At 47.4% G+C, this 124,828-nt stretch overlaps 7 protein-coding genes and 1 long non-coding RNA gene across 29 annotated transcripts; 4 read left to right on the forward strand and 4 right to left on the reverse strand.

Annotated features, from left to right (window-relative positions):
• Window positions 1-1,963: 1,963 nt before the first annotated feature.
• Window positions 1,964-21,016, forward strand: KIF18B (kinesin family member 18B). Of its 5 annotated transcripts, none has more exons than XM_033416893.2 (16): window positions 1,964-2,090; window positions 10,034-10,360; window positions 10,940-11,097; window positions 11,432-11,536; window positions 11,744-11,854; window positions 11,936-12,133; window positions 12,435-12,611; window positions 13,232-13,306; window positions 13,457-13,557; window positions 13,951-14,137; window positions 14,500-14,627; window positions 17,871-18,076; window positions 18,328-18,853; window positions 19,781-19,870; window positions 20,337-20,387; window positions 20,747-21,016. In XM_033416893.2, the coding sequence occupies exons 2-16, from the start codon at window positions 10,042-10,044 to the stop codon at window positions 20,952-20,954; spliced, it is 2,640 nt and encodes an 879-aa protein (XP_033272784.1). In that variant the 5' UTR covers window positions 1,964-2,090; window positions 10,034-10,041; the 3' UTR covers window positions 20,955-21,016. The 5 variants fall into 5 exon arrangements, with proteins under 5 accessions (XP_033272784.1, XP_033272787.1, XP_033272783.1 ...); XM_033416896.2 differs by having other exon boundaries at window positions 1,970-2,234; window positions 20,337-20,413; XM_033416892.2 differs by having other exon boundaries at window positions 1,970-2,234.
• A 935-nt stretch (window positions 21,017-21,951) lies between these two features.
• LOC117198856 (uncharacterized) lies at window positions 21,952-33,460 on the reverse strand. The gene is made up of 3 exons (XR_007473350.1): window positions 33,109-33,460; window positions 27,984-28,096; window positions 21,952-26,052 (listed from the first exon to the last, which is right to left on the reverse strand). It is a non-coding gene; the product is annotated as an uncharacterized LOC117198856 (long non-coding RNA).
• GFAP (glial fibrillary acidic protein) lies at window positions 28,514-38,694 on the forward strand. 2 transcript variants are annotated; one of them, XM_033416899.2, is made up of 10 exons: window positions 28,514-29,115; window positions 30,822-30,882; window positions 31,078-31,173; window positions 32,125-32,286; window positions 33,460-33,585; window positions 33,789-34,009; window positions 34,576-34,619; window positions 34,982-35,107; window positions 36,374-36,459; window positions 37,090-38,694. In XM_033416899.2, the coding sequence occupies exons 1-10, from the start codon at window positions 28,514-28,516 to the stop codon at window positions 37,129-37,131; spliced, it is 1,566 nt and encodes a 521-aa protein (XP_033272790.2). In that variant the 3' UTR covers window positions 37,132-38,694. The 2 variants fall into 2 exon arrangements, with proteins under 2 accessions (XP_033272790.2, XP_004286011.2); XM_004285963.3 differs by lacking the exon at window positions 34,982-35,107.
• Window positions 38,695-39,170: 476 nt separating this feature from the next.
• On the reverse strand, window positions 39,171-40,763 carry FAM187A (family with sequence similarity 187 member A). Its single transcript, XM_004286033.4, has one exon. It carries the CDS (start codon window positions 40,716-40,718, stop codon window positions 39,474-39,476), a length of 1,245 nt encoding a protein of 414 aa, XP_004286081.1. The 5' UTR covers window positions 40,719-40,763; the 3' UTR covers window positions 39,171-39,473.
• Window positions 40,764-40,792: 29 nt separating this feature from the next.
• Window positions 40,793-45,050, reverse strand: CCDC103 (coiled-coil domain containing 103). Of its 4 annotated transcripts, none has more exons than XM_049701653.1 (4): window positions 44,974-45,050; window positions 43,455-43,537; window positions 42,853-42,985; window positions 40,793-42,178 (listed from the first exon to the last, which is right to left on the reverse strand). In XM_049701653.1, the coding sequence occupies exons 2-4, from the start codon at window positions 43,526-43,528 to the stop codon at window positions 41,747-41,749; spliced, it is 639 nt and encodes a 212-aa protein (XP_049557610.1). In that variant the 5' UTR covers window positions 43,529-43,537; window positions 44,974-45,050; the 3' UTR covers window positions 40,793-41,746. The 4 variants fall into 4 exon arrangements, with proteins under 4 accessions (XP_049557610.1, XP_033272869.1, XP_033272868.1 ...); XM_033416978.2 differs by lacking the exon at window positions 44,974-45,050 and adding an exon at window positions 44,187-44,966; XM_033416977.2 differs by having other exon boundaries at window positions 40,795-42,178; window positions 43,386-43,537.
• A 227-nt stretch (window positions 45,051-45,277) lies between these two features.
• Window positions 45,278-78,223, forward strand: EFTUD2 (elongation factor Tu GTP binding domain containing 2). Its single transcript, XM_004285965.4, has 28 exons — window positions 45,278-45,418; window positions 48,439-48,547; window positions 51,240-51,405; window positions 52,063-52,141; window positions 54,458-54,533; window positions 55,015-55,080; window positions 55,842-55,877; window positions 57,014-57,104; window positions 58,033-58,115; window positions 60,105-60,271; window positions 62,702-62,826; window positions 66,278-66,341; window positions 66,726-66,816; window positions 68,280-68,415; window positions 69,443-69,570; window positions 70,472-70,665; window positions 71,632-71,743; window positions 72,154-72,294; window positions 72,941-73,042; window positions 74,209-74,291; window positions 74,831-74,917; window positions 75,132-75,258; window positions 75,464-75,551; window positions 76,173-76,291; window positions 76,430-76,524; window positions 76,984-77,137; window positions 77,309-77,416; window positions 77,748-78,223. Exons 2-28 carry the CDS (start codon window positions 48,443-48,445, stop codon window positions 77,841-77,843), a joined length of 2,919 nt encoding a protein of 972 aa, XP_004286013.1. The 5' UTR covers window positions 45,278-45,418; window positions 48,439-48,442; the 3' UTR covers window positions 77,844-78,223.
• HIGD1B (HIG1 hypoxia inducible domain family member 1B) lies at window positions 78,149-83,063 on the reverse strand. 3 transcript variants are annotated; one of them, XM_033416981.2, is made up of 5 exons: window positions 81,193-83,063; window positions 80,210-80,360; window positions 79,452-79,586; window positions 78,701-78,811; window positions 78,149-78,388 (listed from the first exon to the last, which is right to left on the reverse strand). In XM_033416981.2, the coding sequence occupies exons 2-5, from the start codon at window positions 80,307-80,309 to the stop codon at window positions 78,285-78,287; spliced, it is 450 nt and encodes a 149-aa protein (XP_033272872.1). In that variant the 5' UTR covers window positions 80,310-80,360; window positions 81,193-83,063; the 3' UTR covers window positions 78,149-78,284. The 3 variants fall into 3 exon arrangements, with proteins under 3 accessions (XP_033272872.1, XP_033272873.1, XP_033272871.1); XM_033416982.2 differs by lacking the exon at window positions 81,193-83,063 and adding an exon at window positions 80,438-81,172; XM_033416980.2 differs by lacking the exon at window positions 81,193-83,063 and having other exon boundaries at window positions 80,210-81,172.
• Window positions 83,064-87,928: 4,865 nt separating this feature from the next.
• On the forward strand, window positions 87,929-119,563 carry GJC1 (gap junction protein gamma 1). 12 transcript variants are annotated; one of them, XM_049701765.1, is made up of 4 exons: window positions 87,929-88,646; window positions 96,218-96,560; window positions 116,691-116,766; window positions 117,923-119,563. In XM_049701765.1, the coding sequence occupies exon 4, from the start codon at window positions 117,963-117,965 to the stop codon at window positions 119,151-119,153; it is 1,191 nt and encodes a 396-aa protein (XP_049557722.1). In that variant the 5' UTR covers window positions 87,929-88,646; window positions 96,218-96,560; window positions 116,691-116,766; window positions 117,923-117,962; the 3' UTR covers window positions 119,154-119,563. The 12 variants fall into 12 exon arrangements, with proteins under 12 accessions (XP_049557722.1, XP_049557718.1, XP_049557723.1 ...); XM_049701761.1 differs by having other exon boundaries at window positions 117,943-119,563; XM_049701762.1 differs by lacking the exon at window positions 87,929-88,646 and adding an exon at window positions 88,966-89,089 and having other exon boundaries at window positions 117,943-119,563.
• The last annotated feature ends 5,265 nt before the right edge of the window (window positions 119,564-124,828 follow it).

Here is a 124,828-nt window from a genome sequence, read left to right on the forward strand (position 1 = left end):
AATTTCTCCCATAGCCTGAAAGTTCTATGGAGGTAGGAGGTGAGTGTTTATCACACACCACCCTATCCTCTGAGCTTACTTGTCTCGTATCAGTAAATACTTGTTGAATGAATGAATACGAGAACACCCATTACCACTTCATTGAATGTCTGCAAGTTGCTTTCCCTACATTATTTCTAATCTTCGTAACAAGCTAAGTATTATTTTATCCTCTTTTTTTTATAACTGCAGAAACTGAGGCTCTGAGAGGCTAAGTGACTTGCCCCAAATGATCAAGCAAGTAAACGTCCCCTTTCCACTGCCCACAGCAGGGCCAGCCTCTGCTCCTGGCCTCACCGTGACTCACCTCACCTTCTCCAGGTAATTGTCAGAGTCAGAATAGGACCAGGGCAAGACTTGGCTTACAGGGCACAAGAGGCTCCTATTCCCCTCGTCTCCTGGGCACGCCAAGCTTTCAACCACACTCCAAACCTCTGTTATAATGCACATCCCTGTGAGGGGGGAGGAGATCCCTAACCTGGAAGCCATTCTCTTTTTTTTTCTTTTTTTTTTTTTTTTTTTGCGGTACGCGGGCCTCTCACTGTTGTGGCCTCTCCCGTTGCGGAGCACAGGCTCCGGACGCGCAGGCTCAGCAGCCATGGCTCACGGGCCCAGCCGCTCCGCGGCATGTGGGATCTTCCCGGACCGGGGTACGAACCCGTGTCCCCTGCATCGGCAGGCGGGCTCTTAACCGCTGCGCCACCAGGGAAGCCCTGGAAGGCATTCTTTAACAGCTTATTTCTCCTGGGTAGTGGAGATGGCAAGAATACCCTGGTTTTCTGGTAGCTTTACAATAACAGCATTTTTGCATGGTTATTTCATTTTATTCTCACCAAACCAGCAGTGCTAGCTCACTGAATAGAGGGCGGTAGAGGTCCAGGTAGGTGAATGGAGTTTGGGCCAAATCAACCAGGGATTAAATAGTGACACTCCTATCTTGATGGCAGGCCAGCCAGGGAACTTTGCCTCCTGCTTTCTTGCATGCCTCAGACCTGTTCATGGTCCCAGTGTGGGGACAGATCATTAGAAAGTGGTGAGCAACTGACTCCGGGCAGCCATTGCTGTTTCATCCTAATCAGACTCATAGAAAGCTTACATATGCTGGAAGTTAAGAGGGTTTTCCAACCATGCTCTTAGGAAGGGCAGGATATTTGCCCCACTTTATAGATGAGGAAACTGACACCCAGAGAGGAGAAGTGACTTCCACAGTCTCAGCACTAATTAATGATACAGGCACTAGTGATTGGAATCAGACTTTCCGATTCCAGGGCAAGGCTCTCTCTTCCACCGCCACAGCCCCCGGAGCTGGGGATGAGCATGAGGGTGGCCCACCAGAATCCAAGCAGCAGACCACTGTGGAGGATAGAGACACTGCGGCCCAGCGGTGCCCTAAGGGGCCGCCCCTCTTATTCAACAATCCGTCCATGATACTCCTGGCACTGTCAAAGCCAAGCAGGTGCCACTCTCTGCCTCCACCGGTTTCTCCACATCAAAGCTTGAAGTTCATTCTTCGGATGGTCGCGGAAGAGAAGAAACCCTGGAGAGCGGCTGAAACTCCTTTCTTGGGTAAGTGGATGCCGACTTAGCCCACAGAAAAAGCAGGTTTGAAACGTGTTTGATGTCTGGTTGCTGCATTTGGTGATGAACTCAGTCCCAGGGACAACTGAGACGGGCCGTAACCCTCCCCTTCCCCCTCCGTACCCCAACCCCATACTGGTTTCTGCCGGTCGGTCTGGTGGCTCCAGCCTCAGAGACACTGCTTCGAACCTCCAGCCAGCAGGAAGGGGAAGTGCGCAAGCGCACTGTTGACAACTCCCGCCACCTCGGAGCGGTACACTGTTACTTAGGAAACAGCCAATCAGCCATCCGGACTGTGACCAATGGCAAGCGCCGATGAGCCGACCCGGCTAATTTGAACACTCCGCGCGGGCCGGAGGTTGGCGCCGGTCGGGTGCCGGAGGGGCGGCGCTCTCCGGTGGTCAGGGTTTCCTGTCTGCTGCGGCTGGACCCGGCAGCGAGGGGCGACACCAGCGGCGGGGAACCGACGAAGGGTAAGCGCTGACCCACGACGGAGGCGGCCCCTCGGGCTCCTGCGCTCAAGTCTGGACCGGCGGACCCAGCTGCTGACGGCGGCGGAAGCCGGAGCCCGGCCTCTTTTGTGCGGGACATGGAGGTGCAGCGTGAAGACCGATCAGGTCCCGGGCGGCCCCTTCCGAACAGGGTGGGGGGAGGTGCGGGGAGAAGGCCCTTCCTTCTATACCTGCACGGGAGATCGGGACCCTCTGCTGATTTGTACAGGACCTAGACTGGGCCCTCATGTCTGCATCCGGGCCCAGCCCTCTGTACATCCGCTCTGAGAAAGGTACCCCTGCTCATACGTAAGGACGAATTGGGTCCTCCCGCGCACTAGAACTAGAGACGTGGGACTCTCTGCACATCTGTAAGGAGTAGCTAAGACCCTCGCTGCACATCTGTGCAGAACTGATTGCAGAGCTGTGCCAGGGGCCGTAACTTAGTTACTGGGGCACCCAGTAAATATTTGATTGAATAAAGGAAAGAGTGAAAGAAGATCTGCATGACGGAAAACCAGGCCTTCTGCTACTGTTCCTAGGATGCCTTTCCTCTTAGCTTTGACCCTTTAAGGTACTGAAGTGACACGGGAAAGATAAGCCTGGTCTGTGTCAAGGAAAATAGGCGATTTTACTGCAGATGTTGGTTCTTCTGGTAGGGGGCGAAATGCTAGTATGTCATATCAATTCTAATAATGATGGCTAACATTTATTGAGCACTTACCCGGTTTGAGTTAACTCATTTAATCCTCACAACAACCCAATGGAATAGATACTAATATTTACATTTTACAGGTTAAGAAACAGAGAAGTTAAGCCTAGCTAAGAGGAGAACATCCACAAAATTTTTCTGTATGAGCTTCTCGTGGATGTTACACTGCTTTCACCCGTCTTATCACTATTCTTTTTCCTCTCCGGTCACACAGTCCATGCTTCAAACAACTACCAAAGTATCCAGTCCTTCTCTGCCTATTTCATGATTGAATTCCCCCACCATCAGAGAGAGATTTTAAAGTGTCTCGATTTGTTGGTTTTATGTTAACCAACCCAGCTCCATTTTATACCTTTTTTTAAAAAAAAAGTATGCCAGTAGCATATTTTTAGAGGTCTTAATAAAAGTTATCTCTATCTGGCTACAGAGCAAATCTAAACAGTTATCAGAGTATTGTACAAACCATATTCTATTTCCACAAGCAACTAAGTTTAAAATATAAAAGAAAAAGAAACAAACCCACATTTGGATTTTTTTAAAAAAAACATTTAAATAACTCAGTCAAATAGGATATCATTATTCTAATTAAAATGTAATTAGCATGAAACTGTGATAATGCTATTTATAAAATGTGGGGAATTCAGTTAGAGAATACTTAAGAGGGAAATTTATAGTCTTAAAGGCTTATATTAGAACATGTATTTTTTCAAGCTGAAAGTGAGGCAAATATTCAATTTTAATAAGATAGAACAGAACAACAGAATTAAAGTGTAGAAAATAAAAGAAGTTAAGAGCAAAAATTAATGAAATAGAATTTTCCTATATAATAGAGATGATTAACTTAGCCAAAAGCTGTATCTCTGAAAAGACTAATAAAAAAGCCAGACCTCTGGTAATACTGATTAAGAAAAAAAGAAAAGAAACATGGAAAAATGACCTTAGGAATGAAAATAGGGACATAACTTTGGTTACTGAAAGATTAAAAGAGAGAGAAAGACTTCAATGGAAACTCTTTTTGATGATGCTTTTGGGCAATTTTCTAGGAAAAACAACTTACCTAAACTGATTCAAGAAGCTATGGAAGGGACTTCCCTGGTGGTGCAGTGGTTAAAGAATCCGCCTGCCAATGCAGGGGACACGGGTTCGATCCCTGGTCCGGGAAGGTCCCACATGCTACAGAGCAACTAAGCCCGTGTGCCACAACTACTGAAGCCCTCGTGCCTAGAGCCCGTGCTCCACAACAGGAGAAGCCACCGCAATGGGAAGCCCGCGCACCACAACAAAGAGTAGCTCCCAGTCACCGCAACTAGAGAAAGCCCACAAGCAGCAATGAAGACCCAACACAGCCAAAAATAAATAAAATAAATTAATTTAAAAAAAAAGAAGCTATGGAAATTTTGAACAAACCTAGGACTACTGAAGAAATTTAATTAGTTTTAAATCTACCTTCACACACATCAAAAAAACCTACCAAAAATATGCAAGCAATTGAAATGATTCTAATCTTCTAGAAACTCTTCCAAAAAAAAGAAAGAAAGGAAGAAAACATTTACAGTCTATTTTTGGGGGGGAGGCGGGGTGCCGCGCAGCATGCAGGATCTTAGTTCCCTGACCACGGATCGAACCTGTGTCTCCTGCAGTGGAAGCTCAGAGTCTTAACCACTGGACCGCCAGGGAAGTCCCCAGTCTATTTTGTGATACCAAAAATGAGGCAAAGAAAATTTCAAGCCAATCTCTTTTATAAATGTAGTTGTAAAACTCTTAGATAAAATACTAGCAATCAGAAGCCAGTGTTGTATTTTTAAAAACTGCATTATGACTAAATTGGGTTTATCCCAGGAATGTGAGAATAGTTTAACAATAGAAGATCTATTAATACAATTTACACATTTACAGATTAAAGGAGAAAACATATCCCATTAGGTACAGAAATAGCATTCAATAACCATTTATGATTTTTTTCAATGGTAAACTAGAAATAGAGGTAAATTGCCTTAAACCAACAAAGAGCAAAATGAAAGCAGGAAAGAGACAAGATTGCTCACTATTGCTGCTTTCAATATTGTACCCGAGGTCCCAGCCAGAGCTGTAAGACAAGAAAAATAAATAAAATTGATTAGAAAGGAATAAACAAAACTATCATTAGTTACAGCCTTATGATTGTCTATCTATAAAACAAAAGGACACAGCTCCTTCCTCTTTGCTACCACCCATAGAAAGAAACAGCCATCTTTGGACGTTTTTCTGTGGGTACTAAGGTGAGGGGGATTAAGAGCTGCAAAAGCCCAGGTAGAAGGCAGAGCAGGCTAGGATGAAGAGTAATGCCTCTGATGACAGAACAAAGTCAAGGTCTGGCCTTGCTACTTACCATCCATGAGACAATTTCCTTCCTGAGCCTCAGTTTCCTTTGCAGAGTAGGGATGTAACAAATGTATCAATAACTGCAGAATGAGATTGCTGTGAAAGATAAACGAAACACTTGTAAAGCACTTAGCATAGTGCCTGACACATAGTAAGTCCTCAATAAATGTTAGCTATAATTGTAGTCATTTTTAGGCTTTTGGCTTCAGACTGCTTTTCTCTGGCCTCTATTCATTCACAGGACAGATATTATACAGCATCTACTGCATGCTGGATCTGGCTCCTAGGCATCTGGGGTGCACAGACTATATCAGAAGAGGGTCCTGCTCTCTTGGAGCTTAAGGACCAGAAACACAGTGTACGATTGTTGTGAAGGAGCAATGAAGGAGACCACAGTAACCGCTATACAAAAGTACAACACCCAAGGGCTAAGCACTTTCCCTGCCTTCCGAGCTCCCAATGTCTGCAGGCAGACCCCCCTCAAGTCCTCAAAAATTCTTCTCCAGGGGCTTCTGAGGACCTTGGGCTTGTTCTCTCTGTCCCTATGAGGATGGGCAGAGGAGGCTACCCTGAAAACACCTGAATCTTGGCTTCCCAGCCTCAGCTCCGCGGCGAACTAGCCTCCGGGTTTTAATGAGCTGCCCCAGGTTAGAAACAGGACGTGACTGTGGCTGGCTCAGAACCCTGAAGATCTTATTAAAGAATCATGTCCCTTGTACTTTGGGCTGAAAAGCTCTTTCCAACCGAGGATCAAAGCAAACTTGACAAACGTTTTCTCATTAATCTCCCATCCCCCTGGGGCAGGAGCAGATCGGTAGCTGTTCTCTCTGGCTCTCGAAGGGAGATGATGTGACATCAACGTGGTGTGGCTGGTGGAAAGACCCCCCCACCAGTCAGACAAAACAGAGACCAGGACCCAGGTGTCCTAACTGCGGCCATGCCAAGTGTCACCCTACCCGCTTCCCACCTCCCACCCCACACCCTCAGCACTGTCTCTGGAAGAAGGAAAACATCTCATTAGGTAAACAGTCAGCCTCACTGGTCCTCAGGAGGTGGAGAGGAGAGAACTGTAAAGGTTAGGCGCACTCCGCTGCCAGTGCCCTTTTTAACTTCCTGCTTTGAATGTTAGGCTGCTCTGTAACTCCAACTCAGCTAATACAGTGTAGACTCAGATGGTGGGACCAGGCACCCTCTGGCTTCACTTTCCTGGTCACAAGAGTGGGGTTCCTGGGAATTCCCTGGCGGTCCAGTGGTTAGGACTCCATGCTTTCACTGTCGAGGGCCGAGGGGTTCGATCCCTGGTCAGGGAGCTAGGATCCTGCAAGCTGTAAGGCACAGCCAAAAAAAAAAGAGTGGGGTTCCCTGGGGGTGGGAATGCGAGGATGGGAGACAGGAATTCTGAGTGTTGAAAATTAGGTCTAGTCCATTTATCCGAAAGCGTTTGCAGCATACATAATGCTAGTTACATAAAAGGGATTATAATTATTATACAAGCATAAGGGACTGTTACAACAATGTGATCATGAGGGTGTGATATATAACGTCATTCCAAGGCAGTATCGCAGGCTCTATGGGCAGACTGCCCGGGTTGGAAGCAGGATTCATCACTTACTACCACTGGGATCTCGGGCAAGTTGCTTAACCCTCTCTGTCTCAATTTTCTCATTGAAAAATGAGTATAATAATAGTAGCTATCACGTGGGGTCATGACGGGGTTGAAAGGAGGTGAAACGTGTAAGGCGCCTAGAACAGTCCCTGACAGAGTGGACACTTACCTGTTATGTTTATTATTATGATGAGCTGATTACTGGGACAGGAATAGAATTAATTACACACAAGTAAAAAGATGATTATTGGTTGACATCTCTCCTTTGTTTTGTGTGGGGAAGAAATTAAGAAGTTTGGGGGTGAAGGACAGGAGTTTGAAGTCAACTCAATTCTGCCTCATTCCCCAAGGAAAAAATGAATTGTTTGCTGGAGTTTTAGGTAGAAATCCCGTGTTTCTTTGCTGAATGACCCTGGTAATTGTGACCCATCAGTGGGACCTCATCTTTCCTAGGAAAGCATTCATCTATTCCTATCCCCCAGGAACAGCCCCCTGTTTCTTACCCCTGTTAACATATCCCTAGACTTGGGCTGAACTTTTCCAGGATACCTGTGACTCCTGCATTGCAGAAATTCCATCTCTACCTTTGGTAGGCTGGCTTGAAGGTGAAATGAAAGGGGAGAGAGGTCTGAGGGGAATTCAAGAGAGAATAGGCAAATAAGCTTTCGGGATTACTACCAGGGCAATATTAGGAAATCTATCCATGTCACCCTCTACATTAACAGACTAAAGGAGAAACACTGTGTGATCATCTCAGCGAGTGCCAAAAAAGCATTTGATAAAATTTAGCACCCATTCCTAATGGGTAGTGGAGGGTGGGGAACTAAATAAAGAAGAGCTAAAAATAGAAAGTAACTTATTATTACTAAGTAACCTAAGAGAATCAATGACAATCTATTAGAACTAATAAGGGTGTTCAACAATGTGGCCAGATACAAGATCTGCATACAGAAATCAGTAGCTGTCCTATGTTCTGTCAAAATGAATTAGAAAATGTAATTTTAAAAAGAGCTTATTGGGCTTCCCTGGTGGCGCAGTGGTTGAGAGTCCGCCTGCCGATGCAGGGGACACGGGTTCGTGCCCTGGTCTGGGAAGATCCCACATGCCACGGAGCGGCTGGGGCCATGAGCCATGGCCGCTGAGCCTGCGCGTCCAGAGCCTGTGCTCTGCAACGGGAGAGGCCACAACAGTAGGAGGCCTGCGTACCGCAAAAAAAAAAAAAAAAAAGCTTATTTACAATATAACAAAGACTATACAGTAACTAGTAATAAACCTATGAAGAAATGTACAAAACTCATGTGAGGAAAACAATAAAATTTTACCGAAGATTATAAAGTTGTGAATAATGAAAAGAGATATGATATTCCTAGATGAGAAGACTTCATACTGTAAAGATGCCAATTCTCATATTAATCTATAAATTCAAAATAATCCCAATTAAAGTCTTAGCAGGATTTTTCATAGAATCAGTTTCATAAGCTGATTCTAAAATCATGCACAAGACAAGATGCCCAAGAATAGCCAAGAAAAAGAACAATAAGGTGATATATTATAGAACCACAATAATTACGAGTTACGGGAAAAGGAATAGACATTTCAGTAGATCAGAATGGAGAGTCACAAAACAAGTTCATGTTTATATGAGAATTTAGTTATGTTAAATGTGGCATTTAAATTAATGGGGGGGGACTTCCCTGGTGGCCCAGTGGTTAAGACTCCACCTGCCGATGCAGGGGAGACAGGTTCGAGCCCTGGTCCTGGAAGATCCCACATGCCGCGGAGCAACTAAGCCCGTGAGCCACAACTACTGAGCCCACGTGCCTAGAGCCCGTGCTCCACAACAAGAGAAGCCACGACAGTGAGAAGCCCACGCACCACAGCAAAGGGTAGCCCCACGCTCTCTACAACTAGAGAAAGCCCACGCGCAGCAACAAAGACCCAACACAGCCAAAAATAAATAAATTTATTTTAAAAAAAAAACAATACAGGGATGCCTATTATCATTCAACATTGTTTTGGAAGTTCTAGGGAATACAGTAGACAACATATGAAATATTTAGTGTAAGTATGGAGAAGAAAAAGTTAAAAAAAATATTTTCTGATACATAATTGTATACTCAGAAAACTCAATGAGCTCTAATAAGAAGCACTTAAAGTCAATAAGAGAGTTTGAGGGAATTCCTTGGTTTTCCAGTGGTTAGGACTACGCACTTTCACTGCTGAGGGCCCATGTTCAATCCCTGGTCAGGGAACTAAGATCCCACAAACCTCGTGGCACAGCCAAATAATAATAATAATAATAATAATAATAAGAGAGTTTGAGGATGGTGGGTATAAGGCAAAATTTTAAAAATCAATCATGTTTCAGGACTTCCCTGGTGGCGCAGTGGTTAAGACTCCACGTTCCCAATGCAGGGGGCCCGGATTTGATCCCTGGTCCGGGAACTAGATCCCACATGGGTGCCGTAACTAAGAGTTTGCATACCACAACTAAGGAGCCAAGTAAGGAGCCCGCCTGCCACAACTAAGACCCAACGCAACCAAATAAATAATTTTTTTTTAATCAATCTTGTTTCTCCATATTAGCACCTGGAAATAGGGAAGGTATTCCATTCATAAGAGCAATAAAGTACTTAAGAATTGTATTAAAAGGACAATTATAGAAACTATCTGAAGATATAAAAAATACATGAACAAATAGAAAGGTAATAGCCATATTCTTGTACGAAAACATTTCATATAAAATAAATATGTAAATTTAATATAATTCCGATTGTAATCCCAATAGAGTTTTTTTGGGGGGGGGTTGGTTCTGGGATGGGGATGGAATTGATAAAATGTTCTTAAAGTCGAATAGAATAAATGACTGAAAATAGCCAAGAGAATCATGAGAAAGAAAGCTGGGGTTGGGAGGGGTGTCTTGCCTTGCTAGATAAGAAGCAACTGTAAAGGAATGGAGTGGAAACAATGTGGTGCTGGCACAGGAATGGACAGATTAATGGAACATAATAGAAAGCCCAGAATAGGCCTCTGAAAAATATACAGTCATTGGATATGACAAAGACGGTCTTTCAGATGAGAAAGATATTTGTCAATAATTGGTGCTGGCATCAATGTTCTCTTGAGGTATAACATGGAGCTGAGCTGTTGAGGAGGAGGTGGGAGAAGGCCCCTGAGTGCTAGGCTGAGGGCACCTGGTCAGGCCTGGGTCAGATTGGTCCTCATCTCCATCATGTCTCTGCCCAGGTGTTGCCATGGTGATGGCGGTGGAAAATAGCATGGTGCGGGTCGTGGTGCGGGTGCGGCCCCCCACCCCGAGGGAGTTGGAGAGTCAGCGGCGGCCTGTGGTTCAGGTGGTGGATGAGCGGGTGCTGGTGTTTGACCCTGAGGAGCCTGATGGGGGCTTCCTTGGCCTGAAATGGGGCAGCGTCCTTGATGGCCCCAAGAAGAAGGGCAAAGACCTGACGTTTGTCTTTGACCGGGTCTTTGGTGAGGCGGCCACCCAACAGGACGTGTTCCATCACACCACCCACAGCATCCTGGACAGCTTCCTCCAGGGCTACAACTGCTCAGGTGAGCCCGTCTCCCCCTCTGCTGGGCACTGGTTGAGGAGGGCTCTGGCCGTGCGTTCTCTGTGGGCCCCGCATTCATTCTTCTCCTGTGTGGGGACCACTCCACTGGGCCACAGGATACAATAGCAGATCAGGCAGACAGCGTTCCTGTATTCGTGAGGCTTGCAGTCTAGAACTGGGAGAAAACACATCACAGAATCACACCCACAAGTGTGTGGTTAAAAACCAAGATAAGTGATATGAGGGAAAGAATTGTGGGCCTTCCACAGAGGAAGCTACCCAGGCTGGAGAAGGCTTCCCTGAGGAAGGGATAAGCTCCCACTCATGGTGGAGACCCCTTTGCCCTCAAATCCACAAGCCTACAGGGGCACCAGGAATGGACACGGAGAACTCAACAGCTGTGAACGTAGGGGATGTGGGTGGGTGGGTGGGAGGGAGCAGTGGAACCGCGCATGTGGAAGGAAGGAAAGGGGCTCGGGGAGAAGGGAAGGGCTGACCGGATGGAAATGCACTGGGGGAGCCCCTGGAGAAGGTGGATCTGGCCCTGCCGCCACCCTACTCCCTACTCTGTCTTCTGTAGTGTTTGCCTATGGGGCCACTGGGGCCGGAAAGACACACACCATGCTGGGAAGAGAGGGGGACCCTGGCATCATGTACCTGACCACCATGGAACTGTACAGAAGGCTCGAGGCCTGCCGGGAGGAGAAGAGACTCGAGGTGCTCATCAGCTACCAGGAGGTAGGGCTGTTTGCACCCCAGGACTGGGCGGCCCCATCTCTCATTCTCACAACCACCTAAAGAGGGAGTGGGGTGGAGTAAGCAGGAGCGGGGAGAGGGTGGTAGGGAGTGGGCAGACGGGGGCCCAGAGGGTGGACACAGCTCCAAGAGAGACTGCGTGTGAACTGAGCCCGCCTGTCCTACTCATCATGTGACGTCATCCAGCAGAGTGCCACTCACCACGGCATGTCTCATGCTTCCCTGGCCCAGCAACTCAGCTCTCCCCAGCGCCTAGGGGAGAGGCTTCCTGACCAGCCTCTCCCTCGGGTCTCTCCCTGGCTTCCTTTCTCCTCAGGTGTACAATGAGCAGATCCACGACCTCCTGGAGCCCAAGGGGCCCCTTGCCATCCGTGAGGACCCCGACAAGGGGGTGGTGGTGCAAGGGCTTTCCTTCCACCAGGTAAGGGGTTGGGCTCAGGTGGGACGAGCAGCCCCACTGGTCCTCCGGGATCCCCTCCCCGGGTAGTTTGGGGATGTCCTGGATCCTGTTGGGGCAGTGGTGGTGATAGCAAGGGGGTAACATGGGTCCTGAAGAGCAGCCCTTCTGTTGGGGGAAAAGTCCCCATTGGGGAGAACACAGCCCCCTTCCTGCACATCTCACCTGTAGCCGACCTCAGCTGAGCAGCTGCTGGGGATGCTGACCAGGGGGAACCGTAACCGCACGCAGCACCCCACTGACGTCAACGCTACGTCCTCCCGCTCCCATGCCATCTTCCAGGTGAGGAGGGGTCACAGGCCAGGGCCTGAAGCTGGAGCTCCTGGTGCCCAGTGGCCCCTCACCCCTGCCATCTGCCCCCAGATCTTCGTGAAGCAGCAGGACCGGATCCCAGGTCTGACCCAGGCCCTTCGGGTGGCCAAGATGAGCCTGATTGACCTGGCTGGCTCGGAGCGGGCGTCCAGCACCCACGCCAAGGGGGAGCGGCTGCGGGAGGGAGCCAACATCAACCGCTCCCTGCTGGCCCTCATCAACGTCCTCAACGCCCTGGCCGACGCAAAGGTAAAGCTGCACGGGGCCAGGCTCCTCCCCGGGACAGCGACCCAGTGCCCAAGCCAAGGCTCCCTCCCTCCAGCCCTGGGCCGAAACCTATCAAGTCTAAATTTCCTGGTGGTCCAGTGGTTAGGACTCGGTGCTTTCGCTCCAGCGGCCTGGGTTCAATCCCTGGTCAGAGAACTAAGGTCCTGTAAGCCCAGCAGCGGGGTCAACAAAACAAACAAACAAACAAAAAGCAAAGGCTACCGAGTCTAGCCTGGGTCTGTGTAGTCCAGACACTCGCTCCACGCCCACCCACTGTCCCCAGGGCCGCAAGTCTCACGTGCCCTACCGGGACAGCAAGCTGACCCGCCTGCTCAAGGACTCCATCGGGGGCAACTGCCGCACGGTGATGATCGCTGCCATCAGCCCCTCCAGCCTGGCCTACGAGGACACTTACAACACCCTCAAGTATGCCGACCGGGCCAAGGAGATCAAACTCTCGGTGCGTGCCAGCTGGGAGGGCCACCTCCCTGGAGTGGGGGTGTAGGGGTGTCGGGGGAGCCCCCAGGCTGGGAGGAGGAGGGGACAGGACCCACTGACCTCCTCTGGTACCTGGAGCAAGCGTTCCCGCAAGGCCGAGGGAAGAAGTGCTTAAAGGGGTCCTCGTCCTTAAAATATCACAGCGCTGGGACGATTGAGGCAGTCTTCTCAAGAGGGAGGCAACGGAAGGGAGTGGCCGAGTATCAGCCAGTGATCTTTGTCAGCCTTGTTTTTAGCAGCAGGCCCATATTTTTGGCAAAACAACATATAACACAGATAAAAGCAGAGTTGCCCGGTTTCCCCCGCCTCCTCCAGGGAGCCCCGGTGCTCCAGGAGCCGCTGCGGCAGAGCCCCTGGCCTGCAGAGAGCATATCGGTCAGGGAGCCGGGGTCTCGGGTTCAAAGGCAAGCTCTCCTCTTGCTGTGCTAGGAGAGCCACTGGCCTCCCTGTTCCCTCAGTCGTGAGGGTGCCTCTCGGGAATGTGAGTGAGGTGTGCCTAGCGCGGCGTCTGGCCGCCGGAAGTGGTTGCCGAAAGCTGCTTTGAATGAACAAACAGATCCCTCCCCTGTGCCCCCATCTCAGCTGAAGAGCAACGTGATCAGCCTGGACTGTCACATCAGCCAGTACGCCAGCATCTGCCAGCAGCTCCAGGCTGAGGTGAGGAGCCGCCCCGGGAGCTTGGCCGGGAGGCAGGGCGCCCGGCTCGGGGGCAGGACGGGACCGCCAGCGCGCGGCCAGGGCGCTCTGCCTGCCCCCTGCCTCCTGTGCTCAGCCGGCGCTCTGAGGGGCTGGGTTGCTTCATTCCAGGTGGCCGCCCTGAGGGAGAAGCTCCGAGTGTACGAGGCAGGAGCGCAGGCCCCACAGCAGGACTCCTCGCAGCCCCCCATAGCGGACCCTCCACATCAACCGTGAGTTCTGCCACCCCTACCTGCCCCCATCCTTTCTCCAGCTTCTGCAGGGCTAGGACTCCTCGCTTCTGTTCTGGCACCTGGGGTTAGGGGTTCCTACTCACTGCCCGGCACACTGACTGTCACCTAGAATGGTCTATGTCAAAGGAGTAAATCACACCCCAGCCTATATAAGCAGCATCTACTCTTCAAAAGAAGGTGCATTTAAGGGGCGGGTGTCATTGTTTCCTAAACCAGAAAATCCCTGACTCCTTCTCCCACGCTCAGCTACTGCCCTCTTATTACCCAAGCATCCACCCCTTATGGACCTGGAGCCACAGAGACCCTGCTGCCTCCCTGATTTTCCCACCTGCCCCCGCTTCCCGCCTTTCAAACCTCTCCTTTCCTCCTTAGCCTTCCCAGCTGCCCCTCGCCATCCCGCCTCCCCAGCCAGCCCTGCACCCCAGAGCTACGCCCAGGGTCGGCAGTCCTTCAAGAGGAGAGCCTGGGGACAGAGGCCCAGGTGGAGAAGATCGTGGAAGGGAACTCTTCAGAAAGGGAGCAGCTCCCAGAGGACAAGGACGAAGGTCCGGCTGAGGAGGTAAGACTTGGAGCTGGTGGAATATTGAAAGAAATGCCCCACCCCCAACTCACAGGGTCCCTTCAGTCCCAGCTTCTCTACCTGGATGTCTTACACCTCAGTCATTAGGAGGCTTTCAGATCCTGCGCAGGAAGAACTAGTCTGTCAGATCCTGTGTGTCTGGAAATAGGGAGGCTGAGTGTTAACAGAAGGGGAGCAGGGAAGGAGCACGGGGACCGGGAGAGAAAATGCCGCTACCAGGACCTGGTCGTTCCAGGAGCTGTCATTCCCACTCTTGGAGGAGGGACGGGTTGTAGGAGCTGCTCACGTAAAGCGAAGGAGGCCGTCCTGGGCCCTCGACCTGTGACTCCCTTCCTCTCTAGGTTCCAATCCAGGTGCCAGCACAGAACCTCAGACACCCATTGCCCGGCTCCCCTGACCTGACCCTGCAGCCCAAGCCAGTCGCGGACCACCTCCCACCACAGAACCTGGGCAGCGACCGTTCTAAGCAGTAGGTATCTTCTTGCTCCAAGGCGGGAGGCGATGGGTTCCAGGCCTCCTGGGGTGGGAGCTGGCGCTAAGTACATCACAAAAGCTCTGTTTCTGCTCTAGTTAAAGAGGCAAGTCTTTTCTCATCAACATTGTCCCTTACCTGCTGTCAACAATTAGATATTATCACCTACTCTGTTTATGTAGCATCCTCTCTATTTATTACTCCGTGTAGCTGGCAGCCCAACAGGAGGGAAGCAAAACACCGAATTCCATCCAGACAGCTGGCAAACACCGAGCTAGGGCAGGGCTGCCTGGGCTAGTGCTTTGCTCTCCAGTCTGAAGGCCAAGCTGCCTGTGCTCAGCAAGGAGCCAGCTGCCAGCAGCTGAGCAAGGGACAGCTTTCCTGAGTCAGGTGTTCGTCATGTGTCTTCATCAACAGATTGACTGCTGCTCCTCTCCTCTGAAGTAAATACAAACCCAAAGAGAAATGGCTTTTGGACCATTCTTTCCGTGCTTAATAGAGAGGTGCAGCTAGTATTTTCTTCCTTGGCCCCCAGAACATAAATCCCCTGCCACTTAGCTTTGCTGCTGCCAACCCTACACCTCCCTCCCCAGCACGCTTCACGCTAAGCAGTGTATTTAAAGCTTCCGGACAGAAGGGCCTGTTTAATTTTATTTCTTGTTGGGGAGTGCCTGTTCCCGACTCAGCAAAAAATGCTGCAGCCTGAATAATCAGCGGCTCATTATCTGTCTCCTGCTGCCGACTCCCCGGGGTCCTGGAGTGGCAGGGATGCACTGGCGGGATGTCCCCTTCGCCCCCAGGGAACAACCATGGACTCCCACTGATGACTCAGGGTCTCTCTGCCTGGAGTCCTGCGTTGCTAGGACACTAGGGTTCTCATTTCTGCTCTGCCTCTGATTTTGTGGTTTCTGACAAGTTGCTTCAACCTTGGCTGCGATTTGGGCATCATGGTCCTCGTTTTCCTTACTTCTTAGAGTTAATAATAGATACTAATAAACTGTGATGGAAGACCCCAAGTGTCAGGGGCTGCAGAACATTCTAGATCTTCTCCATGCTTGAAAACAACCTAACAACCAGATCATCGAAAATAATTTTGCTTTGGCCTTAGAGTTTAGAATCTTAGACCACCAGGGCACTGAGTAGATCTTAGATTTTCCAGTTCAGTGGTTTTTCGGAATTTTTTTTTAGCGGCAAAGCCCTGTCTTCAAATGAAATCTTAAGCTGAGGTCTAATATGTAGAATGGATAAAGCAGAGCTGTTCTATTAAAAATGTTCTCTGATGGGTTTCTTGAAACCTGAATTGAAAACCCATGATATAGACTGACGGGGGCTACACGGCAAGAGGGACGGGGCCAGACCTGGGTCATCTGACATCCAGGCCAGTGGCTTTCTCCCCAGACTCCCACTTTTCTCTCTCTAATTTTCATATAATGTGTGGCTCAGGCAGATATAGAATGAGTTTCTGCTGTGTCCTTTTTAATTTATATCCTGCCTTCTTTCAAAAAGGCCTTGAGGCTGCTTTATAAAATGAGTTTGGGTTCCCTGAGCACACACTGAGGACAGAGCAGGGGGCTCAGAGATGTCCAGGTAGGTAAATGCTACCCAGGGATAAATGACTGGCCATGAATAATCCCCACCGAGATAACTGTTTATCCTTTTATCGTGGGTGTGCCTCACAGAAGGAAAATTTGCTTTCTTAGAATCTAAATTTACAACATCAATAATTACATTACCCTCGTAATTTCCTTTATTTTATTTTTTACATATATATTTTAAAAAATAAATTTATTTATTTGTTTATTTTTGGCTGCATTGGGTCTTCGTTGCTGCGCGCGGGCTTTCTCTAGTTGCGGCGGGCGGGGGCTACTCTTTTTTTTTTTTTTTGCGGTACGCGGGCCTCTCACTGTTGTGGCCTCTCCCGTTGCGGAGCACAGGCTCCAGACGCGCAGGCTCAACGGCCATGGCTCACGGGCCTAGCCGCTCCGTGGCATGTGGGATCTTTCCGGACTGGGTCACGAACCCGTGTCCCCTGCATCGGCAGGCGGACTCTCAACCACTGCGCCACCAGGGAAGCCGGAGGGCTACTCTTCATTGCGGTGCGCAGGCTTCTCATTGCGGTGGCTTCTCTTGTTGCGGAGCATGGGCTCTAGGCGCGCGGGCTTCAGTAGTTGTGGCACGCGGACTCAATAGTTGTGGCTCGCGGGCTCTAGAGCACAGGCTCAGTAGTTTTGGTGCAGGGGCTTAGTTGCTCTGCGGCATGTGGGATCTTCCCAGACCAGGGCTCGAACCCGTGTCCCCTGCATTGGCAGGCAGATTCTTAACCACTGCGCCACAAGGGGAGTCCTTCGTAATTTTCTTTAAATAGCCCCTCAGTGCATGTGAAGTATGTGTTAATACACACATACTCTTACAGCATCCCAATCACTGAATAGAAAGAGCAGACTGAATGCATTTTTGAGGGTCTCCTCGGAGCCAAGATCAACATGGCCTATCTTATTTAATCTCTTATTATCCTAACAAGATAGATGGCATTATTATTATTACTATTAGAGAAAACAACAGTTAACTAACCTTATAGTGCTGGGTATGTGCCAAGTACTCTTTAAACACTTTATATCTAAGATAGCCCATTTGGGGAATTCCCTGGCAATCCAGTGGTTGGGACTCTGTGCTTTCATTACTGAGGGCCCGGGTTCAATCCCTGGTCAGGGAACTAGGATTCCGCAATCTGCCTATTTCATCTCCCCAGCAACCCTGTGAGGTGGCTGCGTGTGTTGACCTCATTTTAGGGATGCGGACACTGAGGGTAAGAGGTGATCCGAGGTCACGCAGCTGGGATGTGTTGGAGCTGGGTTTTGAGCTGTTAGTCTGACTTGAGCCTGGCTCTTCTCTGCTACCTCCCATTGCCCCTCTGGGAAATGGACTTAAGATCACAGCACTTGTAGGTGGCAGAGCTCAGAGGAAACTCAGACCTTCCGAGTCCAAGGCCACTTAGTGCCCTTTCCCTACTTCCCAAGTACTGTCTTTGTCAGGGGACATGTTTAGTGAGTGAAGCCGCCCACCATTACCGGGGTCATCTCCGCCAGCCCTGGTCTTCAGCACGGCTGGAAGGGTGATGAGGCCGGCCAGGCAGTCCGGGAGGGCCAGTGCACGTGTGCTGCTCACCACACCTGGAGCCCTGGGGCTGGGTCCTCCAGGCAGGTCTAAGGTGGAGTGGGGATCCCCTTCTCTCTGTTCCAGGTTGGCTCTGAGGGTGTTGTGCCTGGCCCAGCGCCAGTATTCCCTGCTCCAAGCAGCCAACCTCCTGACCCCTGACATGATCGCAGAATTCGAGATGCTGCAGCAGCTGGTACAAGAGGAAAACACTGAGCCTGGAGCAGAGGCCACCGCGGAGCCTGACCCGGCCAGGGGGCCACCTCTGGCTCAGGAGCTACGTTCAGAGTCAAGTGAGTCTCAGCCCTGCTCGGCCTCTGCCTTTTGGTGCCAAGGGGTGGCTGGGGCCCCAGGTGCAGGGTTATAGTTCGGTCAGAGACTGGACCCCTAGGATCATGGACTTCTGCACAGAGAGGCCCCAGGGGTCACGCAGACCCGAGGAGTCAGGGGCTCCTGCCTGTCCCGTGTCTCTCTTCCCCAATTCTACACATTCTTCCTTCTGGCCAATCCCTGATCTCCCCTCAGCACCCTCCTCTCTGCCCAGAGTCTCCAGGATACTCCGGCCCTGTGACCCGGACCATGGCAAAGCAACGGAATGGCCTCATACACGCTCTCGGCGTCCCACCCCGGCCTGACCGCACCTCAGCTCAGGCATCCCAGCGGCCCACAGAGAAGAAAAGGAGGAGACCGAGCCCCTTGGAGCCAGACAGCCCCCCAGACCCGAAGCCCGGGACCAAGCGCCGGCGCCAGTCCCTCCTGCCCTGCCCGAGGAGGGGGACCCCGCCTGAGGCTCGGCTTCCGTGTGGGCCCATCACCCCCACGGGGGGACGGGCCTCCTCCCCCCGCCATTCCCCCAACTTCTGCCCAGCCACAGTCATCAAAAGCCGGGTGCCCCTGGGCCCTTCCGCTCTGCAGAACTGCTCTACCCCTCTGGCCCTGCCTGCACGGGACCTCAACGCCACCTTTGATCTCTCTGAGGAGACCCCCTCAAAGCTGGGCTTCCACGAATGCATTGGCTGGGACAGTGTCCCCCGGGAGCTGAACAGGCTGGCTCAGCCCTTCATCCCCAGGTGGGTCTCCCTTCTGGCCTCCCAGCAGGGGGTCAGGGGTCAGCAAGGGACAGAGGTGCTGCCCAGGGGAACGGAAGACAGCACGCTCTTGGAATTGGGACACTGCATCTCTTTCCCTTTGGTCTGACCAGCATCCAGGCCCAGGAGAGCAGAACGCGCCGTCTCTTTGGAGGCGTTGCTCCTCTCCAGGCCCTGCCTTGTCCATCTATACTTCAAAGCCGCCAGCTCTGTGCTGGTTTGTGACGTGCCCATGAGTAGCTCACAGGCGCCCCCTATGGGGAGGGGCAGCAGGGAGGAGGAACTAACACGGGGCGCCCAGCCCACTTGGGCCTGGTCTGAGTTCTGTATCCCACTGAGAAATACCTGTTTCTACCACTTCCACCCCAGACTTTACCCTCCAGCCCAGCATCTGGAACTGGGAAGGGGATCCTGAGAAAACTTTCTTCAGCATTTTTCAGTGGGAAGATGCTCTCACCCTCGGCTTCTGCCCGCGTGGCAGGGAGGGGGGAGCAGCGACCAGCTCAGGACGGTCCAAGGCCGCGAACAAGCAGCAGCAGACTGACCTGGACTCGGGAGGCCAAGGGTGGCAGGCTGCCCACTGCTCCCCCCACCTCTCCCACAGCCCGAACCCCCTCTCAGTAACAAGCTCAGAGCCAGGCAGGTGGAAGGGTGAAACTGTCTGAACTCCAGTTCCCCGGACGCGCCAGAAACTGACACCTGGATGTTCTCCCAGAGCAGGCCTGTCGCTCAGCTGTCAGCCCAGGCTGAGTGAGGCAGGGAGGGGAGTCCACCTCTTAGGAGGAAGAAACTGCAGAGGTCACCTTGTCTAACCTCCCTGCCCCGCTCGCCGGGCGCCGGAGCGGGAGGTGCTGGCACTCTTCTCTGGTTCCCTCCTGATGTGCCACCTTCATCCTCCTCCCTCCCCAGCGGACCCAGGCCCCTGTTCACCGTGAAGGCCCCCAAGCCGGCAACTTCCTTCCCTGGGACCTCAGCTCGCAAGAAGAGGCGCATTGTGAGGTGAGGCTGGGGAGGTGTGGGCGGAGGAGAAGAAGGAGCTGTCACCAGGGCAGCGGGCGCCCGGGCCAACTACAGCTGGTCCTCTGGCAGGACCAGCGTCTGGTTGTCTGAGGTTCCCTGGGCTCTTGCTATTACAGGATTATATTAGAGATGTCTCCCTCCTTTGGTAAAGGCCACAGACCCTCTCTCCACGAGGGGGACACTCAGTGTTCACTGGGTAATCCAGGGAGTGGACTACCCCCCACTCACCTCTACTTCCCTCCAAACCGCACTCAGCTCCCCTCCCCTCTGCTGCCTCTCCCACCCTCAGGTCTGGCCTTGGCCAAGTGCTTCCTACTGTTGTTCAGCCTCCCCCCGCTCCCAAGGCTCCGTGTCTAGCTCTTACCCTCCCACCCCCACCGCCCCCCCCATAGTCCAGAGGCTTGGCCGTGACCTTCCTCCCTTCTTCCTTCCTTCCCTCCCGCAGTTCCCGCGGCCACAGTCGCATCGCCCGCCTCCCCAGCAGCACCTTGAAGAGGTCAGCTGGGCCCCTGGCAATCCCAGGTGACTGGTATTTGGGGGCAGGGATGCTCTGGGACACAGTGGCAGATGGGGACAAGAAGTAGGAGGGGAGGGAATTCCCTGGCGGGAAGACTCGGCGCGTTCACTGCGGTGGCCCAGGTTCCATCCCTGGTCAGGGAAGTAAGACCTCGCAAGCCGCCAAAAAAAAAAAAAAAAATGTAGGCGGGGACAGGCAAGAGGAGGGCATGGGGTACTTCCGAGCATCTCAGGGACCCTGGTGAGAGAAATGGGGGATGGGGTGGGGGAAGGGAACGGTGGGATACAGCCTCACTTTTCTCCTTCCTCCCTGCGTCCCCTCATCTAACTGGCCTGCAGAGCCCCCCTCCAGTCTCCACTCCCCTGGCAACCAGAGGAGCCAGAAGGAACTGTTGAGGGTTGGGAGAGCGCTGTCAGCTGGGAGCTGCTCCACCAAGGTGTCCTGACCGCCGGCCCCTGTTGGTCCCTGGAGCCGCCTAAACCAGGAGCCCTGACCTGCCTTCCTTGGCTCGGAGCAATTAATGCCAACGCCCTCTTCCTTTATTAACAGTCCTCCCCCAGACGTTCATTCTGCTGCTCACCCTCTTTATTAATCTCTTGTTACACTCAGCTTCTCAGCGTGTATTTATTCATTTGTGAGTTTTAACGTGTTGCTATTTTAAAGGGTGCTGCCATCATTCCCCCCTGGTTTATAACACCCTCCATGCAGGAAGGTGGCTTTTGGGGGCTTTGTTGCCCACCCCCCATCTAACACAGGGCTCTGCACAGTGATGCCCGCTGTGCAGTTGAGGAGGGATGGGCATGGGATGGGGGCATGAGGGAGTCCCAGCTTGGCTCTTCCTGGCTTTGAGAGGAAGGCGTCTTCAGCCCCATCCCCCCAGCCTGGAGTGAGAGCCCCAACCAACCCCATGCCACAGTCCTGGCGATGATGCAGATGATGGTGGTGACTTGATTTCCAAATGAAGAGAGTTTATCGTTTTTACCCTATTGTAAACAGGATACACACTCAGTGTAAGAAGAAGTGTAAACCTTAATGCTACCACCTAGACATAAGAGCTGTTAATACTTGGGTTTATATCCGCTGATCCTTCAGTTCTGCATGTATATATATATATATATATATATATATATATATATACACATATATAGTTTTTTAATTATAATGATTAATAAACCACCTCCATCCTTGGTGTGTGTTTCTCTCTGTACACCTAGGTAGGATAGCAACCCCTTCCTCCTCTTCAAGAAACTTCTGAGTATAAAAAACATGCCCCCTCTGCCTCCTCCTTCAGCCTTACAGGTGGGCCCTGTCCCTTACTCCGCAGCCCCACCTTCTGCTAAGGGCTCCTGCTCCTTAGCAGGTGAAGAAGCTATCACCCCTGGAGGCCTGGTCCATCCTCCTACAGCCTGCGTGTGGTGGGTTGCCAGGAGTCCTGTCGTCAGAGAGAGCGTCTTAGTGGTCCCCAGGTCTTACAAGGCTCCATGCTGAGCCTCCACCTGCTGGAACCCATTGCAATCTTCCTCCCACAGCTCCGAAAGCCCCCCTCCACCCCCGTTCGTGGCTTTCCCCTCCACTCATTCGGATTTTGACAGTTCAACCCAAGCCTGCCTCTTTTTCCCCAGGAAGACGTGGCTGGCTGCACGAACGAATGGCATAACCAAAATTCCAGGAGTCTGTGTTTAAATTGCTTCTGAAAACAAACACGTAAAAGGCATTTAGCACTTTGTGAGTAGTGTGTAAACACTGCCGCTAATTTCAAGTGAGGCCTCTGCTGCTCTGGGCGAGCAACCTCCCCCTCTACCTGGGGCACCCCTCCCCGCTCAGTTTCCATGCCTTTTTGGAGGAGTGGAGAGCACAGAGGGGAGCGCCGCATTCCTACCGGCTGCAGGCATCTCACACGACTTCACGACCTTATGAGGTATAATGAGGAAATAGACAAAAAGGTTAACAAAATGTGCCCGGAGTTAAGACGGCAAGTGGCAGCGCCAGGACTCAGACCAGGATCTGGTCGCACACGTGACACCAAGCTGCTTCTGTTTAGAAGTGAACAGACATCGTTTCTTTCCGCGTGCCGGGAATTTCCTCCTCTCCAATTAGTCTTCATGAGTTTCCTTCCCCTGGGTACCATGATCCCCACAGAAGCAGTCACCACCTCACATCTGTAGCCCCCAACGGCTTGGTGTGGTGCCTTTGACCTCAGGAGACCTCGCCGCATGCTGGTTGGATCCAAATTGAATAAGTTCCTCATTTCCTGGGGCCCTCACATCTATTATCTCATTTGATCGTCACCATCACCCCTGCAAGCGCAGAGGCAGCAGGCACAGGGCAAGGTGGCTGGTAACCAGGGCCAGGAGGGCAAGCTTCGCCCAACAGGCTCCGTTGCACGAGGGCTGGGGGCAGCTTGCAAGGGGAAGAGGTCACTCTTGACAAGGATGTTCTGCAGCTGACCATTCGCTCAGCAAACATTTGTGGCTCCGTGGTGCAAAATGTGCTCTCGGGTGACCCATTAAATGTACAAAGACTCTGCCGATGGAGTTAAGCACACGTGGCTCCTGCCCTCAATCACGGGAGGTTGGGCTGAGAGGGGCCGTTCACGAGGAGGCAGCCTGGCTGGTCCAGGGAGCTGGCAGGGGCTGAGGGGGGCAGCGAGCTGACGGCCGGCTCCCAGCTGACCTCCGTGGGCAGCGATGAGGCTCTGAGATTGGATTGTTCTCACATAGAGTCATCCGCCAGAGGCGGCAATAGATGGCTCCCCCGTCCACTGCCCTAGGTTCCCCCTCCCGGCTTCAGCCTGCCTCTTCCGCCTTGAGGGCCTACGCAGAGCCCCTGCCTCTACTTCAGGGAGTTTAGACGTCCTCTCTTCCCAGGCTCTTTGCACCCACTCCAGGCCCCGAAGCTCAGGTCTGGGCCCCACCCCGGGGGCACAAATTCCTGCCCAGTTCAGAGAATCAGGCTCAGTGCCAGGAGCTGCAGACACAGAACAAGACATGGTCCCTTCACACAAAGAGTCAGGATGGAGTCCTTGTCACCTGAGCGTAAACCCAAACCTCCATCAGTGTTAGGATGTGTCGAGAGGAAGGGACTGGGCTTTTTCCACTGGGTCCTCCCACCGCCAGCCATCGGCTTGGCACCCACAGGGGACATCCTCACCCCATGGGGATCCTTCCTCCCTGGCAGCTGCTAACTCAGGCATCCTGCCTCCCAGACCCTTGCTCATCTGCCTCCAGTTTCCCCCAGAATGTCTCTTTGGCTCTTGGCTAGGTTTGGGGGATCCTGCTTCCCAGACAGAGTCTAGTTTCTGACTGTCTTCCCCTTCTCCACAGTTCTTTTGTGAATAGGGACCTAGAAAGTCTTGGGATGGAGTTTGTGGGTGGAGGAAGGACCAGAGTCGTACCCAAGAGCCTGGAGACCATGGCTGTGTTTTCTAGCTCACCCCAGAGCTCCCCTGGGCTCACCCGCAGCCCTACCCCGGGCTCATCCTGCCCATTTGAAGGACCACTGGATTGGAAATAACAGGCCGCCGGTCAGCCCTCTCCTCCCTCCAGGGACACATCTGGTCCCCGCCTCTCACCCTCCCAAAGGGACACAGTCAGGCAGGGAGACAGAAGGGAGCAGGGAGCAGAGCAGACCAAGGAAAGCAATTAAAGAGCTGGTCTCAGGGTTAGAGGCCGGGAGCAGGCTTGAGCGGCCCCTGGCTGGGTGGGGAGGCAGGAGTAGAGCAAGGCCCCGAGCTTATTAACCCCAACACAGCAGCCTGGCCCCTGGGTCTGTGAAGGTGAATGAGCTGGTGCCTCCAACGGCTGAGGGGCTGGGGAAGAGAAGGGGAAGGAGTCCAGGGGTTCAGCCAGGAGCCCTTCTGCAGCCACAGGAGTCGGGCGCTTCTAGCCGACAGAGCTGGATGGACACAGGCTCGGGACCGGAGAAGGAACCATCCCTGGCTTGAGGCAGCCATCCTCCAACCGTCCTCCAACAGAAAGGGGAGACCCCTGCCCTCGGGAGCTCCCAGCTGACAGTGAACCATGGGTTCTCCCATTAGGTGGCTCCCATCCAAGGGGAAAGGGCAGCTCCTGTCCTGTGGGTGCCTGAGTCTGAAGGGGGAGCCAGACCATACCCTTAGATGCATCCCAGTCCGATGGAAAACATAGGTCTAGCATCGGGAGGACCCCATCTTCAGGGGGTCTTGTCCTTGGGAAGCCTCAGGCTAAAGTGCAGAAGAGACTCGCACCCATGGGAGATGTTGACACACCAAGGGGTTCTCAAGCCAATGGAGCTGTGGGTCTCACGCCCACAGGGGTTGGGGAAGGGCAAGGATGGAGCGACAGAGCCCACTGTGGGAGTCAGGGAGGAGAGCAAGCAGGCTGGGAGACAGCCTGTACTCTGAGTCTCCTCCAGAACAGGGGGACATAACTCTCACATGTCCCCTGGGAGACCCAAAGCCACAAACAACTAGTGATCTGGGGGCAAAGGGTGCTGCCCCCTCCCCACATCCTGTCCACACTGCCAGGTAACTGCCCTTTGCAGGGGGGCCTGCCCACATGCTGTCCCTGCCCCAACCCCAATGGAGTCAACAGGACATGGCCGCTCCCCTGGAAGACCCAGCTCCCAGCCCCCCAGGTCCACCCCATCACAGATGCGCTAACATGGAAACAGGTGAAGCACCTGGCAGGTGTTATTAAATGGAAGCTAGGATTTGTCGAGCACCTGCTGTGTCCGGCTTTTCACTGATTTTATCTCACAACTACCTTGGAAGTAAATATGTCTAGACCTCATTTTACAGATGGGGAAATGGAGACTCAGCGAAGGTTCCAGAGTCATCCAAGATCATACAGCTATTGAGTGGCCATGGCCTTGCTCTCTCCCCTAGACAGCACTGCCACAGCAGTCAGAGGCAGTTCTAGTGAGCCTTCTAAGTGACGCACATTTGGGTTTTAGAAAGCCTGCCTAGAGCTGTGAGACCAACTTTCTTCCTGCCTCCAGAGGGCTATGTCCACCCGGCCACTCGGACCTGGTCAGCTCAGCACTGCCATCTAGTGGCCAGTTTCCTTCCTCAGAGACGGGTCACTGAGTGGATGGACTGGTCAGAGATCCATGTTCTCTCCATCCCACTCACTCTTGTTGACCACCACGCTGTGCCAGGCACTGGGAGAGTGGCAGGAGCACAAGCGGAGTCAGTGGGCAGCAGTCAAGGGACAAAAGGGCCCCTTGAATTAGAGGCTGGCAGGTTTGGAAAACACTGGGCACCTTGCGTGCAGGTTGAGGCCGGGTGACATGTTGATCTATCCTGGGATCAACTTGGGCCTTGTAGGCAGGAGGGCATCCTGGCAAGTTCTGACGTAGAAGATGGGCACAGGGAGTGGGAGGTCATCTTGTCCCCAGCTCCGCTTGCAGTGGGGCGCAGCTTGGCCGAAGGCCGTGTGGAAGGGTGTCCAGGCGTCCTCTTCTTGGGACCCGCAGCGTTCTGCCATCTAGTCCGGAAGTCAGTCTAGGAACTGGCCCGAGGCTTTGGATGATGAGGCCCTCGGATTGGGGAAGCAGGAGAGGAGGCGCCACAGAGAATGGGGCCTGAGTCAGGCTGGGAGGAGGCGGGTAGAGGTGGAGGCCAGGAGCTGTGTCTGCCTGAGGCAGATGTGCATCACGGTGTGACCTAGAACAGAGGGAGAGGGGACATAACTGTCCAACAACAGGGCTTGGTTACATTAATGCACGTAATGGAAAACCATGCAACTGTTAAAATGATGATGTAGATAAATATTTACTGATATGGAAAGATGTTCACAACATATTGTCTAGTAAAAAAAAGCAAGTTACAAAATAATTTGTACAGCATGAGCCTACTTTTAAAAACTGAATTTATATGTGTAGAAAAAAATCCGGTAATGTTTATATCTCCAGGTGGCAAAATTATAGCTAATTAAATTTTGTTTTGCTTATCTGTATTTGCTGATTTTTCTACAATGAAGGTATAATAAAAAATAATGAAGGTTTGACAAACAACCATGACTGAGTCTATCTATTTCTTTGCTTCTCTGTGTGGACAACTTCAGATAGTTAAGGGCTGAGTGTGGAGCTGGGTCTGAAGGTTGGATGGGAGTTGAAGATGGAGGGAGAGGGCCTGGGTGGGTGACAGGGGCCCAGCGAGTGGCTGAAGGGGTTAAAGAGCGGGTCTCATCTGCTGCTGCTGAAACGAGCTGAGCCCCTGTCTCCCAGACACAATTACTGAGAGTCCCTGACAAGCCCTTCCTGCTCTATTACATCTTTTCCCTCCAGTTCCGCTTTGCGCTCATTTCAACTAGATTTCACTTGTACAAAGAGAGAAGGCCACACACTGTGACTTGCCCTGCAAGCTGGAAGGGCAGCCTCTCCAAGCCACGGAGAGGAGCTGGGGCAAGGGTTTGTCCCCAGTCTTGTTCTTCCTTTAATGTCACTCCCCGCCCCCATCCTTCCCCGGCCCCTCAACCCACAGCAGGATCAAGTGACTGGGTGCCCCCTCCTCAAGATTCAAGATTCCCCTCCCCATGATACTGCTCAGGCCCAGGGTCAGACTCTGCTAAAGAATTAGGGATTCTCACCTCCTCTCTCTGCTTGGGACTCACGGGGAAGTCTTGGCGAGCAGCCTGTAACCTGCCCGAATGAAAAGCATCTCCCCTGGCGTGGACGAGAGGGCATTGCCCAGACAGGAGCTCAGGGGCTGCGCTGGCTCTGACAGCTGGGGAGGAGGCGAGTAGCCAGACCCTGTCTGAAGAGCTGGAGACCTGGCAGTGCTGCGCTACCCCCAGGGCTTCCCCTTGTGCCCACTGAATGACTCACCTTGGCACAAACACAATGGTCAGGGGTGGGCACAGAGCCTGCTCCCTGCTGCACCCCAGCCCCCATCAGATGCTTTCCGAGAAGCTCTTTGAGCAAGGGGCTTGGGCTGCACCCCACCCAACAGGCTGGCATCTTGGGATAAAAACAGCACAGCCCCCTGCAAGGGCTGCCCTTGCCACGCGACACCCTCACCGGCAGTGGAGAACAAGGCTCCATTCAGCAAGTGCTCAGGAAAAGGCATCAGAGGCCCAGGCATGGGCAGTGGGCAGTGGGGCGGTGCGGGGGGTGGGCAGGAGAGGAAGGCTGCCCACTTCCCAGAAGTCCAGGGACACAGATGGGTGAAGGGCCTGGGCAGGGTACTGACCCCAGGGGACCAGATAGAAGGTGTGATTGGATCTGAAATCTCAAGGGGCAACAGGGCCCAGGCCCCAGGCTCCCAATTCAAACCCACTGGCTCCTAGGTTCCCAAACCCACCGATTCCCCAGAAGCCTTTCCCAGCTTCTCAGCTCGATGCGTGGGAACTTGAAGGAGATAAATCTCCAGTGTGAGAGTGAGGTGGCCAGGGAAACGGGGTGTTACAGGAACAAAGATGGGAGTTGGGACAGCCAGCTCATTCATAAGTGCTTTGTGGAGCTGTCAAGGCCTGCGCTCTGGGAGCGGGTGTGGGGAGGCTGGGCAAGGAAGGGGTGAGCCCGATGAGGCTGAGGCTGGGGCTTAAGGGTGACCCAGGGGGAGGGCCAGAGAGTACAGCGCCTGCCCCCACTTACCCTGTAAGGGGCTCCACGTTCCTTCCATCATTCCCCCACTGCTAGACAGAGGCCTCAATTGACTGACCCTCCAGACAAAGGGCGGGTTCTAATTCCGGCCCACAGCCCCGCACCTGCAGATGGGGAGAAAGCAGGAATGCAGAACACCTGTATTCAGAGGGGAGGACTCCAGGAATCTGTTGGGAATGAGGCTGGCAGGAAACTGTAACATAGGCTGTTCCTTGAAGATGTGGAACAGGTTTGTCTTCCACCAGATTGCCAGCATCTAACAGGCACTGAGTGTGCCTGAGAATGCTGAGTGAGGAAAGGCCTGGGTCATAGGATCTAAAAGTTAGAAGATAGGTCAGAGGTCATCTGGTCCAGCCCTTCCTTGACCCACTGTCCCAGTGAAAGGGTCTCCTTGTCCAGTGGTCAGGGTCCCAGACGCAGCATCGGCCCCGGAAACTGCCCACTAGCACCTCTGTCTGGAGCCAGGCTGGGGCTGGCATGCCCAGGAGGCTCTGTCTCTGGGCACAGTGACCTTGGTGGGCATGAGAGGCACTCTCCCCATGGCTGGGCTGCGGCCCAGCCCCACCCACTTAGGCTATGCCAGGGGGTGTTGCCAGGGGCAGCCTGGGCCGGGCCAGGCCAGGTCCTCCTCCATAAAGCCAGCACATCCCAGGAGCAGGCAGAGCCAGGACAGAATGGAGAGGAGACGGGTCACCTCAGCGGCTCGCCGCTCCTATGTCTCCTCCTCAGAGATAGGGGTGGGGGGCCGCCGCCTGGGTCCTGGCACCCGCCTGTCCCTGGCTCGAATGCCGCCTGCACTCCCGGCCCGGGTGGACTTCTCCTTGGCCGGGGCGCTCAACTCCAGCTTCAAGGAGACCCGGGCCAGTGAGCGGGCGGAGATGATGGAGCTCAATGACCGCTTCGCCAGCTACATCGAGAAGGTGCGCTTCCTGGAACAGCAGAACAAGGCGCTGGCTGCCGAGCTGAACCAGCTGCGGGCCAAGGAGCCCACCAAGCTTGCCGACGTCTACCAGGCGGAGCTGCGCGAGCTGCGGCTGCGGCTTGATCAACTTACCGCCAACAGCGCCCGGCTCGAGGTGGAGAGGGACAATCTGGCGCAGGACCTGGGCACCCTGAGGCAGAAGTGAGGAGGGGGCCGCAGAGGGGCGTCACGAACAGGGAGCACTGAGCCGCCCCCCAGAGAGGGAGCACCTGCAGGCCTGCAGGGTCTCGGGCAGGGGCTCTGCCTCCCTGCTCCCCAGTTTCCCACCTCTGGGAGGAGAGGGTGGCCCTTGCTCCCCAAGATGAGGGTGGGCCCGGGAGGAGGCCCAGGATCTCAGGGATAGGATTCCCAAAGACCTTCGGGTACTCTCAGCACCTCCCCGCTGGGGCAAGCTGTGTGGGACAGTCAGGGACCCCCAGCGGGGAGGGTCTCTGCGTCTCACTCACTGCAGGGCCTTGTTACTGTGGTCGGGGAGTGCACCTATTCTGAGCCTGGGTCTGTCTAGAGGGGGAACCGGAGGGGAAGATTGGTATGCACCAGAAGGACTGGGCTGGGGCTACAGGAAGAGAGGGAAAGAGCAGGCAGAATACCGGCTTCAGAATACAGGAGACTCTGCCTGTCACCAGCTTATGACCCTAGTCAAGACACTTCAACTTGCACAGCTGTAAAGCGGAGATCTTAATAAAACCCATTTCCAAAGGTCAGAGGAAACCCCAGGGGCATAGTCCTTGCTGGGCTGGCAGGGCATGCGTGTGTGACTTCAAGTGCGGGAGGCCGTGTGTGTGTGTGGTGTGTGTGTGTGTGTGGTGTGTGTGTGTGGTGTGTGTGTGTGGTGTGTGTGTGGTGTGTGTGGTGTGTGGTGTGTGTGTGTGGTGTGGTGTGTGTGTGTGTGGTGTGTGGTGTGTGTGTGTGGTGTGGTGTGTGTGTGTGGTGTGTGTGTGTGGTGTATATGTGGTGTGTGTGGTGTGTGTGTGGTGTGTGTGTGGTGTGTGTGGTGTGTGGTGTGTGGTGTGTGTGGTGTGTGGTGTGTGTGTGGTGTTTGTGGTGTGTGTGTGGTGTGTGTGTGGTGTGTGTGTGGTGTGTGTGGTGTGTGGTGTGTGTGTGGTGTGTGTGTGGTGTGTGTGTGGTGTGTGTGGTGTGTGGTGTGTGTGTGGTGTGTGTGTGGTGTGTGTGTGGTGTGTGGTGTGTGTGGTGTGTGTGGTGTGTGTGTGGTGTGTGTGTGGTGTGTGTGGTGGGTGTGTGGTGTGTGGTGGGTGTGTGGTGTGTGTGTGGTGTGTGTGTGGTGTGTGTGTGTGGTGTGTGGTGTGTGTGGTGTGTGGGGTGTGTGTGGTGTGTGTGTGGTGTGTGGTGTGTGTGTGGTGTGTGTGTGTGGTGTGTATGTGGTGTGTGTGGTGTGTGTGGTGTGTGTGTGTGTGTGTGTGGTGTGTGTGTGGTGTGTGGTGTGTGTGTGGTGTGTGGTGTGTGTGTGGTTTATGTGTGGTGTGTGTGGTGTGTGTGTGGTGTGTATGTGGTGTGTGTGGTGTATGTGGTGTGTATGTGGTGTGTGTGGTGTGTGTGTGTGTGTGTGGTGTGTGTGCAGCAGTGAGTGTACATTGGTGGAAGCGCCTGTGTGAGCAGGAGCAGGTGCGGCAACCCTGATAAGGCACCTTGGTAATGAGTTAGAGCAAAGGCCCTTGTCTGCTCACCCACCTGGCCAAGTCCATCTGCCCCTCACTCCTCTTGCCACTCACATTGGTCCTGGGAGGGAGCGGGGGCGGTTCTCTGGCAGCCACCTCCAGGGAGGTTAGGGCAGGGGTCCAATAGTCCTCAGAAGAGCCCGGACCCAGGAATGTGTCCCCCTACCCCAGGCTCCAGGATGAAACCAACCTGAGGCTGGAGGCTGAGAACAACCTGGCTGCCTATCGACAGGTCAGGGTGGTAGAGGGGAGGGGCCGGGGAGGGGGAAAGTGTTGATGGCAGCCCACCCAAACACAGCCCCCAAGCCCAGCCCTCCAGAGCAGTGTGCTGCTCCCCGCAGCCACAAAAGGAGGGATCAGATAAGACTAGGGAGTGGGGAGGAGGAGTCTGGGGTCAGAGGGGCCCTTTGCTTCCTCCCTACTCCAGGAGGCAGATGAAGCCACCCTGGGCCGTCTGGATCTGGAGAGGAAGACTGAGTCTCTGGAGGAGGAAATCCGGTTCTGGAGGAAGATCCATGAGGAGGTAAGGCCAGGGCAGAGGGAGGAAAGGCCAACACAGAGATTGGAACTGAGGAAAAGAGACAGAGAGACGGAGACTGAGACAGAGATATTCAGACATAGAGAGGAGACAGACTGACAGAGAGAGAAAGAAAATGAGAGAGAAAAGACAGAGAGAGATAGAGAGAGAGACTAAGGGAGATAGAGATAAAGACAGGGCCTTCCCTGGTGGTCCAGTGGTTAGGACAGTGTGCGTCCACAGCAGGGAGCACGGGGTCCACCCCTGGCTGGGGAATTCACATGCCTCGTGGTGCGGCCGGGGTACAAAATGATAGACAAGAGAGCATCTCCCGCCCCTGGTAAAATGCACACAGACACACACTCCACTTACTGAGAATTACAACGGGCCTCGTTGCCTCCTGTTTTTCTTCACTACAGCCGTGTGAGATAGGGACCGTTCCAGTGTTATCTCCTTTTCACAGAGGAGGACACTGAAGCCCTGAGATGTTAAAGAACTTGCTAAGGTCACACAGTTAGTCTCTCTGACTCCATTCCCTCTGCCATCTGTCTCCATTTAAATGAGAGCCATACATAAAAACACACACACAAACGAACAAACCCCCTACCCCCGCTGAGCTCTGACTTCAGATAATGGATGCGGAATCCAGGGCCTCAGGGAACCTGGGAACCCACAGGCACACCCACACCACAAGGACTCAGTCACTCTCCCACGAGAACACAGGCACACTTTCAGTGCTCCTGCCTTCCAGGCCTGGGAGGAGGACACCATGAGATCCCCAAACTACCCCCGTCTCCCTTAGCCTGGGCCATGCCATTTCCTCCAACTAGGAATGCCCATCTCCCTTAGCCAACTTCTGTGTCCGAGGGACAGACAGAAGAGGGCATGATGCTGTGGGGAAACCCCAGGTGCAGCCTGGTCCCTGAGCCCTGGCATCCCTTCTCTCACCCTGGCCAGGAGGTGCGGGAGCTCCAGGAGCAGCTGGCTCAGCAGCAGGTCCACGTGGAGATGGATGTGGCCAAGCCCGACCTCACAGCAGCCCTGAGAGAGATCCGGACACAGTACGAGGCAGTGGCATCCAGCAACATACATGAGGCGGAGGAGTGGTACCGCTCCAAGGTAGCCCTGACTTTGGGCCAGCCTGCCTCCTCCAGGCAGCCCTCCTGGCTCCATACAAAAGAACTGGGGAAGGAGGGTGGAGGAAGCTGGGGGAGGATCCTCTCTGAGTGACTGACCTTCACCAGAGAAGTGAGGTGACTTGCCCGGGGCTACACAGGCACTATTATTTCCAATAAGTACTTATTAGTACTTATTGCTATTACTATTAGCCAACACTGCAAAGCCAACCCTGTGCTTTGCATGGATTATTTTACCATGAAGTAGGTACTGTTCTTTGATAGATGAGAGAACTAAAGTCCAGAGAGGTTAACCAACTTGCCCAACGTCACACAGCTCCTAAGCAGTAGAGCTGGATTTCTAACCCTAGCTATCTCACTTGGAAGCCTGCATTCTTGATTTGTCTGTATCCTGGGTTATTGAGCATCTACTACATTTCCAGCTCTGCCCAGGATACAGAGACATGTCTGACCAGGGAGATGTTATGTCACTCAATAATGAGGTCTACGGAGAACACAGCAGGGCAGAGTTTATATACAATGTGGGGACAGGAAGGATATCATAGAAGGGAGGGCACTGGGGCCAGGCAGGACTGGAAGCCTGTGAACATAAAGTAAAGAGGAAAGGGGCGTTCAGAGTGCAGGACAGAGCCTGAGTAGCGGCCGAAAAGCACAAAGAGGTAGGGGCCCAGAGATCCTGGGCCAGGGCGTGGAGCTGAGGAGTGTAAGTGGCAGAAGCCAGTGATGGTTCTGAGCAGGGCAAGACGTGATGGAGCCCTGAGGGCTTCACTGCAGCAGGGCTATTAGAATACAGAGCTCTGCTCACCAGAATCCCCTGTGTAAGGTGGAGAAGGACAGGGTTCGGTCACGCGGATGGAGCTGCCAGTGCTGGAGATTCTGGATTCCGCGGCAAACACTGTTCATTCCTGCATTCCCTGACCAGTCATTGTGCTAGGTGCTAGAGGCGTAGCAGCGTCTTCTGTGTCCCCGGTCCACGCGCCGCAGTCGCTGCGAATAATCCCACCCAGGGCCATTGGCTGGGGTGAGCTGAATAACAACCCTGGGGTCCCGCCCATCTCCCTGATCCTCCAGACATCTTCCTCCCCACGGGCCCGCACAGCTCCCGCCATAAGCGTCCCCAGCCCTCCCCTCAGCATAAAGCCCTCTCCCCATTTAGTTTGCGGACTTGACGGACGCCGCTGCCCGCAACGCGGAGCTGCTCCGCCAGGCCAAGCACGAGGCCAACGACTATCGGCGCCAGCTGCAGGCCTTAACCTGCGACCTGGAGTCCTTGCGCGGCACGGTGAGCGCGGGCAGGGCCAGAGGCGGGGCGGACGGGGTCCGCGAGCGGAGGCTGGCGAACCGGAGAACGGGACCTGCCGCCCTAGGAGGTGCTGGAAAAGGGCCAGGGTCTGGGACCAGGGCTGGGGGCGGAGCTCTGAAGTTACTCGGGGCGGGGCGGGGGCGGGGGCGGGGCCTCGAGAAACCAGCCGACTCCACCCACAGAACGAGTCCCTGGAGAGGCAGATGCGGGAGCAGGACGAGCGCCACGCGCGGGAGGCGGCGAGTTACCTGGAGGCGCTGGCCCGGCTGGAAGAGGAGGGGCAGAGCCTCAAGGACGAGATGGCCCGCCACCTGCAGGAGTACCAGGACCTGCTCAGCGTTAAACTGGCCCTGGATATCGAGATCGCCACCTACAGGAAGCTGCTGGAGGGCGAAGAGAACCGGTGAGGCCTGCCTAGCAGCCCTCCCTGCTGGCCCCTCCCTGGAGTTGCTTTGCTCCCTTCAGGGACTGTCTCATTCAGTCTTGCGTCCAGCTCCCTCCTATCCCAGTGCCCAGCACAGTGCTTGCCTGACACACAGTTGGTATTCAATGAATGTCTGATGAATGAGTGAGCGGATTTAATTCAGCCCATGTTGATTAGGTCCCAGAGTAAGGACTCGGGTAACCTCCCAAACTGAGGCTCACTCCCCACCCTCCCAACAAAAATCGGACTTCTTTTCCCCTGACCAGTGTCTTCTGCCTCCTGAGAATTCTCTTCGCCACTCTTCCCTCCCCTCTGCCATCCTCCAGGCATCCACTCTCTTTTGAAAAGAGATGTTCCCCTCAAAATATCCAGGCCCCTTGCCGGCTTTGGTAGCTCCAAGGAGTGTGTTTGCTGCTGGGGAAGCTAAAAGATGGGGTCGGCCTTTCCTGGCAAGGAAAAAAGCCTCAAAGCTGTCATGAAATCCTGGCCTGGGGATATCCTCGGGCAGCCTGGTCACCCCTCTCTCTCTCTCTGCTGTCTTTCAGCATCACCATTCCTGTGCAGACCTTCTCCAACCTGCAGATCCGAGGTCAGTAGAACAGGGTCTTGTGGGCAGAGTGTTGGATTCCTGCCCCCTCCCCCAGGCCTGTGGGTTGCTGTTCTGGCCTGGGGCCCAGGACCAGGGCAAACGGGCCTGGGGCTCTCCATGGGGACCTTCATGATTCACCGCAGAACTTCTAGCCAGAACACACCATCCCAGAGCATTCGAGGTGGGGCTTGCAGCCTGCTCTGCCCTTTGTCCCACCCCACACCCCCATCCCCACCCCCCATTCCATTGCAGAACTGGGTGACGGTCTCAACCTCTGTCCTGTCTGCAGATCCCTGATTAAGCTCTGCCCATCCAAATGTTTGATGTTTGTGTGTTTTTTTTTTAACTGCTTATCACTACAGGGGGCAAAAGCACCAAAGAAGGGGAAGGTCACAAGGTCACAAGACACCTCAAAAGACTCACAATACAGGTTATACCAATACAGGCTCACCAGATTGTAAATGGAGCCCCCGCCGGCTCGGCTCTCGGTTAGCTGCCTGCCCTGCCTGCCTTCTAGACACGGTGCTCTTCCCAGCTTGATAGGGAGCGAGCCGCACCAAGCCCACTTTCCCCATCCTCTTGGGCTCCCTCCTCCCAGGTTTCCTTAAAGGGCCAAGCCTGTGTCATTTTCCCAGCAACCTCAGCACCCAGCCCAGGACCTGGCACAGGGTAAATGTAGGTTAAAGTAGCAGAGTTGGCCGGTGTTCAAGGTGATCAGTCCTCGGATGCACAGATGAGATACTCTGGGGCCTCTGAGCAAATGCCAGCCTCTGCCTCACCTCTTTCCCATCCCTGGAAGGGCCCCTAGGGTCTCGCTGTGCCCGGCGGCCAGGCTCTCTGCCTGATTCGTCTGTCCCTGAGGCTCCATTGCTCAGCTCAGTGATGATTCAACCTAGAGGGTTATTTCCCCCTGGACTGCTGCTCTTGGAGTGAATAAAGTTTTATGTCCCCTGCTCTTAATTTTAAATATTAGTGAGTGTGACATGTTATATTTTTCTCTCTGAGGAGGGGAAAAGAGAGTGTATGTGGCCCTCAAATGATTCTTAGCTAAGGAAAAATAAATTCTTCTTTCTTTTGGGCTAGAAATTTAGGAACACTAGCTATGCATGTCCCAGGGCTTAGTTCAGCATCAGAAGGGTTAACCAGGCAGACTAGGTAGAGGCAATACTGCCAAATGCCAGATAGAAAAGGGTCACTAGGGCCCAGAGAAGCAGCAGAGAGAAGTAGGAAAGAGAAAGGGGGACAGGAAAGGGACCCACGTGTATTGAGCACTAATGTGTGCCCGTTGTTTAACAAACATTATTTCAGTTAACTGATTCCTCACTCCCACGTAGAAAAGTAGACAACAGCATCCCCATTTTGCAGATGAGGACACTGAGGCTGGAAGAGGTAAATTAACTTGCCCACAGTCATGTGGCTGAGCTGGGACTCAAGTTCTGGCCTGCCTGACTTCAAAACCCACGTGCTCCTTCCTTGGTACGGCGCTGGGTCGTCAGGAAGCCAGGGGCCAGGTGAGGGCTTGCAGAGGGGCTGAAATGCAGCCAGGCCAGGAGAGTGAGCAGGGCAGCAAGGACTTGCCCAGCACCATGGGGACTTAGGAGGTTGCCAGCCCCTTTGGAAGAGCCTATGCCCTCTCTGCCTGATTGGCTAGGCTTTTGTACTCATGATTGGGGCTTTCATGGTGAAACCGAGGGTGGGAGAGGATGTCTAGTGCCCTGAAAGCCCATGGAGGCCTCCTCTCCTCATGCCTGCAGAAACCAGCCTGGACACCAATTCCGTGACAGAAGGCCACCTCAAGAGGAACATCGTGGTGAAGACCGTGGAGATGCGGGACGGAGAGGTGAGGAGGGTGGATCCCAGATTCTGGCCCCAGCAGACTCTGGAAGAAAGCCTGACTGGCACATAGAAGGTTGTTGATGATTCACAAAGCGCTCCTCTGGGAGGCTCTGCAAGAGGGGAAGGAACCCGGATGTAATTCATTTCCCCAGCCCCTCCACTGGCAGTTCTAAGGGGAGCCTGGGTGCCTAGACCACTGGATGGGGTCCTGACTCCAGCTTTCTCCCTGTCTCACCCTCAGACTCAGGTGCCCCCATGCCAGGCCTGGGGGAGAGAGAAAGAAAATTAAAGTTAGTAGCTTTCACTCCCAACTTTCAACTTGCAGCTTGGTGAAAGGAACCTGGCAGAAGAATGGGATGGGGGGATTGGTCATAACCCTCTCCCCATCACACCAGCAACAGTACCAGCTAATCTTACAAGATCAGCTCACCATGTGCCAGGCACGGTGCTAGTTGTTTGCCCGTGTTACCTCATCTCCCCCTCTGACTGCTGCATGGGGGTGTTCCGGCTACTATCATAGAAAAGATGACCCAGGAAGGCGGGGGACTTGTCTAGGTCCATAGCCTAGCTGTGGTGGACCTGGAGTCTGTGTGAGCTCCTAACCTAACCGTGGCACCTTCTCTGTCCCCTGCAGGTCATTAAGGAGTCCAAGCAGGAGCACAAGGATGTGATGTGAGGCAGGACCCACCTGGTGGTCCCTGCCCCACAGTATGAGGGGCCTGCAGCAGGAGTTGGGGTAGTTGCCTCTCCTCTGCTAGTTAATTTCCCCAGACTTGAGTTCCCACCCACCCCAGCTGCTCCTTTTCCCCCTCAGTCTCTATGTCAGCTTGCTGCCCTAGGCTCCATCAGCATTAAGCCTATCAGACAGCACCCACCCAGCACCCAGCAACTCTAACAGGGCACTCACTCCAAAGGGGCAGGCTGGAGGGGCATGGCTAGCAGCTTGGGTTAGAATTGGGAGGGAGGAGAGAAGTTGGGGAGGGCAGGGAGACCTAATAAATCACCCTCCGTATCCTGAATCCCTGTTGTCATGGCAACTGTTGCCAGAGCCGGAGGTGTCTGGGGGTATCTGGGAATGGGGCCTTTGAATTTCCTCAAGCTGGTGGAGGAAATCCGAGACTCTGAGACAGGCAGGGGAATCCCCACAGGCAAGGAGGCCTTGGCCAGGGGCTTATTCTTCTAGACTGACTCTGACCAGTCTGAGGATGGGTGGGGCTATCCTGCCACCTGGAGTAGTCGCCGGACAGAATTCCTGGGCTGCCCAGATTGCAGAGGGGCCTCCTGAGTGATGGTTCAAGTGGTTCAGCCCCACTGAGCTGCCACGTGGGCATGCCGTGGGCATTTGGGGGAACTACAGTGTAAGTGGTGAGGGAAGGGGTGCTGGGAGGGAGTAGAAGGGGGCCTGGCCCCGAGCTGTGGGCACAGAGAGGTCAAGCCCAGGAGGACCCCCCCCACCCCATACAGGCCGGAGGGGGGGGCAGGTAGAGATGGTAGAGGAGGCGGTTGGGACAAGGCCAGACCTCAGAGTTGGGGGGCTGGGAGTGAGCAGTTACACTTGGCCTCTGGGTCGTGGGAATCAGGAAAGTGACTCATCCTCTTGAAGATGGTGAAACAGGAAAGAAAGAGGCTGCTGGTCCTGGGGGCAGGGCCCACTTTGTCCCAGCTCTAAAGGCCCTCTCCTGGCTGCGTAATCCCTGTCCACCCAGGCCTGGGAGCCGCTGCAGCTGCCGCCTGACCCCAGCAAATACTGCTAGGCAAAGCCTCTGCTGCACGCCCGAGCCCCTCCTCCCCACAGTGACCGCTACTCTCTAAGCCAAGGCCCCTGTTGTCCCCTCGTAGTCAAATACAAAACGTACCCCCGTGTTGTAGGTAGCACCCTATTTCATAATTTGGGAACCCGAGACGCACGCAGAGTGAAGACACTGGTTTGTGTTCCTGAAGCCTAGAGGCAGGACAGCTTGGGGCAGAGACTTTCACCCCGAGCACCTGTTCTGCGGCCCACGGGAAGACTGGCGGGCACGAGATGATCAGTGCCCACGAGTGGAGCTCAGAGGCCCGCTCCAGGGTCCCCATCTCCCTCTAAGGCAGAGGGAGGGAGAAGTAGGAGTCCCTCCCTCTTTCCAAGACTGGTGCCCTTCCCCTACTCCCTCCTGCCACCCACTGCTGCTAACCTTCGGGGCACCATTGCTGCCTTTAGTCACTGACATAAATAAAGACAACTGCTGTGGCTTTCCCCAGAGTGGACTCTGATCTGTTCGGCAGAGGCTGGGGCTGGGGGAAGGGGGCAGGAAGTAGCCTTGGACAAGACACAACTTGCTTCTTATCACTGATCATCTTGGGACACCCAGCCACCCCCAGCAGTGGCCACATGACAAATCCCATCTCCAGCCCTGCTCTGCCCTGCAGCCCTGCTGCCGGCCCCCCACAGCCTTTGCTTCCCACCCCTCTTCTCACCCCCAGCCCCCAGCCTGGGTGCAATCTGGCAGGAAAGTCCTGAATTCAGTCTCCAATTTCCTCACCCATTTCCCCTGTTGTAGTCTCTACCTGTATTCCCAAACTCACCATTTCTACCTGCCAGTCCCAGGATGAGGCTGGGAAAGAGGATACACACCAGGTACCCCGACTCTTTTCTTCCTCCCTCTGCTACCCCCAATTCAAACCGCCCACTTAGCAATCCTCGAAGGCAAGAAAATAAAGCATGTTAAACACTGTTCAACACCAGACAGGTGATAAATGTTAGGTTCACAAGAATTCTTCCTTCTCTGAAGTCAGAAGACACATGCACCCTGGCTACTTCCATCTCGCTTCAGTCCCCCATCTCCCACCAGCCTCGGGCCTCCCCACTTCCCGGATTGGGTCTCAGACTCGCTTATGACAGCAGGGAGCAGGTTATAGCTAACAACTTTGTCCACATGCCCTGCCACACATCCCAGCTCAGGATGCCTATCCAGAGGCATCTGGTACCATTTAACAAACACATTTGAGCACAACTGGTCTTCAGAGCTGGGAAGAGAGAGCCTAGGGGGAGAAGTTGGGATAACAGCGGAATAAGTAACAGCAGCAACGACAGAGGTGAATAGTGATGAAGACTGCTGTGATGAGCAGGTAGCCTATCAGGGTGAGCACCAGGGCAGCCCGAATCTCGGGGTTGGAGAACGAGACTGGGTAGCGGCCTCGAGATGTCACGCCCAGTCGGAGCCCAGCGATACGCACGCCCTGCCGCCAGCAATAGTAGATGCCCCGGTCTTCCAGCTGGGTGAAGCGGATGTGGAGATGGTTGCCGTGGTCGATGAACACCCTCATGGACCTGTTGACGCCCTTTAGGTACTGCGTGCGGTAGAGGTACTGTTGGTCCTTGTCCCAGGCCACGGCATGCTCCGGCCGGGCCCCGGGACAGGAGATGATTAGTCCATGGCCCAGCCTCTGCTGGTGGAACTGAATGGGCACCGGGGGCAACCAGGGCCGGCTGCCCACTTTGGCCACGTAGCTGAAGAGGGCCATCACACCCTCCTGGATTTTCTTCTTCTCCTCGCAGGGCACCAGGCAGCTCCGAAGCAGCAGCTCGGGGACGTGGTCTCTGGCCTTGGCCCGGAGCTGCCTGGGCACAGCCCGTGAACCACAGGACACCACGTCGGGCAGTGTCTTGCGGTAGCGGGGGGAGAGGCCTGGGCTCTGCAGGTAACACAGGCCAATGCGCCACTGCTCCCCGCGCACCCCGCAGCGGTCGCAGGGGGTCCACTCCCAGAAGGTGGTGAAGACACGGAGGCTCCCGTGGTACTCATCTGCGAAGGGCTCCTGGCCCTGGTCCTCGAAGGTGGCCACCATCCTCTCACTGCTCTGGATGTCCACGTCGTAGGCGTAAAAGTAGTCCCCCTTGCGGGTGCCGCAGAAATACAAGCCTGAGTCCTCGGGCTGCGCCCGGAAGACCAACAGGCTGAACATGTGGATGCTGAAGCGGACCAGCATGTCGCTGCCCACGCGCACCTGGGCTGCCTCCGTCAGGACCCGCCCATCAAAGTCCGTCAGCACTTTGGTGTGGCCGCTGCCGAGGTGCTTCTGATAGTACCAGACGACAGCGGACACCTCCTCGGGCTTGCAGTGGCAGGGGAGCTCGAAGCTCATGTCAGCCAGGTAGGCTGCATTGTCGAACATCAGGAACGCTGGGCAGGGGGTCCTCTGAAAAATGTTCTCCTTCTCCACGATTTCAAAGGCCTGGAGGCTCCCCAACACCCACAGGAGCACAGTGGCCTGGGCCAGGTTCATGCCTGCGCGAGGGAAGAGTCAGAGGGGGCGGGGCAGAACCTAGGCACTAGAGGCCTATGGGGCTTCTAGAAATCACTGCTGGGAGGAGGCATCTAGATGAGGAAAGGATTCAGCAGCCAGGAAAAGAAGCAACAATCTGCAGAGGAAGCTGCCACAGATAAGGCAATTTATTCCCAGTGGATGTACAAGATGCCCTTCTAACGTTTCGGACGTGATCTTGAGGGAAAACCATTCTAGAACCTGGCCCTTTGTCCCCTTTCTAGAACACTGGCACTCACTCAAGAATGGATCAGGGGAAGCCAGAATAAGAAGCAAGGGCCCAGGTACCAGGACAGGGGAATCTCTGCCTCTCTGTTCCAGGCCCTGCCCTGCCTGCCCGGTGGAAAGGTCCTCCCTTTGGTTAATCCAGGAGTTGAAGGCAACCCTCCTACCTGCACATCTGGCCACCTGAAGATGCCTGGGAGGCTGGCCAGGCCTGAGCTGATGGCTTGGGGTTTTCCCAGGCCCAACCTGCACGGGAACTCAGCCCCTGGAGCTGGAGAAAAATACTGCACCTCAAATGAGGTAGCATTTGATCATTTATCGATTAAATGTCCATTCTGTTGGTTTCCAGTTACAAATACTCTTGTTAAGAGCTATGGAGATCAGTATTAATTTATCATGGAAGATTAACAATTTTGCTTTTTCCTTTTTTTGAGTGGAGGCTATAACTGGTGGTACCGGTGTTTGGTTGGGTGCTCACCCACCTCTCAGGGCCGTGGGCTAGCAGACTGGCAGACACTAAGGGTGGGAAGCAAACGTCTTTCAACTTCTTGGGCCCTTGACCATCCTGTGGATCTAACAGTTCAGAATATGGAGCCCCCAAGAGGCTGGAGGAAAAGGGAAAATTCAGTTACTGCTTTTGTTGTGAAACTTCCAAGACCAGAGGGAGTTAGGTGTGGGCTTTTCACTACAGTCTTGCAGAGCCCTCGAGACAACGAAAAATGCCTCCAGTGACCACTGGGGGCCTCTGAAGGTAACTGGTCCCATCAGTCCACATGGTACAGCCTCAGCAGCTCTTGCAGAAGACTCTCCTCCTCCTGAAGCCCACCAGGCTGCTCCCCCAGATCCCGCCCCTCCAGGCTGGGGGTGCCCATGGCCTGCAACTTCTGAAACAAGGATCTGCAGCTCTCTCTCTCCGCATGGCTCATCAGGCTCAGGTTCAGGGTGAAGCGGCCGGTGCCGGCCAGGCTGCGCAGGATTCCCAGCACCACCCACCGGTCAGCTGGCCTCACGTGATCAGCCAGCGCCATCAGCATCTCCCCTAGAAGTCCAAACCCCACATCTATCTGGAAGAGGCGGCCCAGCTTTGGGCCCCCGAGCTGCAGCAGGGCCTCGTAGCGCTCTGACCCACTCCGCAAGTATCGCCGCCAATCACGGTAGAACTCAGCCGAGGTCTCGGGCTGGAGGAGTGTTTTCTCCTGGATCGCAAAGGAAGGAAAGAGAGTACAGAGCTCCTCCAGCTGTTCTGTGACAGTGAGAGTGAGGGGAGCCTGTGGATTTTCATCTGAGCTCTAGTATCACTCTCTGAGCACTGGCAAGGCTGCGGTCCCTGTGGGCCTCATTTTCAGATGAGGGAACAAGGGATGGGATGGGGAGGGAGGGTCCCAAGGAACCCAGGCTGTGATTTGAGACTCTCAGTTGTACCAGACTTTTCCTACTGATGAATTTGGACATAGCCCTGCTCTGCAAGACTAAGTCAGAGTTTACTCTGGGCAGGGCAGGAGAGGGGGTAATTGGAAACCTCGGGAGGAGAGAAAGGAACTCAAGATGAGTATTAAGGATATGACAGGCTGGATCTCCTTCCCAACACCGCCAGAGGATCATAGGCTCTATACCATATAACTCGAGGCAGAGCAGCCCAAAGCTGATCTGGGAGTGGGACAAGGACTGAACGACAGGGGCCTGCCGAGCCCACCTTTCTGACTTGTTCTGGTTGGTTTGGGCCTCACCACCCGTTGGTTGCTTTTCTCTCTGGGATTGGAGGCAGAAAGCTGCCTCTGTTGGCTTTACATGAGAAATAAGGAAAACATATGTGTTATAAGAAAACAGGGTTGGAGGTTTAAGGCAGAGAATCCTGCTGGGCCTCACCTACCGGGGAGATTTCAGTGGTTTCATCCTGGGAGGGCCTTCCTTGAATAGTGTGACAGTTCCAGGGCACAGTCCTCTTTCCTCCTATCTTGTCCTTCGGCTCCAGCAGCTTCAGATGTGAGGCAAGGACAATACCCCTACAGGCAAGGGACAGAGATTAGGGGATGGACCTAATGCCATCTGTAGGTGTGAGGTGGCTGGACTTTGCGTGATACCGGCTGAACCTGTTGGCAGGCCAATATGACAATGATAATAACAACAACAGCAACAATAGCTGACAACTTTTGAGCACTTTCCATGTGCCAGATATTGTGCTCAGAATCTTATGTGCAATAACATTTAATCATGACAGTGGTTACTCTCTCTTACGGATGAGGAACAGAGGCTCAGATAGGTTAAATAACTTGCACAGGATCACACAGGTAGCAGAAGGTACGGCCAAGATTGAGCCCGGAATTGTCTGACTTCAAGTGCACGCTCTTATCCACTATGGTAAACCATAACAGGAGAGCCTGAGAAAAGTGGCAGTAAGCCGACCTGAACTCCTCATAGGAAGCCACCCTCTGTTCCACTGCCCGTAACTTGGCAGCATTTTCCCGTTTGTACTTCTCATCAGCAGTGAGTGCAGCCTGCAGCTCTTTCTCCAAAGCCTTGAAGTCAATGATGTCATTCCTTTTCATGGCCTGTGCCTGGGAAGGCAAAGGGAATGAATGTCAGCAGAGGGTGAATATCAGGGGTGGGGGTTGCATCTGGATTCTTTGCCAGCCCACAGAATGACCCCAAAGCACTCTAGATGTCTAGTCACTTATCTTGAGGGGGGTGTTATAAAAATCTAGCTCTCTATTTTACAGAGGGAAGCTGAGTTGCACAGTGAGGTCTTGCTTAAGATTTGTTGCCACTGAAAATAGTCTTGACTTTCAATTTAGTGCCATGTCTTAATTTTGCTCTCTGCCTCTGAAAATATTTTTTTAATTAAAGTATAATTGACATACAATGTTATATTAGTTTCAGGTGTACAACATAGTGATTCGACATTTATATACATTACAAGATGATCACCACAATAAGTCTTGTTACCATCTGTCATCATTTAAGGTTATTACAATAATATTGACTATATTCCCTATTCTGTATATTACATTCTCATATATTTTATACCTGGAAGTTTGTGCTTCTTAACCTAGTTCATCCACCCCACCACCCCCTTCCCCTCTGGCAACCACCAGTTTGTTCTGTTTTGTTTGTTCATTTGTGTTTTAGATTCCACATATAAGTGAAATCATACAGTATTTGTCTTTCTCTGTCTGACTTATAATATCCTGTAATGCTGTATAATACCTTAGCATAACACCCTCTAGGTCCATCCATGTTGTTTTAAACGGCAATTTTTCATTCTTTTTTATTCTGCCTCTAAAAATATTTTACATTGGTGCTTTGGCTGAGGAAGCATTTGGATTTCAGAATTCAGCCCCTTCACATTTCCACATGGACTCACTCTATAGAGAGTTGTGATAGAGGCCCTCACACAAAAGCAGAACTATTGTAACCTACTCTTGAGCCCTGGGATAAAATTCCACTCATTGTTAAATGTCTTTTACGAGGAATGATACTTTCCACCCAAACCAGATGCAGTGACTGAGCAGGAAATCAAGTAGAGGTGGCAGAAGAAGGGGCTCAATGATCCCCGTTTCCAAATCCCTCTGTCCAGCCAGGGCTGGAGCACAGATTCCTAGGTTCTTGGGCAACCTCTTTAGCTCTGCCACTGTACTTCTGCAGCCTCCGCATATCTGAGGCTGATTGACCCGTTCTACACGGAGATCACCTATATGGGTTCTAGTCTTGGCTCTAGCATTTCCTTACTGTGAGACCCCTTTGACCATCAGACTCCTAGTGCACTAAGCTAGATTACGTGGTGAAGTCATCATCAACAGCCCTAGGGCCGGGAAGCTTGAGGTCTACAACCAACCCCGTGCCCTCCCCCTCCACCCCAACATGGGTAAGCTTGAAGACCAAGAAGGAGGCTGGGTTGGCCAGGAACTGAACTCAGGTGTCCTGGCTCCTGTCTAGTTCTGAGCCCTTGCCAGTCACTGAATAAATAGAACACCTAATCCTCCTACCCCCTGACCTTCACCCCAGCAGCCAGCGCCCTGGTTTCCTTTCTTTGGGGATCCCCAGTTACCGCCAGACCACGTCTGCTCAGCGTAGACCACGCCCAGCAGCTGTGGTTGCCCAGCAACTGCTCTAACAGCCTGCCCACGTGACCTCCCCGAAGGCCCCCGTCAGGGTAGCCCCGAGGCGCCTGATCAGATTCTCGCCTCCTCGGGCCTTGTTTTCTTTGGAGCAGCCCACGCCTTGGTTTGGGAACCCACAACTCCGCCTCGCAGGTTCCTGTGTCCGCGGCCGGCATTCTTCCGAGCTGGTCCACAGGCAAAGGGCTGTCCTCCGAGGCAGAAACGCGACCGCGGCGCCTGCGGGGTCCTTCCGAACAGCGGGCGCAGGCGGTGCGGCGGCGTTGGACGGAAGCGCGGTCTCCGGCGGCCTACTCGGAGTTTCTGGCTGAGCAGCGGGAGGTGAGTTGACGCGGGTCCACGGCATGGGAAGGTTGCTCCTGTGGGATGGGAAATTAAATAATGGCAGATGTGGAGGAGACGTTATATGCTATCTCCTCCTTTCACTTTACAGATGAGGCGGGAAAGGGAATGAAGGCCCTACCACACCGCCCTCACACACACACAGATTCCGGGGTTCCTTCCTGTCCATCTTTAAAACCCTTTCCCGGGGTAGGGGTCGTTCTTGCACTGTCCATGCACCTGTCTCAGTCCCTCTTCCAGCTGTGCCGCCTTCACCCTTTCTCTACCAAGCTCTCTCCGTCCTTACTCTGTTTTTCTTGGAGAGCGTTGTAGCGGGAAGCTGCGGTGAAGTTTGGTACCGAAATTAACTAATTTGTGCAACTGTGGGCAAGTCAGCTATCTTCTGGGTGCCTTGTTGGAGTCACTCATTTAGTCATTGAGCAAATACTGATTGAGGTTCTATTTTGTGCCAGGCACCGTTCTAAGTGAAAAAAAAACAGTCCTTGCTTCAACTGTAGTTGGAGAGATGACAGTAAATACACGAATAGATACGTGTCAGTTAATGATAAATGTTAATAAAAATAATAAAACAGTGAAAGTGGGGGTTGGAGAAGGTGTGTATAGGTGGAGCTTTTTTTTTTTTTTTTTTTGCGGTACGCGGGCCTCTCACTGCTGCGGCCTCTCCCGCTGCGGAGCACAGGCCCCGGACGCGCAGGCCCAGCGGCCATGGCGCGGCATGTGGGATCCTCCCGGACCGGGGCACGAACCCGCGTCCCCCGCATCGGCAGGCGGACTCTCAACCACTGCGCCACCAGGGAAGCCCAAGGTGGAGCTTTTTTTAGAGTGACAAGGGAAGGCTTCTCAGAGAAGGTAACATTTTATATAGTAGAGAACTGGGTGAGATGAAGGAACAAGGTATACATGCCCAAGGGGAGAGCATTTTGGAAGAGAATAGTAAGTGCAGTGGCCCTGAAGCAGAAATGAGGTGGGTTGTTCCATGGACAGCCTTCTGTAAAAATTTCTGCAGTCATTTCATGGGTGTCTTGGGAGAATGAAATGTGCACAGATGTGGTAGCTCTTTGGAAGTAAAAAGAATCTCTATGCATATGAAAGTTTCTATAATAATTTACATTTAATTATTAGTGCTTGGAGCTCTTAATTCTCTATTTTATCCACAGTTAGCACTCAACAGGGGCATTGAGGGAGGTGGCGGGATTAACCTCATGAAAGAAGTATCAGTATTTCAAAATTAAACATTCTGTTCAGTTAACATTTATCCAGTTTCTACTTAGGTGAAGCGCTGTCTTGGTCATTGGCAGGTGGGCACAAGGAACGCAGGGTTCCTGTATTCAAGAATGGCCAAAAAATAATGCTAGCTAACATTTATTGAGCCTGGAACTGTAATAAATTGTTTACACAGCCTATTTTGCTTAATTCTCATAACCCTTTATGCAATGGGGATTAATCACTTTATTTTCCAATTAAAGAAACAAGCTTGGAGAGGTGAAATAACCTGAAATGACATAGTTATTAAGTGACAAAGTTGGGATTCAAATCTAAGTCTTCCAATTCCAGAGCCCTGACCATTAACCCACACTCTGGTCTGTTGCCTATTACTGTAAGCTGTAGAGGTGTTGGTGAGGGTAATTAGTATAGTTAACTACCATTCATGACAGAATTAAATGCTGATAAAGACACTAAAGGCTACAGCAGTATAGGAGAGTGAGAAATTGAGGCTATAGGAAGGCTTGAAGGAGGTGGTATTTGACCTGTTACTTTGAGTAGAATTTCTGGAATTGAAGTGGAGACAACCCACAAAATACTTATTAATTACAAAGAGAAAGCATGTAACTTTACAATGGAAAGGCCTGGTAGGCACCACCATAATCAGTGGTGAAGTTAACATCACCACTGATGGGACAAATTAAAATCATATGCCACTTGTTAGAAGATGCACTGAAAAGAGCACAGCATCACTTCTGTGATATTCTTGCCAAAAAATGCATAACCTGAATCTAATCATGAGGAAACATTGGCAAACTTAAATTAAGGGACATTCTACAAACTCACTAGCCTATAATCTGCAAAAGTTTCAAGTCACAGAAGTCAAAGGAAAGACCAAGGAACTGTTCCAGATTGAAAGAGACTAAAGACATGACAGCTAAATGCAAACATGGAATCCTGGATTGGCTCCTTTGCTGTGCAGGAGATTATTGGAACAGTCTGTGAAACTTGAATGGGGGCCTGTGGGTTAGGTGGTAGTAATATGTCAGTGTTTTCTGATTTTGATAGTTGTATTGTGGTTATGTAGGAGAATGTCCTCGTTTGTAGGAATCACATGCACTAAAAGCAGGGGTTGGCAAACTTTGTCTGTCAAGGGCTAGATAGTAAATATTTTAGACTTTGTGGGCCATATGGTCTCAGTGGCAGCTACTCTGCTCCGCTGTTACAGTGTGAAAGCAGCCACAGACAATATAAAAGAATGAGCATGGCTGTGTTCCAATAATGCTGTTTTTATAGATGCTGAAATTTGAATTTCATATAATTAATTTTCACGTGTCATGAAATATTATTCTTTTGATTTTTTTCAACTATTTAAAAATAATAAAAAGCATCGTACCTTTAGGACTGTTTGAAAACAGTTGGCAGGCCAGATTTGGCCACAGGCTATAGTTTACCAACTGCTGCACTAAAGTATGAGGAGGCGATGAGACATTGTGTCAGCAACTTATTTGCAAATAATTTAGGAGAAAGAAAGTTATGTGTACTATTTTTGCAACTTTCTGGTATTTATTTTAAAATTAAAATTTGTTTAGTATTAGAAAAAAGAAGTGGGTGAAGTATATGTAAACAGAAACAGGAGTGGAACAGACAGGAGGGGAAGATGCAGGGCTTTGGAGGAGCAGTCAGTGGGTTGATGTAACTGGAGAGGAGACTGTGTGTGGGATATGGTCAGCCACAGGCTAGGGCGGAGGCCTTGATTACCTTGCCAGCATCTAACTCTTCTCCTTGAATTTTAGCAGCATGGATACTGACTTGTATGATGAGTTTGGGAATTATATTGGACCAGAGCTTGATTCTGATGAAGATGATGATGAATTGGGCAGAGAGACCAAAGATCTTGATGAGGTAAAACAAATATATACTTTTTTCATCTCTCTTTTTTAAGAAAGCAATAAAGTAGTAACCATAAATTTGTTTTCTGTGTCTATGAGTCTGTTTCTGTTTTGTATATAGATTCATTTGTGTTGTGTTTTAGATTCCACATATAAGTCATATCATATAATATTTGTCTTTCTCTGTCTGGCTTCACTTAGTATGATATTCTCTAGGTCCATCAACACTGCTGCAAATGGCAATATTTCATTCTTTTTTATGGCTGAGTAATATTCCACTGTATACATGTACCACATCTTCTTAAATCAGTCATCTGTTCATGAGCACTTGGGTTGTTTCCATGTCTTGGCTGTTGTAAATAGTGCTGCTATGAACCTGGGGGTGCATGTGTCTTTTTGAACTAGTGTTTTTGATTTTTCCATCATCCCTTCTCATTTACTCTAGATGTTCACCCCAGCAATTCTCCCCTCTCTCCCATGTCATTAGTTTTCTCTCCCTACTAGATCATCCCCATCAGCATACAGATATGCTGTTGTTTCATCATAAAATCCTTTCACGACCCTATAGCCCCCTGTCGTTACCTCCCATTTCCCTGTTTCCCAATGCGGCACATCACAAAAGAGTTGTTACTTGCTGTCTCCAAATCCTCTCCTCCCATTTTCTCTGAATCCAAGTTTTGTTGTTTTGCCTCTCCCATTCCACACAGACTGCTCTTGTCAGGGTCATCGGTGACCTCTGCCGCAGACCCAGTGCTCATCCTGCTTGACCTGTCTGCAGCATCTGGCCCAGCTGATCCCTCCCTCCTTAAAATACTCTCTTCCCTTGGCTTCCAGGGAATCCCCTGGTTTTCCTTCTCTTCTCTGGCCGGTCCTTCTCAGTCTTTGCCGCTGGTTCCTCCTCATCTCCCTGACCTTTTAACTGTCAATGGGCCCCAAGGCTCCATTCCTAATACCTGTTCTCTATCTACACTCACTCCCCTGGTCATCTTATCCAGTATATCAAATCCCTTCTATTCCCTGAGGACTCTCAAATTTATATCTCCAACCTGGACCTTTCTCTTGAACCTCAGGTTTGTATGTCTAGCTTTCTACTTGGCATCTCTACTTGATGTCTAATATGGCATCTCAAACTTAGCATATCTAAGGCCTAAACACAGAGCTTCCCCATCCCCTGTCCCCTGCTTCTGCCTCCATCCTCCTCTTACAGTCCTCCTCATCTAGTAAAGACGGGGCCACTCCCCGGTTGCTCAGATCAGAAACCTTGTCTCTCTTTTTTCACTCCTCCTCTGAATTCACTAGAATACATTTTTTACTCTATTTTTAAAATATATGCAGAATCCAACCTCTCCTTCCATCTTCACAGCTACTCCTCTGGGCATAAGCCACAATCACTGCCATCTCTCTCCTGTATCACTGCAGTAGCCTTCCAACTAATCTCCTTTTAGTATATCTCAGTATGGGAACCAGAGTGAGTCTTTTAAAACAAAATCCTGATCATATTACTCCTCTGCTCAGAACTGCTAGAACAGGACTTCTTAGCCTCGGTACCATTGAGGTTTGGGGCCAGATAATTCTTTGTTACAAGGGCTGTCCTGCGCTTTATAGGATATTTAACAGCATCCCTGGCTTCTACTCACTAGGTCCCCCCCACACAGAGCCAGCTGTGACAACCAGAAACGTCTTCAGACATTGCCAAATGTTCCCTGGGAGACAGAATTGTCTTTGGCTGAGAAGCACTGTCATAGAGTAAAGTTAGATTACTTAGAATGATCCAGAAGATCCTACATGATCACCTCCTATGAGATCTCAGCTTATACTGTTCTCCCCATTATTTACTGAACTGGCTTCCTTGCTAATCCTCAAAGTTGCCAGCGTACCCTTGACTCAGAGCCTTTGCATTTGCCGTTTCAGCCAACTAGAATGCTCTTCCCCACATACTTGTAGAACTTACTCTCTCTTCCCTCAGATTTTTGCTCAAATGTCCTCACCTCTCTTTTTTGCATTGCTATATTACCAATACCTAGAACAGTGCCTGGCACATAGTAAGTGCTCAGCAGATATTTGTTGAGCGAATGAATTAACCAGGGTGTTTTGGAACATAAAGGGTTATGTAGTAGCCACTTTTAATCATTTGAAAGACTTTTTAGGAGAAGAGGGCATAACTTTGTTCAGTGTTGCTTGTGACTGTGGGTTTTAATTTATAAGGAGGTGAGTTCGATGTCATTTACAGAGACTCACTTTCCAACAGGGAACTGGGCTGTCTTGTGAGTGAGTACTGTTGTTATTGGAAGTATTCAACAGGGACAGGAATACGTAGAGAGAGTTCATTCATTTAACATGCTGTGTTCCAAGGACACAGAGATGAATAGTGCTCGAAGAACTCCCGTCCTATGGGATTCCTAATATGTGAGGCATAGGGCAATATCCAGAAAAGTGCCTCCAAGCTTGATCCATTTGTGACCAATGGCCTGCATTTAAGAAAGGGTCCATTTGAATCAGGAGAGCCATCCATACCCATGGCTTACAGTCTTCTCTTTGTGAAGGATCATGCAAGAGTGGAACCTGCCCCACTGACGGTAGCACAGAACTCAAAATAAGAAGCTGTCAGGCATGTGAAGTCATTGCTCTTAACTCATGTAGTGTATGAGTCATTGAGCAGGAAAAGTGCATGCCTCTTCCAACCTCCTTCCGTCTCTTGCTTTTAGGTCGATGATGATGATGATGACGACGAGCTGGGAGATCATGATGAAGACCACCCTGGCATGGAGGTGGTGCTGCATGAGGACAAGAAGTACTACCCCACAGCTGAGGAGGTATATGGTCCTGAAGTGGAGACCATAGTTCAGGAGGAGGACACCCAGCCTCTCACAGGTGAGTCTGGAGGCACTGGGCTGTGAGAGGTGAAATCGAAACTAGAAAACTTCATTTCATAGCATCAGCAGTCTTGAAAGTTCAGTGAATGAACTGACTAGTTTTTCTTTCAGGTGGTATTTCTGGATTGAGATTCAATTAACCCTGTTTTGATATTCAACAGAACAGCTTGTTACCAAGCAAATAAGTGTTACTTCTTTCTTTATCTAATACTTGTTTGGGTTCTTGAAGACTGTTTTTAAGTTCTCCCTCTGGTCTGATACGTTTTTCCATCCAAATAATACCAGTTTCTTTAACTAGTCCTCACAATGCTTATTTTCCACTTCCTTAATAATTTTCATTGATCTTCTGGGAAGTAGTTGCATTTTATAAATACAAGGAGAGATTTTGAACTGACATTGACCTCATCCTATATCCAGTCCCTCTCCCTTCCTCCCACAAAATGAAGTCCAAACACCTCAGTCCACAATTCAAGATCTTTCAGTGTCTCATGCCAAACAGCGTTCCCAGAACTTTCTCAACCTGAGTGGTCCTCGAGAACAACATAAATTGATGTCGTATATCATCCATTCTGAAAGCTCAGTCTAATGGAATAGGGCTCTGTATTTTTATGCTTTACGCCTACCTGCACATCACTACTTTTTTTTTTCCTCCTAGAACCCATTATTAAACCGGTGAAAACCAAGAAATTCACTCTGATGGAGCAGACATTACCTGTCACGGTATATGAAATGGAGTAAGTTATAAGGTCTTGCAGCCTCTCTGCACGAATATTGTAGGTTCAGTTTGTTCATGGAGGTAGGAGGTGGTTTGTGGTTGAAGTAACCAGTGAATTTTTGGGGTGGTGGTGGTGAGAGCAATGGCATCCGTTTGTGCCTGAGTCCTTTTGCCGACTTCTCTCTGTGACCAGGTTCAGCTCTGTCGCTGCCTGCTGCCAGATCTAGTCTGACAGATTTCAACTTTATTTATGTATTTATTTATTTTGGTGGGTAAAAGGGCATATCCCTGAGCTCTTTATTATTTATTTAATTTTTTAAAATTGAGGTATAGCTGATTTGCAATGTTGTGTACAGCACAGTGATTCAGATTCTTTTCCCTTATATGTTATTACAAAATATTGAGTATAGTTCCCTGTGCTATACAGTAGGTCCTTGTTGGTTATCTGTTTTATATATAGTAGTGTGTATATTTTAATCCCCAACTCCTAATTTATCCCTCCCCTCCCCTCCCCTTTCCTCTTCGGTAACCGTCAGTTTGTTTTCTCTGTCTGTGGGCCTATTTCTGTTTTGTAAATAAGCTCATTTTTATCTTTTTTTTTTCTTTTAGATTCCACATATAAGTGATATCGTATGATATTTGTCTTTCTCTGTCTGGCTTACTTCACTTAGGATAATAATCTCTAGGTCCATCCATGGTGCTGCGCCAGTGAGTTATTGTGAAAGCAAAAATCTCTTCCTACAATTTGCCAAAATTTTCCTTCAGCTTATATCGTTGCTGAGATATTTAGGCTCAATCTTAACTTTCTTCTTGGCTCTCATCCGGATCTCAGCCATTTTCTCTTCTTCCAAACCTTTAGTTTGGTATTAGAAGCCAGCCTTTGAGACAGAATTGGGTATTATAATTGTCAGTGTTGGGGCCACCAGAGCCTGTTTTGACACGGTATGGTTGCTAAGTGTTTTGGGAACATAACAACTCTATTTTGAAAAGGAGGCACAGGTAGGTAGATATGTGTAGAATAATTTAGACTCCTCAAACTGCAAACTGTTCTTGAAAATATTTTCATTGATGAAATGCAACTATAAGGCTCTCATATATTGAGGAGCTTGTGGCCCGTTATTAGATAATGAAACTTTTTTTTTAAAACATGTTGACATCTTGTATGTCCGAAGGAGTAAGGTCCCTTCTGAAATGGTCAGCTCACCTGCCATCATTCACACTTTTTTTTTTCTTTTTTAATATTTATTTATTTGGTTGCACTGGATCTTAGTTGCAGCTCACGGGCTCCTTAGTTGCGGCAGGTGGGCTCCTTAGTTGTGGCATGTGAATCTTATGTGGGATCTAGTTCCCTGAGCAGGGATCGAGCCTGGGCCCCTTGGGAGTGCGGAGTCTTAACCACTGTGCCACCAGGAAGTCCCCCATTCACACTTTTTTTTTTTTTCCGGTACGTGGGCCTCTCACTGTTGTGGCCTCTCCCGTTGCGGAGCACAGGCTCCGGACGCGCAGGCTCAGCGGCCATGGCTCACGGGCCCAGCCGCTCTGCGGCATGTGGGATCTTCCTGGACCGGGGCACGAACACGTGTCCCCTGTCTCGGCAGGTGGACTCTCAACCACTGCGCCACCAGGGAAGCCCCATTCACACATTTTTGAAACAACCTTTCAGTTTTCTTCAGAACTTGCGTCACATTCTTTTGTGTTCTCAGTGGTGATTTTTTAAAAAAATCTCCAGTCTTTGAAAGCAGGCTTGATTTTTCAGAGCCAGAAGTCAGCTGAAGGCTATTTACCATAAGTAATGCGGATGATAAGCAAGAAAGGCAGGGTTGCTTTTGATCAGAATGGAACTCCTCTGCTCATCATTAATGAGATGAGGTCTTCTTTTTTTTTTTTTTTTTTTTTGAGATGAGGTTTTCTTGAAAGCCTTGTTAACCAGCTGTGACGGCAGTTTCAGAAGCAAAGCTCCCAAAGTGATTTGAAGTCCCCTTGGCATCAGTGGTATAAATGTATAACATCTAGCCTGAATGTTTTGAACTGAACAGTACTCATGTATGTGTGTGCTGGTATTTGGTTTTTTCTTCTTGCTTGCTTTTCAAATTTCATTATTTTACTGTTGAAATCTCCATGACGTTTCACAGGTCGTGTCTCCTCATGAATAAGTCCGTTCCGTTCCCAAAGACAGAACCGTATAGAGGTAGAAACTCGCTTCTGCCTCTGAGCATTCTCCAGTTGGTCTGAAAGTTGTTCCTGGCCGAAAATACCTAAAACACCTTTGTACCACCCCCCCCCATTTGAAAACCTTTGGCAAAGTCCCTTTTGCTCTTTTCCCTTCTCCTTTCAGTTTCTTGGCAGACCTGATGGATAACTCGGAGCTGATCAGAAATGTGACCCTTTGTGGTCATCTCCACCATGGCAAGGTGAGAGAGCTTTCGGCTACTTGGAACAGGGTTGCTCTTCGTTTCTGCTCATTTTTTCAGCCCTCAGAGTCACACGTTGGGGTCTGAGGCCATAAGGCTGGACCTCCTCACTCTGGGGGGCCTCCATGCCTATTGTGAAACTGAGCTGTGAAATTCTAGCTTTTCCTGAGCAGCAGATGGAAAGCTAAGCCACTTGCATGCCTGAGCCTTGTGTCTACATCTGGACAGAAGAGGGGAAATTGAGCCTTACTCTGATTTTATAAGTTTTCATTTCCTGGGGGATGGTTGTCTAAGAAAGATTTCATCTTTCATTTGAAAATAATCCTGTGGCTTCATGTTAATTGTTTGCTGTCCCATAATCCTCCCTGCTCTCTTCTTCCTCTCTTCACCCCTAAATTATGTGACGTAGTGAGAACTGGGAGAAGCGTAGAGTAGATTTTTCTCTGCGGTTTGCAGAACTTAACTTTCTCTTCCCTTTCAGACATGTTTTGTAGATTGTTTAATAGAGCAGACTCACCCGGAAATCAGAAAGCGCTACGACCAAGATGTGAGTAGAAATTCTGTTGAAGGTTTAGGATGAACCATTCAGAATATACAGGGATGGGTGTCTCTCTCCTTCCCCTTTCTTCCACCTTCCCACTCTCACTGTAAATAATGATGCATATAATACGCTGCTTTATAATTGTAATTTCTGTTAATAGACCTTAAGAAAATAACTTCAGCTTTCTTAGAAACATAGAAATACTAGTGCGCAGTATTTTTGGATGATCTGTTCTGTGCTTGGGATCCCTCCTCTGTTCTGATATATCCTGACTTCGATAGCCTATTCTTTCCTGTCATAGTATTAATAGCCTCTCTATAAATATAATACAATTGGACCTTGTTTTCATGATAAAGTTAAGCGCCTGTGAATGAGGCCAAGTGGGGCTGCAAGTCTCAGTGCAATAAATGTTCAATCTTGGCCAGATTGACTGTTTTGACGTTCAGGGTCCCATGAAGGCCGGATGTGTCTCCCTGTACCACCGTGAAAAATTCAGTGCATTTGATATAATTTAGCTCTTCCGTCATACCTGGTCTTTAGCGACTTCCTCCACTCCCCAAAAAACCACACACCCAGGAGCATTTTCCATCTGGGAGGGTGCTGGTCTCATTGTCTGAAATTTCTGTAGGGGTACCCTGTTTTCTTCCATCTATTCTCCTCCTGAGGCAGAGACCCTTGAGCTGGGAGGTGGTGAGGGAAAGTGATTGATGGTTTGTGTGGGAGAGGAGTCTGAATTCAGGAGGTAATTACAGTTCTTTTTTTTTAAGCTGTGCTACACTGACATCCTCTTCACAGAGCAAGAGGTAAGTGTGCCTTTGGAAGTCTGATTGTTGTCCACAGCAGGCCCAGCAGTAGTAGTTTTGTAGGGAATGTAGAAGAGCTTTACGGTAACATTTTGGTCCATACCACACACCTCCCCACCCTCACTCCCACCCCTCATCTCTTTATCTCCCTGCTTCTCTTGGTCATCCTATGATCTATAACTTGAAAGAGAGCTGGGTAGGCAAACTGTAGGGTAAAAGGGGGGACCCTCCTATCCTGGGCTGGATTTAATTTAGCCAAGTAGGGCAAATGCTAAGAGGTCATGTGTACATTTATGCTGTAAGTTCTGCAGAAGCTAAACATGATTTTTAAAATGACATCGTCCTTAAAATCTGTAACGTGACTCCATCCATATGTTGATCTTTCTGGGAGTAGCTTCTCCTGGAGAATGGGTTCGTCTCTCTTTGTGCTTCTCTTCTGTATAAAGGAGTGAGCATGCATTTTTGTCTTTCCCATTCCTACTGGTTGGTCTTCCTTTCCATCTGGATCTTTGTCCCTCCCCTCTAATCCCTTGTTTCCCCCTCTTCTTTATTTCTGTCTCTCTTAAATGACCACATGGAAAGCACAAGAGTGTAAGTACTGTGATTAACCAAAGGAACCTTGAATGGTGCTGGCATATGTTAAGCACTCAACAGATACTAACTATTGTTTTTTTATTTATATGTTTGACTGGAGTTGTTTTAATACTTATTTTCTGTTACAGCTTTTATAATATATTTTTAAGAAAACCTAAAGTGCTGCAGATTGTTTCTTTTTACTTGTACTGTGCTAAATTATTTTTGTTTACAGTGTATGAGGAGGATAAGATTTTAGGACTCTGGATTCTCTATTAAGGTTTAATACTGCTTTGCTAGCTTGTTCATTTTTTTATTTTTACTTTTTTGTATTTGAACCAAATCCCCACCCCGCGCCCCCACGCCCCAGTGCTTTTTAACATCAAGATTGTTCATCTTTAAGGTCATTCTGGTTAGAGACCTAGGTAAAAATCATACCCATTACAAGGAGAGACATCAGTGTAATTTACTAGCAACTGGAAAGATCCAAGAGCAGAATGAATCCCTCCTGCATGGGAAGAAGCCTTGATCACTCTCGCCCTCTTTCTCTCTGCGACTTTCAGAGGGGTGTTGGCATCAAGAGTACTCCTGTGACAGTAGTCTTGCCAGATACCAAAGGAAAATCCTACCTCTTCAATATCATGGACACTCCAGGTAGGACATGCCTTGACTTTTTACCATCAGAACCCTGTCCTGTTTGTTTCTTTTGCTTCCAGAACAGAGCAGAGCATTATGTCTTTGTTTTTACATTCCCTTGCCTTCATTGAGTTAATTTTCTTTTTTAACTGTCTCCTTTGCTTCTAACTAGTTAATTAGCCAGCAGTGTGCTGCAGGCCTTCTATTTTGTTCCTCTCTTGACTCTGCTGTAGAAGATTTAAATTTGGGGGAATCTTACTCACTCATTTCAGCCTGTGTCAGCCCATGCTAGACATTGGGGCAACAAAGCTGAGTTAGACATGGTCCCGGCCTCAGGCAGTCTCAGTCTTTTGAAGGAGACTAGGGGAGCACGCACCGATGGCTGGGGGACATGCAGGTTACCATAGAAGCAGCATACCTCACCCTGTGGCTGACTTTCTCTTTGGGAAGGACCAACTCAGGGTTCCCTTTTTTTAAATAGGAAAATTTGGGTTTTGACAGATTGGTCTTCTTTGCCCCATCAGATGCCCGATGCCCTTGTACCTCTCAGCCCTTGACCCCTACCCGCACCCACCAGCACCACCTTGCCAGGAACTGGCTCACGTGCTCCAGGCCCTCCTTTGCCCTGTTTCCTGCTTCCAAATTGTCTTCTGTCCCGCAGAACTCTGTTCACTGCTGATTAGACTGGTTTAGTCTGCGAGTTGAATGTGTTGTGCCCTCCTTGATAAGATGCTTTCTTTATGTTTGGGGGCCTCCTGTATAAAAGCGTAATCCAAGGATGTGACTCTAACGTAGAACTTGGCACACTGCAGGGAGCTGTGGGGAGAAGAGAAGGCGGTATTTGTGGGTTCACATGCTTTGCAGTGCCCCACAGACCACGTACAAGTTAATCGTGCCTCATCCTGCCACCACACAAGTGGCGACTTACTTGGTATTTGCTTTTCAGGACACGTGAATTTTTCTGACGAGGTCACAGCTGGCTTGCGCATCTCAGATGGAGTGGTCCTTTTCATCGATGCTGCTGAGGGCGTAAGTCTGCGTCAGTTCCCTCAGGACCCCTCTTCCCTGTCATGTTTGCCGCACACAATGCCCAGAGCTCTGAGTGAGCTGGGAATTAGAGAACGTGAGAGTCTGTGGGATTAAGGCTCACCTTTGCTCTAAAATTAGGGCAACAAATGAAAGTCAAAATTAGTTCTCAGTGAGTCCCTCACTCCCTGCCCAGTGAAGCTCAAAATGATAGGACCCATTGTCATTCAGAAACACAAAAATGACAAAGGTAAATAAAAGGGAGGGAGGAGAGTTTTAAATGTTAATGAATTTGTCTAAGGTAAAGAGAGATTAGAGTTAAAAGGCCCAAAGATTAGGTAATTTGGCTAACCTCATTCATGTTGTCATCGGTGAGATAGCCAGCAGAGGGAGCCAGGGTTACCTTTTTAAAAATTGACTTCATCTTGGAGTAATTTCAAACTTACTGAAAAGTTGCAGTAGTACAGAGAACACCCTTATTTGTAATTCTTTGTCTGTACATGTACATATGCACTCACACGTATGTGTTTTCCCCTTGAACCATTTGAAAATAAAATATTTCAGAATGTATTTCCTAAGAACAAGGACATTCACTTACATAATCATAATACACTTACCAGAATCTGGGAATTCAACGTTGATACAATATTGTTGTACAGATCTTTTTCTGTAGACCTTAGTCAGTCTCACTAATTGTCCCAATAATGTCCTTTATAGAATTTTTTTCCCTAATCCAGGATGGTGCATAACATTTAGTTTTCATGTCTCTTTTAATTGGAATTCTTCTTTTACCTTTCTTGGTCTTTTATGACATTGGCATTTTTGAAGTATATAGGCCATTTATTTTGTAGACTGTCTCTCAATCAGGGTTTGTCTAATGTTTCCTCATGATTAGGTTCAGGTTATTCGGGGCAGGAATACTATATCAGCACAGTTGTGTTCTTACTAGTCCATCACATCAGAAGGCCCATGATGGTGATGTTAACTTTGATCACTTGGTTAAGGTGGGTGTGCCAGGCTTCTCCAATGTAAAGTTACTGTTTCCCCCTTTGTAATAACTGATTTGTGGGGCGATACCTTGAGTCTATGTATACATGTTATTCCTTATCAAACTTTACCAGTTTTACCATCCATTGGTCATTCCTAGCTTATTGATATAATAGTTGCAAATGGTGATTTTCTAACTCTTACTATTTGTTCTATATTTATTGGTTGGAATTCTGTTGTAAGGAAGAGATTTCCCTTCTCCATTTGCTTATTTATTATCCATATGGATACATGGATTTTTATTTTACTCGGTCGGTTATAATCCACTAGTATCTTTATATCTTTTGATACTCTAGTTATCCCAGATTTGGCTAGTGAGAACTCCTTCAGGCTGGCTCCTTTATCCTTTTGACATGGCCTGTCTTTTTTCAGGCACAAAAAGATGTCCTAGACTCATCTTGTACTTTCCCTGCCCCAATCCTGGAATCAGCCATTTCTCCATAGAGCTTCAGCTCCTTGTAGTGAGGACAGATACTTAGAAACAAAGACCAGAGTATGTTCATTGCTACTGGGACACATTGCTTCTAGGACTTTCCACTGAACACAGATAATATACACCCATACGTATCTGTAACTGTTTCTGCACATACATATTAAAAACTATTAACACAGTAGAAGAGAAGAAAAAAATCAATTTATCCTAATACCCACAATTCCATTTCAGCACCACAGCTTCTTCCCAAGCCTTCCTTGGTTCCTTCTCTGGCACTGAGAAACCTGGCTCCCAACATCATCAGTGTATTTATTCATTTCTCAATCCTGCAAGGTCACCTCTTAAAATTCCTGAATCTGCCATTGGGCAAGATACCCTCTGCTTCCCCCCAACAATCTATTTCCTCTTTTCCACATTCTTCATATTTTTAAATAGCACCTTCTTTGGCCCTGCTCTGGACTGTTCTGCCCTCTTTGCTCTCATCACCACCTTCTGAGCCTTGTGTCTCTCAGGTGATGCTGAACACAGAGCGGCTGATCAAGCACGCCGTGCAGGAGAGGCTGGCGGTCACCGTGTGCATCAACAAGATTGACCGGCTGATCCTGGAGCTGAAGCTGCCCCCCACTGATGCTTATTACAAGCTGCGTCACATTGTAGATGAGGTCAACGGACTAATAAGGTAGAGGAACCCTGGGAGTGGACCTCCTGTCCTCGGCACTCTGGTTTTTATAAATCTTAACCTTGAACACCTCTGGGGGCAACTCTGATTCCTTGGCATGCATTGACAAGCTTGTTGGACACAGCTAGAGGCGCATTCTGTGGCTCTGCAGGGATTGACTCCACCGCCTTGGCCTCGTTAACTCTGCTCCTTAACCAGATATGCAGCTCGCCGCACATCCTCAGTTTAGTACTGCAGTCAGTACCCTGAGCTCTAGAATCAGTCTCGTCTTCACAGAACCAACCATGTAAAGTTGGGCAGAGTCCTTAAGCTCATAGAGCCTCAGTTTCTGCTTCTGTAAGAAGGGACTAGTAATATTTGCCCAATGAGATGTTACAAGAAATTAAAGACAGCCAATGTAACACACTTAGCACAGTGCTCAGCAGACAGTAGCTGATTGGTGAGTAATGTTAGCTGCTATTATCTTACTGGTACAGACTCAGTAAGAGAAGGAACTGTTGGCTTTTATTTCTTGTTGAAGCTGCTTTTCAACAAGATGGATTTGGGGTTTATGAGTGATGGTTGGGAGACCTTAGAATATAGTACCAAGGTGGCTTTGAAGAATAGCTTAAATATAATTTTTTTTGGCCACACCGCACAGCTTGTGGGATCTTAGTTCCCCCACCAGGGATCCAATCCGGGCCCCTAGCAGTGGAAGTGTGGAGTCCTAACCACTGAACCGCCAGGGAACTCCCTAAATATACTCTTAAAGACAGTTTTATCTGTAGGCTGAAGGATGTACTGGATGACTTTTTGAGGCCCGTTGAAGGACCTGGGAGGAGGCTGTCCTCCTGAGAGAATTCCTCTCCAGCTGAGGATCAGGGACAGTCTCGTGGCCGGGGACAGGTTCACCTTCAGACACCCCACCCCCGCCACCCCCCAGTTTGTAATGCTGGTTCTCAACAGGGGTATCTTCTCCCTGTCACTGGAAGGGCTGAGAATGACTGGAGCCCATATAATGGCCAGAGTCCAAAAGATGAAATGATAAACTTCTCTAAAGCGGGGACGGCTTGGACAGGGCTAAATCCTGATCTACCAGAGTAGGAAGTCAAGAAGTCACATCTCAACCACCAAACAAGAAATAGCAACATGGGGCTTCCCTGGTGGCTCAGTGGTTAAGAATCCACCTGCCAATGCAGGGGACACGGGTTCAAGCCCTGGTCCGCGAAGATCCCACATGCCGCGGAGCAACTAAGCCCGTGCGCCACAACTACTGAGCCTGCGCTCTAGAGCCTGCAAGCCACAACTACTAAGCCCACGTGCCACAATTACTGAAGCCCGCCACCTAGATAGAGCCTGTGTTCCGCAACGAAGAGCAGCCCCCACTCGCCGCAACTAGAGAAAGCCCGCGCACAGCAATGAAGACCCAATGCAGCCAAAAAAAAGAAAGAAAGAAAGAAATAAAAAGAAATAGTAACATGAACATATTATTTAGAAATATCGAGGTGAATGCTCTAGAAGCACCTTTAAAAGAGTTGAAAGCAATTGCCCCTGGGGACCGTAACTTGGGAGTATGGTAGGGGAGTACTCTTGATAAGCCAGTACTTTTATTTCTAAATTAAGAAATTCCAGGGACTTCCCTGGTGGTCCAGTGGCTGAGATTCTGCGCTTCCAACACAGGGGGCCCGGGTTCGATCCCTGGTCAGGGAACTAGATCCCACATGCCGCAACTAAGAGTTCGCATGCTGCAGCTAAAAAGATTCTGCACGCTGCAACTAAGACCTGATGCAGCCAAATAAATAAATATTTTTTAAAAAGAAAAGAAATTCCGTAAAGCAGGGTGTCAGAAAGGCTAGGGTTGTGGATTTGATCCCTGTGTACAGCTGGTTTTGTTATAAATGCTAGTGAACTTGGGGTGCTGTGGCTTCTGCATGGCTTTTAAGACCGAACGTTTTAACGTGAATTTGTAAAGCAAAGCCAAACACGGCAATAAAGAGTAGGGCAGTGAGAGCAGGGGGCAGAGTTGCTTTTTCTTCATTCATTCATTCGTTCATTCATTTACTTACACTGGTGTTTCTGTTTGTGAAATTGAGATTTCTCTAAAATGTTGGATTTCTCTAATCTTATCACATTAGATTAGTTTCCTGTGTTCCAAGGTCTTTGTCTCTGTCCTCCAAGTTTCCCCTTGCCCGGCGCAGTTAACTTCTTAAAGATCACGCAGAATGTTTCCAGCTCTGGGAAATCACTTTGTTACTGGGGGTTAGGGTACAGCTCCATCATGTCACTTTCTTGGACCAGGCTGTTGGCAAAGCTGAGTGTATTACGCAAGCCCCTTCTGAGGGTGAGGGCTGGAAAGAAGCTGTGATATTGAGTCCCTGCGCCCTTCACCCTTGGCATCACGCCGGCATTGCTGCCCAGCTGGCTCTGCACTCACGGCTGTCTCTGTTTCAGCATGTATTCCACTGACGAGAACCTAATCCTTTCCCCGCTCCTGGGCAACGTCTGCTTCTCCAGCTCCCAGTACAGCATCTGCTTCACACTGGGCTCCTTTGCCAAGATCTACGCTGACACCTTTGGTAAGCTCTGGCTGGCAGTCTGTCTCTCCAGCTTCCCCAGAGTCATGTGTGCCTTTCCTGCTGAATGGCTTAGAAATGGGCTTCATGCCAGAGTTCCCTGTCGGAGGGAGGCATTTTATCAAGTGTTGTCTTCACATCTGGGGCTCTTTTTGGCACCTAGGCTCCTTCCTCAGGCTAACTGCTTTCCAAACAATAAATAGAAGGATAAAGGTGCCTGGGAAGAAATGGGTGAAGAGGGAGCTCAAGTTAGGAATAAGAATCTCTCCTAGAGTGAAACAGATTTTGTCAAGAAGGAATTATCCATGGCCCCAAAGCCATTCAGGCCTCTTTCTCAGAGATGGAATTTCTCTCACCGGTTGTGCTTCTAGCTGTCTTTCCAACTGTATCCAGGCAGAAGTTTTGTAGACCCACTTGAGAACTCCAGTTGGATTTGCAGCCCACTGGGACGTCCAGTGGAATGATTTTATAGGCCCCTGGAGCCACAACACCAGAACCCTGGGACCAGCTCCCCAACTCTCAAGAGGCTCCCGTGCGCTCCACCTCTGTGCCTCCCCAGTTCCCTCAGATCTAGTAGGAACCATGTCCTGGGTGTCAGTCTGCAGCCTGTGTGTCTGTACTTCCTCACAGAGGTCTTTTTCACCCCCATTTTTGGAGCTGAGGAGACAGGCTCAGTGAGAGGCCTCACAGCTAGTCAGCACTGGTGCTGGGGCACCAGTGTTCTCTCCAGTCACTGGTCCTGCCTACTCTAAAACGTGGAAACGTTTTCTCTGGTGAACATAATGGACCAATTGAAACTTGGTCTTTTTTAAAATACGTACATATTTACTGCATCCTTATTTAGAAAAGTGGAAAATACAGTAAAATGTGAAGGAAACAAAATTCACCCATAACCTCATTACCATAACCACTGCAAACATTCTGAGATAGTTCCTTCTTTCTCAGTTCAGTGTTTTACATAAAAGAGATCATTATATATATATATATATATACATATAGTATAATAGCATAAGGTAAATAATCACTTAGCATTAGATCACAATAATTTGCCTGTTAAAATTTATTGATAAAAATGATTTTATGGGGCTTCCCTGGTGGCGCAGTGGTTGAGAGTCCGCCTGCCGATGCAGGGGACACGGGTTCGTGCCCCGGTCCGGGAAGATCCCGCATGCCGCGGAGTGGCTGGGCCCGTGAGCCATGGCCGCTGAGCCTGCGCGTCCGGAGCCTGTGCTCCGCAACGGGAGAGGCCACAGCAGTGAGAGGCCCGCATACCGCAAAAAAAAAATGATTTTATGTAACTGCCTATTGGTCCGCTGTATAGATGTACTATAACTTATTTGCTTTCTCATCATTAGACATATATTTTGGTTGTTTCCAAATGGCTCTTTTTTAAAAAATGTATAGATGGACAGACAGTAAATGAAATTCACCTGAACAAAGTTCCAGGTTATGTTTCTGAATATTCTTTGTATCAACATATGCAGCAAAATCCAAGATTGTTTCTATAATTATAATGTATTGACGGTTCAGTTTCTGACTGAAAATGGCTCTGAGCCTCAGGAGAGATTATTACTCACCCTTGGAACCCACTGTTAGTTTCCGAAGAAGCCAGCTGTGAGCCCCAGCATCATTATGAAAAGCCACGTATGGACTTCTAGAAAGTCAGCACTGGAAGGAATCAGAGATCACTGAGTCATTCCCCATCGTTTTACATGTGGGAAAACTGTGCCCAGGGACACAGAACTTACTGATGGGGTTGGGACTAGAATCCACTTTGGTGCTTTTTTTATCACATCATCCTGCCAAAATTGATACCATGTCTTCTTACTAGGAACACAAGGCATGATGAATAATCTCTGGCTCCTGGGAACTTCATCCAGTGGGCAGACAGAATCCCACAGTGATGAATGACAGTGTAAGGTGGTGTAGGCTTAGTGCCTGGTGGCTGCCGTAGGCAGGTAGAGCTCCAAAGGCCCAGGGGAGGCTGCGTGAAGGAGATGGGGCTTTGACGGTGGAGTGGGGAGCCAGGATGTCCAGACTCGCTGGGCTGGGAGGGGAGGCATGGAGGCAGGTGGTGTTGGCCCACGGGCGGCTGTTCAGGAATAGTGGACTGTTCCATCCAGGAGAAGAGTTCAAGTAAAACTACTGGGAGGCTGGGCTGGGGCCACAGTGGGGAGGGTTGGAATGCGAGGTTAAGGAATTTAGACTTTATCCTGTAGGCAGTTAGGAACTAGTAAAGATTGGGGTGGGGTGATATGTGCAAAGCTGATGGAAGATAGGCCAGAGAGGAAAGGATGAGGGAAGGGACACTTATTTAGACATTTTCGCCAATATGCAGATACAGGATTGTGATTATTGGCCGGATGTTATCTTTGAGGTTGAAAGGGGGCAGGGGGATTGGAGAGGTGTGCACTCATTCTTTGAGTAAGCATGTATTAAACGTCTGTTACGCACTAGGCCTGGCTCTTGTGAGTGCTCGGGCAGCTCACTCCAGTGATTATGATACAGTGTACGTTAAGTGCAGTAATAGAGGTGTGGAAAAGAAACAGCGGTTCACAGAGGAGAGAGGATGAAAGTAAGTAATGTGGGAAAGAAGGGGAAACGTGGTAGTTAACCAAGTGGGCAACAAAGATTTTGAGCTTGGTTGTAGTGCCGATGATGGCCTCACTGAAAGGGAGCGAAGTCTGAGAGAACGTGGCTTTAGGGAAAAGGTGATGAATTTCCTCTGTGGCTTCTCGAGAAAGAGATTGCAGTCTGACATCTGGGTTAGAAACATCCATGAGACAGCTGGTGATATCAGGGAGCTAACTGAATGTTAAAGGAGCTCTGGACTCAGAAGATCTTGAATTTTAAAAGCCACAATTGCTTACTTCAGTCTGATGAGGATCTGCAGTTGCAGTCAAGCTAAAAATATCAATTGGTAAAAGATGACACCACGGTTAGCTTTGGTGTTTTCTCTCCAGAGGGCTGGGTGTGCACTTTCTAGAGGTTGAGGGCTAGTCGGAGCCTCAGCGTGGTGCTGCAGCTGGGAGGTTGCCCACACTGGCAGCGGAGTAGAGCTTCTGTGGGTCAGGAAGGAATGAAGGAACTACTAAGATCCACTGCAGGAAGGGGCGGTAACAGGTGCACACACAGGATAGCATGTAGGCAGTTGAGCCTGTTGCATCAAAGGAAAGGATATAAACTGTATCCTTGTCCATAGCTCAGGCACAGGCTTGCTGGAGATGGAGCTACCTGAGTGCTCATTTTGGCTCCAGCATCGCCTTGTTGACTTTGGACCAGTCGTGTCCCTTGTGCCTCAGTATCCTTGTCTGCCTGCCTGGGTTGAAACAAATGTCTGGACCTTGGAGGGGAAGGTGCAAGAATTCCTCAGCTAGAAACCACTTGTGGCACATGAAACAATTTTAAACAGTACTTTGCTGAGTAGACTATAATTGTATGGCTTCTCTTATAGGTGACATTAACTACCAGGAATTTGCTAAAAGACTCTGGGGTGACATCTACTTCAACCCCAAGACGTAAGTAGAGTGCAGGAAGTGACTCTGTAGTGGCGTGATCCATTTTCCCAGTAAGTGCAGACAGACAAAGAGTTCCTAAGATTAAAACCTACTTTTTTATTAGACGTGAACTACCATCTTTTCTCCTCTAAGTGAGCTGACTTCATGAGCTCTAACACGGTGAGAGGCCATTTCCCTTGAAGTCTCCACAGCTCAGCCCAGGCATTCATGAGCGTCATAACCTATGCCCTCTCAGGAGTCTCTGTTTGGAGATTGTATGATCTCACACATTCCTTCCCCTCAAGACTTGGCCTTGCCCAGATTCAGAAGTTAGGAAATACACCCTTGGGGTTGGTGACACTGCCTTCTCCCTCCTGGGTCTCCCATAACTCTTGATCTCTTCAGGCGAAAGTTCACCAAAAAGGCCCCAACCAGCAGCTCCCAGAGGAGCTTCGTGGAGTTTATCTTGGAGCCCCTCTATAAGATCCTCGCTCAGGTGAGTGTGTCAGGCCCCTGGCTCAGGTCTGCCCTTCTAAGCGCAAGGTGGAAGAGCTGGTGAGCTTGGTCTTCGCCCTGCCCCTGAACCTGATCAGTTTTGTATTAACTCAGTATGAGGGAGGTTGGTCACCAATCTTCTGGATCTAGAACACTACAGTCCTCTAAGTGCTGTTGAGATCAGAGTAAAGGGGGAAGATAGAAAAGAAAAGGCACAGCCTGGAGAAATGTACAAAGATTTTGACTATTCGAAAGAATGTGACACCTGAGAAATTATAGTTTCAGTTATGGGGATTTAACTTAGATATAATTGTTTCACGTGAACGTCCTCTAGTTTTTACTTTTATACACATATAAAAATATATTTTAAAAAAATATATATATATGTTATAGTGTTATTTATACCAGCAAGAAAAGGGGAAAAAACTGGAAATACTTGTTTATCGGTGAGAATCTGATTAAATGAATTACGGTACACCCCATAAAATGAAGTATTTTGTAGCCATTAAATGAATGGCTGTATGAGCTTGATTCTAATGACTATTCTGGGCACGTATGTATGTGATGTTTGTCAGATTGAAAAGGGTGCATCAGACAGTGGTAATGATGTAGTTAAACATGTGGGATGCTCCAAGCAACTCTACGCCAATGAAAATAAATAAACAAACAAACAAACATGTGGGATGCTCCAAAGAAAAGAATATAACATTGCATTTGTATGAATTTGTGCTACCTAAAAGGGTAATAATGTTATACAGGAATTTTCATACATACCTTTCTCCCAAGACAGTTATACTTTATGAATGTTATGTGTTTATGCAAGTGTTTAATAAGCACTGTGCACAGTGAACACACACACATACACAAAATGTGTGTGGCCATTCCACTGACAAAACAGTAAAACATAGCAACAAGACAAAGTACCACGATTAAAATTTATTAGTGCTGGAAAATACTTCGTATCTTGTGTGAGACCAGAATGGATTAAAGAAGAAATTTATAGAGTCCGTCTCCGTAGAGTCCTTGAGTCTGCTGAGGACGGTTTAGCTTGGCCCCATCCTGACAGCGGATGGACTGCTAGGTGACCTTTTTTGGTTCCTTCCAGTGCAGTGATCCTCTAAATCTGAGAAATCTCTAAATAGGGAAGGAAGGGTAAGGGATTTCCTGAGTGAGGTGAGATACTGCTTTTTGGACACCGGGGGGCAGCACTGACAGTCCGTTTGAGAGGGCCAGGTTTATTGGCTGGTGTGGGCATTTAACTGAGCTTGCTACACCCACTGTTGGTTTGAAGTGTAAGTACCAAAGATTTCCCTGAAACCAAATTGATATCCTTGCCAAGAGCTCTCCCTGTAGAAGAGAACCCAGTGCAGTGACCCTTCCTCCTGCCCTTTGGCCCCCCTTGTCCTCTGTACCACCACACTGGGGCTATCATTCGAGCTAACATGGTGTCTGTTTCTGTCACAGGTCGTGGGTGATGTGGACACCAGCCTCCCGAGGACCCTGGATGAGCTTGGCATCCACCTGACCAAGGAGGAGCTGAAGCTGAACATCCGCCCCCTGCTCAGGCTGGTCTGCAAAAAATTCTTTGGCGAGTTCACAGGTAAGGAGCTCGTCATCATCACCATTTCCTCCACATGTATCATGGGGACCTTTTCCTTACCCCACAGTGGTGTTTGGAGATCTGAGCCTCTGTTAAGTAAACTGCAGGTCAGGATGCAGGGCACCTGGGTTTCTTCCTAGCTGCTTTGCTTAGAGGATGGTACCAAGAATTCTATCTTGGGAAAACAAAAGCAATTAGATTTCCCTACCAGGAGGAACATGCAAGTAAAGGGGATGGGGAGGCAGATTCTGAGGTTCTGGTATTTTTGCCAGAGGGCAGTCTGGAAGGTGGACTCGTGGGTGTGGTAAAATAGTGGGAAAAGCCCCAGGCTGGGACTTGGGAGATGGGTTATAGACTCCAATCTCTCTTTCCCCCAAGCTTCTCTTTCTCGTATTTTAGTCACGCAGAAGGCAGGTGCTGTAGTAAAACAAGCCCCAGACTGGTTGGGAAAAGACCTGAGTCTTAATCCTACTCTGGCCCTGTCCCATGGGGTGATCCCGGGCCAGCCACTCAATCCTTTTGTCACTCTAATTTCTCATCTGTAAAATAAGGGAGGTGGGAAAGGTGATGGCTAAGGGCCCTCTCAGCAACCTCTTGATTCCGAGTCTGGTAGGAATTAGGTATCTGAATCCCTAAAGCGCGTGATTTTAATGGTTCATTCTGGCCTGGTCATCATTCTGACATAGGAGACCCCAACTAAAAGCAGACATGCTAGGCACCCCAAGGTGCCAATGCAGGTTCTCTCTTGTGTGGCTTATTGGCTGAAGTTTTTGTCACCTGAGTTCCAAGGAACTCCTTAGACCTGCTTCTTGCTCTTCCCTGGCATCAGTGTGATTCCAAATCTCTTAGCAGCATATGCCCAGGAAACAGGGTATCACTTCTGCCTAGAATCATAGGACCATAGCTTTTAGAGCTGAAAAGCAGTCCCTTCACTGTTAGTTTTCTGACCATCATGAGTGGATCAGAACTCCCCACTTCCTTCCCCCATGAGAGTGTATAGTAATGGCTTTCTCTTCTCCCTCCACAGGCTTTGTGGACATGTGTGTGCAGCATATCCCCTCTCCAAAGGTGGGCGCCAAGCCCAAGATCGAGCACACCTACACCGGAGGTGTGGATTCCGACCTCGGGGAGGCCATGAGCGACTGTGACCCTGATGTAAGGGAACGTGGCCCCCCGGTTCTCTGATTTCCGTCCCCTACTGTATGGGGAATACTCTTTTCCAGTCACAGGAGTAATGCCCTCTTTTCCATCCTTACATGGCCTTCCCAATGGGCGTAGTCAGAATGACCTGAATTCAAAGCCCGATGTTACCACTAATGCTGGTGTGATCTTGAGAACACTGTTTAGGCTTTCTGAGTCTAAGGGTCTTGGTCTATAAAGAGATGATAATAATTTGTATGTGGTAGTTATGAGAAGTAAGTAAGATTAAGCAAGTGTCACGGTTGTGTTTAGCGTGGTGCCTGACAGGTAGTAAAGATTCAACGAATGATAACTGATCTTGTCAGTCCTGGCTTTTAATTTTTGATTGATTGATTGCCACACAGCACACGGGATCTTAGTTCCCTGACCAGGGATCGAACCCGTGCCCCGTGAAGTGGAAGTGTGGCGTCTTAACCACTGGACCACCAGGAAAGTCCCAGTCCTGGCTTTTAAAAAAACCTTTCCTAGTCATTCCTTAGGCAATCTAGTTTCTTGGCATAAACGTTACAGCCAGTCGAGAATTGTGAGTTACTTCTTTGGAGGAAATTTGGGGCAATTTAGTTTTATAATCTTGCAAGTTAAAAGTGCCATTCTACCATCCTAAACCTGCTTCTCTTTCCCAGTGCCCTCATCCCCCCCAAGAAAAAGGAAGATTTATTTTGCTATGCCTGTGACATCTATTAACTAAGCAGGGGTGGGCCTTGGTTGGAATTTTCCCAGGAGATTGCCACATCTTCTTCTCGGTCTGGGCTGCCTTCTCGTGGAGCTCACGTCATTGCTAACAAGGAAGGTGGAGCCAGTGGTGCTTACGCAGAGAGTCTATGTGGTTGAGGCTGCACCCTGTCCCCACCTCCAGGGTCCCCTGATGTGCCACACTACCAAGATGTACAGCACAGACGATGGGGTTCAGTTTCATGCCTTCGGCCGGGTGCTAAGTGGCACCATCCATGCTGGGCAGCCTGTGAAGGTCCTGGGAGAGAACTACACCCTGGAGGATGAGGAAGACTCCCAGATATGCACCGTGGGCCGCCTTTGGATCTCCGTGGCCAGGTACTGCCAACCAGGGCCCCTAGGGGCATGCCTGGGCCTCTGCACTGGAACTGCCCCAGCGAGCTGAAAGGGGTGGTCCTCCTTGGAAACACAGTAGCTGCCTGGCCCTATCTTACCCCCCTATGATGGGGGTAAGATGGACACTCCTTCAGCAGATCTGTTGACTTCTGGTTCTTACTGTCCAAGGTTGCTAGGGTCACAAGGCAGCTACTGTTGAGATAATGCCAAGAGCCCTGCCTTTGCCTTTTGGATGGTTTGTATAAACTTGTAGCAGGATTTCCATGTTCACTCATCTTAATCTTGTCTTCCTCTTCTGTGTTCTTTAAATCATAACCTTTATGTTTCTCCCAAAGAAATTATTTCCCAAACTCCACTGACTATTTTTTGACTAAGATAAAGACTTTGCTGGATCCCTTGTAGCATCCCAGTCTGCAGAATTAAACTTCGCTTGCGTGTCTGGGCTGCTTGTCAGTTCCTCAGTTTGGCGTTTTAGCTAGAAAGCCGAACCGAGGCTGTCCTGTTCCTGGGGTGGCTGCTGCACCTTGCCAACAGCCCCTTTTCCCCCCAAGTTCACCCCATTCTCTAGAAGGCAGAAGAAAATTGAAGAGCTAGGAGAGCTGCAGTATCTTCTGTGGTGCTTTTGGCAACTCCTTACATTCTACCCCTTGGGCAGTGGTTTGCTTACTACCAACATCTAACTGGAATTAGATTTGCCTGTTCTGTCCTCATGTTATACCTTGCATTTTTCTTTCATGGCGTGCATCAGTTTGTAACCACATATATGTGTGGCCATATGATTGATTGTTTATCACATCCCTCCCGTGCTAGAATGTATCTGTTTTGCTCACCCTGCTCCTGGCTCAGTGCCTGGCACAGAGCGGGTGCTCAGTAAATTTTTATGGAATGAATAACTACTCTGGAATACTCTGCCCAAGTTCCATTGCTGCTTATTGGATGTTGCTCCAGGTACCACATCGAAGTGAACCGTGTTCCTGCTGGCAACTGGGTTCTGATTGAAGGTGTCGATCAACCAATTGTGAAGACCGCGACCATAACTGAACCCCGAGGCAATGAGGAGGTAGAGTTTTGGAAGAGGCAGCTAGATTGGCTTAAGCTAGAGGGTGACAAGGAGCCGCAGCACACGTGAGCAACAAGCAGCAGAACACGCAGGGGATGAACCCGGAGTCACTGCTGCTTCCTGCTGCCAGGCCTCAGCATGGGCTCAGCCTTCCAGATCTGACCCTGCTGGATTCTCCTTGTACTGAATGCTAGGAATTAGAAGGGATCCTTTTATTCTTTCCCTCCTCTTTTTGTTCTGCCAACATATGTGGGAATAAATGGCCCTTCAGGTTGCCTCCAAGCAGCGCCCTGGCTCCAGGTGGGGGGGATAGTCCGCTCCCCAGCAGGTCCTCAGCTTCTCCCTGACCTCTGCACTGTCTGTGCCTGCTCAGGGCAGGTGTCCTCACTGCTCTGCATTTTGGGTCTCAGGCTCAGATTTTCCGGCCCTTGAAGTTCAACACCACATCTGTTATCAAGATTGCTGTGGAGCCGGTCAACCCCTCTGAGCTGCCCAAGATGCTGGACGGCCTCCGCAAGGTCAACAAGAGCTATCCGTCCCTCACCACCAAGGTAGGCCCGAGGCAGCAGTTGCTGCCGAGCCCTGTGTGCCCAGGCTGAGGGGTCTTTGCTTGTGCCGCACTCTGCTTCCTGTCCATCGGGTGGCTCTGATCTGCTGCTTCCAGCAGCCTACATCAGGGACTGATCCCTGTCTGTTGTCATCTGAAGGCAGTACAAGACCCCTGTTTGTGTGTATGGGCCTGTATGCACGTGTGTGTGCATCTTACACAAGCGTCTTTAGATAGGAAAGGTGATTCCTGGAAAGCACTTTGAATTGATTTTCCAGAAAACACACAGGGAAAAGTGAGTCACTCTGAGCCTGCCAGCATAGCTTTCTGAGGAGTTGGCCAGGGCTACAGGGTCAGCTTATATCCACAGACAGAGCAGGGTTTTCCCTAAATGGCTAAGATGTTAATTCAGTCCGTGACCTCACACCCAGTAGCACTGTGCTCGGTGGTCCGGGTGTCTTGAGGACTGACTCATAGGTCACTGCTCCCCACTGATCCTTCCTGAAGAGGCTGGAACCAACACTGACCAGTGGCTTTTCTGATAGTGGGCTTGGGCACCTCCTTCTGGGTTCTAGCCTTGATGCTGTCTCTGTCTGTGTTGCTGCCACAAGAGAGTCCAGGCTGTGACCACCAGGGTCCTTGTGTTTCAGGTGGAAGAATCTGGTGAGCACGTGATCCTGGGTACTGGGGAGCTCTACCTGGACTGTGTGATGCACGATTTGCGGAAGATGTACTCGGAGATAGACATCAAGGTAAAGCAGCCGCTCCTTTCTTTGGCGCCTGCTTGGCCAGGAGCTTGGCTCACAGCTCCAGGCTGATTTTACAAGCAGCCAAACCCTTGAGTCCCCAGGAAGGCCCAAGGGGAGCAGGGTGGTCCAGGGGAGGAGATCTGCGTGGGAAAAGCATGACCTGTTGCTCCCTGTGTGGGAAGGATTGGAAATCCGGTTTGCCTCCTTCGGTGGGGATTATTCTCAGTGTCAAACGTTCAGAGTCAAGCCTCCCAAGCCAAAGTTATTCTTGATCTTTTGTTAAGAAAACGGTTGCACAGCTAAGCCATCTGTGGGGATTAGGGCCCAGAGTGGATGGTTTCGAGGAGAGCGTGGGGACTGGCTCTTCTGGACTTGTGGTGAGGTCTTAATGTAGCCCCTCAGTTAAACTGCCTGTCGCACAGCCTTGGTCTCAGTGGACAGACGCATTTTCTCCAGGGCCATGGGTGGTGGTCATGGGAGTGAGTGCCCTCAAGTGCCCCTCTTAGCCCAGGGCTGGTGCTGTAGAAGACGCTGCGTTTTTCCGGGAGTAGGCCGTGGGGGGGCTTCTGGGAGGAGCTGTGCTGCCCCGAGGTCGTGGGCTGAGGATGGAACAGGCGCTCGCCAGTCAGTCTGTCGAGGCAGAGCTCTGTGGGAGCCGGTGGGACGGCTATATGGTTGTTGGAAGATACCTTGGGAGACTATAATTTAGGCCTTAAGCTGATCTCCACTTACTCTTGGCTCAGGAATATAAATTGTGCGCTACACTAAGTTTTCCAGGCTTCTTAGTTTAGGTGCAGACTTTTAGCCTCAGGCTGCTATGGTACTTGTCACTAACACTGATTAAGACAGGGGTTCTCTGGGCTTCCCTGGTGGCGTAGTGGTTGAGAGTCCGCCTGCCGATGCAGGGGACACAGCTTTGTGCCCCAGTCCAGGGGGATCCCACATGCCGCGGAGCGGCTGTGCCTGTGAGCCATGGCCGCTGAGCCTGCGCGTCCGGAGCCTGTGTTCCGCAACGGGAGAGGCCACAGCAGTGAGAGGCCCGCGTACCGCAAAAAAAAAAGACAGGGGTTCTTGCAGAGGTAGCGTCAGGGGAACCTTGGAATCCCCTCTGGCAGAAGGTTGTCCTTCCAACAGTTAGACCTTGCCTAACAGTTTACTTTGTTTCTCAGGTGGCTGACCCCGTTGTCACGTTTTGTGAGACGGTCGTGGAAACATCCTCCCTCAAGTGCTTTGCTGAAACTCCCAATAAGAAGTAAGCTGGGGGTCATAGTGACCCTGGGACTCACAGGGGTCGCTTTCCCCTGCCCCCAGCTCTACCCCAGTCACCAATAGAGGCCCCTAGGTCTAGGGATGAGGGTGCTTAGGATACCTGAGCTTTACCCCAGCCCTCTCATTATGCCTTTGGACATGATGCTGTGGAATTCTTTGCCTTAGCTACTCCCAGTGGTTTCATAATTGCCACTTTTTCTCTCTGTATAACATGACCACCTTAAAATTTGCCCTAGCAGCAACTCTACTGTTTCACCGTTTAATAACTAACACTGTTTAAAGCTTTTTTAAAAAATGCCCCAAATTTTACTTTTTTAAAGAGTGATAGATTCAAATGTAAGAAGATGAGCCCTTTTTGCTCTACTCTGCTCCTGTGGCTTTCACTGATGTCACTGCCTTAGCTCTTCCCTGTGTCACCCTTTCTTAGGAACAACCCTTCTGACCCTGCTCAGAACCCACTTCCTTTCTGACTAGAGGGTCAACCTGCTGACCCTCCTCATTACCCATTTCCTTTCTGACCAGGAACAAGATCACCATGATTGCCGAGCCTCTTGAGAAGGGGCTCGCTGAGGACATAGAGAACGAGGTGGTCCAGATCACGTGGAACAGGTGAGAGTGTGGCTCTGATCCCAGGGCCGAACAGCTTACCTGATGAGTCTCTAGCACGACACATCCCTCCCTCTAGGAATTGATTTTGTCTCCACTGTCCTGGCACAGTGTAGGTAGGCTGAGGCGACTGTCATCCAGAAAAGCAGGATCTGTGGCCTCAGGAACAGGCAAGCACAGAGCTGTCTGACATGACCATTTTCTCCTCCTCCCCCAGGAAGAAGCTGGGAGAGTTCTTCCAGACCAAGTACGATTGGGATCTGCTGGCTGCCCGTTCCATCTGGGCTTTCGGCCCCGATGCCACCGGCCCCAACATCCTGGTGGATGATACCCTGCCCTCTGAGGTACAGAAGAACTAAGGGAAGCCCTGTGGCCTTCTCTTAGCTCTTGAGTGGAAGAAACTACAAAGTGTTCTTAGTTTTCCCGAAAGTATTTTGTATCTTCTGGTGAAGAAGAGTATTCTTTTACTGGTGTACCTACCTCCTTCTCCCTCTAAACTCTTCGGCTGTTGCCGGGGTCACTACTAAGGGGCCCTCATGTTTTGTGCAGGTGGACAAGGCTCTTCTCGGCTCGGTGAAGGACAGCATCGTTCAAGGTTTCCAGTGGGGAACCAGGGAGGGGCCCCTCTGTGATGAGTGTAAGTCCACCAGCGCCTCTGCCTTTGCCACCCCAGGCCTCTAGGGTCCTTGCATCTGGGTGTATGAGGTGGGATGGGCTCATCTTTGGGACCCAGCAGAAGAAGCAGCTTGGGGCCCACAGGGCCTTCCCACGTCCTGGGCCAGCTTCCTCCCTTCTCCTTCCCTATTCTGGTGCTACTGCTTGGTACATCTTAGAAATGGAAGTCACGTCTAGAATGACATTTGCTCCTCATTTCTGGAATGTGTTTCAGGAAGGGTATCGGGGGGATGGGATTGGAGTGGTTTATAGACCAGGACTGGACTTAGTAGGGACAAATGTGCAATTCCTAGAACTTATTCTACATCCCAAAATAATTAAATATCTGGAAAAGAAACACATAAACTTCTAGGGAAACGTTATGCTGTCTGAACGTGGCCTGAAACCAACTCTGAGAACATATGCTTACCTTCACACCTCCGCATATGCTATTAGAACGCGCATCTGCAGGCTGAGTCTGTACCATATCTTTCATGGCTACAAGATAGCTGCAGTGCTGCAGGAGGCTCCCTGCTGCTCTGCCCGTGCGCCCTTGACTAGCACCAGAACCACTCAGCGGTCAGCTCCCCCTTCTCCTTTCCAGTGATTCGAAATGTCAAGTTTAAGATCCTGGATGCAGTCGTTGCCCAGGAGCCCCTGCACCGGGGCGGGGGCCAAATCATCCCCACGGCCAGAAGAGTTGTCTACTCTGCCTTCCTCATGGTGAGCGAGTAGGGCTGTCCTGCCGCAGGGCATTAAGTGGGGCCTCGAGGCTACTGTCCCCCAGCCTTCTCTTTACCCGGGTTCTTGGTCCTCAGCCTTCCCCAAGCTGAGGAACCCTTCCTTCTGGCTCTCTTGCAGGCCACCCCTCGTCTGATGGAGCCCTACTACTTCGTAGAGGTCCAGGCCCCCGCAGATTGTGTTTCTGCTGTTTATACTGTCCTGGCCAGGCGCAGGTGAGCCGCCCAGGCACGTAAGGGAGGGGGCAGCGAGCAAGCCGCCCAGCAAGAGGGAACCTCGCTGTGGAGGAGAAGGGACTGGACCCCACACTCTCTACTTCTGAAACCAAGGTTTTTAGAAGGAAGTAGGGAAGGAATGAGGCAATCCCCAGCCTTACCACAGATTATAATTTGAGATTTCTCCTTGGGCTCCCCCCTCAGAGAGCTCCTGCGGCAAGTATTCCTTGGGTGTGTCAGTGGTGGGAATGTCTACAGGTCCTTGTCTCGTCAGTGTTGCGCTGTTGCCCAGAGGTTGCTGCCCCTTTGACTTCCACAGGGAACTATGCCAAGAGCCGTTTCTGCCCTCCGTAGTGCACTTGTGGCTATTCTTTCTTTGATGGTCAACATTTGGGGGTACACTACTCTGCTTTTGGCCTCTTCAGGACTAGGGACTCAGCCTTTGTTTTTCTGTCTCAGGGGGCATGTGACTCAGGATGCACCCATCCCAGGCTCCCCTCTCTACACCATCAAAGCTTTCATCCCCGCCATCGACTCTTTTGGCTTTGAGACCGATCTGCGGACTCACACGCAGGGGCAGGCCTTTTCCTTGTCTGTCTTCCACCATTGGCAGGTAAGGAAACAACGCAGGCTGGTCCCCACCTCTGCAGGGCCATCCCCTCTGACCTGTTCCTCTCCAGGCCCCAAGGGGGATCGCCAGCATCCTAGATGAGGGCCCTGCTTCTAGGCCGGATGCTCTGGGAGGTCGGCCTGGACCATCTCATGAAACCACTCTGCCTTTCAGATTGTACCCGGTGATCCTCTGGACAAGAGCATTGTCATCCGTCCCTTGGAGCCGCAGCCAGCGCCCCACCTGGCCCGAGAATTCATGATCAAAACCCGTCGTAGGAAGGTACGTGTCCCTCAGACCCACGGCCTTCCCTCCACCCACAAGGGTCTTGCCAGGAGTTGGATCTCTCTTCATTTCTTGCTTTTGGAGCCTTCTCCCAAAGACTGAAAGCATTTCACAGCACAGCGTGGAGAGTCACGATCTGTATAGGCTTCAGGCAATCAGACCCGGGGCCGCGTGCCTGGGAAGGGAGCGCCTTCCCCTGCCCTGGGACAGTACCCTAGAGGCAGGGCTCCCAAAGCAGCTCAGCCGACACTTGGCCCCCACCCGCTCCCCGCACTCAGGCACGGCTCGGTCACGCAGGGCTCATCCTTGCATTTGCCCCACTCTGCAGGGCCTGAGTGAAGACGTCAGCATCAGCAAGTTCTTCGATGATCCTATGTTGCTGGAGCTCGCCAAGCAGGATGTTGTGCTCAATTACCCCATGTGAGCGCCCGGACACCTGGCGGCTCCTACTGCCTGCACGGGGCTGCATCCTGGACTTTGGAGCTAGGACCTGGTGGGGCTCGGACTCCGTGCTGTCAGAGCGTGTCTGGGACTGCTGTGGCCGCCCTTAACAAGCCCAGAGCCTCCAAGCCTCCTACCCAGACGGAGGAGCATTTGGCTTCCTGGTTCCTCCTGTGGCCTCTGCCTGGCTCCATTCCCAGAGAACAGAGAGGAGCTTGGGCCCAGGGAACGAGAAGGGGATGGAAGTGTTGAAGCCCAAGGGGGCCCTGTCCTCAGGATTTCCGTGGATTTTTATTTTATTTTATTTTTTTTGTATAACAGTTTGACCTTAGACATGGTTTATAAATGAACAGAACATTCTGACCTCTGCCTTGCTCCGTTCTTTTCATCCCCACCGCTCCGCCCCCTTCCCTCCAGCACAGGCTCATCCTGGCACTTGGGTTCTGGATCTGTGTTGTCTCCCACGAGGCCGCACTGACTCTGCTCCCAGCTGCAGCCTTCTTCCTGCCTGGTCCCCAGGGAGGCGGCCTGTGGGGGGAGGAACGCCTGCCTCTTCACTCAGTGTTCCCATGAGCACTGGGGCCTCGTTACTGTCCCCAGCTCCCATTCCTGGTGGATGGCGCCTGAGGGGGCTTGGGAGTTGTGGGTCTCTGGGATCAGAGGGCTGCACCTCCTCCCCTGGCCCTGAGGATTCTCCTTGCCCTGGAGCTGGTGCCAGAACTCCGATTTCCAGCCCTTGGCTCTAAGTCCTCCTACCAGCCACTACCAGTCCCTTACTCTGCTCTCGTCTACGTGAAGAAGAGACTTGATTTGCCTCAAACTCCTTTATTAGGTGCATACCAGGGGTTGATCGAAGAGGTCTGACTGCCCCAGGCCTGTAGGAGTCCCACTTCCCCCCAGTATCCTGCGCGGTTCTCTTGACGTAGTCTCTGTACATCGTGTACACAGCACCTGTGTGAGGGAGAAGGGAAAAGGCCCCCTGACATCGCACCCTCCACCCATCCTCTGGCTCTCTCAGGTGTCCCAGAGTCCTGGGGGTCCAACACTAGCTGTCCCCTTGAGAGTCCAGCTTTGCTGCTTATTTTCCGCCTTAGGTCACAACAGCTGCTACAAACACCTGGCTGCACAGCCTGGGAAACACCCCATTGAACACTTGACAGAGTACTTTCACGTATATTATCTGTCTGAGAAACCTCACGGCAGTACATGAGGGAGGCAAGCTGGGGTGTATCATCATGTCGCACGTGGGGAAACTGTGAGAGAGATTTGTCCACTGTCGCACAGCTAGTAAGCAGCTGTCTGCCTTTTGATCCACAGAGGAAAAGAAATTCAGCACAGGTTCTGCTGCATGGTTTTTCTCATTTCTAGGACAAACTCACAGAACAGACTGTGCATCTTCCCCTGGAACACAGGAAATTAAACAGGGAACCCTGAAACTGTCTCGGTATGAGGGCCTCACCAAGGACTTGCTGTGGAGCCTGGTCTAGGGAACAGGGACTGAACTCATGGTCCCTTAACCGTCAGGACTCACAGCCACATTTTGCCTAATCAGTTTTGCCCTCATTCTCCCATGACCCCACCAGCTACTTACCCAGCATGATCACACCCACAGCACAGGCCTGTGCTGCCACTCGGGTGTGAATCAGGTGTGTGGACATCTTGGTGGAACCACGAGGCTTCAGCCAGTAAATCCTGTATGCTGCCACCACCACGCAGCCTCCTAAGCCTACGTAGGCAGAGAACGTGACCCCTTGGACCTCAGTCACCAAGTACGTCGCTCTCCTGGTGAAGAGACACCTCACTAGGCAGGCTGGGCACCTGGATAATCAGCTGCCTTCCTGCTGCTGCTTTGGGGCTGGCAGTGGGGTGAGGAGAAGCTATCATTAGAACATTGAGTTGTTTCTTCTCGAAGATATTTACAAAGTGCTTCCCTCCAATGACTCCCCTCCTCCCTGTACAAACAGCCCATCATCATGACTCTCCCATCCCCCTTAGCTCTTCTCCAACTGCTGCTGGCCCCCACGGCTGTTCTAACCTCCGAGGGCCAGGGGGAAGGGAGCCCTGGGGGACCCCAAACTGCTCTGCCCATCCTGAGGCTGGTGTTGGTATCCCATGCACTTGGTTGGCTGCCACCTCCGGCCATCCAGCCATCCAGACTCCGTTTCATCGTCAGGATGTGTCCCTTAGTCCCTCAGCACCTTTGCTGTTGGCTCACTTCTCTTCTAGCTGTTGATTATTTGATGGGTAGGACCACTTGAGTTCTGTGCTTCATTCTTTGAAAAGACTAGGAGACATGCTCTCTGAGAGAAGGCCCCCTCTTCGCCTCCCATTCCTTCGTCTCCCACTCACCTATAGGCACCAGCAGAGACTCCCTGGTCTTCCTCAGGAACTTCTCAGACATGCTGTCCTCACCCTCAGGTGGTGCCCACCAGCCTTTGTTAGCAGACATGATCCTGCCCCCAGATGTTAGCAGCTGGGACTCCTAGGCTTCAAACCAGTCCTAGAAGGAGGCAGGAAGAACTCCAATTCCCAGTCAACGGTGGGAGGGAAGAAGTGGACTGCTGAGACCTCTCTTACCATGCCCAACACAGACACTACTTAAAAAGATGTCCTGGGTGTCCTGTCTCAGACGGCTGGAGCCATTTCTCGGTCTCTTCCTCCCAACATCTGCCTCTTGTCCAGATCATTCCAGCTTCACTGTTTTCTCTGCCTCCCCCTCTACCATCTGTGTCCCTACGGGTGTGATCCTTGGGCCAAGAAAAGCAGCTGGAAAAATCCACAGATGAGGGTGGGAGGAACAGGCCTTTAACCTTGGGTCCCCCACTGGCCTTGAGTCTGTGATGGTTGTCCCTGATGGAGCTGCAGAGGAAGATCTGGCCCCAGGCAGCCAGAGCCATCCCAGTGTTACAGCACCGGTTACCGAATCACCAGAGCCAGAGATTGAAACGATTAGGCATGGATCTGTGTATAATTTTTTGTGTAGATTTTGGATGTTAAGGCTAATGGAACAAATTCTGGTCCCTGAGCCGTTCCCCTGTCTCTAAGTCCATCTCTTGACAGGTTCTTTGCAGGTACCAACCCCCTGCCTTATCCCTGTGCTGGAACCCCTATGGCTCTAATTGCTAACCCTGTAAATGTCTGCTCTGATCAAAAACTAGATGGAGTCCCAGAGTCCTGGTCCTTAGACCAGGGGTTCTGCCTGCCGGTTGCCTTCTAAGTCTAACCACGAGACAAAGTCCCTGCTTGAGGAGACTTCTATTCCTAGTTGCCTCTCCTCTCCTGGAGGAGCAAAGACTGCTGGCCCCACAGGTCCTCAGCATGCCGGTGCTTACCCTAGGAGACGGCTAGAAAGTGGAGTGCAAGCAGCCCAGCCAGGGCTCAGCGTCTGCTGTTTTGAATCGGCCAAGAGCTGATGATGGAGCTGCAACTATGGGGGCAGGGAAGCAGTGTCTGGCTTTATGGAGACTTTGAAGTCAGGAATGGAGAGGGGAGGAGATAGGACAGGGCATCAATCTTAACCCCCCATCTGCTGAGTTCCAGGCTGGAGCTCCAAGCACTGGAAAGTAATGAAAGATCAGATGGAGGGGAGCCCTTACCTCAATTCAGTCTTTTCATTCCTCTGGACATAAGTGGCTGGATCAGAGATGGACTTGATTTGGAGAACTGAGATGGGAATATAGAGGCAAGGATGGGTAGAGATCCTGGGTTCTCCCGCAAGTTGTACTGCCTTAATTGTGCCTTAATTGTGAGAGACGGGCTGTCTGGTCTTGGTCTTGATCCCTCCAAGGATGTTTTCTGGGCCAAAGAGATTCGTCCAGGAGTTTGAAACAACTGGGACTTCCCTCACATCTCCAGACCCCTTCATACTGCCTGCGGGGTGATGCTCACTCAGGATACAGAGATGACAATGACCGGCATTAGCACCTATTCTATTTCAAGTATTTATATTTCAGACCTTTCCACTATTCTACACAGTAAGTAGCAGCTTGTTCATAGACCAGGAACTGAGCTTCTGAGAGGCTAAATGAATTATCCACGAGTACACAGCTAGTAAATGGCAGTGTCACGATCTGAACCTACGTCTGGCTGGCTCCAAAATAGCTTCTTGCTAAGAAATGGAGAAAGATCGGATGCACTGTGGAGAGTCCCACTCCATCCCATGCCTTTGTTCCTCTCCTAGCCCGTGTGTCTGTCCTAAAGGGGCTTTTCAGCACTGGAAATGTGTCCAGCAGCTGATGTCTTTCTTTTCTCTCCCGAGCCCTCACTGCTTCAGGGAGAGACCCAGGGTCACAACATCTCCCCAGGGCCTCCGCATATCCCCAGCGTCCATGGGAACTCTCCTCCCAGTCATTCACACACACTCCTGTGCTGCCTCTCCTGGTCCCAGCAGTGGCCTGAATTCTCCAGAGATCAATGCTCTAGGCCACAAGTGGGAGGAGGGAAATGTCTGGATGAGACAGTGCAAGAATCAGGACCGACTCCAAGCCCTTTAGAGGATGGAGGCCAAGCTATGGAGAGCGAAGCCCAACCTCTGCCCGTTGAGATGATGTCGATGCTCCCACAGCACCTCAGCCCAGAACCAAGAAAATAATAGTTGCTTTGATCTTCTGAGCACCTGTGAGCCTAGAAATGTGCTAATTGCTTTAAGTAGGTTATTTTATTTAACTATTACTCACAACTATTACTCTATTAGGTACGGGGTAGGTACTATTATTTTTATTCCTATTTCAAAGACGAAAAACTGAGGCTTGAGTTAAACATCTTGCTCAAGGTCACAGAAAGTGACGGAAAAAAGGACCAGATTTCTAACCATTCCTAAAGTCAAAGCTCACTACTCTGGACTAACAGGAGAATGACTGTAAAGTGGGGGGAAAGTCTTTAAATAGAAGAAACAAAATTGCTTTTTAGTTCAAGGACCTCTGAGAACACACAGTAATTGAAACTTCAAGGACTAGATTTCTGTAGAGTCCTGTTTTAGTAAACAGATAAGATAAAATTATGATAACACTTTTGTTTAATATGCCAAGTCTTTAATAATTACTTTGATTTAAGCCTTTCTACATTAGTAATTTGCTTAATAAACCTCTTCCAGATCAGGTCACACTAATAGAAATTCTATTAGAGGGGTCTAACTGAATGATGCAGACAGACTTAATGGATCCAGAGTGCAGGCCAGAGTCAGACGGGGGGTCAGCTGCTTGACCAACCACTCTCTGAATACTTGGACTTACGCCACTCAACCTCTTTTGAGTGTGTGTCATCATCTGTAAAATGGAGGTAGCATCTACCTATAGGATCGTTGTAAGGGTTAAATAAGATGATTGTTAGAATTCCCCTGCACACTGCCTGCTTCTCTTCCTCCAGAATGAGCAAGTGGCAGGGATGGGTAACAGGCTGGGGGAGAAGTGGAAAGTCCCTGACAACAGATGGGAAGGTTCCCATGTTCTGGGTGGTCCTGAATTCAGCACACTCTCCTCTCCAACCCCACCTCCTCCTTGTTGGAGGGGCTTCCCTGCCTAACTGGAAGCTTCAGGCTTGTTCTCCTTATTGTGTGGGGGGAAGGGAATGGGGAGGGGAGGGGGACTTGGACTTGAGGCTGTACACAATCTAAGACACAGCTGTGCTATATATAGCCTGAGGGAGCTGAGTGACAAGAGGGGGGAGGTGAGGGACGTGCAGCTTTTGCCTTGAGCTAAGGAGTGCTGTGAGTGAGGGGATGATGATGAATGAACTGGACAAGGAACAGAGGATGCTCTGAGTTGGGGTTGGAATGGGAAGGACCCAGGCTGAAGGGCTGGGGTAATCACAGGGGAGAAAACATTGGGCCATATAGTAGTATCTGGGGGACTTGAGGGGCAAAGAGGGGGTAGCAGGAACAGGCAGAGGCAGTGGAAGTTTCCAGATGATGTGGCTAGGCTGAGGCAGCCTCTAGAGGGTGCCTGGGGTGGGGAGGGTGGGACACCCCCTCTCCTTCTAAAAACAGGCACTGGGTTCCAAGGACCTCGCAGTATTTGTCCAAGGACAGCCTCAAGAGCCACAGGCTTGGGCCAGGACAGTGCCTTTGGTACCCACTAATCATTCTGGAGGGACTGCTCACATATTTTTAAAGATTCTAAGAGGTGTGGATAATAATAGCAATTTGGAAGGCTGAATCAGACTGTAGCGATGCTGACACAGAATCATGTCTTGTGAAGGAATAACTTTGAGCTGCAGAAGACACCAGTATAGACCCCTGTACTAACAAATGGTTGCTCCAGAGGAGTTGAAATGTTTTGCTGAAGTTCTTGCGTTGGGTGCTTTTGAATACCCAAATTACCCAAAGTGCACTATGGGAGGGAACTAATGTCTTGAGAGCCTACAAGATTTAGGGTACTTCATATATTTAATCTTCACAACAGCCCCAACTGGTAGATATCATTATCCCCATTTTATAGATGAGGAAACCGAGGCTGAGAGAGGTTAAGTAACAGCCATATCACACAGCAGGTAAATGGCTGCACTACCCAGCCAATAATGATAACCACTACAGGGAATTCCCTGGTGGTCCAGTGGTTAGGACTCCGTGCTCTCACTGCCAAGGGCCTGGGGTCGAAATACACATAAATGAAAGCACACAGCTGGGCAGAGCAGACCTCTAAACCCAGGGCTTCCAGACACTCGAGGACTGCACACCCACCGCACTGCCTCTCACCAAGGCAGGGTAGGTCCTGAGCCAGCGCACTGGGTTTTGTTTTTTTTTAATTTTTATTGGTGTATGGTTGCTTTACAATGTTGTGTTAGTTTCTACTGTACAGCAAAGTGAATCAGCTATAAGTATACACATATCCCCTCTTTTTTGGATTTCCTTCCCATTTAGGTCACCAGAGAGCACTGAGTAGAGTTCCCTGTGCTACACAGTAGGTTCTCATTAGTTATCTATTTTATACATAGTATCAATAGTGTATATATGTCAGTCCCAGTCTCCCAATTCATCCCTCCCCCCCACTGTGTTCTGAGCGTGTCCAAAAGTCCTTGTTTGTGGGTGGTACCAGAGGAGGTCTCTTCAGCTCCCATACCCTTCTCCCCACCCTTAATTCCTGAGCATACTTCACCTGCCCTTCATTTGCAAGTAAATTGACCTTAACTTGAAATCCAGCATTAACTACACAAGAAACAGCTAGCTGGGCTCTGGGAAACAGTGGGGGGAGTCATCTTACTGTTCCTTCTATACTACTTGCATTACCTATTCCAAAAAATCTGCTTCAAACAACATCCCTGTGGCAGGGAGGAGCAGGATAATGTGTCTCACAGGTTAACTGAAACTGCTGGGGATTATGGGGGCAGGGGGTTGTGCTACTAACACCCCCCGCCCAATAGCACAAGTAATCAAGAACTTCTAATCCAGCCAGTCTGGGGCAAGCAGGGCTTCCTGTTGCCAACCGGGAGCTTTCCCAAATCCTACCTCTCTGGGCCTCTGCTCCCATCCCCCTGGACAGAAGAATCTGCTCCGAGTTTACCAGCCAAGTGGGGACCCTGGAAAATGTGTAATGGAAATAGTGACACACTGCAGCCTTCAAGTTGACCCTACAGTTTCCAAACCACAGAGCCCCAGGGCGACTCTCAAGTTCTCAAACTGGGTTTTGATTCTTTCCTGCCTGGGCCCCATGTGAATAAAAAGTGACATGGTTCTCACAGCACCCGGCTCTACCACTCCCTGCCAGAGGATGGAAACCAGACCCATTTCCCTGTTTGAAACTTGAGGCTTTTTTTCTTCCCTCCCGTAGCCTTTCTTATGTTAGCAATGGCAAGCCTTCCTTCACTCATGCACTCTGCATACACTTGCCAGGCTCCTACTGTGTGCTGGGCTGGGTTCAAGGAGCTGCGACACAGCGGCCCTGCCTTCAGGGAGCTCACGTTCTAGCAGTTGCCCTGGTTTGCTCCGGACCATGGTGAATGCCTGGACCTCTGGCTTAGGTTTCTGGCCTCAGCTTCCCCACCTGTAACTGGATTAAAGGATGTCAGTAGCTGGCAAGGTGACAGAGGAACGGACGAAGAGTCCTGACTAGGAGACAGAGTCTTTGGCTACATTTCTGTTTTTTTAACTATCTGCAGTTAAAACAACTTAGCTTCCCTGGGTCTCATTTCCATCTTTATTTTTCTATTTTATTTTTTTTTAATTATTTATTTTTTAAATTTATTGGCTGCATTGGGTCTTCGTTGCTGCGCGCAGGCTTCTCATTGTGGTGGCTTCTCTTGTTACGGAGTACGGGCTCTAGAGCACAGGCTCAGCAGTTGTGGCACACGGGCTTAGTTGCTCCGCAGCATGTGGGATCCTCCCAGACCAGGGATTGAACCCGTGTCCCCTGCATTGACAGGCAGACTCTTAACCAGGGAAGCACATCATTTGCATCTTTAAAAGGTTGCTCTTGAGAATTCCCTAGCAGTCCAGTGATTAGGACTCCACACTTCCTGGCAGGTTCATCCATGAATTTATAGGAAAATAATACCCAATAAACATTTGAGTATATATATATATATATATATATATAATATATATATTATTTATATATAATACACAATACATATTTGTTTATAAATATTATATATACATATATAACCAAATATTTTAAAGGTTTTTATTGAAGTCAACATGCCACAGAAAAGTGTACTATCACTATCAAAAGAGAACGGCTCAAAAAAAAAAAAAAAAAAGAGAATGGCTCAAATGCGGCAACTAAAGATGCCTGCATATGGTGTATTCAGCATCCAGCTCAAGACAGAACAGGAACAGGCCCCCAGAAGTCCCCTCAGGCTCCCTTCCGATAACTATCCTTACCCTAGGATAACCACTGTCCTTACTTCTAACAGCACGGATTAGTTCTGCCTGTTTTTGAACTTTATATAAATGGAAAGTCTTGTGAGATTCATCTATCTTGCTGCGTGTAATTGTAGATTATTCATTCTCATTGCTGCATAATGTACCATTGTCAGCATATAACATTTTATCTACCCTTGCTATGGTTGATGGGCATTTGGGGTAGTTCCCAGTTTTTTGGCTATTACAAATAGTGCTGCCATGAATATTCTAGAACAAGTATTTTGTACACATTTCTGTGAAATTTCGGATTCACAGTGCATTCCCAGTTTCGGCTTTAGTAGACACCGCCAAAGAGTCTTCCAAAGTGATTTGTAGCGATTTACACTTGTACTAGCAATAGATGAGAGTTTTAATGTTGTAGTCAGTATGGATGTTGTCTCCTGTGTCATCTCAGCTAACATGTTCTTTATTCCTGTTTTCACATATTTACAGGGTCTTCACACTTGTCATTTTAAATACATTTGTAGAGAGGGAACGTGATAATGGGGAGGGGACGGAGACTGGGGCATGGCAAGTATAGGGGGAAGATAATTTAAATACAGAGGCCAAGCAGCTAACGAAAATCATTCAAGCATCTAAGTGGAGACAGCGCCTGCCCTGGATGGACAGATGTTACTCAGAAGTAACTGTCACGTGAAAAGAGAGGCTCAAAATGAGCAAAACTTTTGACTTTTTAGAGAGAAGTCAAAAGACAGATTTTTAAAATGTGGCAACTAATTCATCATTTTGGAAAACGTCATACTAGCCAAACAAAACATCTGTCAGTGGGCCAGATGCTCAGCCCTCAAGTTTTCAGCCACTTGACTGGCCATAAGGGCCTGGCTTTTCGTAGAGGGGGTGGGGTTGAACTGTAGCAAGACACCTCACTAGTTAGAGTTTAATTTCCTCTGTGGTCAAAAGGGTAAAATGAAAACCTTTCCTTCCGCATAATGCTGGTCAATAAGATAATTCAGGAGCACTTTACAGAGTAAAGTATTCTCCCATCTCCTTAGTACGACTTCTGTTGTTATGCACGGACTCCCTCTACTTAAACCATTTGAGGAGTTTTCACATTCCTACGAGGCAATTCAAGGCTGGAGATTCCTATGCAAAGTCCTTTGAAAATGGGATCCTGCTGGGATGCAAGGGGTTAAAAGGAAATGGCCTATTAGGGTCTGGCTAATCGGAGAAGTCCAGGATTTCAAAAGTATCTAGAACAACACTAAAAGATCAGAGGCCAAGGAATTCTGACGATTAACCCGACGGAGGCCAGTAGGATCCTGGAGTAATTGTAGAGCAGAACCTAGAACGGGGAATCAGCATCCCGCGTTACACTGGACCCAGGCCTTGGCGGAGTGCACAGAATACAACTCCGGGGCTCGTTGGACCAGCAACCCAGGATACCCAGGTAAGGCGTGTCCTCACTGCGCCGTTAGTTGCCCGCTCGAAGTGAGGCACTGCCCACGGCGGAGTTCCTGTCCTGAGGATCAAGCTGGAGGAATGAACTGTCCGGGAGGCGAAGGCTGCGCCCACCCAGGGCCCAGACTCCACGCGCCTGGGTAGTTCCTACAAGCGCCGCGCCACTGCCCCGTCCGGGAGCGCGCGGACCCCACCGCGGAAAGTTGGACGCCCGCGCCTCCGCCCCCGCGCTCCGGACGCCCCCTCCTACCACAGCTCCACGTGCAGCGCACCCCCGGCTCCCAGACCTCGGCGGGACGCCCCCGCCCCCACCGCGGCGCGCAGTGCGCAGGCGCCTCCCTGTGGCTCTGGGCGGCGGGAGCGGCTTTGGCCGCGGCCGGAGACTGAAGCGAAGGCGGCGGTGGAGGAGGAGGAGGAGGAGAGATGACGGTGGCGGCGAAGGCGATGGCGACGCGGGGCACATGAGGCGGCGGCCGGCGGGACGGGCCGAGGCCCGGTGGAGGAGGCGGTTCCGGGGGACCCCGCCGGCAGGTGAGGGGCGGCCACAGGGCCGGCTGAGAGCCGGCGGGCCAGGGGCGGGGCCCGAGGGGGTGTGTGGGAGAACTTGTGGGGAGGCCCGAGAGGGGCAGGTGGGCCGGCGGAGAGTGAGGCGGGGGCAGGAGGGAGGGAGAGGACGCCACCAAGGGCTTCCCTCCGAGCCCGAAGGGGCGTCGCGACCCGCTGCTCCCGGCGCGCCCTCCCCCTTTGTCCCCAGGCGCGCGGTTCCCAAATTGGGAGGGAAAACGGCTCGGGGGTGGGCCGGGGCTGCGGATGCGGCGCCGGGTGGGCGGGGAGCCCGAAGGACCTGGGCTCGCTCTTGGGCGGTGCTCGCAACTCCTCGGGCTGTTAGGGGCGCAGGGCCGCGCCGGGGCTCTTCGCGGGCTGGTCTTTGTCTCCCGATGCTTGGCTCCTGACATCTCTCCGGGCGGCGTGCGGTTCGTCTGGCTCTTTCCTCTAACATCCCTGCCGGGACTTCTGTCTCCTTGAATGTTTGAGAATTTAGTTCGCGGGCTGGTAGTGGGAGATGGGGAATGCAGTAGTCGCCTCTCGGTTAACACGTTTTCTTTACTTAAAATGATTTTTTTTTCCTCTTCGTGAAACTTTGGATGACTGGTGTGTTGTGGTTTTTTTTTCCTTCTGTCTCCAGATTCAAAATTACGAGAAGGCGCTAACGCTGTGATTGTGGCCAGTTGTGTGGTTGGCGGCTGCTCTTGGAGCTTTGAGTTGGAAAGATTTACATGATTGTGTGGTTTAGAATTGTTTGTTCTTTTTTTATTTCTTTTCTTTTTTTTTTTTTTTTGCGACTGTTTCTAAGATTGGGATTACAGTTTCTTTGGGAAATGGGCGAGTTTGGTTTTTACCATTTGAAGGAATTTTTGTTCGTTGAGAACCAGCAGTGTTACAGATTTCATTGTGCTCGAGCTTTATTTTGTTAGCATCGAGATTACTTTGTGGGATCGAATAAACCAAGTTAGAATAAGTTCTGGATAAGCGTTATCTTGTAGGCCTGATTAATCTAAAATTATTATACGTTCGTGTTGTGTATACGTTCCGGTGAAAGTGCTGTAAAAATCAAACTATAAATGAAAGGGATTTTAATTCCCTGATAAACGGAGTACATTAATATCTGTAGAAAAAAGGCTTCATAATGTAATTTAGGGATCAAATCCTTTACCCCTGGAAGAGGGCTTAGGTATTTTTCAGAATAAGAATGCAGAAAAATAAACTTAACTGCAGAGCTCCTGATTAAAAGTATGTGAATTGAGATTACATTTGATGTTTTTTTGTGTGTGTTTTATTGTTTTATTTTTTTGGATTTTAGCAGAGTTTTGTATATTGCAGTTGCTTTGGATTTCTTAAGTGCTGTGTAATGGCAGAATTAAAGAAACATGAACTGTTCTGGGTAAAAGGTAAAAAGCTCTGGTAAACAAATCTGTGTCTTAGTTTTCACCAGATCTTTGTGAGCAGGGTGTTGTAGGCAAAGGACATTTTGAAGAGAATACATATGGTGGTTATGTGAAAATTCTCCTTTTATTATTTGTCCTGATTTGTAATGGTTTGATACTATTTACTAATAATCTTAAACTGTTGTGCACTTTTCCAGAGCATTTCCAACATCCTTTCCAAAAGTCAACGCTTTTAGCTTCCTTTTAGGTTGTGTGACTTTTGAATTGGTTTTCTACTTGTGCTAGTAGCCACAATGCTCTTAAAAAGGAGCAAAGGACTCAGTAACTTTCTATTCAGTTCATGAAGGTTGAATTGAGTTTCAGTCTTTAATTGAAAGGATTTAAGAATTCCTCCCAGCTTTCTCCAGGTTACATCAACTAAATACGGATCAAGATAAGGAGTTCACCTGCGGGGGCGGGGGGGGGGAGAGGGAGGGAAGATAGATGTGTTTGGTTTTTTTAATTGTGGGAAAATATATGTAACAAAATTTACCATCTTAACCATTAAAAAAAAAAGGAAAAAAAAGAAAGGATTTAAGAAGTTAACATATCTTCAACATAATAATCTTACTTATAAATGCCGCTGTCTCTTAATCATTTTTACTCTTATTTCGTATTTGTATAAATTAGCCAAAGTGAAAGGATTCAGGGTGGGTCTCTGATTAGCTACACCCTCCCTCACTTCTAGCTTCAGGCTTACCTATCAATTCATTAATTGGGATCCTAGAATACAAAACATATAATTAAAATTCAGAGCATGACTTTCTTAATAAATGCATAGTTTGTTCCATGACTTATTCAGTGCAAAGGGATGAGTTCCAAAAAAGCTGGGGTTTTTTAGTTCACATTTCAAAATAAATGAGATGTTTTCCTTTATTTGTTTTGTTTTTAATATTAATCTTGATAGTTAAGTGCACCTGGAGGCCCAGGTATAATTACTTATTTCTGAACTTGTGCTTTTCTTGTGGCCATAGAACATGTGTGGCTCCTATCCAAAATATCTAGTGAAAATTTAGGCAGAAAAAGGATGGGTTTTTTGCTTTTGTAGACCACTTCTTTGAGAATACATATACGATAGATTTTGGTTATTATCATTAACCTGAAGCTTACACATAGAAAACAGTTATGAACTGTTAATATCAGCAAAGTGTCAACAGTTGTTTTTCAAGCACACTACCGCAGCTGATGAATTTAGTTTGTGTGAAAGTAAGGACCTATTTGGTTAAGTCTGAGCATTGCTGTTTTCTACAGCTCTCAAGAATGAATGAGGGACTTTCCTGGTGGTCCAATGGCTAAGACTCCGGGCTCCCAATGCAGGGGGCCCGGGTTCGATCCTTGGTCAGGGAACTAGATCCCACATGCTGCAACTAAAGATCTTGCATGCCCCAACTAAGACCTGGTGCAGCCAAATAAATAAATATTTAAAAGAAAGAAAGAAAGAAAGAAAGAATGATCAGGGACTTCCTTGGTGGTCCAGTGGTTGAGACTCCGCGCTCCCAGTGCAGTGGGCCCGGGTTCCATCCCTGATCGGGGAACTAGATCCCGAATGCCGCAACTGAAAAAGAGCCCACGTGTCGCAACTAAGACCCGGAGCAGCCAAATTAATCAATTAATTAATTAAATATTCAAACTTATTTAAAAGAAAAAAAAGAATGAATGATCAGTCAGTACTGGTTGGCATAGGGTAGTACATTCTTGAGTTTTGCAAGCATTGCAGTGGCTGACAGCACTTGGATTTACCATTCAGACCAGTGGAATGTGTTGCCCCATGGGGTTTTTTTTACCATAAGACAAGGATGAGAGATCTTTATTTCTGTGGAATGAGTAGAACTCTCAGTTAAAGCCTGTTCTATGAGGCTATATATGCTGTAGCACTAGCACAGTTTGGACAAAAGTGTTCTGGTGGCCATTCATTCAGTTAACTGTTTTTTCCGTCAGGTACTTATGTTAAACACTGAACTGGGCTGAAGATTCAGTTCAAAGATGAATGTTATGTGGGCTTTGTTCTCAAAATGCTTACAGTTTAACACGGCGGTCCCAACCTTTTTGGCACCAGGGACTGGTTTCGTGGAAGACAATTTTCCACGGACGGATGGGGGTGGGGTGGGGATGGTTTCGGGATGATTGACGTGCGTTACATTTATTGTGCACTTTATTTCTATTATTATTACATTGTAATATATAATGAAATATACAACTCACCATAATGGTGACAGGAGGCAGAGCTCAGGCGATAATGTGAGCGATGGGGAGTGGCTGTAAATACAGATGAAGCTTCCCTCCCTTGCCTGCTGCTCATCTCCTGCTCTGCAGCCCAGTTACTAACAGGCCAGGGACAGGTATCAGTCCGTGGCCCAAGTGTTGGGGACCCCTGTTTTTTTTTTTATTTTTGGCTGTGTTGGGTCTTCGTTGCTGCACGAGGGCTTTCTCTAGTTGTGGCGAGTGGGGGCTACCCTTCGTTGCGGTGCGCGGGCTTCTCATTATGGTGGCTTCTCTTGTTGCGGAGCATGGGCTCTAGGCATGCGGGCTTCAGTAGTTGTGGCACACGGGCTCAGTAGTTGTGGCTCGTGGGCTCTAGAGCGCAGGCTCAGTAGTTGTGGCGTCCAGGCTTAGTTGCTCCGCAGCATGTGGGATCTTCCCGGACCAGGGCTCGAAACCCTGTCCCCTGCAGTGGCAGGCAGATTCTTAACCACTGCGCCACCAGGGAAGTCCAGATTTCAATTTTGGACCCCTGGTTTAACATGCTAAAAAGGTTTAGCAATCTGGAAATTATCTAAAAATCTTTGAAAGAAAAGAAATGTATAGGATTTCGGGTTTTCATTTTTTCTCTACAGAAATGGAATAAACTCCACATCCCTGTTTTCGACTAATCTCTTAATTGTATTTAAGTCTCAAATAGTTAGAAAACTTTTCATCTACATCTTGGAAGGATTTATCAGTTTTGATGGAATTTATTGTTACTTAACTGAGTTACAGCATTCCTTTTGGGAATGTTCAGAGTAAAGTGGATCTAGACTCTTGTCTATTTATGGGGAATTCCCTTTGACTCATTCTTGAACCTTGGATTCCTAAGTGCCTATCTAGAGTAGGTGTTTATTTGGGTTCGAATTTTCCCTCCTCGATCTCTGGCTATTCCTTCAGGTCCCCTCCACCCCAACCAGATCTTTAATTGATGGTCTTTCTCAGGTCTTGGTCCTTAGTCTTCCTCCCTTCTCACTCTAATCTTATCCATTCTGTGGTTTCAGTTCCCATGTATATTTTGAATACAACCATTTTTTAATCTGTAGTTCAGACCCCTTTTCTGATCCAAGCTGCCTGCTCAATCAACAACTCCACTTAGATACTCAGAGGTATTTTTAATTGAGTTGCCCAGACTGAGCTCTTGATCTTGGCTCCAAACCTAGACCTTCTTCACTGTACTCAGTTTCATTAAGTGGCTCTATCAACAACTTACTGAGGCTAGATTCTTGCAGTTTCTCTCCACTCTAGTCTCCCCATCCTAGTCTAGGCCACCTTTTCCCAAGACGATTTTTTAAAAAAATCAATTTGTTTATTTATTTTTGGCTGCATTGGGTCTTAGTTGCTGGGCGCGGGCTTTCTCTAGGTGTGGCGAGCGGGGGCTACTCTTCATCGCAGTGCGTGGGTTTCTCACTGTGGTGGCTTCCCTTGTTGTGGAGCACGAGCTCTAGGCGCGCAGGCTTCAGTAGTTGTGGCTCACGGGCTCTAGAGCTCAGGCTCAATAGTTGTGGCGCACGGGCAGAGTTGCTCCTCGGAATGTGGGATCTTCCTGGGCCAGGGCTGGAACCCATGTCACCTGCATGGGCAGGTGGATTCTTAACCACTGCGCCACCAGGGAAGTCCCGACAATTATTATAGTCAATTTAATTAATTAATTAATTTGGCTGCATTGGGTCTTAGTTGTGGCATGCGGGATGCTTCATTGCAGCACGTGGGCTTCTCTCTAGCACGAGGGCTGTCTAGTTGTGTTGTGCGGGCTCCAGAGTGCACAGGCTTAGTTGCCCCACGTTACACGGGATCTTAGTTCCCTGACCAGGGATTGAACCGCGTCCCCTGCACTGCAAGGCGGACTCTCAACCACTGGACCACCAGGGAAGTCCCTATTATAGGTCAATTTTAAATGGTCCTTCCTCGTTCACTCTTGTTTCAAAAATAATAATAATAATACAATATTATCAGTACGGTTGAAGTCTTCTCTGTTTCCCTACCTGATTGCACCCCCGTACCCCAAACAACCACTGTTGTAGGCGTCCTTCCCAGAGGTAATCACCAACTTGAATTTATTATTCTCTTGCATTTCTTTGTACTTTTACTATGTATTATATACACCTAAGCAATATACCCTCTTGTATTCTTCTCACAGCAGCTAAAATTATCTTTAAAAAAAATTTAATCGAGTCACTTACCTGAAAACTTCTGTTGTTTTCCCTTCGCTCTTCATTTAACATGATGTGATCTGGCCTTGCCTGCTTCTCGAGCATCGTTTCTTTTTACTTGCTTTCTTGGTATATATGGTCTAGCCATACTGATCTTTTTTTTTCCGCCCCATTCCCTGAAGGTTCAAAGCTCACCCAGCAGTCTTTGTACGTGCTGTAGCTAATCCCTCTGCCTGGAAGGCAGCTCTTCATTCTTCAGAATTTGCTTAAATATCACTTCTGAAGAAAAACCTTCTCTGATTCTCCTATATTAGATTAGGGACCCCTATAATACACTCTTATAGCACCCTGCACTTCCCTTCTGTAGGACAGATCACAGTTTTAATTAATTTAATTATTTGTATAATACCTGTGTCACCATTAGACTATACCCCGCCCCATCCCCTGCCCCCCCCGCCATGCCCTGGCTTGAGGGATTTTAGTTCCCTGACCAGGGACTGAACCCCAGGCCCGGCAGTGAAAGTGCCGAGTCCTAACCACTGGACCACCAGGGAATTCCCAGACTATACTTTATATTCCATAAGGATGGCCAGTATCCCCAGCCACCCAGCTCATAGTTCATTTAGGTATTCAGCAATTATTTGGATGTTTACTAATTTCTTTTTTATTTGTAGTTATTGATGGTAATGAAGTAACTTCTGACAAAGCTTTTGTTCTGACTAGAAGCCTTATTATTGTATTTTGTTTTTTGTATTTTTGGTCTTACATGCCATTACAGTGCTAGGTCTTCAGTAAATACTTACTGATGTGAACTTACTGGTAGCCATGGCCTGATCAGTCTTCAGGAGTTTTTTTTTTTTTTAACTTTATATTGGAGTATAGCTGATTAACAATGTTGTGATAGTTTCAGGTGCATAGCAAAGGGGTTCAGCCATACATATACACGTATCCATTCTCCCCCAAACTCCTCTCCCATCCAGGCTGCCACATAGCACTGAGCAGAGTTCCCTGTGCTACACAGTAGGACCTTGTTGGTTATCCGTTTTAAATATAGCAGTGTGTACATGTAGATCCCAAACTCCCTAACTATCGCTTCCCCCCATCCTTCCCCTCTGGTAACCATAAGTTCATTCTCTAAGTCTGTGAGTCTGTTTCTGTTTTGTAAATAAGTTCATTTGTATCATTTTTTAGATTCCGCATATAAGGGATATGATATTTCTCTTTCTTTGTCTGACTTACTTCACTCAGTATGACAATCTCTAGGTCCATCCATGTTGCCGCACTGCAAGGCTTATGGGATCTTAGTTCCCTGACAGGGGATTGAACCCAGGCCCTCGGCAGTGGGAGTGTGGAGTCCTAACCGTTGGACCACCAGGGAATTCGCTTCAGCAGTTTTAATAGACCAGAAATACAATGATCACTTATGGTGTGGTATACACAGTGGAGACTCTTGTCTCCCAGGAAGATAATCGCAGCTAGGCTTAGGCAGGCTATCAGATGGAATAAAGAAATTGCTATCAGATGGAATAAAGAAATTGAAGATTAGTTTTTTCCTTTGACATACTGTACCTAGTTCTAATTTTAATTTCTCCCCATTTGGTGGGCCAAGAGTCAGTATAATTAATGTCCCAAGAAACCTGGCTATATTATGCAGTTATACATTAAGGCTGACATCGACAGTTTGAGTATTTCACTTCACTGACAAAATTTTTTTTTGAAATAGGTATACATAATACAAAATCAAAAGGTATGAAAGGATGTACAGTGAAAAATAAGTCTTCTGGGGCTTCCCTGGTGGCGCAGTGGTTGGGAATCTGCCTGCCAATGCAGGGGACACGGGTTTGAGCAGCTAGGCCCGTGAGCCACAGCTACTGAGTCCACATGCCACAACTACTGAAGCCTGTGCTCCTAGAGCCCATGCTCTGCAACAAGAGAAGCCACCGCAATGAGAAGCCCACACAGCGCAACGAAGAGTAGCCCCCGCTCACCACAGCTAGAGAAAGACCATGGGCAACAATGAAGACCCAATGCAGCCAAAAACAAACAAATAATATGTTTTAAAAAAAGTAAGTCTTCCTTTATTCTCTTCTCAGTCACTCAGTTTTCTTTTCTCTGCTGAAGCAATTACTGTTGGCTTTTTTTGTGAATTCTTCTACAGATATCCATATATTCAGTATCCCCCACCCCCCCCCAACGTACATAAATGGTAGAATACTCTACACACTGTTCTGTACCCTGCATTTTTCATTAATATATCTTAGTTTGTTTCATATCATTGCAGATAGAGCTCTTTTTTTTTTGACTAATAGATGTTCTGTAATTTGTTTACGCAGTCCCGTACTGATAGACTTTAAATTGTTTACAGCCCATTATCAGCAGTACTGCAGTGAATATTCTTGTACATTATTTTGTATGTCTGAACATTTCATTAGATAAGTGTTGAGCACTGGAATCGCTGGATCAGAATACATCTACATTTTCAATTTTGATGGATATTTCCACGTTGTCTTTTATAGAAGCTTACCATTTTACCCCATCACTTCCAGTAGAGCACAAAGAATGCCTCTTTATATATACACCCTTCCTTCTTGCTGATCTGTTATCAATTTTTAAATTTTTTCCAATTGGATAAATGAAAAAGTAGTATATTGGTATAGTTTTTTTTTTTTTGCGGTGCGCGGGCCTCTCACTGTTTTGGCCTCTCCCATTGCGGAGCACAGGCTCTGGACGCGCAGGCCCGGCGGCCATGGCGCACGGGCCCAGCCGCTCCGCGGCATGTGGGATCTTCCCGGACCGGGGCACGAACCCTTGTCCCCTGAATCGGCAGGCGGAGTCTCAACCACTGCGCCACCAGGGAAGCCCTATTGGTAGAGTTTTAATTTGTAAATCTTTAATTACAAGTGATATTGAATATCTTTTCATACTGTATTATTAAAAGCCATTTATATTTTTCTGAGAACTCTCTCTTCTTTGCACTTTTTTTTTAAATTGAAGTATAGTTGAGGACCTTGTTGTTTATCTGTTTTATATATAATAGTTTGTATCTGCTAATCTGAAACTCTTCGTTTATCCCTCCCCCCTTCCCCTTTGGTAACCATAAGTTTGTTTTCTGTGTCTGCATTTCACATTTCTATTGAGTGTTTTTGTTTTTTTTAATGATCTGCTGGAGCGCTTTATGTGTTAAGAGAATTTAGCCTTTTATTCTAAGAATTGCAAATAATTTTAAGCATTTAGTGTATCTTTTGAGTTGTTTATAGTATTTTTTTGCTTTCTAGAAATTATATTTTATATAATTGAATTTGTCATTTCTTTCATTTGACCTCTAGGTTTTGTGTCATTTTAGAAAAGTTTTCACTAAGATGATTAAGAAAAAATGTTCATGTTTTCATCTAACTTTTATTGTATTGTTTTTAATTTAAAATCTTTGATCCATCTGGAATTTAAAGATCCAACTTTAATTTTTTTCTAGATAGCTACCCATGGTAGTTCAATATCATTTATTGAATATTCCATGTTTTTTCCGTTAGTTTGAAATGCCACCTTTATAATACATTAAATTCTCAGATGTATTTGGATCTTCTGGACTTTCTATTCTGTTCTAGTTTGTTAATCGTTTTGCCAGTTCCACATTTTAAAATTATTACAACTTTATAGTATATATTGAGAGAAGCTTGTATGCCCTCATTTCTCTTTCTGAAATTTCCCAACCATTCTTACTATTTAATTTTACACATTAAATTTAGAATTAGTTTGTCTGGTTCCAAAGAAATCCTATTGGCATTTTTAGAAATCAAGATTGCATTAAATTTAGATTAATTTAGGAAGAATTAATATTTTTATGATGGCTATTATATCCAAGAACATAGAATGCTTTAAGTCTTTAACGTGTTTTACGCATTTAAGTCTTTTGTGTTCCTCGGTAGTATTTTCCTGGGTATTATGTTTCTTGTGAGGCTTATTCCTAAGTTTTTTTCATCTATTTGTTGCTGTTTTAAATGGAATCTTTTCTTTAGTTATATTAATTGTATATCACTGTCAGTTTTTTCAGTGACCTTCTGTTTGGTCTTAAAATAAAATTAAATACTAAATCTACATGGTATAGGAAAACGATCAGTAGGTCTTGAGTTGTATTCTAGGCTTTACAGCTAATTAGTTGTGTGATCTTAAGCAAGTCATCATGATCTTTAGTATTCTCTTCAGTAAAATAAGGATATTAATGTCATACTATGGTGTCAGACAATGGGCCACTGCAGAATAGTTGAAGGATGACCTCAGAATCCATGCAAGTATTATCTGTGAAGTGTATAAGTAATGTCTTACAGATACGTATAACCTTTTCAAATGTATATATGAGTGATGTTATGATACATAAACTGCAGATTTATTTTTAAACTTTACCAGTGTATGTGTTTTCTCCAAAGATAGATAATAAATGTATAACCACTATTATGTAGTGGAAAATCTTTTGCAGTTACATAAAGGTCCTCAGACTCTAGAAATTGGAGACTACTACTAGCGTAGCCAATCTCTTAACATTTCTTTTACCATTGATATAGTGTGTGAACCTATGAAACCGTGTGTTTGTGGAAGATTTGGGTGATAAAGGTGCTTGGTTTGTTTGTTTGTTTCTTAAGATAATGATTTTTAAGCTTATAATGTCAGAAATGTTAATTATTAGTTCTGTTTTTAAAAGACCTGACTGACTAGCCTATCTGGATTTGTACAGAAAATGATTTAGTGAGAGAAGCCATATAGTACTTTCTGAAAGGGAATTTGTTTGCTTGTCTAACTCAAATAGTTTTCTTTGATCTCACATTCCAGTTCAGTACTAGATGTTCATGTTATTCAGAGTGAAAGCTTTATATTTATTAAAGGTTGAGCAGTTCAAGCAGATGTGCACTTCTCAGATTCACTTGGAAAGGAAAGCTTTCTTTTTTGAGCTTGGAAAAATTACCGGGAGTTGGGGGAGTATCTCAGTTCTTATTGAATTGTGTATCTGAAGCCATTGTCTCCTATCATACTTGAACTCTGAAAAGGAAAGAGGATGGGAAAATGTGTTTATGATCTGTGATATATCCTGGGAGGAAAATTATGTATGCATAGCTTGAATAGATTTATTTTGGTTGCCAGTTAATTATGGTTACTAGTTCAATGAGAAATTTAAAGCAACCTTAGCATTTTGAACCCCAGCTAGAATGGTCTTAGTAGTTAAAAGCTTTATTTTCTACTGCTTTTTTTTTTTTCTACTGCTTTTTATTTATTTTGCCTCAGAAAACTGTTTTTTGCCATTTGGTTTTATAATTATATACATGTCAGTGTAGTTTCTTGATAGGAAAATGCAGATGGGAGCAGTGCTCAGATTAGTGCCCTTTAGCAAAGCCTTAAAGTAACAGGTTATTTTGGTTTAAAAAACTCCATTTAAGGCAGTATATTAGCATTTAGTATCTTGACTCAGGAGATACATCTTTTGGGTTTGTAGTGAATCTCATGGGCACAGTCTTATCCCAACAGCAGAATCCTTGATATGAAGTGGAGTGATTAGGACAGGAAGTATGAGGTTTGTAACATTTTCGCGTGTCAAGTAAACATTTAATAGAACTCATAAGGGACACTGGAAAGGTTTTGGTGGCTGTTTTAATAATCATTTTCTCAAATAGAGGTGACTCTTTCCAAATATTCAATATCAGGCACTCAATAACCAGCAGGTAGCAATGGCAACAACTATGCATTTCAAGGGAGTATTGAGTATGTTAATTTTCTGTGTTGCTTCTGGAGCATTTTAGAGTGAGTCTCTAAAGAAATGGGAAGAGCAGCATTATTATACTAACTGCTATATAACATATGTCAGAGGACTACTATCTTTTGATATATCCTTACAAATTAAGGATTACCCTGTACTCTCACCATCCTATATTTTACTCTAGGGTGAAATTTTATATAAGTTCTGTCGTGGACCCCCTTGTGGAGGGGCCGTGTAGTAATTGTACCAAAGATTCTATGAGATAGTTAACTTTTCTGTGATGTATTCATTACTTAATTAGGTCTTCATGAATGTAAAATATGTATGTATGCAAATATTATGAAATTTGTACCCCGACCTACTTTTTAAATTTCTCTTGGGGCTTTTGTTGCATAGGAAGGGTTTGCCAACTTCATTATTACATGTTTATTGTAGAAGATACTGAAAAGCAAATAGAAGAGAAAACATTCATAGGCAATTGTTAATGTTGGTGTATTTCCGTTCAGGCATATTATCTTATTGGGAGTTATTTTGTTTGTTTTTTTGTCTCTTTACTACATATGAGCATTTTCTCACATAGTGAAACATTTTTTTTTAAAACAGATCACAAATTGGCAGGCTTTACTCAGCCAATAAAATATCTGGCTCAATATTATTTAAAAATTTTTTTCTATTAGTTGCCAACATGAAAAAAAAAGGAGACAGGTAGAAGTGTAAATGAATACAACCCCCTTAGGAAAAGTACTGATCTACTGAAGCTGACATATGCATACCCTACAACTAGCAATTCTGGGTCTAGGTATTCAACAGAAATGTACATATAATCACCAAAAGGCACATTTGGTGTGTTCACAGTAGCATTATTCATAATAGCTCCAAACTGGAGACTGCTCAAATGCCCATCAGCAGTAGAATGGATAAATTGTGATATACACACACTGGCAATATAATAAAGCAAAGAGAATGAACAGACTAGAGCTAAATGCAATAAGATTGGTGACTCAGCAGATGTTGAACAAAAATCAGACACAGGGGCTTTCCTGGTGGCGCAGTGGTTGAGAGTCCACCTGCCAATGCAGGGGACACGGGTTCGTGCCCCGGTCCAGGAGGATCCCACATGCCGCAGAGCGGCTGGGCCCGTGAGCCATGGCCGCTGAACCTGCGTGTCCGGAGCCTGTGCTCCGCAACAGGAGAGGCCACAACAGTAAAAGGCCCGTGTACTGCAAAAAAAAAAAAAAAAAAAGTCAGACATGAGAGTGTATTCTTTTATTTAAAAAATTTTTTTAGAAGTGTATTCCTTATGAATCTGATACAAGAGAGTCCATTCTGTGATTCCATTTATGAAACGTTCAAGGACAGTTTAAACTAGTGGATCTCAATGTGGTATAATATTGTTCCCCAAGGGGTATTTGGCAGTATCTGGAGACATCTTTGGTTGTCACAACTGGAAGAGGCCAGGGATGCTGCAAAACATTCTACAATGCATAGGACAGTCTCCCACAACAAAGAATTATCCAAGATGTCAATAGTGACGGTTTCCCTTGGGTAGGAAGGGGCATAACTGTGGCTCTGGGTGGCTGGTAATGCTTTGCTCTTGATTTCAGTGCTAGTTACATGGATATGTGAAAATTCATTGAGCTGCACACTTAAATTTGTGCACCTTTCTGTAGGTATTTTATACTTCAATCAAAAAGTTACCCCCAGGGACTTCCCTGGTGGCTCAGTGGTTAAGAATCCGCCTGCCAATGCAGGAGATATGGGTTCGAGCCCTGGTCCGGGAAGATCCCACATGCCGCAGAGCAGCTAAGCCCATGCACTGCAACTACTGAAGCCCGCGCGCCTAGAGCCCACGAGCCACAACTACTGAAGCCCGCGCGCCTAGAGCCCGTGCTCCGCAATAAGAGGAGCCACTGCAATGAGAAGCCCGTGCACCACAACAAGAGGATGTCCGCGTGCAGCAACGAAGACCCAACACAGAGGAAAAAAAGAAAAGAAAAGAAAAAAATTACCCCCAAATCAGGCTTCACATAAAAATCCAGGTTGAAGACTTATTTTGAAAGATATGACAGTCTGGTAACAACAACAGCTGTAGCTAACAATCAGTAGCCCCTCTTTAGTTGGTGCCTGTGTTGTCCAGGCCCCATTTTTCTGTTTCAGTTCCTTGTGTCACTTACTGGTGCCTAGACATTTAGAAAATGTCTTAAATGGCTTTTTTGATGTATAATTCACACACTGTACAGTTCACCTGTTTAAAATGTACAATTCAATGGTTTTAGTATATCCACCGGGTTGTGTAGCCATCACCTCAGTTTAATTTTTAGAATGTTTTCATTCCCCCCAAAAGAAACCCTGTACCTATTATCAGTCATTCCCTACTCTTCCCCATTCTTCTCAGTCCTAGGCAACCACTAATCTACTTTTTGTCTCTATGTAGTTGTAGACATTTGGATTTTGTGATCTCTGTTCTAAAACAAGATTTACAATGGTTGTACAGTATTTCCTCATAGAGATTATATCATAAATTATGTAAAATTTTTCTTTTATTGGGCATTCATTTAAGATATTTATTTTATAAATAAATATATTTATATTTTATTGGGCATTCATTTAAGATAAATTACTAGGTGTGATGTTACTGATCAAAGGACATAAAACATTTTAAAGTTTCTGATAAATATTACCATAATGCCTTCCAGAAAGATTGTATCAGACCATCCTCACCATCAGTGTATGATAATGTTTTTTGCAAATTTTGTGTTGTGACCCTAGTCATACTGGTAATGTTATATGTTTATTTTTTTAATTTTTTCTTAGACATGTCATTTTCCTAGACTGATGTCGTCCTTTTGATTTGACTTAAGCTGTTTTGGACAAGTGTACCAATACTGTCCTTTTTTACGTGAAGACAGTACCACTTACGATGCACTGTGAATGAACACATTATCCCAGGTTCCCCATACTTCTCCAGCTGGTTCCTGAAGGTTCTTACATTCAAATAGAATGGCTTTTTGCCAGCATAGATTGACACTTCAACCCACAATGGTGTATTTTGTTTCCTTGTTAATGGAGCCAAGATTTCAAACTACTTTCTCTCCTTCATTTTATAATTTGATTTACAAAAAATTTTATGTTTCTCAAATATCGTCCATAGCCAAGAGCTCTTTTAAAAAACAAGTTGTTTTCATGTTTATAATACATAGATTACTGTTTGTAATACATAGATTAAGGCTGCCATAGTGCTTTTGCTTAGAAATTGTCACTAGCTAGTTATTAAACATCTATTATCACTCATGCAGAATTAACTTCCACTTAAAACGTTCCAGTTAAACAAAACTTCATTGTAAACCCTTTAATTGATTCTTTGTCTCTACACATAAAGCAATCTCATTCGGGAATGTGAGTCACTAGCACGATGATTCTTAATCGCTCAGCTCATAATCTGGGATGCCCAGATAGTTAATACTGTAGAATCATGGTGAGTCAATATTGAAATTTTTAATTTTAGTCCAACCACAGATTTTCTGGGATGACTAGGAAGTGCCTTTTTGAAAATTTGACATCTTATTATTGTTTAATTTCATGGCTCTTACTTTGCTTCTTTCCTGTCCCTAGAGTTCAGAATTCCACATAATTTGTTGGTTGTTTTATGAATAGTACTCTGCCTGAGTTGCTTTTCATCAACTGTTAGTAGAAGGGACCTTAATAATAATCTAATCTGATATTCTTCACTTATCTCACAAATGAAAAAGTGGAAAGAAATATTTATTCCTGAAGTGCCTGTTAGAATCTCTTGGCTCCTAGTTAAGTGCTTGCTCTTAGTTTCACAAAATTCAAAGTTAGAATCACTTTTCTAGAATATTAGTTCATCCTGGATTTTTTGTTTAGAAAAGAAATTAAGGTTTTTTGTTTGTTTGTTTGTTTGTTTTGCGGTATGTGGGCCTCTCACTGTTGTGGCCTCTCCCGTTGCGGAGCACAGGCTCAGCGGCCATGGCTCACGGGGCCAGCAGCTCCGCGGCATGTGGGATCCTCCCGGACTGGGGCACGAACCCGCGTCCCCTGCATCAGCAGGCGGACTCTCAACCACTGCGCCACCAGGGAAGCCCGAAATTAAGGCTTTTAAATATGGTCTACCTATTATAGATTTTGAGGTTTTAAAAAATTTTTTTAATTAGAAGCAGATTAAAACTTGGCTCCGACCCATTTGGACTCGGTTGTTGAATTTGTAAAACATTTAGAATAGCACTACTTATTTAAATTTTTAAATTTTCCTGGTTATTTTAGTTTAGTGAGCATTAAAAAATTGACAAGGGGGCTTCCCTGGTGGTGCAGTGGTTGAGAATCTGCCTGCCAATGCAGGGGACACGGGTTCAAGCCCTGGTCTGGGAAGATCCCACATGCCGCGGAGCAACTGGGCCCATGAGCCACAACTACTGAGCCTGCGCGTCTGGAGCCTGTGCTCCACAGCAAGAGAGGCCGCGACAGTGAGAGGCCCACGCACCGCGATGAAGAGTGGCCCCCGCTTGCCACAACTAGAGAAAGCCCTCGCACAGAAACAAAGACCCAACACAGCCAAAAATAAATAAATAAATTTATTTTTAAAAAAAATTGACAAGGGACAAGTTACACACTTTTTTAGTTGTTGATCTGAAACCCTTGGGAGCTTTTTTTTTAAACATGAGTCTATGAGAAACTTTTCCAAAGATATATATATGAAAGATATTTTTGGATTAACGGTGTTTTTGTGGCCAACATTATAGTAAAGAGGTTGTAATGGAAAAAATGAATCAGATAAATTGGAAAATGAAGCATTTCCCTGTAGAGTCACTATGCTATAAAATATATTTAAACTTTAACAGATGATTCCAGTTATTTCCTCGTCTTCTGTTGCATAGCATATATAACATTAAATACTTCTTGAATACAACTGTAGGGTTTTTTTTAAGTGTTTGTAATTTCCTATAAACTACTGTATTGCAAGCTTCTTGATGGTAGGTGAATACTAATTGCATGAATGAAGTTAGTCTAAAACTTTTTTTTACTTTTTCATTGTGGTAAAATATACATAACATAAAATATACCATTTTAACCATTTTTAAGCGTATAGGTCTGTGGCATTAAGTACATTTACATTGTTGTGCAAACATCATCACCATCTATCTCCAGAACTTTATCTTCCTAACTGAAACTCTTTACCCATTAAATGCTAACTCCCCATTCCTCCCAGCCCTTGGCAATCACCATTCTTCTTTCTCTCTCTATGAATTTTATTCTATAGCCCTCATATAAGTGGGCCCTCATATAAGTGGAAACGTAATATTTGTCCTTTTGTGACTGACTTCTTTCACTTAGCATACTGTCTCCAAAGTTCATCAGCATTGTAGAATGTGTCAGAATTTCGTTCCTTTTAAGGCTGAATAACATTGTGGATATATACCATATTTTGTTTATTTATCTGTCAGTGGACACTTCGGTTGCTTCCACCTTTTAGCTATTGTAAATAATGTGCTCTGAACATGGATGTACAAATATCTGTTTGTGTCCCTGCTTTCATTTCTTTTAGGTATACATCCTGAAGTAGCATTGCTGGATCATATGATAATTCTGTAGTTAATGTATATATATATTTTCTTTTGCGGTACGCGGGCCTCTGTTGTGGCCTGTCCCGTTGTGGAGCACAGGCTCCGGACACGCAGGCCCAGCGGCCATGGCTCATGGGCCCAGCCACTCCACGGCATGTGGGATCTTCCCGGACCGGGGCACGAACCCATGCCCCCTGCATTGGCAGGTGGACTCTCAACCACTGCACCACCGAGGAAGCCCTATAGTTAATATTTTGAGAAAATCATAAGCATACCATTTTCTACAGCAGCTGCATCATTTTACATTCCCACCAGCAATGCACAACAATGATTCCAGTTTCTCCATAACTTTTTTAGCACTTATTTCTTTTCTTTTTTGTTTCTTTTCTTTTAATAGTAGTCATCCTTTTGAGTATGAAATGGTATCTCACTGTGCATTATTTGTCCATTTGCATTTCCCTAATGATTAATGATCATCTAAAACTTCTTATAGTTTAAACACAGATTGACCCAAGCCTTGTTTCTTGAAAAATGCATTAAAATCATTGGTGAGGGAGTGAGGAAACCAGTATTCTCATACTCTCAGTAGTGGAAATATAAATAGGTACCGGCTTTTTGCAGGGGTGATTTGGTAATACATATTAAAAGCCTTAGAATTTTTGGAGAGATAGTGCATAAAGAAGCTGATCTTTTCTTAATAACACACACAGTTTTTTCACAGTTTGTACAACTGTTGACCCAGCAATTCTTTTAGAAAAATTTATCCTAAATCTATAACTGGGGATGTGTACAAAGTTATAAGTATTGTAATAAATCATTGTAAACAACTTAAATGTCTAACCATAGAAGATATGTTAAATTCTGATTCAGTAGGCCTGAGAGTGGGAATTGGGTAAGTAGTACCTAGGAATCAGCATTTTAGACGTGTACTCTGGATAATTCTGATGAAGGTGGTCTGTGGACCACATCTGAGGAACATTTATTCATCATTACTTACATGCTTTAATTTCAGGTTCCATGGTGTGCTAAGGCCCTCTGCAAACTGGTCTTTGACTTCCCTGTTCAGCCTTCTCTACAACTACTTCCCAAACATCCTCCATCATGTTCCAGTCTAAGAGCCTTCTTGTGCAACTTTTTGCTCACACCACTTTCTCCATCTGCCTTGCCTCTACTTCCCACCCCAGTTCTGCCTGGTGAAACCATACCCATTCTTCAGAGACCCACTTGTCTTCTGCAGTAAGCTTATACTATTTTTTTTTTCTGGCTTCATTGAGGTATAATTGACAGCTTATACTTCTTAGTTTGTAGGAATTGTCTCTTTTCCTTCTCTGAGTATTTTCACATTTTGTACTTCTATACCATTCCTTGTATTCTGCCCTGAAATGATTGTATTAGTGAACATATTTTATATTTTCTACCTCCTATAAATTCATTTAGATCTTCTGTTAAATATAGCACACACTTATTGAGTTATTTTTGTATCCTGAGGGCTCAGAGAATTTTAAAAAACATGGACTTTCCCCTCAAGGAACTTATATTCCAGCAGAAGAAACGGATAGTACTAACCTCAGTTTAATAGATTAAGTCCTGATTATTTGTGGAATGAAAAATTATTATGGACTTTCTGAGGAGATTAAGCGAGGAGGTCAAGAAAACTTGAAGTGACCTTTGAGCTAGAACCTAAATGATAAAAATTTTTCCAAATAGGAAATTGTGGAAAGACCATATAAAGCAGAGGAAAATCAGTGAGCAGAGATTCAAATTTATTAAACCACTCAGTTAATAGTTGTTCTAAGTGCCAGGGATACAAGAACAAAGTCCTTGTTTATCTATTGGGGTGACAGATAATGAAGAGATTAACAAATAAAAAGTGTTTTAGGTAGTGTTGAGTGCTCTGAAGGAAAAAGGCAGGGTAAGGGTGTAGAGAGTGATGGAAGAATGTTATCGTAGGAAAGTGGTCAGGGAAGTCCTCACCACAGGAGGTGACATCTGAAGGGAAGCATAAATTGAAGTGAGGGAGTAAACTGTGAGGATGTCCAAGGGAAGTGGGTTTAATGGAGGGAAACAACAAATGCATATGTGAAAATGTATAGTGTAAGCTGATGAGAAATGTACAGGTGGTATTTAAATTTGGGGTTAAACAGAAATTAAGATGAGCTCTTTTTAATTTGGGTGTGCAGCGCAGCTTGCAGGATCTTAGTTCCCCGACCGGGGACTGAACCTGCACCCTTGGCAGTGAAAGCGCTGAGTCCTAACCACTGGACCTCCAAGGAATTCACTACAAAGATGATCTTTTTATAAAACATTTAATTTCTGAAAAATATGTAAGTTTTTTTTAACTTCAAAAAGTTTGCAAAAGGATTTCTTTAAAATCTCAAGCAGACTTTATTCTGTAGGGCATGGAATGCTTTTAGCAGTGTTTTCTTTAAAAAGGCAACTTTTTCATTTGGTTAAAAAAATAAGACAATGTAAAAAGATATTAATATAATCAGGGACTTCCCTGATGGTCCATTGGTTAAGTCTTGTGCTCCCAGTGCAGGGGGCCCATGTTCGGTGCCTTGTCAGGGAACTAGATCCCGAGTGCCACAACTAAGACCTGGCACAGCCAAATAAGTTAATTAAGTAGATTAATAATCAAAGTCTTGATCCTACCCCATCCTCCTTAGTCTCCTCCCCCACTTTTATTCGTTTTTTTAAAAAATGTATCCTTGTGTTTCTTTGTAGAAATATAAGCAAAAACACAGATTGATATTTTTTCTCCTTATGTAAAAGGCATATACATATATACACTTCCTTGCTGTTTTCATTAATTAAATGTTTTGAATATCTTTTAAATTAATTTTTGGCTGCGTTGGGTCTTCGTTGCTGTGCGCGGGCTTTCTCTAGTTGTGGCAAGGGGGGGCTACTCTTTGTTGAGGTACGTGGGCTTCTCATTGCAGTGGCTTCTCTGGTTGCGGAGCACGGGCTCTAGGTGCACGGGTTTCAGTAGTTGTGGCACATGGGCTTAGTTGCTCTGTGGCATCTTCCTGGACCAGGGCTCGAACCCGTGTCCTCTGCATTGGCAGGCGGATTCTTAACCACTGCGCCACCAGGGAAGCCCTTAAATATCTTTCTATACAAGGAGAGCATTCCTCATTATTTTTTACAGCCACGTGGTATCCTGTTGTGTAAATAGACCATAGTGCATTTAACCATTGCCTTGACAGTGGACATTTGAGTTATATAAAAACAGTGTTATAGTTTGATCATTCCCAAAAGTGAGATGACTGGGTCAAAGGATATAGATGCATTTGTGACTTTGTTAGATATTATCAAATTGCTACCAGAGGTTGTACCACTCCCATCAGTGATATGTGAGAATGTCTGTTTTTCCATAGCCTCTCCAACTTTTGGATTTTTGCCAGTGTCATAGGAGAAGAATTGTATCTTAGAGTAGTTTATTATTGAGATATAATTTACATGTGCTAAAATTTGTCCTTTTAAAGTGTACAGTTCAGTGGTTTTAGTATACTCACAAGGTTGTGTAACCACCACCACTGTCTAATTCCAAACATTTTCATTATCCCCCAAAGATACCCAGTATCCATTAACAGTCACAGTCCATTTCCCATAGCCCCTGACAACCACTAATCTGTCTCTACTGATTTGCCTATTCTGGACATTTCATATAAATGGAATCATACAATAGGTGGCTTTTGTGTCTGACTTCTTTAACTTAGCATTATGTTTTCAAGGTTCATCCACGTTGTGCATTTATAAAGCGGAATTTGTGTTTTTCTTTCTGTAGAATGTATGTTTTGAACTCTTTATATATTAGAAATTAGCTCTTTGCTTATAAAAGAGTTACTGAAACCTTTTTCCCCAGTTCATTGTTTTTCTTTTAATTTTTGTTTATTTTTTGCTGCATTGGGTCTTCATTGCTGTGCATGGGCTGTCTCTAGTTGCAGCGAGCGGGGGCTACTCTTCGTTGCGGAGCACAGTCTGTAGGCACACAGGCTTCAGTAGTTGTGGCTTGCGAACTCAGTAGTTCTGGCTCGCGGGCTTAGTTGCTCTGTGGCATGTGGGATCTTCCTGGACCAGGGATTGAACCTGTGTCCCCTGCATTGGCAAGCGGATTCTTAACCACTGCGCCACCAGGCAAGTTCCCATTGTTTTTCAGTATTGCTTAGGTTGTTTTTTCTTTTAACCACGGAGACACTTTTTAGTTTTTGTACTCAGATTCATCTTTTCTTCTTATATCCAGGGTTATAACAGATATCAACTATGTTTTATTCTAATACTTTAAAAAGTCCGTCTTTGCCCCACTGGTTTGAGGAGCCACCTCCATTAGTGGTTTTTCAGCAAAGGAGTAACACAGATCCATTTTAGAGAGGGAATTCTAGTAGAGATGCAGGAAACAGGCTGAAGCAGGGAGAAAGTAGTGGGTATTGTATATAACCTTTCAGGTTTTGGTGGGGTTTTTTTTACATTTTTGTTTTTCTTCTAGGATTTTTTAATGCATAAATTTTCCAAAATTGGGATAATTCTGTTCCGTATCCTATATTTTTCCGTTAATACATCAGGAGCATTTTTTTTTAAATGTTTGAATTAATTTATTGAACAGATATTTATTGAGAACCTACTACCATTTGTCAGGCTGTGGGGTTTTAGATATTGGGGATAAAAGAACAAAATCCTGCCTTCAGGGAGCTTATATTCTATAAACAGTAAAATTGTAAAATAAAAATTATGTGAGGGTTAAGTGCTATAAAGAAAATTAAAGGGGCTAGAGAATGACAGATGTTATTTTAGGAAAGTGGTCTGAGGAAAGTTAAGGAGATGACTTTTGAGCAGACTTGAATGAAATGAGAGAGTGTTCTGCTAATATCTATGAAATAAAAAAGTTCAAAGCAGTGAAAATAGCAAGTACAGAAATCTTGAGGCAAAAGTATGGCATGATTGGTATGATCAGAGGAATAGTGAGGATGTAGATATCCCTAAATCGGAATGAGCAAGAGGGAGAATGGAAGGTGATGAGACTGGAAGTGTGCTCGTAGCTGTATGATAAAGGGCCTTGTAGACTATAGTAAAGACTTCGGGTTTTGTTCTGAGAGAGTTTTGAGCAGAAGAGGGACATGATCTGACTTACTTTCTAAAAGCTTTACTCTGGTTGCTTTTTGGAGAAGAGATTTGAGAGGCATAAGAGCATAAGCTAGGGGACCAATTAGAAGACTCTTGCTTTTACAATAATCTTGGTTAGAGTTGAAGGGGGCTTGGATCAGAGTTGATGGCAGTGGAGGTGGAAAGAAGTGGTTGGATTGTGGGTATATTCTGAAGATAGAACTGACAGGATTTGCTGGTATAGTTTGCCTATGGAGTGAGAAAAAGGAGTGAGGTTGCCTTGAAGGTTTTGGCCTAAAAAACTGCATGAATGGTGAAACTACTTACTGAGTTTGGGAAAACTGCAGACAGAGTAAGAGTAGCTCTTTGGAGGATGGGAGGATTGGTTTGGGTTATGTTAAATTTCACGTGCCTATTAGACATCCAAGAGAAGATGTTGAGTAGCAGATGAATTTCAAGTCTGAAGTTTCAGGGAGATGTTGGAGCAAAGTGGGACATCATTTCCAGCTTGGATTCTGGTGGAAGAACCAGCAAAGAGCACTGAAAAGGAGGCTAATAAGATAGGACAAAAATCAGGATATGTATTTAGAAGTTTGGAAAAGGAAAAGTAAGACAGAAGTAGAAACTGAAAAATAATAGCCACGAGAGTTTGGTATCAGGCTGGCCAGTCCCTCATTGCCTCCCACCCCCAACTCATCCATAGGCAACCACTGACGTGCTTTATGTCATTATAGATTAGTTTGCATTTTCTAGAATTTTATATAAATGGAATCATACAGTGTGTGCCTTTTTTTTGCCTGACTTCTTTCATTTGGTCTAATTATTTTGAGATTCCTCCATGCTATGCGTATCAATAGTTTACTGCTGAGTAGTATACCACTGTATGAGTGTACCACAATTTACTCATCAACCTGCTGATGGGCATTTGTGTTGTTTCCAGGTTTTGCCTATTACAGATAAAATTGTTGTGAACATTTATGTGCAAGTCATTTTATAGACATACGGTTTCACTTCTTGCCTAGGAGCAGAATGGCTGGATCATATAGTTGGTATATGTTTAACTTCTAAGAAACTGCCAGACTATTTTCCAAAGTGATTATACTATTTTACATTCCTACTTGTATGAGAGTACCAGTTTCTCCGCATCCTCACCAACACTAGGTATGGTTATTCTTTTCTTTTCTTTTTTTAAATTTATTTATTTATTTTTGGCTGCATTGGGTCTTCGTTGCTGCGCGCGGGCTTTCTGTAGTTGTGGCGAGCGGGGGCTACTCTTCGTTGTGGTGCGGTGGCTTCTCTTGTTGCACGGCACGGGCTCTAGGCATGTGGGCTTCAGTAGTTGTGGCACGTGGGCTTCAGTAGTTGTGGCTCGTGGGCTCTAGAGCGCAGGCTCAGTAGTCGTGGTGCATGGGCTTAGTTGCTCTGTGGCATGTGGGGTCTTCCCCAATCAGGGCTTGAACCCATATCCCCTGCATTGACAGGCAGATTCTTAACCACTGCACCACCAGGGAAGTCCCTCTGTGTGCTTTTTTAGTGGTTGTTTTAGGTATTACACTGTACATACATAATGTATTGCCATCATTGGTGTCACATTTTATAGATTTCAGTGAAGTACAGACACCTCCCTTTATATCCCTTTACCCTCCCTGCTGCATTTATACCAGGGTTCACTGCTTCATGAGGCTGCTTATTCCATTTTTGGACAGGCTGATGCAGTGGGAATCTAGGAGGAAAAAAAATAGAGAGAGAGAAGAGATTGCAGTGAAAAATGTAAGGCAAATCTGATAGGAATGCATTTATTCATTTGTTTGTCAAATGTTTATTTAGCACTTAAAATGGCCAATCAGGGACTTCTCTGGTGGCACAGTGGTTAAGAATCCCCCTGCCAATGCAGGGGACTCGGGTTCAAGCCCTGGTCCAAGAAGATCCCACATGCTGCGGAGCAACTAAGCCCGTGAACCACAACTACTGAGCCCACGTGCCACAACTACTGAAGCCCGTGCGCCTAGAGCCTGTGCTCCGCAACTAGAGAAGCCACTTCAATGAGAAGCCCGCGCACCGCAATGAAGAGTAGCCCCGGCTCACGGCAACTAGAGAAAGCCTGCGTGCAGCAATGAAGACCCAACACAGGCAAAAATAAATAAATAAGGTAATTGATTTTTTTAAAAAATGGCCAATCATCGGGCTAGATGCTAGGGAAGCAGAGATAAAAGATGTGTCTAACATCTAGGGGCTCCCAGTACAGTTGAGGTGGTAAGACAAAAAGTTGCAGCAACACTGGTAGTAATGGTAATAATGGTGCTTGCCTTGAGACCAGGCACAGCTCTGAGCACTTCATATGTATACCATCTTTGTATCTACCCTTTTACAAGCATTTTCACCCCTGAACTAAATTTACCACCTTCTGTGTCACTTTTCTCAATGCCCAAAGAAGTTATCCTTCTTAGTGAAAAAAAACATTTTTGTTGAAGATACCATTTTTCTAGTTTATTCTTCCCTTCCAACTGCCAAGAAACAACCTTGGAGTTCTTTTTGGGTTTTATGTTTTGTTGTTGTTTGTTTTGGGGGGTTTTGTTTTGTTTTAACTTTCAATTCATTCTATGTGTAAGATCTTAAACCCTGAAATTTCCCCCTTTGATTTTTTTTTTTCCACTTTCTTTTGGCAGCAGAACTAACCCCCCACCTTTAATCTTTGTGAGTTTATTATTTAGTTTAATTCCGATTCCAAAGATTGGGGCGAGGTGCCCTCCTCTTTATTCACATGGGGCCTGTACATAGTTCCACCTCATCTGGAATGTAATTCTTTACTAGTAGTTAAAAGCTGAGACTAGAACAAGACTGGCTGACTTCAGATTCTAGTTTCACCTCTTAATACCTGGATGATCTCGGGCAAATTTTATAAACTTTCTGGACCTCATTTCTTCATCTTTAAAATAGATCTAATCATATAATCCACCTCCAGAGATAATCCAAATAATGAGCTTTTATATTTAATCTTCAAAGATCCTGAGTTTTAGACATACAGTAAACTTTGACTTGATCCTGTTAGGATGTAGCTGATAGAAAACTCTTCAAATCTAAATAATTTGGGAGGGGATTACTTACTTTATTACCGTGTTGATACCAAGTAATTTTTTAAATTCTATTTTCTAGTGTAAGACAAGGTAGATTTGAAAGTTATTTGGAAAACAGACTAAAAATAGCACATTTGATTTCTGTCCAGTAAATGTTATAAAAGCAAACATGATTTTCTTCAGTATGTTGGGGGGTGGAGAGAGAATTGAGAATCCTATTAAATGTCAAATGATTGATTTCTGTACTGTATTAAGAATACATTCTGCAGATAAATGGGCAAAAGGATAGAATAGTTCACAAAGAAGGAGGAATATAGGGGAAGGGTATCCTGCTGTATTAAAAACATACAAATTGACATAATTTTGAAATACCATTTTATACCTAGCAAAGTAGCATAACAGACAGTGCTGATGAGGTTGAGGTAAAATTGTACTCATTCATTGCCAGGCATTGTAAACTGCTAAGACCTTTTTAGAAAGTCAAATGCCAGTACAGAGCAAAAACCACGCAGACTTACATTTCTTGTGTCCTGATAATAGCACTTCCTAGAATTTGTCTATAGATAAATTCAACCAAAGTATAAAGGAATATATTCAAGAAGACATTAAGTGTCAAAATACATTTAAATCAGTTGGCTTTCCTAATTGGCAAAAAATATTTAGGTGTTTGGCATCCCCCCACCTCTCACCACCACTCATCACATGCTCCCATATTTTCCATTCATAGAGTATGGAAATGATTTTTATTTTTTTCACGAGAGCTGTTCACAGGTTAATTTTGCATGCTTCACTCCCTACTCTATAACCAAGTCTGTGTGCTGAAACAGGGAAGTCAGAGAAGACCGTGTTCTGAATCTTAGGCTTCTGGTAGGAGAGCGAAAAAATGTTTCTGAGAAAAGGGAATTTTAGTGGAGCAAGAACACAGCAAGACCACACTTGGCAGTGACACGTTTTTGCTTAGAAATGTCAATTCCAGAACCCACCATTCTACTCATTCAGTTTTTTCTCCTCTCTCACACCCTCTCTCCCTCTTCCCCTTTCCACCCCACCCCCCAAATTGGAGGAGTCTACTCTGATACTTAAGCCTTTCTCTTAATGCTTACAAGGAGAAGAAAGGGATTTGGAAAGGGAAGAGTATCAAAGAAAAACCTACTGACAGCTCAGTAGATCCATAGTGGTGATGCTGCCATTTGATTAGGAAGCCCATGGTTATTTTAGAAAGAAAATCACCCGTCACCCATTTTATGAGATGCTGAAGCTACATTACCTTACACATCATTTATACTCAGGGTTCAGGTATAGGGTGCTGTGGCACTTATAAGTATCCACGGAAAACCAGGCTCTAAGGGTTCATCATTGTCTAGGCCTACAGCTTAACCAGTATGCAGTGTGTATTTCTGGATGTGTTTAAGTGGCTGCTTTATAACTTATAAGCTTTGAAGGGTTTGTCACTAATTTCCCCCTGAACTGTTGAGAAATTATTTCATAGCAATAATTATTAAAAAGGTACCCATTTGTTTTCGGTATGGACGGCAGTGTAGAGGATGAGCTTCCTAACTAATTAACAATTGCACTTTCATGATTTTGGCTTATTGGAACAAATAGAATTTCAGGCTTTAAGGGAAATGCTTTAGATATATATGGCGTTTGGGAAAATGTGAATCTGGACTTGTGGACGTGAATCATTATTGAGTTCTGTGTTGGAAATCTGGCTTACATCACCATTTAAAGACTGCATATTATTTACTTCTTGTGGTGTGGTTTTATAACTTGTGTATGCAGTGAGAGAAGTGGTGAGCTCAGTTGGACATCAGGGCTGGAAATAAGAGTTGTACTTGAAGTCCTATGGTGAGATCTTTGTGTGGTTGGATTCTGTATGTGAATCTTCGTACTCGCATGTTATGCAGATGCCTGAACTTTTCTTCTTCTTCATTGACCTTTTGGGAACTGTTCTGAGTTTTTTTCATGTATCTTTTTTATTAAGTTATTTTGAACACATAATAACTTGGAACACTCAGGGATTGTTTTACATTCATTTATTAAATTAAATGATAGTAAGTGTGGATGACTCTTGGCCATAGCTATTCCATAGTTTGCAGAACTTGATAATGAGCAATAATTTGTCCTATATATATAGTTTTTAATCACAATACAGATGCAGGTGTTTTCCTTCTGTGAGCAGTTGAGTCTGTAAATCACCTTCTGTGGATATGGGTGTCCCAGTGACTGAGAGCCAGCTGTTGGGTGTTTAAACTAAACAGCTCGCTCCTAGTTGGCTGCTCAGATCCCATTGGGAGAGGTATTGGCTGCTCCAGAGAATAGAACAGGAATAGAGCACACAGGGTGAAGATTTTTGCAAGGCCTTTAGTGACCCAGTTTAAATTTGGTGAAATTTTCTACTTTGGCTTTTTCCTATAGGTGCCAGAGTTCATCTGCTTCAGATTTTCACCAATGACTCATCTTCCTGTCATATTTTCTTAGACTACAGTGACCTAAGACTCTTTGAGTCACTGTTAGGTAGTTTCTCCTACCACGTATAGGAGGAGAGAACAGTGATATTCAAACTCAAGCCTGTTTCCATCTCATGCTGATTGATTCCTATGGTACATAGAAAACTGTTTCTCCCTGAAAATGGCGTTCTAGTGATTTATTGTTTTCTGTGGGAGGAAACTTATGACCTTCTTTTTTCTTTTTCCCTTCCAGAGGGAATCTGGAAAACTTGTAAGCAAAACATCATTTCTCTTAGAAAATTTTGGATAACAGAAATTCTGGATAACAGGTAAAAAGTATATTTAGATTTCTTTGGTGATGCTGATAATCAACTATTATCTGCAGAAGTAAACCAAGAGAGGGAAGATAGAAGAGAAAAGCTAGGTGTGCTGTGTGGCAGGGGTTGTATTAGGGATTTTACGTACATTATCTCATTTGATGGTTTTTACCTGGATTCTGGACATAGATCTAAGAATCTCAGAATAAAACTATCCTTCAAAATGCTGTTTTAAGTGGATTTGTCTATTGATTGGATTTTTAATGTCCTCACAATTCAATCTACAGGCATTTTTTAACTTCTACCGTAAACAAAATACAGAAACATACAGAATGCTAGAATCTCTGTGATGCAGCCTGGCTCAGGAGTGTCTTCCTTGTTTCTTTCTGTCTTTTATTTTAGTTCTTGATCTTTGCCAGTTATTTGCAGCTGTACTATCTCCTTAATTCTTTTTTAATACTTTGTCACCAGGTCCAAAATTTAACTTTCCTGGTAAGGTACCTCTTCACAATGGAGTCCATCCAGCCCGGGTGTCCCCATTATGTTCTCAGTGGCAGTCTTACTGTGACCAAATAACCATACTTCTGTGCTATTTTCTTATCTATATTCCACAAAGTTCGAAGATCTTATGAAATAATACTGTATGTAAAAAATCCAGTATAGGGCTTCCCTGGTGGCGCAGTGGTTGAGAGTCCGCCTGCCGATGCAGGGGACACAGGTTCGTGCCCCGGTCTGGGAAGATCCCACATGCCGCGGAGCGGCTGGGCCCGTGAGCCATGGCCGCTGAGCCTGTGCGTCCGGAGCCTGTGCTCCGCAACGGGAGAGGCCACAGCAGTGAGAGGCCCGCGTACCGCAAAAAAAAAAAAAAAAAAAAATCCAGTATATTTTGAGATATATATCTCAAATGATAGCTATAATTTTACCTTTTAAGCTAAGGAAGACACGAAAACTAATCAGACTTCCTAGGACCCTGTAGGCCCAAACCAGTGCTCTTAGACTGAGGTGAATGGTCCTACCTGATGGTAGTATAGAGAGTGAGATGCTATTTATTCTAACAGTCATTATAGTATGAGCCTTGAAGATAAATTTCAAGTATGTAGAGAAGTACTTACTAGAGATATCATCAATGAAAAAATTAAGATTTTAATATTTGCTGATTTTCCTTTAGTATTTTTTCATTTTTATCAGGGTGAACCAGTTCAGTCACCATGAGTTGGAGCTTCCTCACTCGCCTGCTAGAGGAGATCCACAACCACTCCACGTTCGTGGGGAAGATCTGGCTCACTGTATTGATCGTCTTCCGGATTGTCCTTACAGCTGTAGGAGGAGAGTCCATCTATTACGACGAGCAAAGCAAATTTGTGTGCAACACAGAGCAGCCAGGCTGCGAGAACGTCTGCTATGATGCCTTTGCACCCCTCTCCCACGTGCGCTTCTGGGTGTTCCAGATCATCCTGGTGGCCACCCCCTCAGTGATGTACCTGGGCTACGCCATTCATAAGATTGCCAAAATGGAGCACGGTGAAGCAGACAAGAAGGCCGCTCGGAGCAAACCCTATGCAATGCGTTGGAAACAGCACCGGGCCCTGGAAGAAACAGAAGAGGACCATGAAGAGGATCCCATGATGTATCCAGAAATGGAATTAGAAAGTGAAAAAGAAAATAAAGATCAGAACCAATCTAAACCTAAGCATGATGGCCGACACCGGATTCAGGAGGACGGGCTCATGAAAATCTACGTGCTGCAGCTGCTGGCAAGGACCGTGTTTGAGGTGGGCTTTCTGATAGGGCAGTACTTCCTGTATGGCTTCCAAGTCCACCCATTTTATGTGTGCAGCAGACTTCCTTGCCCTCATAAGATAGACTGCTTTATTTCCAGACCCACTGAAAAGACCATCTTTCTTCTGATAATGTATGGTGTCACAGGCCTTTGCCTGTTGCTTAACATTTGGGAGATGCTTCATTTAGGATTTGGGACAATTCGAGACTCACTAAACAGTAAAAGGAGGGAACTGGAAGATCCGGGTGCTTATAATTATCCTTTCACTTGGAACACACCATCTGCTCCCCCTGGCTATAACATTGCCGTCAAACCAGATCAAATCCAGTACACCGAACTGTCCAACGCTAAGATTGCCTACAAGCAAAACAAGGCCAACATCGCCCAGGAACAACAGTACGGCAGCCATGAGGACAACCTCCCAGCTGACCTGGAGACTCTGCAGAGGGAAATCAAAATGGCTCAGGAACGCCTGGATCTGGCAATCCAGGCCTACAGTCACCAAAACAACCCCCATGGTCCCCGGGACAAAAAAGCCAAAGTGGGGTCCAAGGCTGGGTCCAACAAAAGCAGTGCTAGTAGCAAATCGGGGGATGGGAAGACCTCCGTCTGGATTTAACCTTGGCTGGGCTTAAAACTTGTGCTTTTCATAGTTCACGGTAAGCAGCGGCTCACGGAATAACGACTTCCACTGAGTAAACATTCAGCTTTGGTTATTTTCAGGGATGCTGTTGGCTCATGATCCAAGCTCAGGGGACTCTGAAGTGGGGGCTGGGACAGGGGGAAAGAACGGGAAACACAGTGTTCCTGGACACATGTTCCAGCAATAATACAGTTGCAGAACTTTACATTTGCGTCTTCCAGATCTGGAAAAGAACAGATATATTTAAATCATTCTTGTTGAACAGTTTTTGTATGTACAGTATTATGGTACTTTTTTTTTTTAGTATGAGAACTTTTCTTTGTATTTGTATATTGGACCACTGTAGTTATACTTTTATATTAAAGGGGAAATAATTCTTAAGGTAATGCCTATTAGGCTAGTGTTATTACTTTGTTCAGCAAATTCTACCCTGGATTTAAAGTTTTAATAGATGCTACATACCTAATAAAAGTGCCTCTCGTGTTGCAGGGAAGATTTCAGATATGTAAGGAGCCGGAGGAGGATGAATCAGTTCTCAGTCTTGGAAAGAAAGTCCATAGTAGAGGGAGGTTGAGATCTTTCTTTGACTTGAGAAATCTTTGAATCTCATTCATGTGTCCAGATTTGTATCTAGTCTTTGAAAACCTATTTGTGTTTTCAAAGAAGATAAAGTGATTCACTGCAGAAGTCCTTTAAATATCAAGCCTTGCCAGTGTATGCTTTGATGGTGTGTATATAATGTTAATTCTTTCAAAAGGCTGGTGCACAAAGCTGTCCTCATCCAGTAGCAGTGTGGAGACCCTGGCTAGAACTGTTCTAAGATTCCTCTGTCACAAAACAAAGGCACTCCTGGGAAATAAGCCCTGATAAGATGTTTAGTTGTGGACCTGTTTGATTTGCCTTAAACCTGTATCCAAACACCTGCCTCTCTGGTTTCTTAAGAAGCCAGTGCTGGATATTTTTTTTATATGGTAACAGTAAAAATACGAAAATTCCCTTCTAGGCTAAAAATTAAAGCTACCTTAAACTGCATATGGCAGAAGGCCTAAATTCAAATTCCTTATTTTTTATAATTCACCATGGAACTTTTATAATTTACATATTTCTGCCAATGTAGGTTTCTGCCTGGAAGACCAGTCAGACCTGGGATTCTATCTGTGAATAGACCGAAAGAGAATTTCAGTATTTATTTGCTATAGGCATATCTATTAGTTAATGACAAGCATTAATGTTCACATAACACTCGTAATTTGCAGTAGTATTTTACTGCCATTTTCAACCTTCTCTAACATTGGAGAACTTTGCTCTCCTGTCATGTTCACATCATTTGTCTTACAGTTTATGAGCTTCTGAGTAAGAGCTTTTGGTAAAGATTTAAAGGGAGCGGTGTTTGCTTCACCAGGGAGCTTTCATTTTGGGTATCTCACTCTCTTCCAACAGAAAGTTATTGCAAGCCACCTCCAACTTTGAAATTCCAAGAGTGCTATTTTTTTGACTTAATTTTTAAATGTCAGTTCTCTATTCTTAGAACAGCGTCCTGTATGCAGTTCTTTTTTTCTTTGTTGCTGTCCATTGCATTTCTCCCCCACCTCCACCCCCCGCAAAAGACACTCAGTTGCAAATTTAAGCTTATCTTCTAACCATGCATTTACCTTTATTTTGCTTTTTTTAGTCTGTAAATTTTAGCCTAGAGAAGTTCTTCAGGATCTCTAAACACTTAAGCAAAAGGTAAACTCCCTTGAGACTGAAGGGGAAATTTCAGAAAATGATTTCTACATGTATGGATCCTTGATAATTAATAGACCTGCACAGTTTCCTTGAAACCAAGTGTTTAATAAGGAATTTCAAATAATTATTCTAAAACAGGGAGGATTTTAAATACTTCAGGCCAGCTAAGATAAAGAACTAGCAATAATTCTTATGTCAGTAGAACTTCATGTATATTTCTTAATTGAAGGACAGAAAAAATACACATACATTCACATCCATATTCAGAGCCTGAAGGAGAACAGAGTGGCTTTGCCAGTGGAAGGGTTGGGGATCTGAGTGAGAGAGAGGGAAGGAGTCAAGCAGAAATGCCAGGCAGACATTCGGCGCCAGAAGCATCCACTTAGTTTCTACAAACAGGGCCTCTGGTGTTTCATCTGGGCTTGTTCTGATGAGAATGTTATCTTTTGTGTCTGGATAATTCTTCAACTTCCTCAAGTACATAGAAAGATATTCTGGGTCACTTCACATGTGTTAAGGTCTATTTTTATTCTCTCACTAAAGTTCTAATTATGACATAGATTTCCCAACTCTCACTGCTTTCTTAGTCCATTTCTTTCAGCCTTTGAACATATGAGTTTGCCAAGGCCATTCTCCCCTAACAACATGTCGTGGACTTACATTAAGAAAACGGCCCTATCAGTGTCTAGCTTGTTAACCCATTAATTGGGTCTACATTGGGTCTATAAAATATCGTTCCAGTTACTGTTCTGGAACTTGCAGGTATTTGTATAAAACACCTGTCAGCAGGGTTTTTTTTCCCTATCAAAATCATTCCTTTGAATTGCTGTATAAGACATGCTCTGTAGGGCTTCCCTGGTGGCGCAGCGGTTGAGAGTCCACCTGCCGATGCAGGGGACCACGGGTTCATGACCCGGTCCGGGGAGATCCCACATGCCACGGAGCGGCTGGGCCCGTGAGCCATGGCCGCTGAGCCTGCGCGTCCGGAGCCTGTGCTCCACAACGGGAGAGGCCACAACAGTGAGAGGCCCGCGTACCGCAAAAAAAGACATGCTCTGTCGTATGACATTTGCTTCTCTAAATAGAAGTTGAGTGCTTAGTCCTTCACAGACTACAATCAGGATATGGTCAACATGTTATATTCCTTAAAATACAGTTGGATTTATTCAGATGTGGTGTGTCCTTTGTTCATCTTTGTTACAATTATTCAGAAGAGATCAGTAAAACAAATAGGCTTTTTTTCTTAGTTCAAATTTGAGGGAAGAATTATATAACATTTTCCCCTAAAGAAATGTTACTCTTCATTTTGTGGCTTCCTCTTTGCTTTATGCCTTAGTTTCGCCTGTTTCTATATTTGTTCATTTAAAACCACAAGCGTGTTACTTCATTGAAGTCAGTTTGTCTGGGGATTTTCCTTGACTGACGTCTATAGACTTTCGATAAAAAGGAACTTTGCCAACTAAAATGGTTCTCACAGGTTAGGGCTCCCATATATCTGTCTTTTAGAAGGACACCTATATCTTTAAAAAGAAAAACGTCATCATTAGGTACCTTAACTGTCATTTCTTCATGGTATGAGACTAGGCAGTTCACTTTACTTTTCCAAGTTCCAGGAGCCACTTACCTCTCAGAAGTGTTATGAAGTAGTTAGAAAAAGCGTCTGGTAAAAAGTATTAAAAAGCCAACTATTATTGTCATTTGTCTGACCTTGGAGCTTCAAAAAAAAAATAGGTGAAAGAACTATGTGATGTAGTAAGAAGTCCTTCAGTGCTCTTTATCACAGGGATCAGTGATTGTTTAAAACACTTAACTTGCTCTAAGCAGTTTATACCAAGAATGGACTTAAATGTTATTCCTATTAGTCATACCTATGCTTTACCCGTTATGCTTATAAACGTCTAGGCTTTACGTTTTCTGTCTCATTTAAGAGACAGTACACTGCTAAAAATAATACCTATAGTTTAGGATACATTTTTGGCCAGCCAGTTTTTTTATAAAAGGCAAGTATGTTATACTTGAACCTACTTCACAAATGCCTTTTTATACAGGAAAGGTCTTTCCCAACTGGAAGAAAAATACCTGAAGTCAGAGATATGCAGCTGCTGGTCATTTTGATTGGAAGGTTCCAGTTGTTAGATTAATTTTATCTTTATAAAATCATGTAATTTCACGAAGAGTCTTACCACCTGAAAGTAAAGCCCCTGCACCTATACAGTGCAGAGTTTGGAAATAAAATTTCAACTCACCTATATATCGTAAATCTGTAGTAATCCACAGTTACCATCAAAGATTAGAGTCACTAGGTTGACTTGCATACTTGTCACTCATTCTGGCCACATGTCCTGGAGAGTTTAAAAGATTTTATTTGTTGTCCCTAGTGTGCAGTTGTGTTGTTTTTGTTGTTTTTAATAATGATGGTAAGTGAGTTTGTTTCATGCACATTCCATGTTAATAATCATACTTTTGAAAGAAGCAATCCATGTATTCCAAAATTCAGGATTCCAAACAAAAGAAAGCCCTGCTCCCGTGCAAAATCTCTACAGAAATAAAAGAAGTAAGAGTTCTGCACTTCAGGGTTGGCTTGCTGAACCAGCAAAGACATTTGGCTGTATGATTCCAAGATTGGAAGTGGTTTTCTTTTCTGTACTCTCTATTGTGTTCTCTTCGATAAATCTCTTACAGAAGTCTCTACCTCAGGCACTAAGTGTTAGATATGATTAGCATATTGATACCAAAAATCTTAGCTAGGACTTCCAACTTTTTAAGATAATTTAAATGTAAAATTCAACTGTTAACCAGCAATTTAATGTCATGTGATGTGCAGTTTGGATATTGTATGAACAGCTAAGGAGTTACCCATTCTAGTGCCAAAGATCACTCGTTGCTAATTTTGTTCTGTACAGTTGATGTAAAATTTTATGGTGGGGACAGACTCTGCTGAGGGCCTTGTCTCTAGGAAGATTTTTTGTCAGTTCCAGATGTTTTTGTCAGTTCCAAATACAGTTTAGAAGATTCATTCGTGGTCTGTGCATCTTTTTCCAAACGTGAAAACTCAACTGCCAGGAGATGTCATATTGAGGATTTTTACCCCATTCTTTGTGTCAGATAGTGCCCGAGAGCTTAATGGTTTACACAGAAAACCTGATATGAAAATCTCTTCCCATACCTTCACCTGTAAGTTGATCTCAGTGGAAATACGTGAGCAGGAAATTTTCCAAGTAGAGGTTTGGGCTCAAAAGATGCCCTTTTTCATAGCTGGGTTAGAACTCCTCTGGAATGGCTGTGGCTAAAAGGATTTGGCGTGTTTGTGGCATCACAGTCTGGGAGGCGTAGGTGGCCTTAAGGGTGGAGGCTAAGGTCTAAGCACAGAAACCGGGAACATACCCGCTCTCTGGCTCCCTTTGGTTCTCGAGGCCTGGAGAAGAGGAGTGCCTTCTGAGAAAGATGCTCCTCACAGACGTAGACCAGTCTTGGTGTGACTAATCCACTTTGTGAGAATAGCGGATGTGGGAGAGGGCTGAGGAGAGGGTAGCATTTATTCCAACAATGCCCTCTGTTACCCCAGACACAGAATAGCTGACTGAGTGACAGAATAGGTCATGCGTCAAGCCCACCCTCAGCGGCACAGATTGTAAACTGGTCAGCCAACCATATTTGGTAATAAACTTGTGAGCTGTTTGAAAGCTGCTGGAGCTGTTAAGTCACTGCTAGTTTGGAAAGTGGATTCTTTGGCAGATTTGCCATCAGAACAGATATTAGTACCTGGAAAAGGTGTTGCATCAAAGTTAAAGTCTGTTTTCTTTGCTACATAGAGATTAAAACAATATTTCTAAGGTTTTAAGGGCTTATACCAATCTTAACATGTAATACTTTTAGCGTTTGCCTCCTTTAGTTATTTCGAGTTGGAAGCATGTTACACAGGG

Source organism: Orcinus orca, chromosome 19 (assembly GCF_937001465.1).
Source record: "Orcinus orca chromosome 19, mOrcOrc1.1, whole genome shotgun sequence".
Taxonomy (NCBI): domain Eukaryota; kingdom Metazoa; phylum Chordata; class Mammalia; order Artiodactyla; family Delphinidae; genus Orcinus; species Orcinus orca.

Excerpts from the sequence above, each read along its gene's own strand:
- CCDC103 (XM_033416976.2), bottom strand. The coding sequence starts at position 44,216 with ATGGATGGACCTAGAGGGTGTTATGCTAAG. Across the intron at positions 43,538-44,186 it reads CTAGAGGGTGTTATGCTAAG|GCACAGGCCATGAAAAGGAA; the intron begins GTATTATACAGC and ends TTGCCTTCCCAG. Across the intron at positions 42,179-42,852 it reads AAACCACTGAAATCTCCCCG|GAGAAAACACTCCTCCAGCC; the intron begins GTAGGTGAGGCC and ends TTTGCGATCCAG.
- GFAP (XM_033416899.2), top strand. The coding sequence starts at position 28,514 with ATGAGAGGCACTCTCCCCATGGCTGGGCTGCGGCCCAGCCCCACCCAC. Across the intron at positions 34,010-34,575 it reads CTGGAGGGCGAAGAGAACCG|CATCACCATTCCTGTGCAGA; the intron begins GTGAGGCCTGCC and ends GCTGTCTTTCAG. Across the intron at positions 34,620-34,981 it reads CTCCAACCTGCAGATCCGAG|GGGGCAAAAGCACCAAAGAA; the intron begins GTCAGTAGAACA and ends TTATCACTACAG.
- EFTUD2 (XM_004285965.4), top strand. The coding sequence starts at position 48,443 with ATGGATACTGACTTGTATGATGAGTTTGGGAATTATATTGGACCAGAG. Across the intron at positions 57,105-58,032 it reads CAATATCATGGACACTCCAG|GACACGTGAATTTTTCTGAC; the intron begins GTAGGACATGCC and ends TTTGCTTTTCAG. Across the intron at positions 75,259-75,463 it reads ATGATACCCTGCCCTCTGAG|GTGGACAAGGCTCTTCTCGG; the intron begins GTACAGAAGAAC and ends TGTTTTGTGCAG.
- HIGD1B (XM_033416981.2), bottom strand. The coding sequence starts at position 80,309 with ATGTCTGCTAACAAAGGCTGGTGGGCACCACCTGAGGGTGAGGACAGC. Across the intron at positions 79,587-80,209 it reads GTCTCTGCTGGTGCCTATAG|GCTTAGGAGGCTGCGTGGTG; the intron begins GTGAGTGGGAGA and ends CTGCCTACGTAG. Across the intron at positions 78,389-78,700 it reads ACCTCTTCGATCAACCCCTG|GCCGCCTCCCTGGGGACCAG; the intron begins GTATGCACCTAA and ends CTCCCCCCACAG.
- FAM187A (XM_004286033.4), bottom strand. The coding sequence starts at position 40,718 with ATGAACCTGGCCCAGGCCACTGTGCTCCTGTGGGTGTTGGGGAGCCTC.
- GJC1 (XM_049701765.1), top strand. The coding sequence starts at position 117,963 with ATGAGTTGGAGCTTCCTCACTCGCCTGCTAGAGGAGATCCACAACCAC.
- KIF18B (XM_033416892.2), top strand. The coding sequence starts at position 2,207 with ATGGAGGTGCAGCGTGAAGACCGATCAG. Across the intron at positions 13,307-13,456 it reads GCCAGCAGCTCCAGGCTGAG|GTGGCCGCCCTGAGGGAGAA; the intron begins GTGAGGAGCCGC and ends GCTTCATTCCAG. Across the intron at positions 18,077-18,327 it reads GGAGCTACGTTCAGAGTCAA|AGTCTCCAGGATACTCCGGC; the intron begins GTGAGTCTCAGC and ends CTCTCTGCCCAG.